The sequence below is a fragment of the Cygnus olor genome, chromosome 6, assembly GCF_009769625.2.
Source record: "Cygnus olor isolate bCygOlo1 chromosome 6, bCygOlo1.pri.v2, whole genome shotgun sequence".
Lineage (NCBI taxonomy): Eukaryota > Metazoa > Chordata > Aves > Anseriformes > Anatidae > Cygnus > Cygnus olor.
In genome coordinates, this window is record NC_049174.1 from 15,455,172 (window position 1) to 15,599,350 (window position 144,179).

The window sequence follows — 144,179 nt, forward strand, 5'->3', positions numbered from 1 at the left end:
ATTATGTCCCTATTTAGGCTACCTCGTAGGACAAAGCGGCTGTAACACATGGTCCTCACAGCACTCCCACATTGGGAAAGGGAGTGAGTGATGGGCGAGAGGCTAACCCAGGCTCTGCTGTATTCTGCCACAAGAAACCCCTCTAGATGTGGTAAGAAAATTTAGGCAATGCCCTTTTCCCCGAGGTAAGCAGCTTTAAAGCTCATACGTCAGCTGAGTTGATCACTGTAAGAAAATACGAAATGAAATATGCCTATCTTCTGAAAGCATATTTTCAAAATTTGAGCTGAATGTACAGTTCTAGTGTGTGTGATCATTCCTGTTTAAAACTCAGCTTTAAAAAATCCACTAAATGAGTATTCAATTGCCAAGTCTTTTTTTTTTTTCCTGACTCTTCAGTGATATCAATGTGTGCAGAGAAATAAGAAGATATTTATTTGTCCACAGTGCTCTCTCCCAGCTCATTTTTCTGTCCTAAGAGAGCAGCCTTAGGATTTTAAGTATCCTAAATCAAATAGATCAAAAAAACAGTTCAGGCTATGTGCAGCGAGGATTACTGGCTGGTGCTAAGCTCCCAGACCAGAAGCGGTAGCTGCTGTGCTACCCCTGTGACCACACAGGTATATTCGAGACAGACTAAATGGTCTGTCCCTGCAGTCCTTGCCAAGCATGCGCACTAAGATCCTGCTTTTGTCCTGATCAGTGCAAAACGCCACTCTGGAGTCACATCACACATCTGGGTACAGGGGTTACAGTCAGGGAATGCCGAACGCATTTAGGGTGTGTTGTTTGCTCCTTTGTTTTTATTAATAATTTGGCTGCTTTGTTCTGGTTTTAAGACCCAAACAATGAAACTTCATTCACCAGCCAGGGAAAACAGTTCAGAGCCTGACATCCTCTGTGACAAGGGCTCTCTTGATTTTCAGTCTCAGTTTTCTTTCCTTTAATTTCAGCTTCTTAATTGGACTAGTGTATGACATGCTAACTAATTTCTCTCCATCATTAGGCAGTAGTCCTGCACATATTTATGCACATGATTAACTTTGTTATCACAGGGAATCTGAAGTGAAGGTGGTAAAGCATGAATGTGTGCACATGCATAGTGTGTTGGGGAGCTGGACCTCAGCGTTCACACTCCTCAGGTATCTGTTGACTCAACTCAGACAGTTATAATCTCCTTAAGTGTTGCATTGTCAACCTACATATTTTGCCTGTTAGTTTCTTTTCTGAAAGCAATCCATCCAAACTGCAAAATTAGGTAGTAATGTTTCCTTGTTAGATATCCAGTCTCCTCATTAATTAGGTATCCCAATATGAATGTGACATTCCAGGTCTGATTCCTTCAGATCTGTCCACTATCATAAAGCCTCATTCCCATGGTGTGTCACAACCATTGATGTACATCCATGTTTAGAAAGATACAGGTCCAAATTAGAAATGCTTCTGGGGTTAAACCGCATATGTTCTGTTTCATGACACTGGCATGGATGTGCATTGCTCAGAAAAAAAGTACCTTTTTTTTTTTAATAGTGCAAAAGATGCATTAAATAAGACAGAAAGGGTAAGGTGATTTGGCAGAGCAGGGCCTTATGTATCAGGAGGAAGCAGGCAACTCTAAAGGAGCAGTGTTATTTGCAGTGCTCTAAACTTGGACTCCTAATCTAATGTAATTCAAAGCCTTTATCTTAAATAAAAGCACTAGAAGTTTCAGAGTTTCATGGCATTTTCCCAATGGAAAAAAAAAAAAAAAAAAAAAAAAAAGCACCCTAAGGAATAAATAAATAGCAAATATAAGAATATTAAATAACAGCACCTCAAGCACAGGATGAATTAAATACTCAAATAAATACTTATTTAACCCTCATTCTCACATACTTCTGCCTTTCTCAAACACAGATTACCCGACATTAAAATCCAACAAAATCCAGGCTCTGTCCAAACCGAGGTGCATCATTCACAGCCATTGCTAGGACTCAGCTGAAATTTTCATCAGGTGCGCAAAACCAAAAGTTCCTTGAGCATCCAGCACTACCACAGCCCCTGCAAACTGTAGCAGGTGGAAAGTCTGAGAGCAAATACACAATGCTGTCTTTTTAAATCATGATTCTTCTGCATGTTATATGTTTAAGAGCTGTACTAGCTCTTTAAGATGGCCTCATTGTGATAAGCAATGTAGCCCGTCTAGTGCAGCGCCACTTTCCTGCTGTGAGAAAGCACAATTCTGCCTACTGCCACAGCCCCCTGCTGACTTGTTTTACAACATTTAAGCAGGAAACTGTTAAACCTTACTTCTGTTTTTTTTTCCCTCTGTGCAGACAGAAATCTTCTTTCCTGCTGCTTTCTCGCTTGTACTAAGAACCGTTAAGAATTGCCCTGGCTTTTACCCCAAGCATTGCCCTAATTTTAACCTTGTGCAACCGTTATCTTCTTTTTACTCAGATTTTTAGAGGTGACTCATTCAATTAGACTTACTATGAAAGTGTCTGGTAAAAGAATAGATTTCCAAAAAGCACGGTAAAAAGGTCACTGACACCATGTTTTCCTCTGAAGCAGTAGGCAGGCAGCTTCGGTTCATTCAGCTACAGACCCAACCAAGCAAGTTGCGGCTGGCCTTGTTGCCACAAAGAAGGCAAGAAGCAAAGAGGCCAGACTTGGAAATCCTTGCCTGCAATGCCAGGCACATGCTCATGCCATGAGCCCACTTCTCACCCACATTACGCTTAAAGGAGGAAGGGAGAAAATGGAGTTACGGAAGGGGCTTGGTCATGCTGAACAAGCACCTTTAATAATGTTAAAGCTTACACCTAGGAACCTGATACAAGTGCAAGTTTTATGGGTTGTAATGCTTATTTTGACATAATGAGCGAAATTAAAGCCAGAGGCTTTTCTGCCATTATCAGAAGCTGTGCCAGTGAGCACTGTAACCTAATTAGTTTTGATGCAGCAAATCAGCAAAGCCACTACTGGTTATGACCTCTGCCAAGAGCACCAGAGACCCAGACAAATGAAGCTTAAGATGTTATTAGTTGTCCTGTCGCAAAGTTCCAGATAAAATATGGCAGGATGTTGTTGCTTGACTTCAGCATCAGTTCTCCAGATGGCGCTCAGCACTGGCTCGCAGCAATGCTCACAGGGAGGCTGGCACATTTTCTCTGTCAAAATGAAAGTTTTCCAATTACAAAGAGATAACGTGAAGAGATGCAAACTTAATTTCCTGAACGAAAGGTTGCAAGCTGTGTAATAGCAGTTGAGGGGAGAGATTTCACATAGTTCACTTGCTTTAAATACTGCTGTTCAGGAAAGCTTTGTCATCCTGCCCAGCGAAACAAAGAGACCAGCAGCGCTTGACCCCGGGCATTAGGGCATCCGTGAGCGGCTGCAGCCACGGCACAGTCGCTCTCCTGGCATCTGGGTCTGCTCCTCCTGCTCGTCTGCCTGGGTGAGCTGGGAATAGAGATCCCAGAGTCAAAATGACTTAAGACAGATAAAAAAGGAAAATTAAGTATTTTTGAGGTAACTGAGAGACAGTCACTTATTTTTATTAGTGGTAGGTTAGGTTCTGCCTGTTTGGCTGAGGGAAATAATGTGTTTTCTTTCTCAGTGCTTTATGAAATCTGTATGGGAAAAAAGGAACAGAATGTCAGGCAAGTGGTGAGCTTACAGGATTTGACACTGATGTTATGAAACATTATCTTTGTATTTATAGTGCTGTACCAGGTGCGCTGAAGTTATTCAGTAGCCATGGTGACAGCAAAACATGGTAGTGGCCTGACAACAGAAATATCTCATTTCAGCATCATTTTGAGCTGCTGGGAAGCACAGGGAATTGCTTAAAGGCTAGAAAAAAACAGTAGATCCTATCAAGCGAACTATCCTCCGTTTGACCCATCTGCAGATGAACTCCCAGCTGAGTGCGCGGTGCCCAGCCATACCCAGCAGTACACCATGGGGTAGGCCAGGCGGTGCTCCTCGGGGTGCTGCCGCCTGTCCCGCGCACCGCTGCCGACATTATAGAGCAATGCGTTTCGGGAATGGTATTTGAAATACTGCAATAGACAGTGTTCCATTTAAGCCCAAGAGAAACCTTTCATGTCTGACACTGGCACGGGCTACCCTGGGGGACGGTGGGGGCTCCGCTGGCCTGATGAAGCCTCCAGCACCTGAGAGCTGCCAACCTCTGGCAAGTCAGCCTAGAAAGAGAGGCAGGGCCAACGTAAAGACAGTGGCATTCTTTATCTGTTTGTAGGAATGTATTTTTTACACACATGAAAGTAGGTAAATACAGGCGAGTAATACCAAAACATGAAACAGAGGATTATTTTCGATTCTCAGATTTTTAACTAGCATAAAACCACCAAACCTGCCCCACCAGCGCATAGAGCGTGCTGCTCACTGCCACTAGGTGGGTGAGGCCTATGATGGGCCAGGCCTGTGGTGGGCCTGGCACGGCACAGCACAGCACAGCAAGGCACTGCCATGCTTCCTCTCTGTCCCAAGGCGGCCCTGCCTGGGTCTTAAATCCCTGCAGGGATGGGGACCCCACAACTTCCCCAAGCAGCCCCTTACAAAACTTGACCGCCTTTGCCATGAAGAAATTCTTCCCAAGGCCCAATCTACACCTCCCCCTGCACATCTTCAGGCCGCTTCCTCATGGCCTATCCCTTGTCACTGGAGAAAAGAGACCAAAACTCTCCTCCCTGCAGCCTCCTTCCAGGTAGCTGTAGAGAACGATGAGGTCTCCCCTCAGCCTCCCCTTCTCCAGACTAAACAACCCCAGTTCCCTCAGTCACTCTCAAGATTTGTTTTCTAATCCCTTCACCAGCTTCATTGTTCTCTGAACGTGCTCCAGCACCTCGATGCCCTTCTTGTAGTGACGGGCCCAAAACTGAACACAGTACTCGAGGTGCGGCCTCACCAGTGCCACATATAAGGGGACAATTGTTTCCCTAGTGCTGCTGGCCACGCCATTTCTGATGTAGGCCAGGATGCCATTGGCCTTCTTGGCCACCTGGGCACACTGCTGGCTCACGTTCAGCCTCTGCACAGGTCCAAGAATGGCCTCATTTTCAAGGATGTTGCTGTCAATAGTTTGCCTTTGCATGCTGTGTAGTCCTTTTTCCTCTAGATTAGAATAGGACTTCTGTACAGGTACAAGCAGCTGCGACAGTCACAATCATGGAAAACAAGTAATTACAAAAGTAGGTTACTGAATGACACAAGGCCTTAACTGTAAAGAGCTGTACCCTGTTATTTCCTGTTAAATTTGGCAGGAATAGGCTGCTTCGAGAATCACCATCAATGGCATAGCCAGAGATACTGAAAGCTTGAATCAGATGGGAGATGTAACAGCATTTTTCCTGGTTCAGGGTCATATTTGTTCAGACTGCAAAAGCGGAGGGGAAGAGGGGAAGATTGTCTTATAATTAGAGGATTTGTCTCCTCCAGGGCCCGGAACGCAGCTGACCCAGATTTTATTCATATACCCAGTGTAGGAGAAACGAACCTCTCCCAGAAAGCTGTCCCCAAAAGCTCAAAGAGTCTATATTGAAAATATGAGCTGAGCCAAGAAAAGAGGACCCAAGAAAAGAGCGCAAAGCAGACAAGCGACAGCCCATAACTGTGTGCAGCTGGTGCCTCGCAGGCAGTAGCAGGTTAGGCAGTGCTCGGCTGAAGGACGAGGGGTGTCTGGGGTCTCAGCAGGGAGCTCCACGGACATGGTGGGGAGTAGCCAAGGTGATGGAGCTGTTGCTGCAGCAGTGCTCCGGCCCCAGCCAGAGCAGCAGAGCAGAGACCTTGCACCACAGGTCACTGCAGCTCAAGCCTGAAGATATTGGATGGGCTGGACATGAAAAGCCCATAAAAAGAAGAAAAGTTCTGTTTGTTTGATTTGGTAGAAATGGGGAGGGTCTTTTTCCCTCAGCATAGCTTAACGCTCCCTCAAATGAGCAGCAGACCAGCGCTGGCCACTGCTTTCTGTTTGAAAGGATCGTGACCTCTCTTTAAGCTAAAAAGAACTGTGAAACACATCTTACCCCAAGTGTAGCTCCAAGTTCAACAATACAGTGCAATAGAATAAAAGAAGGACATTATTTTTTGAGTGCAATAGCAGGATGTGAAAATCTCCAGCCTCATTGAAAAAGCATAGAAAGGAAGACTCCATAAGTGCAATTAAAGAAGTAGATAAACGCAAAACGTAAAGAAAGGAAATCAGAAATTCAAGCACAGAAGCATGAAAATACCTAAAGCAGAACAGCTCGGGGGAAGTGATTCTAGTTTCACATAGGTGTGGATGAGAACAAAACAGCGGTGAAAGGAAACACCCTACAAAGCGATATATGCATTTACTGAAAAAATTAGAAGGGTTATCATCAGTCTAACTCTACATTTTTTTGCAAGATCTGCAAAACCTTTTGCCTCTAACCATCCCCACACAATGAGCTTATTTCTGTCTTATCTTTCTGAAAAAAAAACAAAACAACTATTATTGTTTCCTCATTGAGGAACACAGGCTTGATGTAACCAAAAGTTCTGCAAGAACACATGGTTTCAAAGTTATTTTTCATGGAATTTATTGAGAAATTTCCTCTGCATTTTCAGTCAGCTGAAGCCACTGCATTCTGGCTGCCCTTTCTGGGGGTGCTAGTTGTGTTTGGGAATACACCTGTGCAAGTGGTAATATCCAAATGGAGCACTCTGATATTACCCTAGCAAAATGCCTGAATAAATTCCCTTTGATATTCCCAAAATGCATTTTTTTTTTTCCATTTCACAGCTTTCAAAATTTCAGCACTTTATTCTGTCATGGGATGAAAAAAAATCTGAAATGTTAGGATTATCGCTTATTCACAAGCATGGAGCAGAAGCAGACAACAAGCGAGGTTTAAATCTCTGTTCTGCTTGAAATGATGTCTGGACAAACTTTTAATGTGAAAAATTCTGTGGCACAGTTGAAGCCATTGGTTATTTGCAGCTGTTGATGTGTTAATCCAGCAGGGGGAAGAGAAAACTGAAAGGATGTTTCAGCCATAGGGTTTATATTTATATATAAAATTAGTATACAGTTAAAGCTGACAGCATGCTTACATCTGGATCCTGTATGATAGCAGTCAATACATTTAATATGGCAAGTGGCATAAAGCAGGATTAGATAAGGTTTTCTGCTTAGCCATGCTTCTCTTTTGAAAAGAATATTTATAACAATGTTCCCCACAAATCACATAGCAATGCTAAGTACAGTTGGGAAATGCTCCCTGCACCAGCTGCACCTCCCCAAAGGTTCTCTCCCTGTGCTCCAGGCGAGCCTGCTGCGAGCTGCCTCTGGGGCAGAAGACATGCTCAGGAGGATTTTCAGCAGTTTGACCTCAAAAACCAAAACCTGTTAGAGCATTCCCCAAATGAGCTGGTGTGACCAGGCTTGAAAAAATAGGCTATCCTCAGGCTAGCAGAAAAGAATAGGTGAATATGTGAACTACAGGTAGCTGTAGCGCATTATACTGACCTCTGCCCACTGCGACGTGCCACCTAATAGCTGAAAGTGATGAGGGGAACTGGCACTGGAAATGCTTTCCACCTGAGAGTCAACAAGAGTGAGAGCTCATGCCTGTACATATACTGCATGCGCTTTTAAATAATAGAGACATGACTGAAGTTAAAGTAGATGGGAGATAATGCTGCTAGTCTTTCTCTAGGCTATAGGTATAACATGGGCAAACATTTGTTGCTGTCAAAGAATATGCAACTCACAGCCTAAAGGAAAAAGTGTAGCTGTGGTTTCATCTAAGCCCACTAAAGACCTGAAAGAAAAATAGACACGATTTGTGCAGTCAGAGTAAGCTCTGCTGGAGTCATTCTGTGTCTGAATAAGGGTAAACAAAACATTATGAATATGGAAATAATGAAATACAACAGGATTTATATTCAGAGAGGGAATTTGCTTATATCAGTACATAACTTGAATGCATTTATGAGTCACGTAGTCTAAACGATAAGAGAGTGCAAGCACCACAGACAGGTAATAAATAAAGCCCTAGAAATGCACAGTCTGGCATGTCCATCATGAAACTGAAGCATTCAATAGAGAGGAAAATTGGCCAGCCACTGACAGAAGACAGAAGACTTATCTATTAAGGGAGGGGAGATAATATAGTATTTCATATGACGTTGCTGGTAACTAGTCATGAGGAGCTACCTGTGCCAGATTCCCAAGGGTACTTGTTAGTGCATGCATTGTATAGCACCAGAAAGCAACACAAATGGAAAGAAGTCTCTGGTAATCTCCTGTTAAGCGCAGAGCAGTTCCAAGTCAGGAGATAACATGTCCATCCCGCAGAGCTTGCAGCCCCCAGGTTAGGATGGGTTTAGCTCTCAGCGAGCTGCCAAGTGTGTTGCAGGGAGAGAGGGCAGCTCGCTGCTGCTGCTGAGCGGGGCAGGCTTCTCCTCGCCTCCCTGCCTCTGCTCCAGCTCCAGGCTCTGCAGCCTCATCCACACCTCCTTGACCCTGAACTGAGCAGAGGTGCCTGAATACAGCTGCCCAAAGCTAGGTCTTTTTTCCCCTCTATCCCCTGACTGCAGGTTTAATGAGCAGGGTTGGCCAGTAGCTCAATTACAGCTCCCAGTAAGTCCAGTTCTGGGTGCCCAGCATGCGTCATAGCTGCCCAGAGGCAGGGGCTGGGGGAAACCTCCTAGCCCTGGTTGCAGCACTTGGGTTCAGCCAAACTTAGCATGAGGGGTGTCAGCTGCTACATCAGGCAACTGCCAGCAGTACCAAATTCACTCAAATATGCTATTAATCCCTCATCTTCAGGTGATTTCTTGCATATTTCTTTTTTTTTTTTTTTTTCTTTCATGTAGAGTGATTCCCCCCATCTGCACCAGTGCAACACCTGTTGGTTTCAGTGCAGCTAGTACAGGCCCAATAAAAAACGAGGTTGGTGATGTCTGAACCTTTCAAAGCCTTTTGTGCAAAACACTATTGTGCAAAACTATTCACTTTCCATACATACAGACTCAAAAAACTTCTCTTTTTCTTTTCTTGTCACTTTCTTTTTTTTTTTTTTTCTATAATTTCAGCAAAGATGGAGTTCCTCCAAAAAAATGCATTCATTTCTTAATGCTGGAGGCATTTAGAAAGGATGTGGAGAGCAAGCAAATTGCCAGCGATTGGTGTGTCTACATGTAGGGACGCAGCCTAAACCATAGCACTGATAACTCACAGTAAAGAAGTGCCTTATTTGGGGAACATTATTTGAGCAGAACTCCTCCCGCTGTTGACAGAAGTTTTTCCCACATAAACGATTTCAAATTTGGTTAAAATCGTGGCATTCACTTTTCTGCCAAGCAGCAAACATTCTCTTGGGGATTTGTGTCTTTAGGAACCCCAGCCTGCCTGTGGCCACCGCTGCCTGAGTCACTCTCTGATCAGCCTGCAGCTGCTGGCAGCTTCCCCCAACCAAAACTCTTCGTTTCCCATTTCCCCTTTCAGGGGCAGGGCAGACCAGCCCTGCCTGGCACAGGGTGTCAGGGATCAGGGCTCGGTGCCTGCAATGCTGACTGAGCGGGTGGGAAGATGCTCTTTGCAAGGCTGTTGTCTTTACTTTCCATGCCTGGGGGCAGATGTTTCTGCTTTACACCCTTGCACACGTGGCTTCAGAAACACAAGGCTGTCCCATGTCTAGTGATATGGCCTTATTCATCAGCTGTCAGTGGATAATTTTTAGATTCACTATTAAACTGTATTGTGTGTTCCTGAAATGGAGTTTTTCTTTGCCTGGCTAAGACTTTACAGATTTGGCTGTCTTGTTGTTTTCTCATTTTTAATTGTTCATGCAACCCCCTGGTTTGAGCTAGTAGCAGGAGTCTTGAAGCATGTTCTGAAAATCCTCAGGTTTTGAGAGACTTTTGTCTTTTTCCTGCTTTTTTTTTGTGCCAGCAACTGTCAGCTGGGGCTCAGGAAAGGGTAAGGAGGATCTGACATAAGTTGTTCCTGGAAGAACCATCAGCTCACATTAGCATGAAGACCTAAATGGCAACTTGTGGGGATGGGGTGTTTCAGTTTAATGTGTTTTTGACACATGGCATTGGGTAACTTGAGTCACAGTGAGGGATGCTCTCCATGATGCAGAGAAGGAGCAGGAGTAACTGAATTCATGCAAAAGGCAGGAGCTGGGCTTCCCTGTGAGGCACAGGAGAAGAAACCCACTGCTGTCTTGAGAGACAGCAGTGTAGAGAGCCACATTGTGTTTCCATGTTGTGGAGAGCCACGAGCGCTCTCTGCATGGATGGTGAGTGTCTCTGGTACTTAGAACTGTGTATTAGTTTCATTCCCCTGCCAGCATCATTCCCACCTCTGCAACAGCAGTGCTCCTATCCTAAAACACCTGCACCACTGCTTACATCAGCCCAGCATTAAATCTATTTCTTGTCCTTTGCTGCGTCTTTTTCCTGAAACTGCTGAGCAATACTAAAGATAAATAGCTCAGTAGCTTGAAGCACTGCTCTCAGTATAGCCTGAGGTATCCCAGGCCCTTGGCAGGTTTAATACAATTATGACTTTGTAAAAGATAGAAATATGGGACTGATTAACGTACATGTTTAAGTTAGCATAACATAGCAATACTGACCCACCTACAGGAATCCCAGGAGAATCTGCAGGAGAATATTTAAACCAAAATGTCCAAAATTTGTATTCCAAAAGTTTATGATGTTAACCTATTATCAGCATATGACTCGATTTCAAAGGCTTTTGTGTTGATGCTAATGTACAGACCTGCCTTTACCTTCAACAGATAGGAAAAATTTGGAAGTATTAAAAGCCCTTCTCTCTCTGCTGCGTCGTTTGAGGAATTCAGAGTGCTAAAAAATGAGCTCAGATCCCATTGTGTACATAATGCAAGACTCTCTTCCTCCTGCTTATCACTTTACATTTAATTATATTGAATTTATTGACTGTTTTAAAATCTGGTCACTTTAAGTTATTTTGATAGTTCTTCATGGTCAGCGTTTCTCCTATGTGCTTTGAATAACTACAAATCCGCAGCAAACTTTGCCCCCTTAGTGTTCAGCCCATTATTTCTTGCTTGCTTTTATTAGCTTCCCTTATCCTGTAGCTGGCTTCTTTCTTCATATTTTAAAAAATCTTTCCTGATAAGAGCATTGCTCTGAGACCCAATATGCCTTCTCTGCAGAAATGGGCTTCTTTAAATACTTTCCAGTCTGCTTACAATGATTTTATTCCTTCGAATGTACTGCTAGGGTACTGTGAACAGGCTTCTTCATTTTCATGTCTTTCTTTTTTTATTTTCTTTTTCCAAATATGTCTTGGTTTCTGGTGATCCAGTACGGATGCTGAACAGAAGTTTATTTTGGGCCCTATGACAGAGTAGTTCTGCAGAGGCAGAATTTGCCTGCAACAGGCAGGGCTGCAGTATTTGTGTTTTCAGCGCTAGGCTTTGTCCCTCTCCCAGCCCAGCCCTGACCCAACGTGGTAAGAGCGGTGAAGGGCGCCTCAGAAGGCAGCTGGGGCAGGGACATCGGCACCTTCCTGTACACGTCTTTTGTCCAGCAATCAAATTGCCATCCCTCTCCCTGGGAGAAGGCTGAGGAGCACCGCCCATCTGCTCATTTGCCACCAATAAGGCCTACCTCCAGCATGCTGGCTTTGTCTTCGCCTCTCCCACCGCCTTGCTCCTCTTGCTTACCAGATATGTCTTGCAGGCCAGTCCAAGATTTTGGTTTCTTGTTTTGCAGTTAGGCTTTGTTTCTGCCCTGTGCATTGTGCTGGATTTCTGAGCTGGCCCTTGGCTGCCGGCTCTCCATGGAGCAGCCCCACGCTGAGCATGGCTGGCTCCTCGCCACCTGCTCCTCTGATAGAGGATGGGTGTCAGAACAAAGCTGGCGGCATGAATTGGCATGATGAGGTGAGAAAGTAGGGTGCATGGTGCTCCAGCTGAGGCTTGCCAATGTAATTGCCCTTCAGGCAATAATTCTTGCCAGTGCGATGGCCTCCAGAGATCTTCTGCACACCAGCATAAGCCAGAGCCACTTCTGCTTCCCCATCACTCAGCTGCTGTGAGTGTTAACCTTATATTAATTCAAGGCTGACCCCCTAGATTCACATTAACCAGTCTTTCATAATAACAAAGTGACAGAAATCACTTCTTCTTTCCAAACCCTTTTAGGAAAAGAAAGCAATAGCAAGGTTTGGAAGGGTGGTCTGGGAAGAAAAATCTTTAGAGCTGGGGAACATTACCTAGGCCACGAGCTAGGTGTGCTAGCCTGGTGCCTGCAGCCTGCTTGGCGCTTGCTGCAGCACCTCGGTTGTTCTTAAACCAGCAGAAGCAGCTCCCAAAGCTGCTTTCTCTGTGCATCCTTAACCATGGCACATAACAGCAGTCACTGGTGTGGCAGCACGAGCGGGACAGCAAAAGCTACCATATGCTTAAGATGGAAGAATGATACAGGGGCAAGACCTGAAAACAGCAAGTTCGATCCTTTAGTTTTCTGCAATGAAACAAAAAATCTTAAATCTTAGATTCCAAGACACAGCCAGATCCTCACAGTTAGTCAGCTCTAGCAGGGCAAAACACAGGGAATATCCTCTGGGACCTTTGAATCTTTCCTTCTCCCAGAGCTCAACTTTTCCCAAATCGTGGGGTTTCAGAGCACTGCAAAGTCCTCATCCTCCCCCTTCCTCTGAAGAGCTTGGTTGAATACTGAGGACTAGATTGTCACTGTTTTCAAATTGGTCTAGTAGTTTTAGATTAAGCATCTAGCTTTTTTTTTTTTTTTTTTTGAGTGTCATTTTACAGGGTGCTTTGCTCTGGATAACTGCTGTTATACAAATAAATCAGTCTGCGCTACACATTATACCTCCTCTCTTGGTAGTTCCCCCTGTAAATGAAAGTTTGAAGGCTCCCGAAGGCCAACTGGATTAAGGAGCAGCTGCGAGGTCCACCACCACATGGGAGTGACCAAGAAGGGCTCTCCGGAAGTAGCAGTTGCCTATAGGAAGCCTCACTGTGCTGGATGGGGCAGATGGGCTGTGACGTGCCTGGGGTGGGGGCTTGGTGCCACGGGAGCTCCCCATGATCCTGGCCTCTGCCAAACTCCCATCTTGAAGCCTGGTCTGGCAGGAAAAAGCCTTTTGTGGGGTAGGAATAGATGGAGGTGTGCACTGGTGGAGGTCAAATCCTGAATTTGACCCACCCAGATGCTTGAATGTAAAGAACTTTCCCAAATCTGAAGAACAATGAACATTTACCATTTATTCTTTCACAAATCTGTTATTCTAAATCCAACCATGAAGAATGAAGAAAGGGAGCAAGACAGAGAAAACACAGAAAGGTGATGGCTGGGTATAGATCTGACAAAGACAGAGAAATCAAAAAACCCCAACTTTCTTGCCAAAGGCAGTTAAGCACTGGTCAATTTTAGCCATTTTTCTAAGCACCACTGTGGAATGTTCAACTAGTTCACTGTTTAAATAATGCATAGCCAGGAAGTACTGGTTCCTCTGTGGGTCTTGACAGTAATTTTGTAGGATTCTCAGCACATTTGCAGACTTACATCCTGTTCAAAGCTTAAAGCCCATCAGTTTGCCTTTGCAGTTTACAGCTCTGTAACTGTCTTTAATAAAAATGCTACCACGGGAAACATCTTAGGACAACTGCTATTTCACAGCTTCACTACAAGTTCCTAATGTAATCTAATAACGCAAACACAATACCTGATGTTACCAATGGTAATTGCAGAGGCCTCTCTTTGAACACCACCTGAATCTGCTTGCGCATGGCTTTCTTTGCAGAGTGTCAGAATTACAGCGTAGGTTGAGGCCTGAACGATCAATGGCTACTTTAATCACTCAATGAAAGCCCTTGAAAATCATTAGCAATTGGGTGGATTTAAAATATTTATCCATACATCATTTTTGAGCAGACAGAATTTGCTTAGAAAGTTGATCTGGCAGAGGGTAGGAAGGCCCTGCAAAGGGACCTGGACAGGTTGGATCAATGGGCAGAGGCCAATGGGATGAGGTTCAACATGGTTAAGGGCTGGGTCTTGCACTTGGCCACAACAACTCCATGCAGTGCTACAGGCTTGGGGCAGAGTGGCTCAAAAACCCTGCAGAAGAAAAGAATCTGGGGGTGTTGGTTGGCGCTCACCTGAACATGAGCCGGCAGTGTGCCCAGGTGGCCAAGAAGGCCAACGGTGTCCTGGCTTGTATCAGGAATAGTGTAGCCAGCAGGACCAGGGAGGTGATCGTTCTCCTGTACTCTGCTCTGGTGAGGCCTCACCTCGAGCACTGTGTTCAGCTTTAGGCCCCTCACTACAAGAAGGACATCGAGGCCCCGGAACGTGTCCAGAGAAGGGCTGCAAAGCTGGGGAAGGGCCTGGAACACAAGTCCTGTGAGGAGCGACTGAGGGAAGTGCGGTTGTTTAGTCTGGAGAAGAGGAGGCTCAGGGGAGACCTTATTGCTCTCTACAACTCCCTGAAAGGAAGGTGTGGGGAGCTGGGGGTCGGCCTCTTCTCACAGGTAACCAGCGATAGGACAAGAGGCAATGGCCTCAAGTTGTGCCAGGGGAGGTTTAGGTTGGAAATTAGGAGACATTTCTTCTCAGAAAGAGCAGTCAGGCATTGGAACAGGTTGCCCAGGGAGGTGGTGGAGTCACCGTCCCTGGGGGTGTTTAAGGAAAGGTTGGACGTGGCACTTAGGGACATGGTTTAGTGGGTGACATTGCTGGTAGGGGGATGGTTGGATTAGATGATCATGAAGGTCTTTTCCAACTTTAATGGTTCTATGAATTCTATGATACATCCAAATCCTTTGTTATTTAAAGACAACCAGCTGTCTGCTCGGCCTAATTTCAGAGTGGGACTTATGAATGAGTATGGTTTATAAGAAGACGACGGACTTCCTAATGCCAGGACCATAATGTTTAATCTAAAAAGGCAAACAGAAACAAAACACGGCATTTCACTCCATCTGGGCTGTACCCGCCCATCCGCAGAGATTTAACTTCGGCAGAAGTTAAACTCCTCCAGAAGCCGGCCCTGGCGCCCAGGGAGCTCGGGGCAGCGCCACGAAGCGCGCCGGGCCCGGGACTCCCGAAGGCAGCGGGCGGCAGCGGCCTCAGCGCCGGGGCACGGCGGCATCCGCCCGCCAGCGGCGCTGCCCCACGGGCGGGGCCCAGCCCCGCCGTCCCCACGTCCCGCCCAGGGCAGCTTGGCCCTGCTGTCGCCCCCTTTCAGGCCCCCAGAGCCCCGCTGCCTATCGGCCGCGCTCCCTTCGCCGCTAGCGGCGCCCAGACAGCGCGGCCCTTCCCTCTAGCCGGGGCTGCACTGACACCTAGCGGGCCTTCCTCTCCGCTCCCCTCCGCTCTGCCCGGCCCTGCCCGCCTCAGCTCCTGCCTTTGGTTCCGTTTGACCCTGTAGAAACGCTTGCATCAAGTATTATGCAGCAGGTAAAAGAAAATGGTGGTAAAATACATGATTTACTGATGTGGAGCTGGCCTAGGTGACAGACGTGCTCATAGCGCGGTCTTCCAGAAGAGCTGCTGTGTGATTTAGTTCTTACTTGTACTTTAGGAAAGGTAATACAGTCCATAGTACAGTAAAATATCGACTAAATCTGAGTGGAGCTTAAATGAGACCTCAGTGTTTTCAGTTCTTCATTAAGGCCACACTTATGAAACAATTCGGCTGGAAGCAGCAACAACCAACAGTGAATAGGATGAAAAATGTTGCTTATGTATAATAACTAATCATCCCAACAGCGAGAAGACAGCACGTTAGCTTCACAGCTAACAGAGACACCCATGCAATAGTGGAAAAGAATAGGGTGTATTAATGTTTACCGTCAGAAACTGAAAAGTTTAAAATAATTTGTCACCTTAATTCCACCACCTGTAAATCACAAACCACACACACTGGTATCCTGTTCCTTGAGCATGCAGCCAGCAGGGTCCCAGCTTGGCCCAAATTTTCACCTGTCAAGACAGGTTAAAATGCTGGAATACATACACACAGCCACAGACGTCTGCACTCATGAGACGCTGCCTTCCTCAGTACGAGGAAGGCTATCACGCACCCCTGCATTTTAACAACTTCATTCACCTTCCCCTGGGTGCCTCTCCATTTCCAGCCCCTTTGCTGCTGCTGCCCATTCCCTTGAACGAGTGTTAGGCTGCAGGTTTCTAACCCACCCCTACGCTTCAGAGATACATCCAGTTGCTACATTCAGAAGGATGGTCTCCCCCAGGATTTGAGATTCACCCCTGTCTACCTATATGATAGCCCAGAAAACTAATCTCTAGGATGACATCTCATTCAGCACTCTGGAAAATGTACCCGCTCTGAGCTCCGCTTTAAATAATGACCTGACATTTGTTCTGTAGAGGGAGACAAAGCCCAGCCTGATGAAAACAGTTGGCAGCTGCTTTCATTTGTGCCATTCAGAAGCCAGATGATAATTTGTCCTCGGGGACCCATCACTTCTTGGCAGACAGACCTGTCCAGTGCACTTTGCTGTTACTTTTGCTGTTACCTCCTACCCCTATCATAAGCACTGCGCGCGGAGAGTCAATATGCAAGGCAGGCTAAGCTAAAGCTGACTGCAAAGTGTCGTAAAGGATTTCATGATGCTGAGAATGGGGAGATTAGATCACAGATGAGTTCAGTGATGATACCAAGCAGTGGATGTTGGGAAAGACACATTTGTTAGACCTACATAGAGGGGTAAACTATCTATTGCTCAGAAAGAGAGATTCTGAACATAGCGTAATGAAAACATTAACTAAGCAATAAACAGTGGTCAACAAGGAAAACAGAGCAGTAAGAATTACTAGGCAATCAGACCAAAGCAGAACACACGATTCTGGATGAACTGAGTTCACCTTTTGCATGCAATGTACAGCTCTCAGTCCCTTAAGTTAGCTGGAGCAGAATTACAAACTGCTCAGACAAGGGTGACCAGGATGATCAGAATACCTTCGTACAGGGAGAGACTAAATAAATGAGGACTTTTGAGTCTGGAAAAAGTGGTTACTAGGGGCTGATAATAATGATGATAGATAAAATCATAAATGGGATCACGGCGGAGAACAGACGCAATTATTCATTATTTCTCACAGTACAAAACTAGGTGACATAAAATGTTAATGAGCAGGTTAAATGAAAAAAAAAATCACATAAACAGTATTTTTTACACAGTTTGTAACTGAACTTTAGCATTCACTATCAAAGGATGTTGTGGAGGGTAACAATTTAGGATCATGCAAAGATATGTTTATCTTAGACAGCAAAGTTACAAAATGCTTCCCAGTGCTGGGAAACAGTACATAGAAAGGGCTGTCAACACATTGCCTGCAGGAGAAGAGCAAGGGCAACAACAATGAGAGACAACATATGCGTGTTACCCATGCACGTGGTCCCACAACATCTTCCATCACTGTAGATACAGAGCCTGTGCTTGGATGTAGTCACCATGAGGGAATGAGATATGTATATTTTTCATACTACTCCTCTTATCCTACCTAATCCTGGCAGCTTTTGTTATTAAGGATCTCCCCAACTCTTGCCACAGTGGATGCTTTCTCTTTTACCCAGTGACAGAGCTACTCACAGTACTGCTCTGCAGAGATGCATACAGAGAACTCGGGGAAAACAAGCTAGAGCAGGTTTCCCTCTTTAGGAATAGAAAAGCAAAAGCCTGTAAGTGCTGCGAACATTTCAGCAGTCACTTGCCAAGTTCATTATCTGCTCTTCCACCTAAGCCACAGCTGAATGTACCTAATTATCATCAACATTTCAGCAAGGTCAGGCCATAGTACAAGCAGTTGTGCTCGTCTTACTCCTCCCTTTAGCACGCATTTGACTCTGATCTCTCCTGTGATCTTGGGCTCCTCTGCAGCCACCTCCAGCCTGGGTGGCCAGGGAGGGAAGGGGAGCTGCTGGTCTGCCCCAGGAGCTACAGCGTGATACCAATGCAAGCAGTGCCACCATGCAGAGGTTAAAGGGATAATGTAGGCGAGGCAGTGCTGGGCTCTCCAGTGCAGGTTTCCCTGGCTGTAGCATGGGCTGAATATGCAATGCCATTTCATGGCCCAGTTGCATCCAGTCAGGCCAGCCTTGCAGTCCTTTGAAGCTGCATGGTTCAGGATGCCCACGCAGGCCTTCTTGCTTTCACGTAAGCATCCAGAGCTTGATCTTCATGCTCACACTGCCCACTGCCCCAGAACATCCCACACGGGGCACGGGCTGCTGGGCAGTATCGTGGGGCCACGTTCCCCTTCCCCCAGAGGAAGGGGGGTGCAGAGCACAGCCCCCAGCTGACTCGGTTCCTGCTCCCCTTGCAAGGCTGGGCAAGCCCAGCCCATTGCGCTGGCTACTTGAAGCTTTCTGGCCTTGGGTGACTCCTTTCCCTCCCCAGCTACAGGCCTCAAATGCAGATCAGCAAGTGCGAGCGTCTCCAAAGGCCATCCAAAGCGGAGGGCAAGAAGGGGCATGTGGTTTATTTAAATGTATCATTTAAATTTGCATTCCCCTGAATACATAACCTGGTGATGGGTGATAGAAGATGGACCTGAAAAATTGAACTGTAAAACAGGATCAGCATTGTGACGGGGTAGTGTCCGGCATTTACCCTGGCACAGCCAGGAAAGGAAACGGTTTGAAAACACCAGATGCTCTTTGCAACTGGCATTTTGGATATATTTCAGGCAGCGATTTATCTCTTCCCCATGAAAACAGACACACATTCGCATTTAACAACTAATTGATTTATTTAACAATACAAATTTCTTTCTACTGCATGGTTTAGCAGAGAGAACTTGAGAAACAAAATTAGCTTTTCTTTTTTTTTTTAAAGTTTAAATGTTTACACAAAAACAACCTTTACTTCAGTAAATATAAAATTTACACACAAAAAAAACCTACATTAAAAAAGAACAGAATCATGACAAACCAACAAAAAAAAAAAAAGGATGGGAATTCAGTGTAAAGGATCCAATTGCAAGGAAGGCAAGATGGGGCAATGCTAACAAGGCATCCCACTTGTACACCTAGGTCTTTGAAGTTGTCAGTACAATACAAAAACAAAATACATTAAAATTAAAATAAAACCTGTATTTTTATACCATAGTATTTTATGATATAAATATCTGTAAATTCTGTAGGCAACATAGTTAGCATGTGAAATACACAGTTTGCTCCTCACTGGAAAGTCACTGGAGTGGTGTATGAGCACTGCATAACACACCAGTGCACTAGTGGACAGCAGTGAGCAGTCTGTAGATGTCCAACACGGATGTGATAGCCCCTTGTTTCTTTGCCAATCTGTGCTATTTCTCACATGTTCAACGACAAAATGAGAAACTCTGGTCACCGTCAGCAGTGATTTCCAGCACTTCATCTCCTGGCATTAGTCTGTTACCTGACTTAGGCATATTCACCTGCCAGATCCCCTGTTTCTCATTCCCTTTTGCACTTTAAAACCTGAACTCTAAAGCTATCTTGTAGCTATCAAGAGAGACTGGCTTCTAGGTTGAGATATTTGGGATACGCAGTTCTTCAAGCCACCTTCAGGAATCTGTAGAAATATTTAAAGTAGGGTGGGCAATTCATGGTCAAAGGTTATGTGATACAAAAAACAGGGATCTATATAGTGATGGCTAACTTTAGATCTAATCTTTATCATTTTTTCTATTGCTTTAATATTTAAACTTAACATTCATTTTTCATATATTAAGTGAGCAGAGCATCTTATTGATGGAAGTGCTACATTATCTCCAAAAACACCAGGTAGTAAGGGAGGCAGTGAAGTTTAAAATTAATTGTAATTTTAAAAATCATTTAAAGGGATCAAATCTCTTTTTGTATAATCAATAGTGTGACTGGTAACCTACAAAAGCTTAAATTATAAAACTATTAGTGACTCTACTGTATGTACTATAAAGCTGTATCTTTGTTACTTACAGATGTTACAAAATTTGCAAGCCAGAAAGTGAATAGGGGAGGGGGAAAAGTAGTCTAAAAGTTTTACATATTTCATTTTCACTAAGAAAAGTTAATATCCCCCACAACTGTTTTTCTGTTATAACTATCTAATCAAATTTATTCTACTCCTTTCTTTTCTGGATAGACAAGATAGTGTTTAATCGTGCTTTGGAAGACCATTTTCAATGGACAACTGTAGTTCTCCAGAGCAAGTCCGACTTGCTTTACTTTGACACAAAAGCACCAGACTGTGTGTAACTTGTCCCTGGTCCTGCAAAAAGAGTTTGTAGCAAGACTCGGTCTGTTACAGGAACAGGTCTGGCCCTGAAGCAACCAGCTACATTAGCTTTTGGAGGAAGCATATGCAATGCTCTCATTCCAACTTGAGAAACAGCTGAGCAGTATTAAATTTAAGGAAATTGTAGAAATGACACTTGTTCTGTAAAAACAAAACAAAACAAAAACAAACAGGGAAAACTTAAACAATCCACAGGTGCATTAAACATTTAATAGCAAGCCTTTGCTTATGTATATTAATTTAAAGATTATCCACAGGGATCTGTGATACATTGGCCCTGCCTTGTTACTATAATTAAATTTCTTCAAATATTAATTTAAAATAGGAAAACAAAGAAACTACTCCTTGGGGAACATGTTTATTGTGTTTGAGATGATACACTGGGTGCTCTCTGAGCTACAAAGGGAAAAAGGAAATCCTTTCATTACAAACTGACAAAGGTAAAAGTTAAAACAGTTTTCACAACAGCATGTACCACATATTGGAAATAGATCTGGGTTTAATACAAATGACATAATTCCTAGTAATCTACAGCTACCTTTAATAACTTCATACAGATAATGAATTAGGCTAAAATGCACTATAATATTTGGTTGACTTCAGGAACAGTATCCTTAGTACATCACAAAATACATTTTGATATCCCAAAGAAGCAAGACTTGCAAGTAGGCATTTTAAACATAACTAATCTACAGCTACAAATTTCTACTCTTGATAGCATTTACCTTTTTGGGGGGCAGTATCCCAGTCTTCAAAAGGATAAAAGCAGAGTAGAATCAGTATAACATATACACAGAAGTCCGTATTGTAAAGGCTATAAAGATTTGTTGCACACTGTAAAGTTGCCTTCTGCACCTTCACACTGCACAAGTAGTTTGTCGTTTATGTTGCATATCTCTTGGTCCACTGTCTGGCTATCCTGTCATGTTCTGCTCTGTTGGTCAGATACTGAGTGGCTATGCTTCCAACCAGAGGATCAGCTGTAAAGGGCAGGAGAAAATGCATTAGAAACCATTTCACAATAAAAAATAAAAAAATCCCAATAACCAAAAAACAAAACAAATCAAAACCAAACCAACCAACCAACCAACCAAACCCACCATGATTTAAAATACAGAATCTATTCCAAAATATAGTCTTTGTTAGGCCACAAAACGCTGTGACATGTAGTGGGGCTCTTAGCATACAAGACATTTCCAAGAGAAAGCACACAAAGCACAGTGAACAGAAAAATGCTTTAATCAGTTTTGATTATCTGTGTATTAGTGTGTCAGATGACAGGCAGACACCTGTGTTCAAATGTCACAGCTATTCTTTTCAGCCAAAACCTGACAAAAGGCTTGGTGTGAAGTTTTGTAAGATAACCAGCAATTCAGATACCATTTCGTCAGGTGCGATTTTTCAATATTTGTAAACAACTGATGTTTTGAAAATAAAAACCTTCCCAAAAAGTCTTCCATTTTTTAAAAGATCTAATCTGCTAAGGGAGGGTAAACATCTCCTGGACAGACAGACTTGCTGCCAGCTGGTGGTGGTGAAACAACAGACAAGTGCGACAATTTCCTGGTGAGCCACAGAAAAATACAGCTCCTTAACTTCGAAGAAATCAAGATCCTTGTAAGCAGAGCCTACTCTCTGCAGCTGAAAAGCTCCATGCACCTAACTCCAGGATACACCCACCAGTCGTACTGTGTCAAGAGTCATCAGACTTCTGTATCAAAGAGGCTAATCTAATTCTCCCTGCTCGTTACCAGCCTCCTGCGAATGACCTGTCATCTTGGCACTACCTCTCAGTTCCTGTGCTGACCGAAAGCAATTAGCATTCATAGCACAGTGGCCATACAGATGTTCCTGAGAATTTTACAGATGCCAGTGGAGTTCTTCCCCTCCCAACAGGAATACGGAACTCTCTCTGAAAAAGGTAGTATCTCCCTAAACCTTGTCACCTGCACATTGGCAAGATGAAACATTTCAATTGCTGTCCTAAGACAAAGGGACTTCCTGCGGCCCCCTTCCAACCTGAATGATTTATGGGTTTGTAATTCAGAGGACTTTGCTGTACTCCTGGATCTACCACTCATTTGCTACAGCCTTTAGGATACAGACCTTCAAAGACACTGACTTCATTTTCTCCACCACACATTTGAAATAAATGGGCTTAATGCTGTTTACTTTCTGTTGGATCACAGGACTGAGAAGAACCATTAAATGTGGGACTGTATCCAAGCAGGAGTGTTTCAGCCCTGATTTTAAAAATAATAACTTTGATTCAATCTAAATATAATCAAATATACAAAATATATTGGCAAATAATTCAAAGGACTAAGAGTGGATGCCCAGAACTATCAGCTCCTTACCCGGGTTGCAGTCTGTCAAAAGAGAACAAATAGACAGCAGGACCTTTGAAATAGTCAAAGCAGGGCTCCAGTTGTCCTTCAGGATATCCAGACAGATGACTCCTTGACTGTTGATGTTGCAGTGATAAATTCTGGTACGGAAAGTAACCTAGAATTGCAGCAAAAGAGACAGAAAAAGTCATTCAGTGTTGCCTAGGAATGCTGCCCCTAGTCCCTGAGTGGCACTCCCTGAGCTGCGGAGCTTCTGGGGAGGCAGCTCCTCTCTGCTCATTTTCTAAAGCAACATTCTGTAACAGAAAATTGCACATTTATTTTAGTCATGGCTACTTTTAAGAAGCCTACCAAGATTTCAGTGCACAGACTGCTCTCACACAAGCCCTTTGTCGGGTACCCACAAAAATTAGGACCTACTTTGTAGTACTGGATGCTAGGTTCATGCACACATCGCATGTCAAGAACACAGAGAAAACTTTACTGAGGTTATTGAAGGTGAAGAAGTAGTTAGAACTTGACTGCATATGCCGTATTAGCTGATCTTTTACTTTCTTTCAAAAGCCCAAATATAGACCACAAAAGGGAATATTTAAAATTGGAATGCTATAATATTCATGTCCAAATTAGCAATGAAATCTTTGCCGTACCTTTTCATTAGGCAGGATATAATACACATCTAAAACAACGCTACCTCTCTAACTGACACCATCCTCATTTTTATATTATTTCATACTAATATCGGTAAAATATGTATTATTCTGCACAAATAAAAAGTTTGAAACACTTAAGTGCCTTAATTATATACAGCACAAGATGAGGAAAATTTTCTTTTTCACACGTCTGAAAGGGGGAAAAAATCCATGATGGTTTCCAAAACTACTGAATGTTCAAAAATGACCGAACTCTTAAAAAAAAAATTATGAGGAATTTGTCTAAATCTCTGCATCACTTCATTATAACATTATTAAAGAACACTAAATTTTTTAAGTTTCAGGCAAGTGTGAAATACATAAGAGGATGTATTCTTTATACTGTAATCCTTTTGGGAATGGAAAAGATACTGCATTTACAATAACAATGTTACAGCCACAAGAACCACAAGCTGTAGAAATGTTGTGTGACAGAATGTATTTACGGTTTGTGAATGTCAGCAGCGTCCTTTCTGGTGCCCTGGTCAAGATTTGTAATTTGGCATTAAGGGAGGGGAAAAGGGAACAACCTCTAACTTCTTTGACACCTGTTAGGAAATTATGATTTCTTAAATGACCGTACCAATTCTAAGCAAGGAAATTAAACTTTAATTAAAGTTAATATTGGTTTCATTTTATAAAAAGAACTTTTGCTGAAAAATACTATCAAACAAGGCTGCTGAACTAACAAGTAGTAAATATTTTGACATTCTACAATAATGGAAGTCATCACAATAATTTACTCAACTCCATGTCACAATATAATACTTTAGCTGTCTGTCTAATGTTATTTCTTTTTATCCTTCTGTTATTTTGCTAACACTAATGCACAAATATATAATATAGAATCTGGTTTATAATAGAAAAAAGTTTCTTTTATATATGCTTTAGTAGCTGGAATGAGATGAAGGAAGCATAAGAAGGTCTTGTGCTGTCTTCTATTAAAAGTAGTCTCTTGTATCTTTATTCTTGATCAGAATTATCATGTCATTTATTACTGGGTAAGGCTTGGAAATCAGTATTCATTGTGGAAATCAGGAAATAAATTAGACGTGATTTGCTGAAATTGAAGCCAAGATTTTGAACTCTGTAGTTTTCAAATGACCATAAAAATTTTGATTTTCAGAAGGTGCTGAGTACTCACCTACTACAAGTTAAATTCTTCTCATATGTTAAAAAACCAAACACAATGAAAACCTTACCCTTACCTTTGGTGGCTTGAATGGATAGTCAGATGAAAATGTGATATCCAGGAAAAAAACGCCCCCTTCATATACAGAACCCGGAGGTCCAAGTATAGTCGATCTCCATTCATAAATGTTATCTCCTTTAGGGCCGGCACTGCGTAAAGGAAGAGGAAAGGAGAGAGAGAAGATAAAAAAGAGTGTCAGATCTACCTCTGAGACAGAGGTAGAGTACTTTATGGATTTCTTTCTATATTCATTTTGTTTTGTTTAATACTAGCCACTGGCATATCTTCAACATCTGCCTGATTTCCAACTGATTTCAGGGGGCTCATTGTTTTAAACAGACACAGTAGCTGGGCACTCCGCTGTCCCTGGGCTCTCATGCCTCTGGACATAGAATGGAGAACCCATGAGCAGCTGGACTGTCAGTCCAAAACACTCCCCCACATCTGTTTCCTCAAGCATGTGGTATGCTCTGAGCTTTTACATTGTATTTTTCCAATGACATGATATCCCTGCATGAAAGGAGTTGTGTATCTCAACCACACTCATCTTCTCCAGGTATTAAATTGATCACATTTTCATACAAAACGTAACCTACAAATATATTGATACACATTTATTCCCACTTTTTTCACATGCTACAGAGTGAAATGCAACACTTTTCCAACTGGGGATGGGAGAGGCAGGTTTAAGTAAGCTGGAATTGAGCTTCTTACGACACTGTCAATGCAAAAGTTTCGTTCAGGAGATATGTGTATTATGCCTCCAGGCTATCAGCATTTAGACAACTAGCCAAAAATAGTTTATTTTAAGTACCATACTGAACACATTTCTCACTAGTGAAAGGGTTGTTCTATAATTAATTAAAACTTTGAAAGGAGGGATAATGAACAAGTAGTTTCTTGACTTCTGAGAGACTGTACTTCATGCTATTATAACACAGTAGCCAAAAAAAGTCAAAGCAGAATCTAATTTCTGTAAGCAAGTCTCAGTATAAAAACTAAACTAAGCTCCCACAAAAAAGGCCTTGAATCCAAACTGCTGAGAACCAAGCTGACTGCTGCAGACAATAACACGGCTGAGCTCATGGAGGCACTGTGGGTCCATCACACCCAAACAGACAAGTCAGTAACCCGGCGGTGTAGAAGATCCTTTCAATCCTCCCTGCCTCGCAGGCTCCCAGGCACTACCTACACATTGCAGACACATGGTGAAGTGTCCTTGTCTTGGACTCCCTCTCTCCCTCTGTGGTCCACAGAACAGGCGCTGAGGACTGTCACATGTGATTGCGCATGCAGCTGCAGGCAGGGAGTCTGTGTTTCTGGCGCTGCTCAACACGCAGAGGAGCCTTCCTTGTGTTAAAGCTCTTCCCATGTCATGTCATCTTGTGCATTTGTCTGGCTGCAGTCTACAACATGGCGTGTTGGACACTCATCCTTACTACGTAGCCAAACATGTGGAGACATTCATTCATCAGAGAAAAGGAATATGAGCAGTCTGCACTATGCATCTACTATTCCCCCATCAAAAATTTGGCTACTTTTTCATTAAGATCATATTCAAGAAATAACCAAAAGCTGATTTTGATTAGGAATTGCCTTTCAATTCATAATTTCCCATGATGTATTTTTTTTCTTGTGTCTGCTTCATGTACTAAATGTCTAAACTGTTGCAGGCCTTTTATTAACAGGGTAAAAATAATCATGGATTTTGGCTGACATCCTATTTAATTAAAAACAAAAAATCATTTGATGGAACCATAGCTATTTTACTGTTGCCAAAATGAAAGTAGGTAACAACAATGTGCTGGCCTCCAGAGTACAGCTAATAAAGAAAGACTAAAAGTGCTTTCAAAATAAAGCTTGGGTCTAAAACCACAGATCTTACCTTTCTATGTGCAATTCATGCACAAAAGTGGAAGAAAAACTGTAGATACAATTTAGGAAAGAAGGGAAAATCAGAGACAAGGAGGTGCACCTTCAATGACATAATGAACCATTTGTACCCTCAGTCACTCCAGAAGATAATTCCATGTATGCTCTCTAAAAAACAATTAGTGTACGAACTGAAAATATTGGGGCAATAATGACAATATTTAAAACCCACATAGGCTACTGAAATGTTTTAATTAATTCTTGACATTCATCAAGCTTATAGCTAATTAGTATTATGCTTGGAAACCAAGTTTCTATGGAGCAATTCAGTTTCGGCGTTAGATGTCCTAATGACTGTTTTATAGTTTAATACAGAGGTTACTGTTCTTGCCTCGTGTGTCAGATACCTTTCTTTCATACACCTCTAACGGCTGGATGCAGTTCAATCAGATTAATGAAACAGCTGAATTAAATTAGTGACATATTTCAGCCCAATGAATCAGTCACAATTAAGTGCAGCTATAGCATCCAGGCCGGTGCCAAACTATCTGGTAATCACTCACCCAGTCAGAACAAGGGCATCTATCAGTTAATAGCCAGAAGCTAAGTGCAATAACTCTCTGCCTGTTACTATCTGCTGTCCTCTTCTGTGCTGTGACTAGTAATATATAAAAGGATCAGGCTATAATGTGAGAAGGGGGATTCTTCTCCTTGTAAGAGGAAGAAAATGCTGTGTTCAACTTGCTACTGAGAAAAGATTGCTGCAATGTCAAAAGTAATGATACAAAGCAGTAACAATAAACGCACTCAGATAAAGGAGAAAATTGTTAAATTGAACAATTTCATTACACCTGATTGAGGTTTGTGAAATTTCTATTTAACTGCTGAAGTGGTGTCTCATTTCCAGTAGTATTAAAGATAAACCTGCTTCATTAAGAACCCCCAAATCCCAGCAATTACAATATTACTGGCATGTGGAGACAAGAGATTAAAGAGCAGAGACAAGACACCACACTTGGCTTCTACTACTTGTGTATTTCCACTCCGGACCACATTCAGACAGCCACAGACTACTTTGTGTTTTGTATACATACCAAGGTAATCTCTTTTGGAAGCAAACACAACAGCACTTGTTTCTCTCAGAACCTCTCTAAGGCTCAGCAAAACAGAGCAGAGCCATTCAGAGCTGCCTCAGCCTCTGCAGCGACTTCCCCGAGGACAGGAGCATGGGGTTACTCCAACATGGACAAGTGCCGAGCAGAGCAGATGGGCAACCTGGGCTCCAGCAATGCCCTGCTTGCACCCTCAGCACTGCAGCCCTGCTGGGACCAGCGCCTTGACTCTCTGCCACTGCAGAGCATTGCCTGGGCACTGCTGAAAGCCACATGAAGAGAACTGCCACTCCTTGGTGCAAGCCCAGCTCGTCCCTTCCCGTGGAGGGCAGGTAAAGCCCTGGGCTGAAAGCTGGGAATGAGGAAGCATCACGCTGTTGACAATTCACTGATGCTTCACATCCAGAGAAAGTACTCTCTTCCTTCTGGGGGCACTGAAGAGGCTGGTACAAGAAGTGCTTCTAGCAACTGTATTTGAGCTCTTTATTCCTGGAAGTTCTCCTGCTATTTCAGACACTCACTCTCCTATTGCAAGCGTAGGCTTCAAGTATCTCACCTTAAATCTTTACACTCGAGGTGAGTGACAGCCTAGAAGTCTCTCTCACTGTCTGCCACACAGGGCAGAGCACTGTGATGGGGAATACGACATTTTTCTTTCCTGTTTTTTTCATCACTGGAAGACCCAGTTACTTGTGACTCCCCCAAATGAATCAATATTGACAAAGCATCTTCTTCCAGTCTGCCCTTTAAAATATGAAATCCTAATGGAGCAACAGATCTGACGATGACTTAAATGTTTTGGCTACACAGCACACGTTCAGTTGACTGCTACCAGCCTGCTGTCCTCCGAAATTAGCTACAGAACATCACAAATTCCATAAAGGGGCCATCAGTATATTCTCAGCAAAAGAAGCAGTCAATTAATTTCTTTCTTTAAATACAGGCTAAAAAAAATATCAGACAAAATAACACAGCAAATTAAATGACAAAATATTCTTTACAAAATTAAGGACGTTCTACTTAATACATAGAAGCTGCCTTGATTTTTTTTTTAAAGTAGACAAATTGACAGAATAAAGTTAACCAGCTACATCTGCTTCCTAAGCAAATATTCATTATGTGCTTCACTGAGGGTCTATACCTGATCAAGATAAGACAAAGGATTTATAACAGCACTCCATCCAAGCTAATCAGCTGGACAGATTTAATTTACGAGTGTGACTTCAGAAGGCGAATTTGAGAAGATGTGAGGTTAAACTCTAGGGGCCTATGGGGTCACACCAGGTCCTTTAAACCTAACACTACTGAACCCTGACTCTCAGGTTTCACGAAGATGAAGAATGGCTTTTCCAGCACAGTGCTATGAGCATCCAGACAGATGCAGCAGCATTTATGCCAGTAAGGAGTCTGTTAGACTCCTGACAGGGTGGTTACAGAAATCAGAATTCAGCATTTGTTACAATTCACTAAATCAAAATGCATTAAGGCTGCCCATATGGAACCAGCTGCAGGATGAGAAAGTAGGACAAGAAATTTCCAATCTGCATGATGCTAGAAGCATGCTCCTTTCTGTACTCACTAACTGCGCTTTGACTGTCAACAGCACTCTTCTAAAACACAGTGCTCCAAATTTGGTGACAGAATGTAACTTCATAGCACTGAGGCTGTGATAATTACAAGGAAAGAGGGTGAAGGAAAATGTAATTTAGCTAGATTTGATGTTGATTCCGTATTATGCTTTATTATGAGAAACAATTTGGGTCTGTAATAGGACAGAACTGAAGGGATAAAAACTGTTTTTGTAGGGAGCTTCCGGATAGCAAAATTACGAGAAACGTGGTTGGTACCACAGAACAAAAGAACCTGGTCTATGACCATCAGGGGTGTCTGGCAGCCACAGCACAGACTGAAGTGGGAGACCCCCAGCATGTGCAAATCCTGATGTATCACAAAGCTCTGGCAGAGGAGTGACTGACTCCAGGATGACTAAATTCTGAATGAGTATTTCTGTGTCTGCCTTTCAAAGGTTCCACCATTACAGATTCCTCAGGCTCCCCAGGTAGACAGCCACTAACAAATTAAACAAAGTTGGGTGCATGGAGTGAGAGCTATGTAAGGAAAAGGAGCCCCTGCTGCAGCCTCCTCAAACTCTTATCTCAAGATAAGACTCAGCAAAAGTAAAAATTCTTGAGCTCTTCACAGACTGCTCAGCCACAGTGAGTCTGTTGCAATGGTTTAACTATAAATTATACAGCAATGTAAGTACAGGCAGTGCTTACTTACAAAAGGAGTAAAATAACTTTTTTGTTTTTCCCTTAATTCAAGTGAAGATACTATGGAAAGGAACAATTGCTGCACTTAAATATGCTCTGCAACTATGTACTTGAAAAATCCACTTCATAAATCTACATACTGAGATTTGCAAAATCTACAATGCAGCTTCAGGAACTGAAATTTACAAAGAGCATCCAGATACGCCCTAATGCACAGGTTCACCATCTCCCTCCCGTGACATCTGCTTTTCCCTGACCGTATGTGGAACTCAGCTCCTAACTCAAACCTCCACGCTCGGTACATTTGAAAACCTTCCTCAACCTCCATGCAGTGAGAAAGGGTTGTCTAGCACTGTATTCATACACTACCTTGTACTGCACTAGCTTTTTATCTAGATACACCCTGCCATGCTGCTGGTAATTCAGAGAAAAATAAAATAAAATAAAAAATCTCACAAGGAATCAGAGGATCCCTGTCTAGTGCAAGCGTAGTTCATAGAGTTACTCTGTGAAGCCTGGAGAGAGCACAAATCACATACCGGTAGTTACATTTTAATGTTAAACATGGGAACGGAAAGCTGTCATTTTGTTGTTGCTCAGATTATTCACCTGCTTTGATATTTTCAACATTTTGAAGAATATTTGTCCATTAGCATTTTTCTTAATCCTCTTTTCCCAGTTTTGGAGGTTCTCCTTTGTGTTGTTTACGGTGCACAACAAATTAAATGAACGTTAATTAAAAGGCATACTTTTGTGGCTTGTAGTACTGTTTTTAAGTATCTTAAAAAACTAACAAGCACGGACAACAATTTCCATTTTCTTTGTTTTTCAATGCCTAGTTTACAAGGCTTTCTGGAGTACTTATTCTCAGCATTCGTAAGATCAGTGCCAGTGCCTTAGCACCTGTTCTTCCAGCATCTGAGCAGTACATCCTGTATGCACAGGAAGTGTACTGTTTTCATTAGCAAGAGCCTCAAATATAACCCTAATTTTTGGATTACAGTATTTTGCTAGGGTAGGACACGTGTGGGTTGTCTACAGCAATATATGAAATTCCCATTTAAATTGCTTTTTGATAAGGTACTCCCTATTATTAAGGCTCCCAGGTTACGTGCAATTTCTTACACAGAAAAAGTTCCAGTCTATTGTGTTCTTTATATAGCTATAACCTTTATTATTTTATCTGCCACTGAACTATCTATTACACCTGTTTGCTGAAAAAGGTTATTTACTGCTTCTAACAATCCATAGAGGCTCCATGTAACTGAAGATACATGGAGTCTAGTTCACTGTACAAACCTTTGCTTCTGTCACGTCCTTAAAGTCTATCATGCCCTTAAGACTGAAGTCTAGAAATTACTGCTAGAAAAGCCTATTTTTAACTAAGGGATCCCCTGCTAATTCTGCTGGTTGTGAAGCAGCGCAGAATTTGTGCCTGAGGCCATGGTTCGATGCAACAGTAAATCCAACTTTAGAGCTCCTACTACCAGATCAAAAGCAGTGTGGCTACTCAGAGGAAAGAACTGATCCAACGTCAACCAACTTTGCCAAACCACACGTGTTCCAAAAAGGTCAATGGATTCACTTTGCAGCACCAGGCTTTATGCCTGCTTAGGTATCATTTGTCCTCCTGCTGCCAGCATAAAAAGCATAAACTTCTGATTGCACGGTCAGGTTAAAATGTAATCATGTGCTCCTACTTGGTTCACATCAAATCATACTGCTAGGGGAATCTAAAACAGAGTACAGATCAGCTATTAATCACCCTAAAGAGAAAAATGCCAGATTGTTGTGTTTTAGACTATTAAAACCTCCAGTGCTAAACTTGCCATTGTAGAAGAATATACACTGCTGTTACTAAAGAAAGAGGGATAACAAATCGTTGGATAATTCCATCACAGATGTTATACCCCAAGTAATGCATTTCGGAAAGTAGATAGTTTTTCCAATGCCAAAAACCTCATTAAACTAGTTAATTGCTACAATAGCTCAACTTTACTTTCCTATTTGTATTCCTGATAGTTCCTAGGACCTTTCTTGCTGCTGTTAGAAGCCTACTCAGATTCCCTTCATTTTCCAGAACAAACATAGCCACTTACAGAGGTCAAATTCCCACACCTTTTGTTTTGAAAAATAACTATCCCCAGAATGAAGTTTGATAAACTAAAACAGAATTAGTGGGTTTAAACCAGGTAACAAAATTTATTGGATTGATTCTGTCCATGCTCTTGACAGAGGAGCTATAAATAAATACCTACTATGCAGGCAATATATAGAAAGTTTTCTAAATAAGACTAGTTTTTTTAAAAAGAGAGACATCCCAGGGCTCGATGGCATGAAGAAAGTCCGTGCTGAACGTTAGGTTTATTTTAAATATCTTGAAATCTGCATGGAACTCCTTTTCACACGCATACACCACAAATACTACCCATACTCCCTACTAAAACATAGAGCAGGCCAGTCAGTAAAGGGAAACATTACCTGCTATTTCAACATGTGTTCATAATAAATTCATAGTTTAGAACAAAATAAAAGATGAGCTCCCTGTCATCACAACTGAAACACTAGCAGCACTAGTGGTAAAATGTGTGCTATTTTCTTCCTATTGGTATAAAGCTCAGTTTGTACTAAGGTCAAATCACTTTGCCAAAGAAATTAGTCTACCAAGTATACAGTTCAAATTTTCCTTCCACTCAGAATTTCTTACTGATGAATCAGTGTTTAGAAAACATGGCAAATTTTGCTCATCTTCCGTGAGACAGGATCCTTCTTAACTCCCTAACACAAACAAAACTCATCTGGTATACACTTGTATTTTTTTTGTAATGTATTATAGCCTCCATCCAACCTGATGCTAGCAATCCGTACTGAAAGAATCATACAGTACCTGAGGACTCGTACAGCCATGGTTTAAGGTGTCTACCCACGAACACACAAAATTGAGGCACCAGACACAGGATTGTTTTCCTAATCTCATCCAGAAAGTCTGCAGAGTATGACTGCAGGGTAAATCTCCCAAATCCTAGAACATTCCCTTACATGCTGGACTGAGACCATACTATTAGTATCTCATTCAATAATTCTGTGGCACCCACATATTTCACACATCACTCATCTCCCATCATTCACTGCAAAATTTCCAAGTCAGGAGGTTAAGCGACACTGAAGAATCAAGTTTAGGATTTCCTAACAGTATTTTAATAAAACTTTAATGTCAAAAATGAAAATGTATTATTCTCAACATCCTTATACGCGCACCTTAGACCTAGGAAGAAAGAACAGTTAAAACAATCAATTCCACTACAGGACCTAATTGATCTAAAAATACAACTGGCTTTAAAAACGTAGTCAGCTTACAAAAAAGTTCATGCCTATGAACAATAACTGGGAAATTTTCAACAGACTGAGGCTGCAAGTCAATTAAAGCTGTTAAAAATGAAGTCCCCAGCTGTCTGCCCCAAATACCTCACAGTTAAGCAATTTCAAATACTGACCAATGTATTTTTTTTTTTTTCACATAATCTCTGTGGATCTATTTTCTTTCTTAAGAAATGCATCTTTGGCCAAAAGTTCAAAAGAATTCTACCTATAAACAGTGTTTTTGAACAAAGAAAGCACATTAGTTCATTAGAGAATTGTCACAGTCTAACAATTCAAGTCTAAAGGCAAACTCTAGGATTGGTGTCAATGTCATGGAAGAACTTTTTTTCTAACATTGCAAAGTGACTTCAGGAAGGACGAAGTGAGAGAGAATTGCTGGGAAGTCGCGCTTGCTGCAGCAACCCGTCCAAACGAGCACCCAATGCTCCTGGTGTCAGTGCGGCATTGCCTCCTCCTCCTGGCATGTGAAGGATTGGGCTTCTTTACTACTTCACAGGAATATTGCTGCCCTTTTCCCTCTTCAGAAATCAGCTTTCAAATTCAGCAACGAAGTTACAGCTTACCCACACACAGATGGAGGAGAGAGAAAAACAGCCAGTCAAGATAGCCTGCCTACACTGAAACGCATTAATACTCTGTGTAAGGAGCATCCACTTAGAGATCTAACGATCTTTTAACATATGCATAGTAGTCTTATGCTTTTGGTTGTTTCACTATAACTTCCTGAATGCTGCCCTATATCCATGCTCTTAAATAGCAAGCACTAAATATTTTCCCTCAAAAGAAGCCTGTATTGTCATCTTCTGTCAGCTCACAGTTCAGCCTTCCTAACCATCCAGAACATACTTTCTTCCTAATGTAATTCTATTATTCATTTTAAATACTTCCTCCCTCTTGCCTCCATTCATTTCCACATCAAAGGCTGTACAGACTAACAAAACAGGAAAAAGTAGTGCCATAGCTCCCTGTGTAGGATAGCTAACTTGAAATCACAGAAGTCTGACAGAAGCCTCTGTAACTAGTAAAAGGCTCTATTTCTCAAAAATAAAATTGACCCTTCTCACTTCATACACAAAGACATTCCCCAACTGTATCTATGCCTCTTTAACTCAGACTTTATAGCAGTAAAAACAGCTTAATTAACTGCTTTTGGAAGACTTTTTCTGGGAAAAGCTCCCACTTGTACAATGCAACTCTCAACAGCAGATTAAAGCAGGTAACTGTGTAGAAATTCTGAATAAAAGTCTTCCACCTCTGTTGAATCCACACACAAGTCATCTACTTCAGCCGATAAGCAAAGTGATGTGAATTTCACTCACAGCTTGACATTCTCTATACTGTCAGGAATTGTTGCATCCACAGTTCTCCTGCATCATTGCTGAAAGCTCCACATTGGGAAAAAAAAACGTGAAAGGTGGTAACAGAAACACCAAAGCCTGGCAAACGTACCTGTAATACATTTACATATTGGTTTAATCATAAGAATAACTTTGCTGCTTACTTTACAAGTGCCATTTGGTTGGATCTGGACGACAAAGCCATTCCACCATGCTCTCAAATGATGTTGGGCATCTCACAGAGCCCACGCTCACACGATCAGCTCCCAAACCCACTTCACATTTCCTTCTTTTCAGAGACACCAGTGTGACTGATTCTAGGAGGTTATCCAAAACCATCATGCAGACCTGGCTACCAAGAAGACAGCACTCCTAGTTTAAACAACTGTAAGAATTGTGGTTTTGTTTGCAGCTCAGACTTTTAAAATGAAAGAGGCAGGAGACTGCAGCTGGAATCAGAAAGGGCTGTAGCTGCTGCCAGGAGCAGGGGCTGGCAGTTGCTAAATGACAACCTTTTAGCCACTTCACTGAGTCTCTGAGCTTCCAGACTACCTCACTGTTTCCTGAAGTTCATTACCATCAAAAACAGACACAGAAATGCTGTGTCAAGTCAAATTCTGTTACACTGAAGTCTAGAGAGCAGCTTCTTTGCCTTTAAATTCTCAGTTCTGTTGCATTGACGTTCTCTACTAAAAAAAATCCCCTCAGCCTTCGAGGCAAGACACTAAGCAAGAGCCTAAAGTAGGGGATACGGATGCTCTGCTCTTCGAAGTGCCCTTTGTCACAGCAACACATTTTTTAAAAACGTTCTTCCTCTCAAAAAGACACAAAAATGGAGTGCTTGAAAGCTGTCAAAGCAGCAATAAATTTTGAAGTAAATTCAGTGCTTAATGTGGGCAGATTGACAGTACTTGAAAAGCAAATGCTCTGTTCCTCCACTGAAGACATACAGCACGGGTGTATTAGGCAGGCTTCTCCTCAGCAGTTAGTCTGCTTTTACAGCCGATGCTGTAGGGATGTGGTCTCTGAAAGACCTTCAGATGTGCGAAGAAACAGAACCGCTATCACTTCCACTTACTCAGCATACCACTGTAGGCAACGCAAGTTTTAGGTCATGCCAATAAGGATGAGTCCTCAAGTCTGTCTCTTTTTGGGACACGGCTGTGATTGCAAAATGGCTTCTGTCACTAGCTGCTGCAACTGCACTGGAAAACTTTACTGTTTTGAAGGGGTGTGAATCTGGTTACCAAAACACAAGAACCCTGCTCAAGCCAAGAGTGTAACGTTCAGGCCTGTCTTTAATCCCGTTTAACAAAATTTGCAACATTGATGGTTGATTATGTATGGTTTATGCTTTTCCACAACTTTTTCAGAGCTGTGACTGTGGGCTTTAAACTCTGCTTAAAGCAAAATGAGGACAAGTTTTTCATACAGTGCTGTGCACAAGTTCATCGCTGTCAACAATTTTTATGTATCTGATCTGTTAGGGCAGCAGGGGGCATAAAAGTGGGCTTAAAAGACAGTGGGATTCACACTGTGAGAGCGCACTTCCAGATCCAGTCTCCTGTCTATACAAGCAGAGGCACAGGATCCTCCCTCAATCTCTTGTCCATTCTGCTCCTTGTCTGTTCAGCATGTAGCGTACAGAGCAGCTGAATCCCGGGAACTGTAACCATCCTGGAGCCATGAGGCAGGAATGATCTGGGTGCTGAAATACAAACCCAGCACCACTGTATAATTTCTTAGATGAGTACATCAATTTGGAGCTTCAAGCTAAAAGCAGTTGAAGAAAGGAACCTGTTTTGTATACAGTAGAAATAGAGGAAAACTGAACCAACATTTTGTATAGAGTAAGATATAAATGCAGTGTGCATTAAAAGCATTGAAAAAAAACACCATGTGAATAACAGTTTTAACTCCAAAAGCACAGCTATTCAATGAGACTGAGAAAGCACCATACATACACAGAAATCAATTTCTGATATGAAAGCTTATTTTACTGTACAAAAAGGGTACTGCATCAGAGAAAAATATGAAAATAAGAATAATTCCAGAAAACAGTCAATAAACATCTAAGTGAGACAAGTCTCAGTAAAATCTGTTTATTGAAAAAACAGCTTCATACCAACTGTAATTCCCTCTAACGATGTTAATTTGATGAGTAGATCTTCCCAATGAATGTTTATAGGCCTCCTCCAAGAAGCTGACAGCCACTAAGGATGAGCTGGGAAATAAGAGACCTGCTCAGATCTTTGCCATAGAGCTTGAACTACTGGTTCACATGGACTAAGATGTACTGCAACTTCACCTTTCTAGACAACTCTCTGTTTATAACTACAATAAAAGAGAAACATAACTTTCCCCCACTGCCAAGATTCAGGTTGACCACGGCAGCTGTTAAAAACACAGCAGCTTACCGCCTGTGCTAGGATACAGCAACTGAAGACTTGGGCAAAGCAAAAGCACATGGATGGCACCGACCTCTTTGTGGACATGCTAAACCTTTCTTTTCAATAGATACGGTTACGGCACCAGTTGCGCTGCATTCAGGAATTAGTTCCCGCTACAGCATGGGCTGCAGAGTGGCTGCAATCTCAAGAACAAAGGCTCAGACTGTGTATGTTCATTTGTGACTGCAAGCATGATTTACCAGTAGAAAGAATACATTTGACTGCTATCGTTGCAAAATTCATCAGGTTATATACAAGTTATATTTAATCTCTTCCAGCATGTCCTAAAATTATATATTGATATATAGCCCTACTTCCTTAATATTTCCAGTCACTTACACAATTTGGTGAACATCATTACCACGCATTTGCTTACACTTGCGATCTAAGAAAAATAACATTCTTTCTGACAATTCATCTCAATAAGGCTCTTTTTAATTTTTATGCAAATATTTTCAAGTTTAAAGTACATCAATACTAGGAGAATTAACTTCAGACAGACTGCCTGCACATTGTACTTAACATATTCAGAGCTGAAAATACATTTTTTTTTTTTTTACTAGTAGTTAGCCTGCTGGGATTGATTCCTGATATTTAGATGATTAAATATTCCTCCCACCCCACCCCCAAAAAAAAATAAAAACAAAACCCACATCATTCTGATATTAACTAGTTTTATTATAGGTCTCTAAGTCAAGATCAATATTCTGTTTTACAGACAGAATAATAAACGTGACAGGGCAATAACTTGCTGAAAGTGATTGCGTAGTAGAGGGACAGAAGTGGGCACAGAAGCAAAAGTCTCCCGAGTCTCTGACAAGTAACCAAAGCACCAGGTCACAGCAGTGCCCTTTCACTGCTTCAGGATTCAATACACCTGAATTTCAGAAACCACACAAACACACCTTATCCTATAGACTCAGTGTGGAAAGGTGCTCCCAAGAGGCAATGTACAAAATTAATCCAAAAAGAAAGTTTTCTTTCTTGTTTGAATGTTCCTTAGTGGATTTTAAAAAAACAGTGCTGGAAAGTAACAGCAAAAGTAGCAATAGCAGTAATGATGATAAAAATGAAAAGCTTGAGTCCTGTGGCCTGGTCCTGGGTTCCCTGTGCCCCCGAGCTCTGCTGTGCCTCCCCTGACGGGGACCCCAATGGGGCACACAGCCCCAGGGCCAGCCCCGAGCACCACGGGAGCACCACGGCACTTGGGCCGGGCAGGGGGATGCTCCTGCAGCCCCTAGCCGCCACACAGTCCCTGCGGGGACACGTGTAGGCTCAAATGGGGAAAGTCATAAACAGCACCTCCATGACCTGTTCCCCTTCCCCCTCACACTAAGCAAATACCAGCAGGAGACAATCCCCCAAATGGAAAGACACCGGGCATTTTTAATTTTATTTTTTGTAGGAGGCAGTTTTTGGAAACTGTACCCAGAGGCTTCAGTAGCCCACTGATAATTTGTGAACACAAAGACCTAGCTTCTCAGGGTCACATTTCACCTCCTTCCTGCTCCCCTTCCAGTTCAAGCAGCAGCAGTAACTTTCACAGGGCAAAACTCCATAGGAGCTGGAAGCTAATTACCAGATGTCTTGTAAATCTTTCCAATCTGCACAACTTCATCCAGTCCACAATGCTTAACATCAGCTCTTCTGGAACCTTTTCATCCTTATTTTTTTGTAACAAATTTTCAACAAGCCAGGAGTTCTTTGTTCTCTCCTAATAAAACAACCTAAAATGTTAACAGTTCAGCATGAAACTAATGAATTAAATGCACTTTTCTGGAGATCTGAACAGAAGTATTTATGTGAAAATGTATTAATTCTGGAATCAGTGCTTTGGGCTGTTTCTTTAAAATAACTTTAGAACTACAAAAATGAATACAAACAATGGTTGTAAATTATTTATGTGGCTTGCCAAACATATGGCCACTAAAATACTACACTTATTGAGGTCAACTTAAATGAAAATGTTACAGGAGGCTGAAAAAAAGAAGTGGACCAAATCAGACATTTCCTCTGATTTTGCTTGATAGAAGTTCTGTCCACACTCTTTTACTCCAAATAACTGCTAGCAGCAATGCACAGATATTCTGCAGAGCATCGAGCATTCGAATCTACAATTTACATGAACGGAAATGATTTTCAATCGCCTCCTCTTGAGGCGGAATAGTGAAAAAGATGAAGAGCGGAGTTGGTTGGTCAGCACTGCTGACAAAGGAGACTGTCAGTTCTTCCTCATCCATTTCAGTGGGATCTGTATCAAGTAACCACATGGATGTAGTGTGAAGCAGGAACATACACCCCCACGCACAGGAATCTTTTGGTTGACAGAGTTGGGAGGGCTTTGAAACACCGCAGGAGCAGGCTGCTAACATGGAGGGTGTCTGACCATGCTCTGGAAGGAAAGATGTCTCCGCACTACCTAGGGCAGCTGGGGGCCCAGCAGCCCCCGGGCACAGCCTTCAGAGGCCAGAGAACCGCTCCAGCTTACATCCAGTGCTGCTACGTCTAAGACTGATGCTATGCTGTACCCCTGCTGTCTCCCTGGAACCTGTCCTATGCCCAGGGCTAAGAGGATTGGTGACATACGGCTTTTTGCTAGCTGTATAGCCAGAATGTCCCCTTTAACATCAAAGCTACCTCATTTAAACCTCTTTGGCCAAAAGGAACAAAGCAACAACTTTCACCTAGGGCAAAACACAGACTGCTGGATTCCACGTGTTCTGGAAAGAGGAGTCATGACTAAAACTGGAAGAAGTATTTTGCTTTTATTTTGCACAAATTCTATCCTGTAGATGTTACAGATTCGTTTATGTGAAGATAAATACCCTTTTCAGCACTCAATATTATATTTGTTTAGATGCATGCATTTTGGATAATAAGCCTACTACACTGTGTACTTCTTGCTAGTTTAAAAGCATCCACTACAAGCAGCATCTTTCCCCTCAAAATACTAACTTAAGTACCTAAAATATTTTTCTCAGCAAATTATATTCATGGAAGCACAAGAACAGGATAAGATTGCATTTAGCAAAAAAGATGATTAATATGTAATGGAAAAAAAAGGGCAAAAAACAGCAAAACCCAACCCAAGTTAAACTCATTTTTAAAGGTTCACCATTTATGTAGAAAGAAGTTTCTGCTGCCCTAAATCACACAAACATGAAAAGCCCAGAATTAGCTTAAAAACAGGACTGCACAACATAAGTGTTAAAAATAAGGAAGGCTTGGCTTTGCTTAAACATTCACTCAGTTAAACTGCAAAAACTTTGAGACTTCACTTGTAGAGCTTCCTTTCCGTAAGTTCACTCCTTTTAACACTAAACCACACATGCACAAAACAGAAAAAAACCACCACCAAATAACCAAACCAACCAAACAAGAGGAAACAAGAAGAATGGCAGAGGGTAAAGGAAGGAAATATTTGAAAGGAGAATGGATTTACATATTTTCTTTCCTTCCTTCCTTCTCCATCCTTTTGTATGGAAAAAAAAAAAAAGGAAGAACAAGAACTTTCACAATTAAAAGTAAATAAACCTTGATTCAAGGCACACTTTCAGAATTTCTACCTTAATAAGAGAAGAGAACGAGAAGAGAAGATCCCAAATTACATTCACAGAACTGATTTTTTGACAGGAAGCCCACGGGGAAAGGCTTCCGCAGTTGAAGCTGCCCACTCACACCCATTTAAAATACCGAGCCGTGCTCCATCCCAGTAACAGGCCTGGCGTCTTCCTCCCCTGCTGCCTCTGCCACCCCTGCCAGGCCTCCCTCGGCTGCTGAGTGCACGATGCCCAGCTCCTGGCATTGAGTAGCCCCTTTCCCGGGCGCTGGGAGGAGCACACAACCCCGACAGCCCTGCCTTGCAGGCTGCCAGCCCTCCCACCTGCCCAAAGGCTGTCTGTCCTGTGCTGCGGTGGCCAGTGCCAGCAATCTCAATTTTCCCAGAGCAGACAGTGTCATTATACCAGGGTTCCTCGTGTGGGGATGAGGTGCAGCCTAAATACCAACACTGAAGTATTCTGTGAAGGAACAGTAAGCTGCTTGCCCCTCTGCAGAGGGGGGGTTTCCTGTTCCCCTCTAAACCAAAGACTTTCTCAAACTGCATTGTTCTGCGAATATCACCTCCTTTTGTCAGATCTAAAAACCCAACTGTTAGTGACTAAAGTGACAAGGTACCGCTTACATTTTCCTCACCGCTCAGATGACACAGTACTCAAACATAAAAAACTCTATGAGTACATAGCTCTTCAACAGGGAATAATGCCAGGCAGCTTTTGAGACAGGTATGGTTGCTGTATGAATCAATGTCACACATGAAACCAGCCATGGTCTGAAGCCAAGATTCACATTCAGCTCATCACAAAAAGTGACCTGTTGCTGTTAAGGAGGCTTTTTATTTATTTTCCTTCAGAAGAATAACTAATTACTTGATTTTGATCTTTGCAGGAAAAGGTTAAGTCTGTTTTAAAATCTCATTTCTATTTTTACTAAATATTTCCTGAGGAATCTCAGGTGTCTTCAAGACTGTGCTCTGCCACACAAACCCAATTCTCTGAAAGTTAGTGCAGCGCCCGAAATGACCCGGTGTGTGTGGGTACTGCAGGTACTTAGTTACTTGCTGTACTGCACCAACCGTACGCACTCACACAGCGGTCTTCACATTACAAATGTCCAAAATCCACTGAAGGGAACTGCTGTTTCTTAACTAACTTCACAGATTTCAAAGTCAGGGCTGGAAGTAAAAGCGCAGAAGCACCTGACTGTAATATGACTTGTGCTGGGACTGTGGGACCAAAAGTATTTTGGAAATGGGACTTGACTCTAAAATGATCTGTACAGTTAAATAAATTCAAGTGTGTTCCTACTGTGAACAACAAAGTGTCTGTGTTCCCTTCTGGTCAACCACCCGGGAGGGCTGAGGCCGCACGAAGCTCCAGTTGCACCTTGCAGCTCGGCAGGCGCAGTGCCCGTACACGCTCCCTCCATTGCCAGCACTCCAACAAAGCCCAGTGAGAGAAGACGAGACCCTTCTGCCACATTACATTCCTGGTGCCTTCTGAAGAAAGGAAGCCAGAGGTCTCCTTCATTTGAAAGAATTCAGGGTAACAACATAGAAGAGTTGCTCCCTTTTATAGATGTAAAATTACAATCCTGAACTACAGAAATGTGATGAACTGCAAGCCTACATGGATATGCCATATGTGAGCCAAAAATGTAATGCTAAGGCAGCAGCAGTGTTTTTTTTCCAATCAGACTAAAAGCAATAAACTGTTCAAAATATATTTTAGGAAGGGAAGTACTGCAAAATCTGGTACTATTCTGCTGCTGAGAGTCAATGCTGAAGTGATGACACCAGTAATTCCTATCTGACTTTTTCCATATGCTTTACTTACACTCAACAGGAACAGTCACTGTTGTCAGATGTAAGGAACCCATCCTAACTCTTGTGTGTTAAAAAATATTTACACTGTCTTCCTCCAGGGCCCTTGGCTATCCGTGCTATCCTACGTACCTTAAACACTTACGAGTGCTTCTTTTATTTAAATGTTAACAAATTCCAGGCAATTTTACGAGAGTGGCTTTCTGAAAAGATAATTCTAACATGCTCTAAAACAGTAAATCTAGAGACACCTGAAGGTGTCCCAAAACACTTCAGAGCAGAGCACCTGGCTTTAAAGGTTTGCCCCAGAGAGATCTCCAGCACCCAGCACAATCTCACGGACCGCTGGCTCACCCGAGTCGTGACAGCAGCAGCAGTACACCTTTAATAACAGGCACTAAACCACTGAAGGCAGAAAGATGACCATTAGCAACATGAAGTAGAGTGCACCACGATGATACTTCCTACCTTTTTTCTTTCCTTTTTCTTAAGTTTTATATATACTCCGCAGACTGGCATTTCTGTGCTTCTCTGATCAGCTCAGTGGCCATGCCAAGCAGAAATAAACTAAACATAATTGTCTGTTTCACAGCAGAAAGCATCCAACAGAAAAATAAATCCCAAATTTCAAATACCGACCCCCTCCACCTTTATCTACTTACTGTTTGATTTATTTTGACAGGTTAGGTCCACAAAACTAAAACTTTTCTGCTCAGCATGTTGTGATAACCACATAACAACCAGAAACAAGTGAAAGCTATAATCTTTTTTATTTCTGGATTTCTAAACTTTTTAAAAACAAAGATGCTCTTGGTGCACAAGACTTCTTAATTGGTTTATGTCTATTGCATAATGATATAGCAATAGTCTATCCTGTTTTTACTATAAACTAAGTCCAAACAGGATGATACACTGCCTCTAGCTGTTTTCTTGCTAACCTCAAACAACTATACTGATGCAAATCTGTTATAGTTACCTAAAATACTTTGATCTGTTACAGTGATTGTGTTCCTACTGTCAACCTTTATTTTGCCTTAGAAATCTTTCCTTTTAATATAGAAATATGTCAATAGTGAAGAAGAGAGATCAGAAAGAAAAGTGACAAAGGAATATTAGAGGAGTTGGATTAAATATTCATAAACCAGGAAATGCTAAATTTGAAGTTAAACATGGCAACCTTAATTCTAATCTCTCCTACATGTTCCTAAAGTTTCTTTTATCTGCATGACTATACACTCTATCTTAAATGCATTTTTCACAATTTTAGAGATGTCACCTTTTAATAAGACAGATATTTTGCATCTATAACCTATAGAGCAGACTGTCCTTATGCAACATCCTGCCAGTCAAAAACACCCAAGTCCTAGTGAACACCTTGGCTCACAGGCTGAGCCAAGTTCACCGGTAACATACCCCATGAAATAACTACTAGGAGCACACTTCCACTACTGAGGTGAATTATGAATTATATGATTATAGTAAAGAAAAAGTATTGGAGAATATATATATATATTTATAGATAAGATGTCAAATTAATGCTAGTGTTATAAAAATGGTGCAAACAAACAAGAAGTAACATATTACAAGATGTATTAAATGTGTATTAAAATACAATGTGTATTAAAATACAGACAAAAAAAGCACAATCAGTTTGAAAAACAGTAGTTGAAAGGAACCATACGGTATAGGACAGCTGTGGTTGTACACACAATTTTAGAGATACTGCACAGTCTGCTTAACATGAGCATGTATACACTTGGGCATTTGTAAAGTTATAAAGCAGCAGCAACTTTCCTTCTGAATCCTTTTTTTTCTTATATATAAGGAAACTGAAAAATGGTAAGGCATTAAAAAAAGCCTGACTTCTTCACTGTACATTCTCAGCCAAGCGCTCCAAGAGCTTGCTTGCTTGCAGTCCCTTGGCCATTACATTTTATATACTTGTCAAGCACAAGACTGTTTTTTTCCTGCCTCCTCTTTTCTTTCAGCTACATGGCACTGATACTATTTTGCACCTTATGGCTAAATAAGATGCTTGTTTGTTCAAAGATCTTGAGACAATGTGTGTCAATACTCAAATAATCAAGTATCCATAAAGAAGACAGATGATGGAATAATATATTCTGCAGACCCATGAGAGTAAGAATGACTTTTATCTGTAAAGAAATCATCTTATCTTCCATTCGATAAATAAAACAGCCCATTTCTTTTTTAAAATTTGTAACATGTACACAAGAGAAAATAAACAGCCACGTTCGTACAGTACATCTGCTTTCTTTGGATTTACTTTCCTCAAACATTTCATTTTTACTTTAGCTGAGGGCACAGCTTCAAAATATATTTGTATCACTGAAGAAGACAAAAAACACATCAAGGAACAGCACGTCTAATCCTAAACCATCTCTCCTTGAGGGACAAAGAAAGTTCTTTACCAGCTTGAGGTTCGATTCTCTACTTTCACAGCACAGATACGCCTACCAAAGATGCATTGGCAAATGCACCCAAAAAGAGTTAAGACCTATAAAACATTCTCCAAGATTTCTGCATAGTTACAGAATCATTACAGAATCCTTCAAGCACAATCAGACCTCAGTAGCAGAGAGAAGCAAACAGTAAGAAACAAGACCAGAAGAAAAACTCCACAAGTACATGGGGAGCGTATCTAGCATGGATGAATATTAAAATTGCTTTTCCCAAAACTCACCAAGCTACACTGCTCTGGGAGTCTATACCCCATCAGTATACACTGGTGAGAGAGGCATCATATGCCTTTGTCTGTGATGACTCTACAAACTGAGCTCCGAAACAAGGTAGCTGCTGTCTGGATGCAGAATCAATCCATTTCCCCTCCTGTCTTAAGATATGTAATGCTGACAAGAAGTTAACGTTATCTATATGATGGTTAATGATTCAATCTCTACCAGCTTGACAGTGTCTGTGCTGTGCCCTACTCCACAGCTCAGGGGAGTTTTCAAAGTAAAACACCACCTTCAGCCATCATCAGATCCCACGTGTGTTATAAAAACAAAACAAAATGAAAAAACAACAACAACAAACAAGAAAGACCTAAATCCCCAGAACTAAAACCTCGAACTATTTTTTTTTTTAGAATCATGCTTTCCTCAGAAATGCCAAAAATAAACTCTACTGATGTAGGGAGTAATTTGTTTCTTAGAAAAAGCAAAGCTGATTTTGTCAGAAAACTTGCTGCTAGAAAAGTAATGATAATCCAATGAAGGTGCTTGCAAAGGATTAGAAAAGAAAGAAAAATCCATCTGGTAAAAGGGCTCTGTGATGTTCCCTCATCTTGGAGGGCTGCCCCTTATGTTCTGCAACAAAAGGACTGACAGCGTGTCCTACACTAGACCTGTTACTGGTTTTAGATTGGAAATACCTATTGGAAGAGAGGCCACAGATACCTTTGTTCCGACAGAAATCCCTCAAACCCAGCAACAAGTGACATAAAGTCTGCAATAACAACTCCAGGATGGCATTCAACTTCTCTTCTGTATGCTGACTCTATGTTAACTTCTGAAGGCTAATTATGATCATCGAAATTTCAATAAAATCACTCCACTGTTGAAAAACAAACTGAAACATGCTATCATACAGGGATTTTTTCAATGCAGCCAAGGATACACTTGGCACTTCCCACTTTTCTGTTCATTTCAGTGGGGTTGTTCCAGAACAAACACACATTCAGAAAAATTTAAATAATCTGGAGCAGCTGGATGCAATTTTGATTTTCACTTAGGAGAGCAGTGTTCAAAAGCCTGTCCAAAAGTGAATGAAAAGCAATGCGTTCAGGTCCAAACTCAAAAGGGTAATTCACATTACTGCTGAGAAGCTGTCAGCAGCGGGTTCTTGGGATGTGGTGGAGAGGAGAGGACCACTTTCCCTGTGGTTACGGCAAGTCAGACAGCAGCTCAGTTTTATTATCTGGGAAACGTTACAAATGTCAGCAAGGGGTCAACTAAAAGGAGCCTTAAAATGATAAATGAGATCAGTGTAAAACACAGTATTACCTTCTGTTCTTGAATAGAGATATTTTATGTTGGCTGAAGTAACCTTAGAAATATCCTATGGCAAGTGCATTACAGGAGGATTTTCTACTTTCCCCTTTCCTGAACACTTACTTTGTCTCTACACATTGTGATAAAGTCTGACAGAAATACATCTGAAGTGTAAACTACCTTGGGTAATTCTGCAGAAGAATTCCCACGCATGCCAGTACAGCAGGGAACTCACAAAGCGCATAAAACAGTTCAACTACTGCAACAGGAAATAATCCTGGAAATCGCCCAGAAGCTCAGCTCTGCTACCGTCCTTACTCACTTTCAGTGCTGCCTCTCAGAGCCACTCTGAGCTGCAGGAGCTGTTGGAGCCGACGTGGCCAGGCTGCAGGTCTGCAGGGCGCGGGGTGCACCAGCCAGGGAGTGCACTGTCCCCCTCGGGGAAGCAGGGAAAGAATGACCTGGAAATCCAGAGCCCTTAAACACATCCTGGGTAATCTGGGGAACCTAGCAGGAGGAGCTGGTTTCTCAGCTAGTCACAACCAGCTGGGTGAGCAGGTCCAGCTCTGGAGCTGGTGATGGCTTGCAGTTGCCGATCCCAGAAATGTGCAACCAGGAAGGAGAGAGAGGCAATGGAGACCACTGAGGCCCCAAAACTCAAGACATTTTTCTATTGAAATGTTTTCTGGATAGATGCTCCCCCTCAAATTCAATGGAGCAAGTAGAAAAACAAAGATTTAAGCAGAGCTATTTTAATCTGTAACGTTTCACAAGACATATGCAGGATAGGAGTCTTTTATACTGGGTAGTAATATCTGGTTGGTATAGGAAATATTACGCTAGCATTAGATATGTAGAGCATTATTTAACGTGCACAAATGTGCTTAGCCCCTCTGACTGAACTCTGTTCTCAGGTAGTGTTCTCTGAGCCCTGCCTAATGCCCCTGAAGTTAACGAAGGTGCTTTTACCAACACAGCACTGTGTTTTAGACACTACCAAGTGCTAGTATGAATTAACTTACTTAACTCAGAAGATAGGAACATGCGCTTTTATCTAAAAAACACATACATAAAAATAAAGAATGCTTTAATGTATTGCTAATGAATTAACATTAAAAATTGATATTTAACAATTAGCAATAATTAGCATTAATAATATATAGCTAATGAATTAGTATAGTTAATGAATTAATAAACAGCATAAAAAGCGGTAACAAAACTGAAAATGAAAGACGTTCAATGGTTTCAGTAAAAATTGCTTTCTGCTTTGTTCAGTTTTAATATTTTACAGAAAAATCTCTCTCAGGATGTTTCCAATCTCTTAAAATAAGATACAAAATCTCTTCATGCTAATTCATTGTTCTTTTGTGCAAAAGCAAACCCCATGATCTTATTATTTGAATCTCTTCATAAACAGATTAGATCCACATACACAGCTACTGTGTTACATATGCATGTGACAACCTCTGGCATATTGCTCTAGCAGCACTCAAGCACACATCTCTCTACCAGTTAAACAATGTTTCCTGAAATAAACATATCTTTTCAGTTATCACAAGCTATAAAACAGTTCAAGAGCCCTGAAGTAATCTTTTCATTAGCCTGAGATGCTTAAGCATTCCAGTATTGAGACATCCCATATAAGCCTTATGAAACAGGGGGAGATAAATCCTACCCTCCCATTTCCTTAATGAAAATGCCTAATAAAAATGTAAACTAATTCTCTTGGCTGCCACTATCCTGTCTACTGAATGAAGTCTTCCTTTTCTCCCTTATATATCTAACTTTAAACCTAGAATATCAATATGGCCATCTGAGATCACTCATTCAGCATCACAAGCTGCCACTAGTTTCTCACCTTTCCTTGTGTCTTTTTTTTTTTTTTTGTCTTGTCTGAGACCGGACAGGCTCACCTGCCCTGCTAGCAAAGGCAGCCTCTTCACGTCGCTGCTCTAACAGCTGCGCCAACATTCACCCTCTATCAACACAGCTAGCACAAACCCCTCAGCTCGACACATTTCCTTGCTGAAAATGTGTTAGTAAATTTCAGTCATCTACTTGATTATAAACATGCATATGCTTTTAAACTCAAAAATTTATTAAATATATTTAGACCGTGCTTTTCTCTCTCTCTGGAAATGCCTCCTTGTCCTCCCATATACATATACAGAAGGCGCTGCCCCCTCAGCTTGTGTCGCTGCTGCCAGCTGAGTGGGCACTTTGCCTCCTGCTCTGCTCCCACAGAAGTCCTTGCTCAGCCCCTGCCCTGCGTCCCTGGGGTCTCTCACGGGAAGCGAGAGGTGCTGCCTGCCTGAAATCTGATTGTCGAGCAGCAAAAGGAAGAGAGTGGAAATTTCAGTCATTTTCATGCTTGACCTGGAAGCCAGCCAAGAATGCCAGAAGCACCTCTGGACAATCTGAAAAGCCATCAGCAAATATAAACTAAAAAAACAAATCCTGAAGCCTCCAGCTAAAAGCTGGGGGTTGTAAGAGAGATCTCGGTAACACTGGGATGCTGGAGAAAAGTTGTCTGGAGAACGAGTCAGGGAAGGAGCCAAAGCAAGGGCCGCTCGGGGACACGGCTGGCAGCGACCTCCAACCACAGAGCCGTACCGCCCGCACCAGGCTCTTGCCACCATCATCGGGCCACGAGCAGGACCGCGAGATGCTTTCAAGGCAAACAGGTACCAGGGTGGAAGCTGCCAGAAGGAACACGCACCAGTTGAGACTGCTGGAGAGGTGGGCTGCTTTTCACCATGTAAAGCTAGAAATGAAAACATGCTGATTTGGTCCTGCAATAGCTGTAAAGCCTGCCGTAAGAGAGCACTTCTCCAAGCACACTCCCCAAAGGCACACACCTTGATGGGGACCCTAACAGGAAAAGGCCGCAAGAAGCTCTGAAAGGGGAAAGTGTCCGGGCTTCCTCCAAGCGCAGAGTTTAGGGACGAAAGCTGCAGCAAACCTTGTGGTGCAGAAAGCTGTCTGCCCTTCCTTCCCTGCTGCTCTTGCAACACAGCAGGCAGGTGAAACAAACTGCTCGGGCCTCAGCTAGCCCAGGCTACTCCTAGGAGATACAGCCAGACCAACGTGCCTCTAGGTGCGTTTCTCTACATCCTTGCTGGCTGCCCTCCCTCGTACTGCCCCATGTTTGCCAAGTCACAGCCCTGGAATGAGCTGGCAGGCACCTCAGCTTGTTTCTGGCTCGCCCAGGTAGACATCTCACTGCCAAGGAGATGTACTCTTCCTGGAAACAGCAATCCTCCTCCTCCTCTCACATCCAACGGAGCGAACCTTGGCCAAAGAGCAGGCTTCCCTGCGGAGATCAGCGACACTTAAGAGTGGAGCACCTGTGAATAGCCCCATCAAGAGAAAGCAGAAAGTAAACACCACCACTCCTTTGTGGGCTTGTACAACAGGAATTAGACCACTTAGGAGACAGCCTCCGGCTCATTTGTTTATTATAAGATGCCTAACACATAATTAGGCAGGGGGCCCTGACCTTCAAAGTCCCTCTCACTTCAGTCTGCGCTCTAACCTTTTGATGAAAAACAGACAGAAGAAAGGAACTGGATGTGTTTAGTACACGTAATATAAGCAGGTCTGGTGGCATGCTGATACTTTCCAGTCTCTAAGGAGAGGATAACAGCTGTCTTGCTGCTTCAGCCTCCTGCTCCCGACTTGATTCACGCAGCGTCTTAAAAAAAAAAAAAAAAAAAAAAAAGAGAGAGACCAGAGAGAGCTCCGTGCTGGGGACAGGCAGACAAGAGCCTCTTGTGCAAGCTTCATTTCACAGCTTTACACACAAAATGTCCCACGCGGAATGCTCTATCCCCAAACAAATCCTGCGCGTTTTCTCCTAGCAAACTCCAGTCTAACCTTCTGCCTTTTTTTTTTTTTTTTTTTTTTTTTACCACTTTGCTTTTATGCAAAAGGCTTATTTTTCTTTCAATTCTATGGTTTTCTTGGAGCACTGAAAGAAAAAAGAAAAGGGAAGAGCTGCTCCTGATAAATACTTTGCTAGTCTTCCTGTTCCAGGCCACTTTTGTCATCTTCTTCACATAAGCACAAAACAGCGTGGATAGAGGTGGTCTCTCACTGAACCACCAACTCTTGTCTCGACTGTGCTTCTCTCTGGAGCACGAAGACAGCTCCTCCCAGGATCCAGTGGCATTTCTGCACTGAGCAGGCAGCCTTCCAGATGAAGTTAGGTCAGTTGATTTTTCTCTGTAGTATTTGTTCCTCCATAGGATTCTGCCTTTTGACAGTTCCTGCAGTGCATTTTGCTGGGCTCAGCAGCTCACCTGCATTTTGTGCTCCTCCGACGTTCCCCTGGCAGCCCGGGAAGGGGGGCTCTCAGCCACACTCAGCCTGGTCTTGCTTTTCTCATTGCTGGGAGCCAGATCCCAATGTGCACAGAGAGCAGCTCCCAAGGGGAAGACCAGCACAGCAGCCCTCCACATCCTGCTCTGCCGGCTGCCTGGCACCTGCAAGTCTTGTCTATGCTTTTAAAACATGCGCAATATTCCACGCAATACCTCACACTTCACTGTAGTCCTGTCCACGCAAGGGCTGAAGCAATTCTCAGCTACAGGTTTCTGGCACTTCACTTGACTTTTTTCCACATTCGCAGAACAGATCGAACAAATATTATCCAAGCTCTTTTTCTCTGAAACAACAGTAGTGGGATGAAATCAACTGCAATTTCAGAGAAGTGTGTTTCAGATGCTGAGAACAAGCTAAAGGATTTTTTATTGCAACTGACTCAAGGCAAAGCAGAGAAATTCACATGCCAGGCACCAGGGTAAGACATTGGATATGTTTTATAGGATCTCCTGGAATGGTGACATTATACCCTGCAGCTCAGCTCTGCATAGAGGAAGATGATTTCTGCAGTGATGTCAGCCCCTTGTACAACAAATCCTCAAACTTTCTTCTCAAAACCACTTAAAAATACATTTTCTTCCAGCTGACATTTTCCCACCCTCCTGGAAACACATGGTAAAACTGATTTTTTTTTTTTTCCCCGAAAAGTTCGGATTTAAAATAAACACACAAAGCCTCCTTTGAAAATGAGAACTTAATTCCAGCTGCAGTGGTTGCACAAGCACTAGAGGACCAGCACTGCTCAGCACCAGCCCAGGTGGCTCAGCCATGGACAGGCAGACACGCAGAGCAAACCTCCTGACAGTGGGCAGGCATCTCCCTCCGAGCATCTCCAGGCACTGTCTCTTCCTGCACGGTGCCTGGAACGGGCCAGCCTTCTAGGGGGCAAAACAATCTAAGGTTCATCTCTCATCACCATGGATATGCAGACATCTCCTATTCAAACCAGAGCTGCCAAGGAATAAAGCAAACGAGGAGAACTCACAGCAGCAGTTGCTAGGGGTTTTAAGCTGCTCTCGCAATAGAGGACAGCTCAGAAAGACACTGACTGCAGAGCTGACTTATTTCATCACCTTCCCCTTCAGACTGCAGCCCAAAGCTGTCGCAGCGTACTGCTTCCCCCTGTCCCCCAGCTTGGGCTGCTGCCCGTTTACATGCCCAGCTAACGAACACATCAGCTGCACATCAGGCAGCACAGAGGCAAAAGGGGGGTTGGGATCTGTGACTGCTTCATCTGACTTGCACCTGTATTTCTGGCATATGTGCAAACTGCATTCAGATCACACTTTCTTCACCTTAGATAGGGAGCACAGGAATCACCTAAATCGCCTAAAGGATGTGCTCGATTGACTTCTACCACGGATCAAGATCCTCTGTAAGACACTGAAAGGGGTGAGTGCTACTTCCCTGAACAGGATAATGGCCTGAGCTCTGCCTCCTAACTGTCTGACCTGGAGGTCATCAAGACAAGCCATCCAGCCCTCTGTTTCAACCAAGCAGCAAAACCAGTAGTTACGGCTGGCAGAGAGGAATCCGTCCTTCTGGGCGTGCTTGTATTGGGATTGGCACAACAGGGTCCCCTGACAAGCATTTCCAGGTGCTAACAGAACACCAAGAACAACTGTTTAAAAAAAAGAAAACAACAACAAAAAGGAGGTATTTGCAGTGTTGAGGAGGCCTGTACAAACAGACAGTGAAAACGAACAAGAGCCCACACTACCTTTCAACCCCCGTACTTACTGGGTAGCACTAGGGGCTGCCCACCCTTCTCCCACATCTGAGCCCAGAGACACTCCTGCTCTGAGTGTTACACCCTTCAGCACTTACTGACAACAAAAGAAGGTGCAGTTTACACTTACTTTTACAGCTCCATTAAAAGGTGACCTGCAAATAAAAGAAAAAATCAAGCACATTTAGTATTATGTGCTGAATGCCCCCAAAATAAACAGGGTTAGATGAGCATTCAGCCCTCATGTAAAAATTTGGAGGAAAAAATGGCACTGAATGCATACTGAGGTTCTCCTAACTCTCATGAAACTGAGTCTTCCTAGGAGCGATGGACTGAGCAGTTCCTGACAATCCCTGGCTTCAGATTTCCTCCCCTCTCTGCTTCCAGAAAGCATATTGGGATGGAGGTGTAATTCCTTTGAATGACATATTTCTGGAACAGCCACCAGAAATCTGGCAAAGGCCAGGCTGTGATGTGGGGATGGACAGCAGGCAGGTCCCACTTGCCCTGCTCAGGCACAGAGGGCTGTGTTTCTCAAATGCACTGACCTGACATAGGGCTAAGCCCCGTTTGGAGTGCCCAGTGGATCAGGCATCTTTGAAGATAAGGCTTTGAGATGTGTTAAAAAATATTAACAGTGCTTCGCAGAGCTGTAGGCGGACCTCTCTCTTACGAAATACTTCCCGCAGCACTCGAAGGCAATAGCTACTCCAGGTCTTGATCCCTGTACTGCCTTCCCCTCCTTCTGCCTGCACGTGGCCCCGTTTAGCTGACTCCCTTCCCTCTGACCCCAATTCAGGAAAGCACTTCTGCGTGTGCTTAAAACTCACCAACTTCAAAGGGAGATAAGCACATGCCTCTGTGCTTTACTGAATGGCGTGTTCAAATGAACGTAGACCTCTGCTACTGATACTCTTTGGTAACTTTTGTACCTTTATTACCAATTACCCCATGTAAAGTGCTGAAGAATTAGCCTGCAAATGCTTGGATTACTTCATAGCGACTCCCATTCATGGTGACTTATAAATATATAGGCATGTAAAAGAAGATTAAGGGTTTTTCTGTCTGGCAGTCTTACACCACTCGCCCCTCACACGAGCAGAGCAGGCTGTTAGCCATCGTGCTGCAGAGCTCTCCAACAACCTTGTTCTCCCCCCAGATCTTATTTACCTTTTTTTTTTTTTTCTTTTTTTAAAGCGAGACTTTGATAGAAACCACATTAACCTACAGAAACACAGTGCAGGGGTGTTCAGAAAGTTGTTCAAGTAAGGCCTAGCACCCAGCTGCAAATCTCTGAAGTAAACAGTAGCTTTGGTGACCCACTGTCATCACAATATATTATGGTACAAGCTAACTGTCTGCTTGGTTTGCTTTTTTTTTTTTCCCCTATTTATTTGGCTTTCATATTTCTCATTATTTTGCATAGTCTGATACTGTTTTATAGGTCTCCAAGCTGTTAATGCAAATCAGCAACATTATCCTACAACTAAGCATTTTTAAGTACTGTTTTGTAAATACAGGTGTGAGAGCAACCAGGGGAGTGCACACTCTACATCTCAATGGAGAATTTCTGGCACACTGACTGATAAAAAACATCATTTAGAAAGAAACAAAGAAACAAAACAAGTGAGTTATACTAATTCCTGCTAATAACAATTCTTCACTTTTTAGTAGACTAATAAATACAACTGCAATGGGTTAAAAAATAATTAAAAATCATTCTAGTTTTAAGCATTTAGGATCATTTAAAATTAATGCTGGTGAACCAGAAAAAGGAAATAAATGATGCTGAACTTCCACTTACATTTTAGAAGAGGTAGATGATGGAGTTGAACAGGAAGCACTGCACAAAAGCTGATTGGGTTTATCCTTTCCCTTTACCATCTTCCCTGAATAAACCCACGTACCTGTCATCTTTCTGCTTGCAGCTAAACATGCAGCTGGCATTAAAGGCAAGTTACTTCTTGCCTTGCCTGGGAAAAAGCAAGCCAGTGACTTGACCTGCCTGAGGCATGGCCATGCCCCACGTGCAGGCATGGTGTTTTCATGCCAGTGCTGCAGCCAGGAAGCACGACTGACCACTAACAAAGCACAGGAAACCAGCCAGAAAAATAACACCCAGTGGTTAACACATGAAAATAAACAGAAAAAAAAAGGCAAGAAAAGAAAAAAGAATGCTTTCATTGATTTCACATTCCCTGCAATAACAGCAGACATCATACTTTACAAAAATATGCCTTCGAGGAGCTTTCCAGAAAGTAATGCTTGTTGTTGTCTATCTAACATCTTCCAAGCCTTCCCTCCGTTAACATTTCAGCACAAAATTAGAAGAGTTTAATTGTATAAAGAGAGAACCATGCATGAAAACGTGGCAGGGAGTGTCGCTGAGCCTCAGTCCCTCAGCAAGAGACCTCAAGAAGTTTTCAAGTAAAGCAAGGATGAGAGCAGAAACACAGCAGAAACTACAGCAGACTTCTTGCCTAGGAGCCGTACATGCAGAAATAACACTTACATGAGGCACTCTCTCCTGAGCAATTAGAAGTGTGATTTAGAAAGGAAGAAAACCAAGACATGCATACTGAAAGATTTAAATATTTTGGAATTACTCTGTCAATTTACATTAATGTTAGCTACTTTCACAATAACACTCGACTGTTAGACTACTAGGCAACGCCATCTAGTGATGAGAGCTGAAAGAAAGTCATGCCTCATCCTTTATTAAAAGGTTTTCTTGCATGAGGAAATTCATGTCAGTGGAACTACAGTTTGAATAAGTATAAAATTTCCAGTACCTACAAGCACTTTCAAACCTACATTTATCAAAATGGTCTGAACCATTTCATTTACCCCAAAGTAATTTATGTATTTCACAATACAGTGAGAGAGCTGGGAAGTCACATCAGAAGTTAAACATGCACATCATGTAGTCTTGAAATGATACAGAGATAGGGCGCAAAGCCCAATAAATTACCTTCTAGTTCAAGGCAGCAGCTACAGATATTATTTGTATGATAAAATGATTTACATAATTTTTGAAGATCTCTGCTGGCGTGTGTAAAATAACTGCTTAAAGAATTTAACCCCAGCCTTACAATCTCAAGGCGAAAAACAATCCCTGTGCAGGTTTAAACTCACTGCTTACTTTAAGGGGGCGGGGGGGGGGGGGGGGGGGGGGGACGACGACTACTCGGTCAGCTGCTGGTGAGAGCTGCTAGCTGTAATTAGCTTCTGGTGGAAATTGCCAGCAGACGCAAGGCGAAGTTTAAATCAATTGGCTCTGCTTCCTCCTCACAAGAAAATTGGCGTTTCAGGACTGCATTCCAGTGTGATGGATCTGAGAAACCAAAGCCAATTTGACAAGAAAGGGAAGTGTCCCTTTTCATGGCCTGCTTTAGCCCTGAACATTCTGCACGTTCCTGGAGAGGACGTCTCATTTCTTCTTTTTTTTTTTTTTTTGAATCCCCAGAAAAAGCAACTACAAACATACAACAAATATTCCACCGAAAAATCCAGTGTTCAGCCCCAGTGATTTTCACTTCACAACTGTGAAGATGGGAGAGGGAGAGACAAGATGCGAAAAGTCAGAAACTGAGGATAAAGGTGTAATCACAGGCAGACTTGCGGGAGGAAGCAGAGCCCACTGCATGGAAAGCTGAGCAAAACCCTCAGGCACAAGCACTGCGGCCGGTCCAGACTCACCCCAAGCTCACACCACCAGTTCAGTGTTTTGATGGCACTGTTCTGCATTGTTCCACAGCACTGCAGCAACCGCTGCACAGGTACCTGCTCTGCCCCTGCTCTGCTTCAGGCCGTGTTTTCCCCCAGTTTTAGAGGCTGCCTAAATTCTCCATTTCAGCAGCACACCCGCCTTATCCAACCAGGTGGCATGTACATACTAAGAATTTCTGTCAGGTTACCTCTCAGCACCAACTTTACCTGCACGTTTAAAAAAAAACTTAGTTGATGATGTCTTAGATTCCCCAGCAAGTACTGCAATTCAAGACATAAGAAACTCACTTGTAAAATATACTCAATACAGCACTCATGGGAAAGCTTAATGGCACAGGGAAGAGTTTAGTCAGGCAGAAACTCAGGCATGGGAAAGCGACCTTTTTTGACACTAGATAGACTGGTCACATAGTAAAACTACCAGAATTATGTAGGTCCTGCCACAATGAAGGGTTCCTAGCAGCTGTTGTGATGTGCTTCCTGAAAGGACACACAGGGACAGCACAGCAGAAGTGCCACAACCACTCACGCTCGTGCTGCCCGGTGTGTGCACAGCGCTCTCCTGGGTATTGTTTAATGCTCCACTACCCTACTTAAACAGGGCAGCTTCTGAAAGAAGCAGGGGGTGCATTTACCAGAACTTTTCTAGCAGATTAACCAGAAAAAAACATGCATGCACATGCTTGGGTATTTTACTCACACACACACAATAGTACAGTTTCCACAGAACAGGTTTAAGAGCACTCCAACAATTACTTCCTTTTATAAAGGCCCATTTTAATATTAAACATCTTCCAAAATGCTAGATGGCTTTATCCAAATGGATTGTTTTCCCCTCTGATTAAGAAGAAAAAAATCTGTAGATCTAATCCTGCCTACAGGCTATCTTTTTATCTCCTTTTTAAAATGTCAACACTTACTACTTAATTATAAGTCTGGAGTTCTGCACAAAAATGGGATCTATCTTAAGCTCTCTTCTGCTCTGTACTCCTCTGACCTAAAATTGTAAAGCTGTTTCCTAAGACTTTTATCATTTCCTTCTTGTTAAACAGATAAGTCTTCTTATTGAACAAGCAATAGAACAAATCCTGATTTCTTAAAGCAGCGGAAAAGAAAAGTTTCTGCCAAAAAAAAATCTACGTAGCCAAGAATGTCAGCTAATGCACATTCATGGCTTCTGAGGTGAAAGCATCGGAATCTCACCCAGGAGCTGAAATTCCCCAAGACACATGCTCTTTTGAGAGAGTGAGCAAGAGATTAATAGCTCTGCAAAGGTGAGCAGGGAGAGCTCTCCTGGATTCGTACTTTGTCCGAGGATTCCTCCCGCACTCAGGCATAATGGTGTGTTCAGTCCTCCAACATCCTGGGTTTGCGCCGCGTGGCTCCATCCCCCAGCCCATGCGGGGCCAAGACACAAATCAGTAGTTCAGCTCTGCCACGAGTAACGTGAGCCTCAAGTCTTTCCTGATGGAAAGCAGACGGCTGCCAAACCTAATGTGCTGCTTACAGCGGCCGCATCATTCGCTGCCTCTCTCAGACACTGCTCACTCAAAGTCCAGCGCCAATTTCACCCAGAACATCTGAGAAGAAATACAACCCTTGATCCCTTGAGATCTCAGCTATATCTATATCCATGCTTTTTTCTAAGGGGCAGAACAAAGAAAACATTTGGCTTTAAAAATGCCTCTGAAGCAACAAATGAAAAATTACATGACGAACGTACAGCTTAATTACTTCTCTCAAGGGGCTGGGATAGCATTTCTGCATCCTCGTCTTGTCTTCTCCCTGCCCTGGAAATTCATGAGACAACCTGAGGTACGAACGTCTGTATTCATAGGAAAAAATGACCTACATTGCATCCTCAACAGATCGTGTAAATAACAGGATGTGAAGTCTCACAGAATTAGTTTACATTTGAGACATTTTCAAAATATTGTTTTATCTGGGTATAATAGACCACCATAAGATGTGACACACAGCAAACACAGGGCTTCAATTAAACAGCTGGCAAACAGCCAGGGAGAGATAAAGGCCCAGGCTGTCACTCGCTAGACAATATATATGGCTATTTTGGCAGCCAAAACTGAACATGATAATTGAGCCATGACACATTGAAAAGCCACACGATTTTCAGGGAAAGAGTTCCTCAGCACTAAGCAGAGATCATCCGTAGTGTGCTTACAGCAAACCAATGTTTAGGAGCAGTACTGAGATCTGACTGATTACAATTCAGCGGTGCAAAGCCAACCTTGTTTAATACACCACACCACTCTAAGCAGCTATATACAAATACAAAAATGAATGTGTGAAGTCCACTAAGACAGTCAACACCAGAAACATGGGAAATCTGAGGAGCGCGTGGCATCAGCTTGTTTTGCATTTTCCCCTGTATTCCTAATATTAGGAATAATTTTATACAGTAACACTCTTATCCCCAGAAATTACAGTGCACTCGATTTGACTTCCAAAGGGAAAAGTCCCAATCTACAGAATTCACTTTTTAAATAAAAATACATAGTAACATGTGAAGAGTAAATAACTCTTCAGAATCACACATTTGCTGTAAAGAACGACTGTTTGGTTTAAGACATGAAGAGCCTTAACACTGACAGCAATAGCTATTTGGAAGACAAAGTCTAGGAGCTTTTCTACTGTTTCACTGCATGTTTTATTAAATAACCTAAGGACACGACAACGAACAAATGTACCAAAGGAAGACAGGGTTCTGAGTTAACACCCAGCACTTATGTAAAGCCTCCTATAATTGCACTCCATCAAATCAACATGCTGACACCAGTCGCATTTCCTTCTTGAGCAAAGGACTTGATGCCTATATGTGAATGGAACTGTTATTCCACTCATTCCCAAACCTCCCACAAAATGCAGGTACTTCATGATCTAACACTATGTTTATATAAAAGAGAATCTAAATTTAGGCTTTGTAATAGGAAAATCCATATGAAGAGTTTACTCCCTAATCTTATTCTAAACTTAGCCACATTAAAGATGTACTCAAATTAAGAAATGGTATGTGTACCTTCCCAGCCAAAAGCTGCCACCTACCAAGAGAGCTTGACTCTGAGAATCCCCTTCCAGGCCCAGTAGCATGAGCCACGCTGAGCACATGGCTGCACAGCTCTTCATGATGCCAATACCAATGAAGCAGAAACAAATCCAGTAACACTGGCAAAACTTTTGGAAACGTTCCCCTGCACTAGGCGTCAAAGAAAAAGTGCGAAATGCGGACACATTATGAAGTGGTACTTGAAATTTCACTAACTTTTTATGTCAAACCCAAAATATCAAGGTGCTCTAAAACATGCGGATTTCCCCCCAAACAAGCTCCTTACCACCTCAGATGTTGAACACTATTCATAACTAACAACCAGAGCAAACTATGACATTGCCATACTAGACCAAAATGAAGAATCAGCATCAATACTTCATGCTTAAACAGTACAACAAGAAACTGTAATAATTACATAATCTACTTTTGCAATGTATTATAAAATTATCTTTAATGGCTGTGATAGTAACTTCATTAAGTGTCTGTAAAGGAAATGAAAAAGCTTAAAGATGAGGTCACAACGTGTACTTTTGGCTGCTTTCTCAGGAGACACATCAAACATTATTTCTGTCTGAGGAAGAGCAGACTTCTGAGGGTATTGGTCATGCAGTACCAAAAAGAAAAATGAAATCATTATATGAATTTTTCCACCCCCAAAATGAAAAGGAGCAAAAAGGGGACAACTGCAAGGATAAATTAGACAGTTTATCTTCATCTGAAAATTTCATATTATTGCACGTATAACAGCATATTAAAATAGCTAAATCTATTAAGAAATGTAGTCTTTATTTTTTTGTCCCAGGTACAACAGCAGACACGTGTATTATTCCACAGGCACTGCCAAGTGATGTTTAGTGGCAGCTGAAACAGGGCCAATTCACGCTCCCTTCAGAAAAGCTGTTACACACACACACACACGTTTTCCTGGAAAAGGTGAGGAAGGCATGGTATGCTTTTTCTGACTCAAGGCCACAAACCAGAAAGGTAGTAATTAAAAATGCAGAAATGAAGAATGTAGAGAAGTGAGTCCCACTGAATTAGCATAGCTCATACACTTGCCCCTTGCCCAAATATTGTTTGAAATCTCAGCAAAAAGAGAAACACCTCTTCTCTTCACAGAGTAGAGAGCTTATTTGTATGCACGCATACATTCACACACATGCAGATATATATACAGTTGCAGTTATGCTATCTAACCTCAAAAAAAAAAAAAAAAAAAAGACTTTAATCAAGATACCCACGTACCTAGTAACATCAAGGAATAAAAGCGCCCTGACTGCAGTCTTGGGGTGGCGGACAGCGACCATGACAGGATGTGAGTGCCGCAGGAAGAGGATGCTGTTCGGGACCCAGGGCACTGAAGTAGCTCCCAGCCACGCACAGAAGTCACGCAGGAACCGGGGGGCAGCTGCATCTGTCCAGCACCTGCCCACACTGCAGGCGCTGCCCCTCTGGGCTGGCGGGCTGCGGCTCTGCAGCCCTGACGTCAAGTAGTGAGCAGGAAGGCATCTACCCGTCACCACCCTTCACCAGGAAGAAAGCTCTGATCTGCTGGCATTTAAATACCTGCCAAGGAAAAACTTTAGATCTTGCACCAGAAAATGCAGCTTCGACAGCCAGCGTCCAAGGATCTAATGCTAAAGGACCAATGTTAGTGGGGAGAGCGCATAAATTCAAGTTTTCAAAGTAGCTTTACAGCTGCCAGAAAAAATAAGTTTGCAAAGTGCGGAAATTACACTTTTTCATGGATCTTGTTTTCCGGCCTGACCATGAACAACCAGTTATGAAAAGGGCTCTCATGGAATTAAATGTCATCCAAAAAGTAACTTTTCATACAGACTGAAGGAAAGTATGACGGAAAAGTGTTTTAGGGCAAGAAACAAACACAAATAAATAAGTAGTGTTGCAGTTTGTAGTTGGCCATAACTGCAGAAAAAAAAAGACTTTGTCTAATAGCACTAGGAATTATAGGTAGAAGTTTTTAATCTTTTGTTGCATACAGTAGTAACTGCAAAAAGGTGTGTCCCAGTATAACACAGAGCACTAATCCTCCCCACCAAGCAGAATACCCTGGAGTAGATAACAACATTCTCTGCAAAGTAAATCCTCTCTTTATTTATACTCTGGCATGGTTTCCCAATGTTTACATTTATTCAACAAGCCAAAAAATTACTCAGACTTACTTTTCCTTTATATTTCATTTTTTGAAGAACAGCAAAGCTCTGAGCACCTGGACCATAATTAAATCTATAATTCATCCAGCAGCATGAAGACTAATACACAAATAAATTAACTCCACCTGCCAGAAGAATTAATAATGCAGGGAACAACTTATTGCAGACACCAAAAATGAGAACAGAAAGGTTTTAGAGTAAAGCTTCCGTCTTTCAAACTTCACTTGGGAAGAAGATCTTTTTCCTAAATAACTATTTTAACGACATTGGAGACTCCACCTCCGAGACTCAGCACAAGACTAGAAAAATCAGGGGAACTGCTAACTTAGAGAGGCACAGCACTGCTTAGCACACTCATTTTGAGCCATACTTTGAGCAAAGCACGGCTACCCAATTAACATGCTGGTTTACTAGAGTTTTTCCCTGGAAGAAAGAGGTGACCCCAGCTCGTGCCGCGCTGTTGGCTTCAGAGCACAGCTGGGGCACCTCAGAAAATCATTTGCTCCTATCCAAGGCTGAGGTCACTTAGGACCATGTGCAGGTGGTGCAATGTCAAAGCACTCAAGATAGTGAAATGGTCTACAACAGCCCTAGCACTGCGAAGCACAAAGGTTTGTTTCCCTGCCCTGTTCTGCATACAGATGGAATAAAATCCAGGGTCTAGCTTAAAGACCATGGCTACGCACTCCAGTAGTGCCAGGATGACTCAGAGCTGTATATTCTGCCAGCTTTCTTTGTACCTAACAGAGATTCTGCATAAGCAGCTACAGCACAGTGTCTCACAGCCACTGCTCATCAAGCATGCACCACTAATGACATCTGCTGCAGAACTAACTGCAACAGGTTCCTCATTTTCGTGATCAGCAACCAACTTCAGAAAATGATCAATACAATTACTTTCAGAAACAGCATTCGCTGTGCTACGTGGAGTACTCTCTACATGATTTATTGTTTCTTTTTTCCCCCCCCATCAGACTTCAAAAGTCCATGGATCTTTTAAACTTAAACCTGGAATGCTTCTGGACATAAGTGGATTTTGACTGAGACCTGGGGCAATACGGACTCTCCTAAGTATCTGCTCTTCTTCACCGACTTTTAAGAAGCAGAATGCCAAAGCGATTTTTATATTGGTGCACTAGGATTTGTTAAACAGTGTCCTGAAACTAGCTGCTATCACTGAGGTGGACACGGGCCACCTTTACTGGGAAGTTTCCCAGCCTGGTTGACAGATTTTAGAGGAAAGGCATCCAGCTTATCTCAGATGCAGGAAGAGCTCTGCTCACTGTCACTCCTGTCTTCTTATTGCCATGTTTAAAAACAAAAGAAAGTGCAAGAGCAGCAGAGTCTGATAATTCAGATCAGAGATTTCATTAACACTTATTCCTCAAAGGTCTGAATCTGAACACAAGAGTAAAGAAAAGTTAAGCGTGCCAAATTCGTGTGTAACACTGCTACTGCTGGTGGAATCTCAAAATTGATTTTGGCCAAAAGTAGTGAATTTGAGTTACCCAAACCTCTTGTACGATCTTGCTCGCATGAAAATTAGGCAGTAGCCATTTACAGCATATCAAACACCACGTGCTCCTCAGTTAACAACACCAAACACACACAGAGCAACTCAGAGGAGCTACAAATGGCTAAGTAATGTCCAGAAGACGAGGATCCCCATCCCTCCACAGCACGACCCCGTACCGCAAGCAGCCGGCACGGCAGGCAGGCAGCCTGCTGGCACTGCCTGCTCTCTGCACAGCCCAGCGCAGCCCAGCCAGGTGCTCCGTGAGCTCTGTACCAGGGAGATGCACGGCAAGACGTGCCCGCAGCCACGCCAGCTGGCAGCCAAGGAATCCGGAACAAAATCCCCACACTGCCCCTGAAAAGGGTCCCAAGTCCAAAGATGTATTTTCTGATGTTATATGCAGCCTGGGTACGTGTGAGGACAGAAATTTTGGCTTATGATTTCTAGGCTAGCAAACCTTCATCTGCCTCAGTCTACAGGGAAAAAAAAAAAAGTTTATTTCTTCAACATTATCTTTTTAAAGAATCTACTACTGAATTTTACATAGGTAAGTACAACTTCAGCGCTATGTCATGGCTCCACAGAAAACTGCAAAATCTCATATAGGTGCATCTTGCAGCATCAGCTCCTCCTTTTTGCCTTCTTTAAAACACTAGGCAGAACAATACAAATCACCATCACACAACGTTAGGCCAAATTAAGCAAATAATTATTTCTATATTTTGTTCGACATTTTAAGTAAAACATAGAACAATCACACAAAAGACAAACAAGTGCAATTCATAAGAAATAACAGTTCTCAGTTCCTTCTACCCAGATCAGAATTACCATTGTCAAACTTCAGGCATGTCCTTACAGCGCTTGCTTTCTTTACCAAAAGAAAATAAAGCGATGACAGAACGTTAGTACAACTCGTATCTCTATTTCCTCCATCCCTGCCCCCCTCTTCACTAATTTCTAATAAGGCACACCCATTTTATGGGAACTTTGCCCGGAATGCCCTTTATATCTAGGAGAACCACACAGTGCTCAGCCTGCAATAGTTGTTTTAGTATCAACAACTGCTACCGTTAGCTTGCCTTCTAAGTGATAAGAAATTATTTTGTTTCAGTTATTCCTAAGACAAAAAAAAAAAATCAACTCCAAAACCAAACTGGTTTAACAAAAAACAAACAAACAAACAAAAATACTTGGAAATAAATCCTTTTATAGTATTTGAAAAGTAATTGGTCTCTCCACATTGATTTAAGATTTGATACTGTGTATTATCAAATGAATCATTGCACTCCTACTGTTCTGCTTTCGTTGTGACCATTTTACTTTAGTAACTTGTTTCTTATTTAAATAACCGAGCTGTGGTGTGTTTGCTGTGGCGGAAGCAAGTACACCATCTGTGACTATGGCTTTCAGTCACTTCATAGAAATAAACAAACAAACAAATAAATAGAAGCAAACCAGACTTGAAGAAGCGACAGCAAGGTTGCTATTCGAAGTCTTTGAATGACCACAGCACTCTGTGGCAGAAGGGGAAGCCACATGGCACTATCTGACAGTGTAAGATCTGTAGGGATTTTACTTCTATACAAAGTATCTACTCCAGGCAAGCAAACATTTCTGCAGCCATAGACCGCTCTTCACACAGTTTATCATGTGAAGATCACCCTCTCAGATTTGATTACTGTTTAATCAGGCTTGCAGAACTTCAGTTGGTACTGTATTTCTTTCCTTTGGCATAAGAACTCAGTTTAATCACTCAGACTATGGTTAATGTGCAGTAGGTTGTACTGGGTAACTTAGATCACTTAAATTTGCTTCTGTGGGAATACAGTGTTTGTTACAGTGCTCATTACAAGTAGATTTTAGTCTCTTAAGACTTCTCCCTGCTTTTGCTTTATAGACTAGAAATTAAACTGAATCTCATTTCTTTCCCAAGATGCTGAAGTTGAAAACACCAAACATGAAACTGTTTAAGTGGGCTGTGCTGTAGTGGGCCTGGCTCCCTGGGCCCCTGGGCTGAGGGAGGCGTTAGTAAATTCTTGATGACCCACCATGGCTGTAACGCCCGTCACAGCTCCTGACAGTGGCGTTACTGACATGGACACAGGCACACTCAAGGCATCCACAAAGAAGCCAGGACAAGCACAAGGTACACCTCCACCGCAGAGCACAAACACAGACAGAATGGGTTCTTTGCCACCAGGCAGAAGGACAAAAGCTGGTTAAAGCACAAGCACACCCCAGGCAGTGGCTGCAGGCTGGACAAGTCCTTTGTCAGAAGAGGTGCCTGTGCATGGGGAGGAATCTAGCTGCCCATTGTCTGCTGCAATAGCTGCTGCTTCACAGCAAGGATCATCATCAGCCGAACAGGTCTCCTATTGCGCACCTACTGATCTATTGCAACACTTTTTTTTTTTTTTTTTTTTTTTTTCCAAACTCACTCTGCCCAAAGCATTTACAAGCTAACTGCTTTACTTAAATTTCAAACAAAAATAGCTTTCTGCTGCTAGCTTTCCCTACAGAAAAGAAGACCCTCATGTTGCTGTTTGCTGTTTGTTTTTCATTTGTGCCATGGAGTCTGACCTGCTGATGCTCTGCTCTACAGACTTTCCCAGTCTTCAATGTTTTGGTGACTTCCTTGTCTAAGCTTGAGACTGAAGTGCTAACCGGAGTTAAAAACTAAACTGCCTGGCTGCAGCTTCAAGCTCAATGAACTAATGTGGCATGACTGCGAGCCCACTGCTTCCTGCAGCGCCCTGTGCTGCTAATCCAGTCATGAGGTGGCAGGAGCGTTGGGCACAGATAGCAGCTACCTTTGCTCAAGCTATGCTAGCCAAGCACGGACAAGTCAGGCTAGCTCTGCACTGAATGCATATCTTAATTTGCTTACCAATTTCCCGTGCTGCCGCTAGAGCTATGGAGAGGGCTTCTGGCATGGGAGGATCCCACCTCGAAGACAATTGTGTTGTGAATCCTTGAGGCTGGCCTTTAGCTTTGCCGTCTGCTCTTTGCCTTTCTTGGCTGCTTTCCCAGTGTCTGCACCCTTCTGCATGCCTCAAAGAGGAACTACTGAAGTTTATAGCAGCATTAACTCATCAGCTGGAAACCTGCCAGGCTGCTTACAGTTTCGCTACAATCTTCTGAGCCCTGACTCCTGAGAGTGCTTAGGGATAGGATCCACAGTAGACTCTTGGTCAGGGGCAGCATGCTACACAACTGTTTTCTGATGCACTTGATCCACTCGGTATGCATGTGCACAGATGCGTTGAGGCTTGCATATCTACTGCATCTTGCCTCTGTAAAGCAGGGAAAAAAATGTCCCTTGCTTTTGTTTATCTCAGTGCTAGATGTACTTATATGCCTGTGGAAAAAAAGCTGAAAATTCAAGCACGGAGCACAGGACACAACCGAAATCAAGATCTACTGCACAACCAGTGCTATTAGTTTCTCACAGTGGTGATACACCCCTGGAGAACATGAGACATGTGTCTAGCTTATTTCTAGTTATCAGCAGAATATGCTGACTGTGCAAGGAAAGCAGGGTTGGACCCAAACCGAAAATGAAGCCACATGGAAAAAAAATAATAATTAGCAGAAAAATCACTAGATATTTGCTGTGGTGGTGGGTTTTTTTGTTCGTTTTTTAATTGACAACAGGACTAAAACTGTTTCCAGCAACTTTTTAAATAATTGCTGTTACTGCTGTTGCTTGAAATGACAGAACCCAAGTTCTATCATTTACAATAGAGAGAAATATTACAACAGAGTTTTTAAATGAGGGGAAAATCACTTCCTGATGAGCCTTCCTTTAACACTGTTACTTAAATTCACTGCCACAGATAGCTTGGTCAAACTAGTCCTTAAGTGGTCACTTAGTCCGTTTCCTGCTTAAACACAGGATCAGCTATACCCATACAGTCCCTGACAGTTACACGTCTAGCCTTTGTTCTTAAAAACCTCTGGTGATGCAGAGCCACCACCTCCTTCTGCATACTGTCTTTATAGCTAGGTACTCCAAATGTCTACCCTAGATCTTCCTTATGGCAATTTAAGTTGCTCCCATAACCACCCAACAAGACTAGCAGTAATTGCTGTATCTCCTTTGCAGCAACTTTCTTATACATCCACAGATTATTCTTTCTTTCCTCTAATCTGTATTCTTTCCAGCTAGCCCATGCCGCTTTGCAGTGTAGTGCTTAAAACTGGATAAGGTACTCCAGCTGGCCTTTACTACTGCTGAACTGAATGGGATGAGTTTATACACCATGTCTCCAACACTTCTTTCTTTTTTAATACATCTCCCTACTGTGACTGCTGTTCTATTTATTTCTCTTGCTGTGGCCTAGTATTGTTCATTCCTGAAAAGCACACGATCCTCAGGCCTGCTACACCTCTTCTGAAGAACTGCTCCTTATCCAGCCTTTTCTTCCCATGGATTTGTGCAGCTCACTATGCCTACTAAAGGGCTGTGCCTTGTAGTTCTCATTATTAAATTGTGTGCTTTTGCATGTATTTAAGGTCACTTCCTACATTTGCCCATGTCACTTTGGATTCTAGTCCTGTCCTCCAAAGTGCCTGTAACCACTTCCTCTTTGCTGTTACCCAAAAATGTAACATTTATATGCTCTAGTCCACCATCCAAGTCAATAATGAAAACATCAGTGACTAAGGACTGCAGGATGGTCCTCTACAGACCCTCCCTACACACCCTTCCAACCTGAACATGAGCTACTGGTAACTGCAGTTCTCCGTGGTGTTTCGTCAAGGCAATCTCTGCTCCATTTGCTCCTGGAAGCGATGCTAACTACAGCAGTTTCAACACTGTCAAGTAAATCTCGATTTGAGCTCCTAACAGATCTGACCAGTCTGTTTTACAGTAAGTGTTATAAAATTAACAACCACTTCAACCACAGCTCTGAACCCGATAATAGTATAGAACGCTCTCTGCATGGGGACACTGTAGAAAATTAATCCAAGCTAATGCAAGCAGGTTAGGACTCGTTCATTGCTAGCAGTTACTGGCTCAAAGAAGGCATCAATTTAACGTCACAGTGTAGTTCGTGGCTAGTTAATGGCCCGCATGCTCCTGTCCCAGCCAGCAGTTGGATATCCTTTCTCCTGCCTGTTTAGCCTAACTCAAAACACGCTTATGGTATTTTCCATCATGCCTGTACTACCTGTTTCAGAATGTTCCACATATTTGCAAAGCCTAGTTACACCTGTTGCAGGAAATCTCCACACATCAGTTTTACATGAAGTAGATGACAAATTCTAAATAAAGGGTTTAACATAGTTTAGGTGTTTCTCATCTACTTGCACTTTGTTAATTTGAGTTAAAATTAGGTGTCCTGAGGCTGTAAAAGTAAATATCAAATCTGATGGCAAGGCGTTCAGTGCGCTAGGACCTTGCCATGTACACTGTTTATTACAAACTAAATATAACAGGTTGGCAGTGAGGAGCAAGGCACAGTTTGAATGTAAAAAGAAATATATATATATATATATATATATATATATATATATATGGCATACTTTAATTAGTTTTATCACAGAGCCTGAAGGGGCTTTGTGCAGTTATACAAATGGATATTTGAAAAGCAGATTTGTCCTTAAGCGTAAGGACATATTACTTTGTGGTTTTTACAGATTTTTGCACAACAATGCTTAAAGAATTGTTTAAACAGACTGGTCCATCTTGGGCTCTTCTATTGTTTCCAGACAAAACTTAGAAATAATGAGGGTCAGTTTTTAACACCAGTAGCTGAGTGAAAAGCGTTTGAACTATTTTTGCAGCTCCAGAGTAGATAGATGGCCGATTTTTTTTTTCCATTTTGAGAGTACTGCTAATGAAAACTGGTGAAAGATTTATAAGACCTTACGACTAACATACAGACATTTAAGAGCATGTATGACAGCACTGTGGACACTGCTTACACAAGGGCCTAATCTGCAAATTTGCAGGCATAAAAACTTACTCCTATGAGTAGAAAAGTTTATTTGTATTGCATAACACTGTCTTAATTATGCCATGCATGAGAAATTCACTGTGTGGGGGTTTTTGAAAAAAAAAAAAACAAAAAAAACACAACCAACAACTAGGTTTAGAGCTCAAATGAGGTCAACACTAGGACAGGGTGAAGAAAAAAAAAAACACACACGAGGCAATTTTAGTTCGTGGATCTCTCATCCACTCTCAACTGAAAAGAAAGTAATTTAAATATTCTCACAATTCAATACATTCAGGAGTTACACAATCTTCCACTGCTGCATTATTTTTTAATAAAAACAAGTTAAATAACAGTGCACTCTAGCAAAACTTAACACTTCAATGTTTTATTGAAATGTCTTTCTAAATTTGTTTCATCCCTACTCCTTAAGCAGTTTCACTGACTACTGGCAAATAAGGTAAAAGCCACTCTGCACATGTAAAGATAGCAGAATGAGGCTGTTACTACAAATGGACAAAAAATACCGACTTCTGATTGCTGTGCTAAATTACACCATTCCTTGCTAGCCTGACCTAGACTAGACTCTTCTTGTAGAAAAGGGGGAAGGGAAAAAAGAGCATGGAAGAAACTGCTTAGTAGAAATAACTCTAAATAAATCAAGGTTATCATTAGATAAACAGATCTTTGAATCACTATGAGCCACTGATTTACGTTCAGAGACTAACAATGAAGGAACTGCAAGTCTATGTTCAAAGCTGGACGATACTAAAAAGCAGTATTTGAATATTCACTTGAGAGCTACTTCAAACATGTTCTTACAGGATTTGTGAACCCTCTTAATGGTATTTTTGTAACTGCAACTGCAAACTTCTGTACAGGGAAGGAAGTGTTAGAAATAATTTCGTGGGTTTGTATTCTCAGAATCATTCTGCAAACTTCAGCTTTCTTTTCTTGTAGCATGGATTTATTATATTTAGTGGTGAGCAAGTGCTGGGGCAAGAAGAGACAGAAAAGTGCAACATAGCTAGCAGAAGATACATTATCAAGTAGGGTTTGGATGCCTTTTTCATTATTTTAAATTTTGCTCCTTCAACGTCAGCATGGGCATTCTTGCATGCACTCCTAATATATTGTCTCTTACCTACCTCAATCAACAGCTCCTTCTGTAGGGAACCATTTAGTGTTCACAGTTGGGGTTTTCACTACAGAGGTGAAAACAAGCCAAACTGATTTTTTTTTTTTTTTTACTTGAGACTCAATATTTAGCAACATGAAGACATTTGCCCAATAATACATGAACAGTACAAATGCACAACTGAAGAGATTGCCATTGATCTGAAAAGCCAGAAGCTTGATTGGAAGAATTCTATGAAATTCTATTCTATGAAAAAACCACAACAGTACATGTGACGACCTAGGCATGCATTTGTGCTGCTGTATTTGACTACACTCAAAATATTCTTCCTCCTACTGATTTCAAAAAAGTAACAAAACTAACGCCTGGCTTTGTCAAAGGAGAGATGGAAACTTACTACATTTGAGAGACAAAGGAATGGATTGACTTATTCACATTCACATCCTGATGTGTCTGACAAAATGCTTCATGTGAACAATGCCTACTCTGAAGAGAGGGAGGAAAAATCCAGCAGAGTTCATTTCAATCACCTATTTAAACCATTTAAGCAAACTTGGATGATTTTTTTTTCCTCCCCGTGGGTAGCACTATCAGATGAGCCAGCTTCACTTGCTGACTGGAGTAGTCACCCCCCATGGCAGAACTGGAGCAAACCACAGCTGTGCAGTAACATCTTCAACAGCCACAACTGTTTGCAGAGTAAACATTTGCCTATAACCTTACTGTAGATAGAGTATGTTAACAAAAAGGAAGGCTTCTACCAGCTTATCTGTGGCACCTTCCTCACTAACACAAGGCTGTGAAAGGGTGCTCAGCCCAAAGCGCTCTCTGCACATAAAGGAGCCTGCACCACCGGAGCAATTGTTCATTGCTTCTCATTGTTTCAGACAGCTCAATTGAAAGAGCTTAAATTGCTGGTCTGAAGAATACCTTCACAACATTGCTTTAAATATATACTGCAATGCTTCCTCAGTGATGGGGTAATAACCACAGTGAGACAGCTACAAACGTCTGGATTCGTGGGTCCATAACTAAACCAGTAAAAGCATTTGTCTGCCAGGGGTTTGCAAGCATTTCTCTTTGTGTCAAACTCCAGACCATGGGGTTGAGTTGGCAAAACTCTGCAGCACAGAATTAGCCCAAGATGTAGCAAATGCAGTCCTTTGGAAGCACAAGAATACGGCATTGAAACAAAACCCCTACGTCTTCTGCCCATTGTGCTCAGTACACATACTCTGGAGTGTTATTTTAAAATAAGTAATTTTAAAATGAGCTACTCATAAATTATCAACATACTTGCAAGCTTAGGAGAGGGCACAAACAGCAAAATCATCAACTGCTACCTTCTGTAGTACTGCTTGAGAAATCACATTAGTATATATTAGAGTATGAGGACTGAAAATAAATAGAGATAGTAATCCCTGTTGAGAAAAATCTTCTCAGCAGACTGATCAGGTTCAGTCAGGCACTCACTAGCAAGAGGATGAGACAGAGCAGAGAGCCTTTGGGATGATCCAAGAACCTCTGTCTTGGTAAGAAATCCCATTTCCCAGCAGCTATAAAGGAGGAAAGCTGCCTCTGACTGGGGCTCTATGGCACGTGCTTTGTCTGGCCTTTTTTTTTTTTTTTCTTTTAACCACTTGCTTTCAGATGTCTGATCTTTAATTTAACAAAGAGAAGTGATTAAAGCCAACTGACAGAATAGACCGTAAAATGCTCAAATTCTCACACTGACATGGGAAAGGCACACTATCTTAACTCGTTTCTTTCTAAACCACATGAATCAAGCTCTCAGTGGATACACTGATTTTAGTGTTTGCTTTCATTTTCTCCAAAGTTTACACCAAACTCAATTTGTTGCAAAATGGAACGTAAACTGTAAAGTACGCTGGCATGGGTGTTACTAAATATATTTAATATTGGGTCAAACTTCTACAACCTTCTCATGAAGACGAACAATAATTAATTTTGGAGTGGAAATGAGGAGTGAGGAAAGACAACAGGTAGTACGTAGTTTTGCTAATGTGGATCAGCAGAGCAGCCAGGAACAGCTAAAGGAAGCTGCTGTAAATCACAGTGTCCCTGGGAACAGCCTCACTCGTGCCAACGCTACAATCCAGGGAGCACAAGGAGGGTGGGAGCCAGCTGTGCCCTGCTCCACCTGAGCTGCAGCCTCCAAATCTCACAGGTCAGAACAGCAGACTCAGATCCAACCTCAGCTACAGCGTGCTGCCCTCTGCTCAGAGCAGTTTTATGCCATGAACTGAAAATAGTTATTCCAGATATGTCAAACCTATTTAAGAGCATCTCTGCAGCACAGATTTACCACGCATTACGTGCAAGATCTTTGCAATATTTTTCTGAGAATGTGCAATGGTGGGTTTTGGCACACTTCCATACCTTGAAGCACATATAAGCGCTTGGCCATGGTTTGAAATTGAGCTGCCCAGGAGCAATAGGGCCAAGACCTTTTTAGCTGTGCTTTATGCTATTAAAAGCACAAAAGAAATTAAATACAGCACACTGCATCAAGTAATACAACTTAGACTTAAGCCAGCAAAAGCAAGAAAAAACAGGATCAGACACCTGTGACCTGGGTTTACCTATCTGCCCTGGTGCTACAGCTGGACAGTCACTGACTCATTTTGGGCTCTTCTGTTAGCCAGGAGAAAACACGAGGAGAAAGCAGTACTTAACTTCTTTCCCATCATCTTTAGTGGCTTAAGACCAAATCTAGTTTTATTGTTTTTGAAGCTCTATCTTTCTTGGAAATCTCACCAAAATCCACAAGAATTTTGAGTATTACTGTATGTTAAAGAGTACAGCTGTCAGCATTAAGATTTTATACGTGGTACCCCCCAGGATGCAGTTTGTGTTTACCACTCACAAACACAACAACGTGACTTTTCTAACAGTTCATTGCCCAATTAACTGAACAGAATCAGAAACCAAACTCCACTGTTGAGATAAGCAAACAAAAAATGCTTTTTAGACATTTTTAATTTGCCTGTCATTCTGCTATCCCAGTGCCTAAAATAGAACTTAATGTGCAGCCCAGGCCTGCTCAGCACACCCAAGAATGGGGCTCTCTTGGGGCTCTGGCATTTTAACAAAACAGATGTTATAGTAATAGATGCGACTGTGGGAAATTTAACTGCTGAGGAAACCTACACATCTTTTGTGTGAGAATCACAGTGCAACCAGTTGGTGTCATTTTTAAGTTGCTAACTCAACCTCAGATCAGTCTGATAGAAGTGGATTAGGGAGCAACTCTACGTGCAGTTACACTGGCAGGTGAGAAGCAGCAGCAGCCACCAACATGTACTTCAGTACAGGAGAGTTCAACACACTCTTCAGTATTTGCATTGTACTGAATTAAAATTACATTTACTGGTTTTTGTGTGCCAATATCATATTTTAAAAAATGTCTTTTTTTTTTTTTTTTAGTTACTTGAATAACTGGGCAACTAGAAGGACTATCAACCGCATCAGCTACCGGTTATATTCCTGGGAAGCCTGCAACATGTGGGCTGCAAATGATAAGGGTGCGTTCTGGAACTGCGGGAGAAACAGCTTGGCATGAAGAAATCCCCTTGGGAGAAGTTACAACACAGGCCTTTTTAATTTTTAAAGCACACATGAATATGCCCAGGTTCTACAAGCTTTTAAATGTGTATAAAAAAAGTAAAGAACATTTACAAGAAATGTAAAAAGTAACATCCTGCTCCTTGTTGCATGAAGAGTGTCAAACGCCTGCTGCATCAGTTTGTCTAATCTGTGCTACTGCACCCTATAAGAAATCATGTTGCAAGCCTTTTGCTTCAACTGCTCTGCAAGCTGCACAGCTGCATTTACCTCCTGATACCAAAAAGGCTCCTTCTAAACCTTAAATTCCAATGGAATGGTAATCCTTTGGGCAGTGAAACTCTGTTCAAACTGTTCATCCTGAAAACCCAGAATTTCTGTTAAAGAAGCTAATGTCTCTCGTAAATATGTCTGTGGAGGGTAAAAATACATTCATCACATAGCTGCTCTTTATTAAAGGGTGAATTTCTCTTCAAAAATACTTGCAAGAAAAGAAGCACTGGCTTCCTCACTGACAATATATATATATATATATCTTTTCCCCTACACTCTGTAGAAGTTAGAATAATTTTAGACACATTGAGGGTTTTTCATTATTCTCAACAGCATTCCTGGGCAACTGGTAGCACCAGCTCACAAGAAAGATTCTGTGCAACACTCCTGTGCTAATACCAGAGGAACATGCTTTCCCAAGGAGCTAAACATCAGATGCTATTGGGAAGTGTGAGGGGGGAGGCTTCTCTTTCGAAAAGCCAAGCTGTAACTTGCTGTACCTGAAACTGCTACAGTAATCTTTTCAGCATTTATCTACAAGGAAAAGCATTAGTGTTTTATTTCCTCCATATATTTTTCTTTCCTACCATGCCTCATTTAGGGGGCCAAGAACAAAATTAATGACAAACACAGAGCTAGATCCCAGTAATAGGACAGTTATTAAAAAGCAACAGTGACAAACAACAACAACAAAACCCAAACAACCAACCCCCCCACATTTTCTCGCTTTACAGAGCTTGCCTCTACTGAAGAGGGAGATCCCGCTGACCCTGCATGCAAATACATCAGAGTGCCACAGGCAACCTACGGCATAGTCCTCAGGATAAGACACCTTTACCACAAAAACAGTAAAACGCAGCTCTGGTTAGTCCCTGCCTCTCCCAGCTTGTTAAGATAGGAGAACAAATCACATTTTACCAAATTCACGAGATCTGCACCAACCCCTTCCAACTATTCAAAATGCCAAACAATTCTAACGTAAAATCAGACAACACTCCCAGCATTTTTTTAACACGTGTACAATGCTTGCTGTTACACATGAGCTATTAATCTGAAGAAACCTTACAGTCAGAAAGCTTACTGAGGTGCATCAAATGAAAGCAACATTATTAAAATGCAGTTTTAGCACAAATCTGAATGCTGGATGTTCACAGCTAATGAGAATTTTTATGCATCTTTTAAACAAAAGTAAAACATGTAAAAGATTTAAAGAAATTAGCCAGCTATGCTACTATTTAACTTTCCTACAGATCAAGTGCTTGGGTTACCTTCGCTTCAACTAAGACCCTATCACTCAGCCTTCCAAGCCTATGACTTTGTTTTCTAAAAACCAACAGAAATGTCTCTCAAGTTGGGAACCTCCTTAAAAACATCCTTTATCAAGCGACTACAACTCTGACCAACAGAACATAAATTTAAAGGCAATACTTCTCATCTAACTACCAAGCAACGTACTAAGAGAACGCCTATAAAAATCAAACACAGTTCCTTTACTTTTGCTTCAGAACAAAGCGATAACTCTATAAACCCAGCACTCAAAAGGCCAGTTCAAACTACATGCAGACATTAAGTCAAAAGCTTCCATGTATTTTGAAGTTCATACAATCAATGTTTCACAAAGACAGTGACCAGCCACAAAAAATAAACTGAATATATTTTACTACGTACTTAAATCACAAATGACTACACCTACAACATGCAGACGAAATACCAAAATTCAGTATCAAACCTGCCCTATGCTTGTTCAATCCACTGTACGCATTTTTTGTCTAATAGTCACCAGCTGTAAACACGAACTTTCCCATTTGTTAGCCTGAGCAGATTAATCTCCTGCCACTGTCCACAATTTAAGAAGCTGTTACATACCTGCAGTTAGGAGGAGGATCAAGGGTTATTTCAGCTAGCTCCTTCTGGATTCTGTTGGTGAAATGAGAACAGACACAAAGCATTTGAGATAGTCTATAGAATAAATCAGGGAATTACACTGCCCTCTACCACCATGCAGTTAAATGCAAGATTGGCTTTGCCTTCAGTAATGCTAACATGGCTGCTTCCTCTTTGTTCTCAGAGGCATAACCCAAATCCCATAGCTGAGAAACTTTGCAGCTTTTTCCTGCTTGATACTGTACACAAACAGAACACTCACAGCTGAGTTTGGTAGAAATTCCCTACAAGTATTCATAAAAGTGACTCTTTTTCATATCCGAGCACTTTTTACCAGAGAGATTTTCTTTTCAAGCTAATATGCAAATGAGGCGGGGGGAGGCTGTACAAGCACATTTGACAATGACTTAAAACCAGCACAACAGAGCTGTGATCGAGGCTGAAGAAGCGAACCATGCTGTCAGCAAACACATTCATTTGACAATATTTTGACCTCCTGCTTTTCAGGGTGTTTAAAAAGTAGATTTGCAGATCTGCCAGGCTGTCTCTGTTACTGGAATGATCTCTCTGGATCAACTTTGCTCCTCTCCACACCTTCTCCTGCCTTTCCTCCCCCAACCTTATACAGTAGCTGTATTTTACATGATAAAAAGCAACATAATAACTTGAAATAACCTGTGCTTAGCTTTACATTGTAACAACCATTCCCAAGGTGTCACAGTCCAGAAAAGGAATACTGAAAACTTTTGGTGGATTTAATAATTTATTCAGACACATACAAGGTGTAACTTTAAAAGACTCATGGCAAATTCCTCTTTAAAATCACAAGCAAGAATTCTCTGGACAAGAAGGCTCACATAAGCAAGACTGCTCTTCCATATGAATAGCGAGTGGTAAAACGCGAGCTGACAGAAACCGCCCTGAAAGCCCCTGCACTAGTCCCGTTAAGTCTGATCAGACAACTGAACTATTTGAGATGTATGGAATTGGACTTACAATAATTAACTGAAATAAAGGCAAGAGGACAAAGCTGTCTTGGGTTTCTACATGATGGACCTCATGCATTTCAAAAAAAGGTAAGTAACAATAAATTGCAAAATCTACATAGCATTTGCAGAACTTTTCCTTCTTTAGCCAGTCCTATTTTATAAGGTTTCTTTAACAAGACGAAAAGTCATCAATGTCACCCAGTCGTATTCTGCAGCAATTCTAGCACATTTCAAAAAGTATTTACTGAATTTAAGTACAATGCAAAAATACTAAAACATTCCTACAAGTCTGAACCCCTGTATTCACACCAACTAAGCAAAACTCAAAGCTACTACGGCTACTCCACAGGTCTTCTGGCTACAGTGTATTTGTAAATATTTGTACAGAAAAGGACCTCCAGGGAAAAGACTGGAAAGTTATGTTTCTTCTCAGAAGACAACTGGAATCAAGGGATTTAAAGTTTGCTTTATTTCACACAGCTGAACTTACAGCAAATGATTAACGCGCATGTCTTAAGAGCTGGACTGTCAGAAAACTTGTATGCAAATAAAAACGTAACAGATAAAACCGAGCGAGGTTTCTTAAGATTTTGATACTTAAAGGTAGAGGCTACCTGAAGAACCCCATGGTTTGAATCTGCAGATCCTGAGGGAGAAGACTTGCCTAACTTTCTCCTAAAAGAACTCCAGGACAAAACAGTGACTTGAAGGTGCACAAGGCTCTACCGTACATTGACGCGAGAAGCTAGTCAGAAGGCCCACAGAAGTCAATGGGGTTTTGTGACTTCTTTAATTAAAGAGCACTGCTTGCCATCAGGCTGCAGGCTGAAACACACCAGGAGGACTCCACCCTATACCAATAAAGGATGGAAAACCAACTCTGCAAAAAAGACACCTGAAGCTGACACTCTCATTCATTTCTACAATCGTGAAAGGCACGGAGGTGCCCCTCGAGCCGGCCTGTAAGTTACTAAGTTCTCAAACAACTCTTTAAAAGAAGTACGACCAGCCTGCGTAATTGCCACCCCAATAAGACTTGGATTACCGAAGATACTTCCCGGCAGGCTCCCGCACTACAGAAGTTTGTACTTCACTATTTCCCATACAGCTTTACAAGAATCCCTCTGCCTCGAAAAGCGCAAGGTGAACACCTTGACTCCACGCACTGTACAAAACTACCACGGAACGCTTTACTGGCGCATTTACCTTTTAGCACTAGTAGATAGCTTAGCAGTAGTTTTGCTGGAGAGTTTGGTGTTCTTCTTCTGCTGGGTTGCAGAAGGTTTTCTTTCTTCTTGCTCTTCGGGTTCAGGTGCTGGTGGATCCCTCTGATCGGCATCCGAACTACCGCTGCTGGTACTTGGACTTTCATCGTCTGACCTCTGCCTATCACTGGACATCGTGGGGAACTTTTTTGGGGAAGGAGAAGAGAAGAGGCAGAGTTAGTACAACAGGCAGGACGGTCTCTCGCCATTCCCCAAGCTCCAAGGAACACTTAAATTGGAGACAAGTCAATTTCACTGAGAAATTGACCAAGATCCGCTTCTTTGTCTCCTTCGCAAGGGCTGCAGCTTGACAGCTACAACGCAGTATTTACACTTCTGAAAATACAGATATTTCCCATTTTTAAACCCACTCGCATTTTTTTCATACTTTAAACAATATGCCAATTGTCGACTTTGTTCTGAGGCATGAGACAGATTTAGCAGGGTACTTAGGCAATCAACATTAATAACTTATGACACATTGTAAATAACAGACCTCACTGAAAATGTTTTTTAAAAAGTCACTAATACCCCGTAAATATTTACACTGGAGCAGAGCATTTTATTGGGTCCAAACGCCAGATTCCCCCCTCGCCCCCTCTCTCGGAGAAAATACATTGCCAGCGAGACTTGGGCTGCTTTCAGAGCGAAACATACACTTGCTCTGTGCATTTAAAGGGCTGGGCGCCGGGGGAGGGGGGGGGGAGAACGTGGGCTGCTTTTTAAAGGGGAAAAATAAAAACCGTGGCAAAACCCACCCCGAGCCCCGACCCGCACGCGATGCCTGCGGAGCGACCCGGGCAGGGGCAGCCCCGGCGGCTCGCAGGGCCGGCGGCAGCGCTGCGCGGACCCCCCCTGCCCGGCGGCCGGCAGGCAGACCGACATTTTGCGGCGGCGGGGCGGGGGGCGAGGCGGGGGCGGGGGGCGCCGAGGAGGAGCGCGGCGGGGAGCTGCTGCGGCAGGGCTGGGGGCCGCGCTTTGTGGGGAGGGAGAGCCCCGGCCGGCCCCGCTCCGCTGCGCACCGCACCGCGCCGCTCCGCACCGCCCCGCACCGCTGCGTGTGTGCCCGGAGCGAGGCGTCAACTCGGCCCGGCCCCGCGGCCCCGGCCGCCGGCAGGCAGCGAGCGCCGAAAACAAGAACAAAGCTCCTCCAGCCGCCCCCCCCCGCTCCTCCCCGCCTCCCCCCACCGCGCTCGCCCAGCCGCCGCCGCCGCCGCAGCCACCTCGCCCGCCTCTCCCTTACCTTCGCCCGCGTCCTGTCCCGCTGCTGGGTCGGGGGGCCGGGGTGGCGGGGGGCCGGGCCGGGCCCGCGGCGCCCGAGGAGGGGGACGGAGGCGGCCGGGGGGCTATACGGCGGCGGCGGCGGCTCTGTGGCCGGGCGGTGTGGAACATTGAGAGCCGGAGCAGGGGGGGACGGGGGGAGGCGCGGTGCGGCCCCGCGGCCGGCGGGTGGCGCTGGCGGGCCCCGGCGCTGCGGCGCGGGCTCCCGCGGCGGGCCGGGGGGCCGGGGCGGGGGGCGGCGGGCGGCCGGGAGCGCGCCGCCGGGGGCGGGGGAGAAGCGACGGGCGGGGGGGGGGCGCCGGCGGCTGCCCGCCCCCGCCCGCCCGCCGCGGGGCTGCCGGCGGGCGGGGGGAGGGAGGGGAGAGGAGAGGAGAGGCGAGGGGGGCGCTCGCTCCCGCCTGGCGGCCGCCGGAGCGCGCCCCCCTCCGGGCTGGGGTGCGCGCAGGCGCTCTCCCGCCGCCGCCGGGGGCGCGCGCGCTCTCCGGGCCGGGCAAGGACAAAGCGGCGGCGCGCACGATGGGGGGGGGGAGGCGAACGGAGAGGGGGAGCGGGAGGCTCTCGACGGCGGCCCCGGCCCCGGCTGGGAGCGGGGCTTTGCTGAGCCGCCGGCCCCAGCCCGACGGGAACCGCCGCGGGCTTCGGCAGGGCCGGTGCCCACCGACGGCTGCGCCGCGGGGCCCGCCCTGAGGAGAGCGGCGGGGTCGCCGCAGTCACCACAAGCCGCGCCTCGCCTCGCCTCTGGTGCCTCGCACCTCCCTCATGCCTCGCCTCACTTCATGCCTCGCCTCGCCCCGACTCACCTCGTGCCCTTCATCTCAGTACGGACAGACACCAAAACGTTTTATCACCTCCCGTCCGATCCCCCCCCAGAAATCCCCGCTCTCAGCACAGGGTGAGGCAAAAGATGCCCACCTGGCCTGTTGGCACAGCGGGGCCCAGGAGCTGCAGCTGGTCCCACCTCGCTCGGCCGCCCAGCGCTGGCCACAGGCTGAGGAGAACAAGGGCACCCGAGGTGCTGCTGGGCAGCCCCGCTGCTCACAGGTATGGCAGTCCTGAGTAAAAGCACATTTAGGAGTCCGAAGCAGGCAGCGTACCACGCTCTGAGGGGCTTTGAGGGGAAAGGGGGTAATCAGTTGCAGCAGGTGTCACGGGAAGGTGGTATAGGACGGGGATGTAATTTCTTGCCCATCACAAATGTGCCGCTCTGGGGCGTACCTGAGAAGCGTCTCACTCTACATCTACAGGGTACGCGGTCTGGCAAAAGCCATCTGCAGATTGGAGTGGCGGAAATATTCCAAACTTAGTCTGATCATGCCAGCAATAATACTCACTTGTAAAAGAAGAGTTACTCTATTTGTGAAAAGGAGATGGGCTTGTGAATAACTGGCTACAGCAGAGGTGAAATTAACAATTTTTGTGAAGTTTTGTGTAAACACTAAAAGTGGAAATTTACATGAAACCGCTGTCCAGCACTTGGGCTTGCACCTCGATGGCTTTTACCTCAAGGGCTTTCATTATCAACAGCCTAATGACTTAAAACTACTGTATTTTCTTAGGTTTAGCAGGATCATGGGGCCAAAGGGTCTATAATGTGCTCTAGAGGGACTACACAACCAGTGTGTCAGGGAGTACAGCTCTGTCAGTAGCTGAAGTTAGCTCAGTTGAAAAGTATGCTGAAGATTTGGTGAGAGAGCTGAATGACGTGATGTAGAGGAATACTGGAGGTTTGTTTGTTAAAGTAGGCTATAGAGAATTCCCAGATCACCACTACAGGCAATTTGCCCCTGAGGTATGCTGTAGAAAATTCCTAGCATAAACAGTATCTGGCATGATGAGCAATCTGGGCACAATTAGTAAAAGGGAAGCATGGCAATATCAAAAATCTGTCAGTCAGCAGTGAAAGCTTTTTTTTTTTTTTTTTCTTTCCTATTCTGTTGATGATGCCCAAGATAAGGCTTGCTGGTGTTTTGAAAGTCAGGATTAAGTGTTTAACTTTTATTTTATTTCAGGTGAAAATCAACAGAGGAGTCCAAAAAATGATTAGAAGAGTATGCATCTACAACAGAGTGTAAGTAGATTGGTCAGGGTTTGCTCACCGTGACAACTACACATTGTGTGGCTTCTATGGCTTTTAGGATACAAAATGAAAATAAAGCCCATTTAACAGAGGCTAATTGAAAAATCAGTCTAGATTGTATTTTTTCCCCAGCCTTTTGTACCTTATTAAAACAAATTTACCAAAGCAACTTGTGGATATAACAGGTGTTTATTTGAATGCATATTCATTCATTTGACATCAAGGTGCAAAGGATGACAGTTTCTTCTTATGAGGTTGTATTTTCCTAGGGTATGTTTGTTATCTTGTCAACTGTAGAAAAAGTACTGCACTGAGATCTGGTGCAGTGGAAGCAGAGGGAGAAAATGCTGATTTTAATAGCCATAGTTAACAAAGCTACATATCATGATCTCTTTGACTTTTCATACCCATTGTGATGTGACATCAGCGTAATTTTAACTGATGTACCTCTCATGAGTGCTTTTTCTCTGCCAGTTTATTGGGTACTTGAACTGTGAAAGTGCAACCAGTATTGTGAAGTGCAGAGCCTTCCTAAGTTCAGACTTGTCTGAATAGTCCCGGGCACTCAGGCATGGGTGAGGCCTGCTTTTTTTTTTCCTGTGATCAGATGCCCTATTTTTTTTTTCTTTTCCCTGCAAGCCCTACTCTCAAAGGCTGTTGGTGTTTTTTCAGAAGCCCAGTATCTCTTTGGGTATGTCTCCATCCCTGTTCTGTCAGAGCACAGGTATGAAGTTACTGTCAACATGCAGAGGTTTAACAGCTGCTTTGGGCTGCACAGACATCTGAAAATATTTTTATGGGTTTAGGAATTCACAGTTCAGTCTCCTCCATCTGACATGAAATGCTGTGATAGCAAACAGCTCAATGCCTGGCACCAGAACTAGGGTGAAAGGCTTTTTCCGCTTCTCGCAAGTAAACTACAAGGGATGGAAAAATCATTGCTTGATCTCCTTGCCCCTACCATTTTAAGGGTGTACAGATGGTAGAATAAGGCCAGCGAACATTTTTCATGATTAAGAGCAGCACAATTGAAAATACTGTTTAATGTTTACAGTCATATACTGCATCTTCTTTATCACAAAATCATTGTTTCCTGACAGTAAATACATCTCCACCTACCAATGCATCTTTCTGTCCTGTGTGTTCCCATACCAGGCTGTGTTGTTAAAGCACCTGTTGGAGCTCTACAGTGATGCTACGGCTGAATGTGTGCAAACTGCAGAGCCAGGAAATGAATAAAGTCTTTTTTTTTTTTTTTAAGTAGATGTGATGTGATAAAATTTAGATTGTGTTTTTGTTATTAATTAGTTCCACAGTAGCAACTGCTGACCCTTGTAAGATAGATCACATGCAGATATCCAGTGTGTCTTTTCCCCAAATAATTTACAGCTTTAGCAGAGAGAGCTAGTAGAGTAGGTTAGATTAGAAACAAAACCTTGAGCCGGGAAGAGATGTAGTGATTTACAGAACGGAGCTCAGGAAGCCTGTTACAAAGTCAGTAATTACAGCTCATCCTGTGGTGCCTTAAACTTAAAATCACTACAATAAATAGGATTATTTTTATGTTGTGATGCTATGGGTTCATTTGGGTTTATGAAAGCAAAATAAGTCCCTAAAGAACAGTCTTCCTACTGTGTTTCAATTAATTTATATCCTCAAGAATCCATAAGAAAAGTAGAAGTAATTTTTTGTCCCCAAACCAAGAGGTGAAGTAAGCATGGCAGTGGGCAGGATCCAACTGTTAGGAAACCACTTCCCTGTCTCTTTGTCAGCTAGTGTTTAGCCCATCTGTTGGTTTTGCATTGCCACCTTCCAAATAGCGGCTCAGGAATGTGATAGAGGAAGGATGGGGAGGGAAGGTGGAAGAAATGAAGGCGAGAGCCAGAACACTGCTGTGCTTCAGTTGCTCTTGTTTGAAGAATAACTTTTTGGAAGCTCTTGTAGCTGAGGAATAATCCCGAGACTGCTCTAATGCAGATTGCCACAAGGCCCAGAATTTGGGACACTTAAATGAGTTTTCAGGGTATCTTTACTTTCTCTGGATCCTTACATGTTTGAATAAAGTCAGGAGGAGAATAATGTGACCAACTGTATTTTAGCACAGGAATTAGCAAGTTAGCCAGGGTTCTTTATAGTGTTGAACTGCTGTACCTAAATCCATAGAAAAATAGTTAACATCTTGAAGCACTACAGACATTAGTTAATCTTCATCATAATCCACTGGAATAGATAGAAAGTTCTCCTGTACAGTATGCATTGCATTTGGCAAACGCATTTTACACAGACTAAATGGAGAGTTGGGTACTAGGTTTTAATGGGCAGATTAGCATTAAGCACTTAAAAAACATGTCAGGTAAATGGATGTTTTTGTAGCACAAAGTCATGTGGAAATGTTTTTATTTCAGGGTTCCCATGGAGTCCTCATATTCTGTTGTGTAAATTCTTTCCTTGTGCGTGGACTATTGATGCAAGAAAAAAAACATAACGGCCCCTTTGGAGTTCCTGTAGTCATTCATATTAATCCGGTGTCTGTGCATGTCAAATGATTATCAGTGCTTAAAAAAAATCCATTTTTTTTTCTTGAAAGCAGCTTGTGCTAGTCAGCTTTTAACCTATATAATTATTGTTTTACTTGGAAAGCTATGAGCAGAGGGAGAAAAATTAAATAGAGACACTTCAGGTGGGATTGGTGTGTCGACTGGACAATAGTAATTTGCACTTCATAAAGGTATTTCTGTCTTTATAAATAGGTGTCACGTCAGTGAGTATTTGTCTGCAAGCGATATCATGAAGTGAATTTTTCACTTGAAATTTTAATTTAAAAAAAAAATCCTTGATGTATTTAAATTGGTAGTTTCAGCTTGCTTTAACACAGACACAGTTTTTAGTACACTATCGTCAGTGTTTGACTGTAGCAGAGGAGGATACAAATACCATCAGCCTTTTACCTATACCAAAGTGTATGAATGATACATCTACAAGCCACTTCATAAACTCTAGAAAACTATTTTTTTAGTGTATATCCAACAGTGTAGTGTTTAAATCATAAGTTAGGGAGAACTTGGCTCTACAAATATAACCCTGGCAGACCAGCATTCTCAGAAAACTGTGTGAGAATCTGTCCCATTTCTGCACACAGGGTGTAGTAAAATAATGCCATCATTCTCAGTGTGTGATATTCTGTTGTGAAAGTTGTAGCTGTTGTAGCAAATACTGCTGAAGGCTTTGTAAGCTTCTAATTTCCCTGTTACAAAGAGATATTCCACCCCTAAACTATCTCAGATTAAATTATCTATAAGTATATACACAAGCATATATATTAGTGCTATCTACAGACTGCTCAGATTGGAAACCTTTGGCTCCATAAAACCTTTGGCTCCAAAAGACCAGCCTGTACTGTTTGAGTGAAAGCAGAAAGTTAATAGGCTGGTAGTAATAGAGCTAATATGCCCTTTCATGCCAGCCAGAAGAAGGCAAGATAATTACAAAGTCAAGCTCACTTGACCGAGTTGAGGTCAGAAAGAAACGTACACATGGAGCAGGGCATTATTCATAAGCTGATTGATGGTTGTTTTTATTTTTTACTTTTTTTTTTGTTTTGTTTTTTAATATAGTAAAATTTACATAACTAAATTGGTTGATCCTGAGGGGGTTATTAAATACAAAAGGATCCTGGACAGCTACTTCAGTCTGGCTAATGTACTTCTCTGAGATTAGGTGCATAAAAGTTTTACTCTATCACTCTTAGTGCTGGTGACAATTGGCACAAACAGCTTTGTTCGGCTTGCCTGCCCAGCAATTTGACACACTTCTCTCCCAACAGGCTCCTCAAATTCTGGTTTCTGCCGCCCCATCAAAGAGGAAGGAACTGGTCAGCATTTTAAAAAATTTTTACAAATCCCTGGGAGCAGTCACACCCCTCTGCGATGAATCACAGTGCCTTACATCTGCCTGCCTGGAAAACCCATGACACTTCTGAACGCGCCCTAATTATAGGGTAAAGCCCATACATATTTCCTATTATCTCGTCTGCACTGGATAAAAGGCCAGCTTGGCTGATCGCCTGTTGTACAATAAAGAAGCAATGTCTTCTTTAGCATATAAAGATCAGGATTACCAAATACTCCAGTAGAATAGTATTGCAGCGTCTTGCTTTTTGACTAGGAGTATTACTGTCTGCATTTATGCACTCCTACAAAGGGACAGGAAAGACAGGTCAGGGGCCTATCATGATAAATCACCATTTCAATTTGGGCAGGGCTGATGCTCCACAGCCTGCACTCCTAAGCTACCTGCACAGTCTCCATAATAGGAGTAGGTGTTGCAGTTCCTAGCTGTCTTTCTTGTGCCCCAGTGGGTGGGAGATGTTCCCACAGCAGTCATAATAGGAACAAATGTGTGTCAGGAAGGGATCCCCATGGTGGTGGTGAGGGCTGAGAATGGAGGACAGCCCTGGCGGAAGAGCTTCCATGTATTTTCTTCTGTTACCAGCCCTGCTGGAGCAGTCACATCCAAGTAGAGAGCCTGGGTAGTACTGTCTTAAATACTTGTAGCTACAGCCATCGGAGATGGAAAATCAGGCCCTAGAGACACACTGGGAAAAGTCAAGGACAAGAGCAGATTGAATCCTGCAGTCAAGGGGGGGTTATGTTTGTCACTGAGTATGTTGAAAGGTTTCTATGAAGTTTATAAGTGGTGAAGTGGTGCAGACTTTGAAATAAGCTGCTTTTATTGTTATAGTCATATTTTATCACCCCCATCTGTGTGATGTCAAGACGTGACTGTCTTCAAGTAGCTCTTCTAATGTCATCAGCCAGAAATCTTTGTACAGGAAAGGAATTATGCTTAGCAGGTCTGCGGTCGGTCTGATTTAGTTTTGTCCCATGGCTTCAACAGTAAACTCTTGTTTCACCATACAATTCTTTTTGTAATGAGCATTTCTATTTTACACTTTTGAACAACTTCCTTCTTCCAAGTGAAAACTGAACCAGGCTCACTCTGGAGTCTCTCATTAGGCTGGCTGGGTAGTGGCTGATGGATGAGTGTCCTTCCTGGCCAGCCACGTGCACTGCCTGTGCCGAGCTCCCAAGCTCTCAGCAGAGAGTGAGAGATGAAAGGTGTCTCCATGCCCCTGCAAAGCACAGCTGCACTGCCAAATGCGGTCAGGTGGCTTTTCTGTCAAAAACCCACAGTGTCATTTCCCTACCTTTATTCACGTGTGTGCCAACAGACTGACTGTTGTGTGTTTTCCAGTGCAGTAATCCCAGCTGCTCCTGCAGCCCTCCTTCACAATGCAATGTGACACTGCTGTGCATGCTTCTACTTATAATGTTTAATAAACATGTAAATTAACTCCGTCTCTTCAGGTAGGAGAACTGTATACATGCTCTTCTGTATCACTGAACACAGTATCATGAGGAAGTCAGTGTCTGCTGAAGTCCAGCTTTAAAGTGTTTCAGGTTTTCCAACCTGAGTGAAGCTGAAATGATGCTCTTGTGTTCTGTGAAATGCAGGTGAGGAAAACTAGAAAAAGCAGGCTTATCTCATGCCACCTCTGCTTGCATTGATCTAACTGTAGCACTGCCTATTCATCTTTGAATCTCTAACAGTTGCCTTTTACTTCCTCTTTACTATGTTCTCATTAATGCTTAGTGTGAATATTAATATACTATGTTTTTAGGAGTGATTTCTGGTTAAATAAAAACAGAAGAGACCATACTATGCCAGAACAAATATGAACATGGTGCTAACTTCAAAACAGCAGAAAAAATATGCCGGGGAAGCTGCTTCCACACATCTAACATCAAAAGATTTCTTTACTTTGTACTGTATCCATGATCTTGAAAGCCATGAAAAAAAAATGTCTCAGGGGTATTCTTATTCCTATGTTACCTTACGTTGTTTTAATTAATTTGCTAAATGGAGATCATCATTCCTGAGGTCTGCTTATTTTTGTCCCTGTTTCAACTGTGTGTGAGAATGAACTTTTGGCCTTTGCTGTCAGGCTGCTCATGATTTTAAATAGTAATGCTAGTAGACTGTATTAATCCTACTAAAGGAAAAAGGAAATTTTGAGGTCAATGGAATCAAATTCGTCTAATTTAGCATTGAACTGGGACACAGGTATTTAAAGTGAAGTATCTAAATCCCAGTACATAGACAGGTGGCCAGATTGTTTTAAAAAAAGCTAGTAACTTAGTAACTCCCATTGATATTGTACATATGATATCTTCTCATCTCCAATATAGATATGACATTCTGGTATGATACCTTCCTATCTCAGCATCAAACCAAGGATAAAGGAGATAGAGAAGCAAAATGATTCCAGTAGTATGAAGTGGTTAAAGCATATCCATTTAATAATGGACATTTTGCAGTGTGCATTTTAAGTCTCCAGAGTACATTTTTTCCTTATTTAATTATCTTTCTCAAACTTATCTTTGAAATAGTATGGTATAACATAATTCTAGATGAAACGCTTGTGTCATATGTACTTCTTTCTATGAAGAAATACAGTGACATTAAGATTCGTTTTATCAAATTAATAGCTATTAAACTTTGGCAATATGGATAAGTGACTCAGAATGTGTAAAGTCCTGAAGCAAACAAAAAACTGTGCAATGATACATTATTTTGTACCAAGGAAGCAGCAAAGTCAGTATTTACATTCCAAAATTCTTTCTTCAGAGAATCCTACCCTACAGAGACATGTATGTCAGAAAAGAGGCTTCAAAGTGCAAATCAACTTTTTTTTCTTTGCATTATTTCTTAGCATTTAATATGCTATTGATGGGTCATTCTAAACTACCAAAAAGCATGGTTCATACAAGTAACGTCCAGTAGCACTGGAAAAGCTTTTATGCTGAGGCTCAGGGGTAATGGTTGATAATCTGTGTTTCTGCTCTGGAAAAAAAAAATAGCAGAAGAAAAAAAAGGGAAATTGAGAAACAAGTGGGAGAAAACATTCATCTTCCACTCCACAGGATTCAGATATGTAGATCTCCTTTAGTGTTGTCCTCTACGACACTGTGATGCAAGAAAAAAGCCTGACAGAGGTGAATAAATGCATCATTCTCTTGAGTAATTATATGTGAATTGATTATGTTTGTTTATTTTTGTACTACATTAACAGAAAACTCATGCTGTTGAGTGAAAGATCAAGAACTGCTGAATTTTGACCTCAGTGCTGAACTACAGCTCTACCCTGACCTGCATTAAGAAATCCAGATCAGATGATGCCAGCTAGCCAAACTCAGTCCACCAGGCTGTTCAAAACAGCAGGGAGAGAAGGTACGCTATACTATTCAGCCACAAATGGTAAAATGGTAGTAATATCATTTGAAGGCGTCTGCCATCAAGTCAACTCTCAGATCTGTCCACAAGAGAGAGGTCCCAAGATTGGTGTTTGCAGGTTTTACACACAGACCACACTCAGACATTCCTAAATTGTCTCTCCAATCAGTCACATGATTGTCATTTGGATAACCAGCTTGGCATGTATTAGTCACATCACAAACACAATTAGAAACTTAGGAATGGCCTGAAAAATAAAGTTGCACATCTACCCTGCTTGTTTGCCATTCAATCTGAAAATCTTTAAGTTCAGGTGATTTAAAGTATCCACTAAAGAGAAAATCATCTGGTTTTGTTTGTTGTTGTTGTTGTTTTTGTTGTTGTTTTGCTTTTCTCTGAGAATGTGGGTTCTCCTGCAGGTGACCACCACTAGGAGATTTATCTCACTTTTCTTACTGTCTCTTCCTCTATTTTCTTAACAGTATTGTCAGATATAACAGGAATGAAGCAAATTGGAAAATAATTTGAAGGTATAATACTTGCAGATGTCCTGCAATATCCTCGGCTATATCACTGAGGTTTCAACAGTCCTAAAATTGGCTGTCTGTAGTATCTTGGGACTGTAGATTAATTTCTCACACTGGGCTGAACACACCGAGCCGTGGAAGAAGGACCGTACTGTAAGGAAACAGGAGCATACTTAACAGAACAGGCCAATCATCTTTGGCAGGCAATAGTCATGCAGCAAGCACAGGTCTTAATATCCTGCAAAGATGTCAGCAAGTTTCTGGAAAAAGGTGCTTCCTAGAAATGTAGAATTAAACTAATGCCTACTTTTGATTTGGGGTGGTTCCTGTCCACCTCTGCTGCACGATGCTTCAGTCCATGACAGAGGATTTATGACATTGTCAGGACCATATCTGAAGAGGTAAACCAGTGTTTTGTTCAGTACTCTGCTTGAATTTGACCATTTGTCCTGACATTTCCACATACAACAAATCTTCCTAGTAACAAAAATACTTCTTTTTCCATCACCCATTAGAAAGGGGAGATTTCTGTTCTGTCTTCAGGTGTACCTGCTCTCTAGCAGTTACCGTGCTGCCTGGGATCTAAGAGGTTTGCTTCCCTGTGTAGGCTGGCCCTCCACAGAATTTGGGTCAGTTTCAGAATATCATTATTAAATTTTAAAGCTTTGTTTTCCAAGTCATTACCTAGAGCAGCTCATTTTCAGACAATGTTCTCTCCTGCCGTCTACTTTACTTTAGGAACAGCACTTCTCCTAACCTCAAGGGTAAGTCTCATGACACTAGAAGGCAAGGATTTTTTTGGCAACAGAGAAACCCTTTTGAAACCCTTGCTGAAACAGATAAGAATGATCACAACTTTCACAGCCCTCAGGGTAAAGTATAACATGTTATTTTAGCCCTGCTATCCTCACCATGTACACAGCTTAAAGCAGCAACGAAGAAAAGAGGAAAGCAGAAAAGGTCAGAATGAAGAGTGAGAAGAGGAAATAAGTTAGATAAACCCTGTCTGGGCAAAGGAAAGAGCGAATTTAGGCTTGTGGCCTGTTGTAATATTAGTTATTAATTCTTGAGAGAAGATCATATATTGTGGGAAAGGGCAGCAGAGACTGACAGATGAGCTAGATAGCATTGCTACCCTGTGACCCCAGCAGTCACAAAACTGATCTGTGTCAGAATTTCCTCATCTGTAAAATGAGAAGAATTGTTCTAACTTACAATTCGGGTCCTTGAAAGCATTAATAGATACTTATTGTTAAGGTTCTTTGAGACCACCAATTGGAAATACAGAATAACCTCTCTTCTGGGTTGTCTTTTGCATCTCATTATATTCCAGCCAAATTCATTTAGAAGACAGGTACTGTCAATTCAGTGTTTCTTGGAAAATGATCAACTTTAAAAATGAGGAGAAAGAGTTGTTATGAAACATATCTAATTTTAAAGCAGAGGAACACTACTAATGCAGTCTCCTGACTGTTTGCTGTGGTACCTGCCCCCCTCCCTGCTCTACTTCCCCCCCATCAAGCACAGCCAGGCTTCAGACACTGCTCAGGCTCCTTGTGGGACTGTTCTCCAGAAGCAAAATTGACTTTTTTTTTTTTTTTTTGAAAACAAGAGATAATTTCTTTACGAGAGCTGAAAATAATATGCCAACCTTGTCTCTCCCTTCCATACCACATACTTTTCTTAGCACTATAAAAGAGGTCTGTTCAGTGACTGCTGTCATGGAACTATGTCAAGGAACTATGGTATTCCTTCTTCTGGAGAACATGCAAGGGAGCAGTGGAGATATCTCCTTTCTGTAGAATTAGGTGGTGCAAACAAAACTGTAGCTTTTGTGCTCCTGTGTTGATACCCACTTTTCCACAGTTATGCAGGATGTGATTTGTACCAGTGTCGTGTACTTCTGAAATGTATGGTGAGCATGGGCAGTTATGGAGACGATTGCCTTTTACGTCACCTTCAGCACCGCCCACCACTGTGCTCCTGTGAGCAAGGAAAGTACTGGAGCTGAAGAGACAGCCTGGCCTTTATTAAACCAGTTTCAGGAAAGGATTAAAATAATCCAGTTGCATTTCTAGGTTTTAAATTAACTTTAAACCCTCAGTAAATTACTAAATGAAGCTGAAGACCTTTTCATCCTTAAACCAGGTTAATTTTAATCTTTAAAATTATTCCATTTTTATAACATTTCCAAACCCATTATAATGTCAGTGGTTACGTACTGTTACTCATTATTAGTTATTAGCTGTCATGGCTCTGTAACTTCTCTCACGATGACCTCTTTTCCAGTGCAATCCTGGAGCATAAACCCTCTTTTACTGAAGTTTATTTTCAAATATCATTCAAATATCATCAATGTGCTGCACTCTGATTCTTGCAGTTTGCAGTATGCAGCATTCTTTATTTGCTTCCTGTGTTCTGTCTTGGAGAGTATCAACGACATCCAGAGCCTCTGGTCACTGCCATCTCGTGACATCTGAAATATAAAGATTTTTTTCTTTTTGCAGGTTCTAGTGCTTGCATCATTCATGTGCATGAAGATTAATGAATTCCTGCTTGTAAATAATTTGAGAAGATGTCCTCCAGAGGGACTATTTGTTAAGTAGTGTCAAACTTTTCTCCCCACCAAGCCTGATATTACTTTCCATAGTCTCATCCATTGTTCTGTTTTCATTCATTTATTTCTCCCTCTCTCCTCTGATTTTCTCTCTCATCTTTATCTCTTTTTGCATTTGTCTGTTTTTATCACTATAACTTCTCATTTGGTAGATTGGCCACCCACCTCATTGCCTCACTTAACCTTTCTTTCTAGATCAGCTCTTTCCACTCTTGAATGCCTTCTTGTCCAGCCTTGTCAACTCTTACCCTAGGGAAAAAAAAAAAAAACACAAACAAACAAAAAAACCCAACCAACCAAAAAAAAAAAAACATCAACTGTTCCTTACTAGTGCTTTCTTCAAAATTTCTGTAATCATACTGTATGAATGCATATTTTTATCCTTTACCTTAAAAAACATACTAAACCATGGCAAACTTGGAAGAGGAGTAGAGGGATTTAAAGCATCTCTAAGGTTTTTTTTGAAGATGGCCACAGAAGAAAAGGAGTTTAATGTCTTCTGTAAAAGAAAGAAGGCAGATGGAGCTTATTCCTACTAGACAATAGAAAATCCATGCAGAGGACTGTGGGATTCTTGTTATATTAGGTATTGCATTATTAGAACTTGTTAGATCTCACTTAAAACCTGCTGCTAGAGCCTCAGTCTGGATTTCTGTCCTCTGTGGATTCTCCAGGTGTAAATTCTGATTTCAGCTTTTTCCATAATTGCAGCCTTTCTCTCCTGTGTGTATTCTTTGCTGACCAATAACAGGTGAACTCATGGTATACCATTAATATTATTCAGTAAAGCAAACAAAGCAATCAATCACAAAGTAAACATTAACAGAAAGAAGACCTCATGGATTGTAATATTCGCTGAATTACTATTTAATGATACTTGTTTCTTAATCTACGGTCTGTGCATTGTCTATTTATATCAAAAATATTTGGGATAGAGATCATCTCTGATTTTTTTTTACTACTATATTGTATCAGAATAGTAAGCAGTGGTTATAGTTAATCAAATTGTTCTTCTAGTTTTTAAACATTTCTGTATATTAAGTATGTCTTAGGAGAATTAAAGAAAACACATGCTTTATTTGCTATTAAGTATGTCTTAGAAGAATTAAAGAAAACACATGCTTTTTTGCACTATCTGTTGACAGTGGTAAGTTGAAGCTTCCTTAACACATGCTTTGAGTTTTAACACATATTTGAGTTTTAACTTAATACTGTGGAATTCTTTATACGGACTTTTCTCAGAAATACAAAAATTTGAAATCAAAGCAGCAAATAGCTAAATCATTAAAAAAAAAAAAAAAGATAAATTACAGTAAAGTAGCTGTGCAGTGTGTGATGGTGAGAGTCTGCAGTAGAATGGGCTTGTCTTGCACCAGGCAAGCCAGGGTCCTAGAGGAATGGCAGGGAATCACTCCTGACCAGAAATATGTAATCAGGAAACATCTGAAAACATTTAAGAAAAAGAACAAAAAAGAACTGTTGTGGTTTGTTTGTTTGTGGTGGTGGTTATTTTTTGTTGTTGTTTCATTTTCTTTTTTTGTAAAGAGATTTTAATGAAGTTGATTGTAGAGGAATGCTGGTGCACCTCTGTAACTCATCCTATTTTATCCTGAATTTTATAAGACTAACTATTTCTGAGGGATAAAAGACCCAAAAAAGTAGGATATGAAGAAAATAAATAAATAAAAGGAAATTGTACTTAGGTGGATTTAGTGACAGTTAAAAATGACCCTGAGTAAGAATGGGAAAATTTTTGCATCCTGTGCAGTCTGCTCTACACTCTGTGTCTTGTGTATAATTAATCATTTACACCTGTGTGGAATGTCACAATTCTTATTTGGTAACAGTTTGCACTGGGATAAATAATACAGTAGCTGCAGGGGATCGGTAAATAAATGACTTACCTTATTTACTTATTATCTTTTTCACTACCTAGAATATGTTAAACATGTTTCATAGATCTGAGTTGGTTTCAGATCTGAATAGGTTTTCAATTGCAAGAGCATATATCTTATTTGAAGGTGTGAAGAAAAGAGAGAAACAAAAAATGTTTTAACTTGAGTGAACCATTTTCATGCTTCAGCATACTTCTGTCCCCTAGGTGTCATGTAAGTGATAAATGAGCACTTTTGACAGCAAACATACTTCTGTATAACCTTCTTCACAGTAAGTGACTAGTTATCAAATTTAATTCCCAAATATTGTCTGTCTTTGACTTTTTACCAAAAAGCAGAAAATCAGCAAAAAAATTCTTGAACATCATAGAAATTCATGGACAGGCTTGCAGGGAAAAAAGGCCTGAATAGATTCCAAGAGCGAGAAAACATGATGTATTCTGATTCATTGTTAACTAAGTGATTAATACAGATGCTTGCAAATATAATGTTTGTTTATACACGCCCACCACATTCTCAGCCCCTAACTTCAGTTAATAGGTTGCTTTTCATTTGAGGATTCCTTTTCTATAGAAAAGGAGATGGAGATGTTCCATGTGGAAAATTAAACCACAGCATATTAACTCTTTTTACGGGGCTACTGGTTGACTACAATGAGAGCCAAATCCCTAGCCCTTTTCATTTCAGCAAGAAAACAAAAGTAATGATGATACCATCACCAGTTCAGCACCTCCCCAAGCAACACATAAGAATCATTAAGAATCCCAAAATGGCTGTTACTAGCTGTCATCTTGCCATGCTGCTGATAGCACTTAGATTGACTGTTATGGTGGAGAAAAAAAAAAAAAGGCTCTTTTGAAACTGATACAAAACACAGAAGGATTCAACTCAGATGGAGTTGAGGTGGGTGATTTCCATGGAGTTGCAATTACATTGCAGCAGGTCTGGATCTGGATACAAGGTCTTTGCCAGGAGCTGTTGTACTTCCGAGGGTCTCCAAGGCAGTGCATGTCTGCTGTCTATCCTACTTTGTAAGCTTTTGGTGACAATAAATTGCCAACCTGTCTTGGTGCAGAAATGTCGCTCTGTTCCGGGGATGTTTCAGCTTTATTTTACTTAAATGTATTGATGTCACATGCTGTTGTACTTGCCTTTGGCCTGTTGCGACAGTGAGTGAATTTAGACCTTCAGCAACAGCAACATACCCTTATGTTAAGGTATGCTCAACTGATACCCTTACTAAAAATGAGATTGTGGTCTCTACTTCTAAATTCATCATACGTTGATGTCTGTGATCACCTCCTCTCTATCCCAACCAAACCTAAATTATTCTTTTCTTTGAGGACTGATGTACAAATTGAACTCGGTGTTTCTGGTGAAAAAACTTAGTTTAGTCTGAGTGCCTTTCTGCTGCCTACCTTTGAAATCTTTTTAAAGAGTGGTGCTGGCCTGTATATTCTTCTCGATATTTCTCATCCATTGTTTGTCACATTTAATCAGTATCCAAATGTATAAAATGTAGCTAATAAGATCTGTACAAAAAGGATTTGACCAAGTGTGGTCAGATCTTCCTGACGAGAAAAGTCAGATGGTATGATAAACTACCCACTTAACAGGGAAGAAACACAAACTCTCAGTTGGTGTATTTTCCATATGTATTTCTTTTCTGATTATGCAAGAAACAGCTGTGCTTCTTTAACCTTAAGAAATGTAAAATATCCAACTTACCTAAAATGGGAAATCATCATTTTCTGTTAACAAATGCTCTGAAAGAAGCTTTATGCTAAGTGTGTTCTCCAGGAATCAAGATACTTGTTCCATATGAATTTTTCAAATAGCTGTTTGAAAATATTCTAGACTTTAATGTCTATTAGTATATATCTGCTGTTTATATGGGACTTTTTCTGTAGATTGTTCTTTGCATACAGAAAATTTTACAAATGCAAAAATAAAAAAATGCAATTTTTCTTTCAGTATCTAATTTCTATTATATGCAATTATACATATTCAATGAAAATCCCTTTCATGAGATATATTGTTTCCTGTGTAGAACTGAAAAACTGCATAGTAGCAATGAGATTGCATTAAAATTTGGACTCCCTCCCCCCGAAGAATGTGTCTATTTCAGCTAAATGATCTCTAGTGAAAATATAAACTGCTTGTCCTTACAGAATAACACATTGAGGAGTGATGATGTAGCTTCACAAGTCACCACATCATCATTCACACATCATCTCCTGCTGAACTTCCTACTTTATCTTTAAGAGATAAATTCAGCATAATTGCAGGAAGAGAGATTTATGTTAGACATCATGAAAAACTTCCTAGCGAAAATAGGGTAGGATGTCTTGTGAGATTGTGGAATTACTGAGGATTTCTGAGTAGAGATTAGAGAAAATACCTGTCAGAAATAGCTTTATCCTGTTCTGGAGTAGGGAAATATATTCCCGTGATTCTAGTCATGATTATCTTGTCATGACCAGAACAGCACAATTCAACATTGGCTCCAAAAAAAGAAAGAAAAATAAATGAGGCATTTGTATTTGTATTCTGTGGGAAGTTTTGACTTCACTCTTTTAACCAGAAATGAAAATACACATTAGCTGTGAGAGTGGTTAGTTTCCCAGTCTTCAGGTGACACAGGAAAGAAAAAAAATGAAGGCTTCTTAGAGTACTTCACCTTCCCTTAGAGGGTCCTTTCATAGTTGGAACAATAGAATTCTGTTGCACAGGTGTGGCTTCCTTCAATGAACGGTGTAGCTCTTGAACGCCAGAGAGCCAAGGTAGACCTGCATCGCTTAGTGGCCGAGAAGAGCTAGCACTAATCTCTGGGCCCTGTGTATAGGTCTGTAGGTGAAAGATCTTGTTACTTTTGCAAACAGCTTGTAAAAGGGAAGACTTCTCAAGGACAGATTCATGGGCTTTCTTGTCATTTCTGCTGCATTTCTGCCAGGGTAAATCTGGTCCTATGTTACCATAAGGTTTTGTACACATAAGAAGAGAAATTGTTTCCCAAAATAAACTTAACTTGTGCTTACATGGTACATTGTATTGCTGTGTATACTGCTTACTTTGATCATTTAATGTGTGCACTGCTTAGTATGTTAATCTCTATGCCTAGGGCAGCATTACAAGTCTTGAGGATATCATAATTTTTAATTTTCTGACTTAGGTTTGTGTAAACGTTGAGCCGTATTCATCATATCTACACTTCCTTGTTACTGAATACTGCCTGATCATCTGAATCTCTCTCTTAATACAGGAAGTATAATATTTATATACTCTGATTCATCAAACATGACATTTCCCTTCCTTTTTTTTTTTTTTTCTGAATTGTTTGCTATTATGTTGACAACAGGCTTGAAATATTTAAGTTGAACCAAGTGAGCATGTTAAAGCTTTTGCAAAAGATTTTAAAGTTAGAAGCACCTGGGTAGAAAGATTTAGAAAATGTCTTCTCAACTATATCTTGTGTTGCTATAGCAATGTTATAATAGTGCCATATTAATAGCAAAGTACCTAAATGTTTCTTAAAAATCTGTGCAAATTTGTGCAATAAGTTTATAATGTCAGTACTGGTAACAAGCTTAAGAATCTGAAGACACTAGCCCCTTTGATTTGGGATGCTTTAAAACATCATGAAATGGTGTCATACAACAGAAAAAGTTTTGTAGATGACCAGAAAAGACTACTTCTATCTTGAATTCCTATTTAGATGTATCAGCTGTATTCCCTGCTCTACACATCCTTTTCTGTTCATAGTGTTCCCTAAGTAGTTGTTTTAAGTGATGCCTAGCTATGTCATCCCCTGTTAGAATGTCAGTTACAAAATGATTTGTTACCTCTATGCCATGTGCCATTTTTTATTTTTATTTTTTACTTTTGATTCTTATCCTTCCCAGTGTATTTGTCGGTACATAAACCCCTGGAACTGAATTGAACCTAGTGGGTATTTTACCACCCGGAAATGAATTGAACCTAGCCATCAAACACAGCAGCATTCCTCTACCTTTGGCCAAAGAATCTAATTTTTTTTCTTTCTGTAGCATTTCCTGTTCCTGTTACTGAATATAATAATGAATAACGGCAGGTGAGTTGTCACACTGCATGAGAAGTCAGTAAACTTTTCACACTCTTCACAAAAATCTTTTGAATGTCTACCATTGCTTTGAGATCATGTCCTTTAGGAAGCAAAAAGACCACCATGACCAGAAAAACAGTTTGTTCTGAGCCCTTAAAAGCAGTTATCTCAATCTTTATTCATAGGAGTTATTGCAATCTTGATGTTTGCTGTTGTGGCCATTAGAATACAATACTTTGTGAACTAGCCCACTTTTTCCAGATTTTCATTACTTATTTTTCATACTCTGTGGTACATCTGTAAGAAAGTAAGGCAAAAGAAAAAAGAAAAAAGTAGGAAAAAAAGAGAAAAACTTCATGCCATGACTCATTGATTTATCCAAATTCATAAAGCTCAATAGTAAAGGGTAGTACCTTTTTCTGTATTGAAAACAGGCAGTCAGAATATAGTGTTGATAATAGTCTCAGTGAGTCTACTCACTATTTGAAAAGTTAAGTACTGAATAAGATAAACATGTTTAATTTTGTCTTGCAAGATTTTACACATTAACTAGAAGACATTTAAATCTGTTCCTTAGAATAGGACAGCTTTTCAGAAATGTCCTTCTGACTGATCAGACTTTTTTTAAACATTGTTCTTTTAATTTTATAATAAAATCACTCTACTGATTTTTTCAGTGATTTTATTTAACAATTTGTCGTTTGGTTTAGATTTTTACCCTTATGTCCAGGATGTTGTCACATGGTTTCTGAAGGTGATGATCAGACACTTTATTTAAATAATAATAATAATAATAATAAAGTAGTGATGGTATGCAAAATGATTATTCTCATCTTCATGGCTTTCAAGTTAAAATTCCAAATAATCAGCACATCTGATGATTAAGGTTGATTGATGATTAAGATCACTAAGGTAGTGTATGTTTGTGATTGAGGACTTGCAGAAGGAAGAAGGAAGAATTTCTGTCTGACAGGTATCAAATTTATTCTATGGTAACTTTAGATACTTATTCTTTAGATTTGCTTTAAAAGTTTTCTACAAATTTAATAATCCTGGTTTATCAGTAGATTCTGGTTCAGATAAAATTCCTAGTGCTCAGGGAATTGCTCTTGTGTGTTCTTAGATCTTTGTTCAGTTGGTTTTCTGCACCCTCTGTCTAATCTCTGTAGTTTCTTCATTTCTCGAGGGCAGATCTTTTTGAAAAAGATGCTGCTTATATGATCACTTCTATGAGGTATGTCATTTATGTTATGGATCCTTAATTATTTTAAATTGTAGTTAAGTTCATTCTCTCTTGATTTGCCTAAGTTTTTATTCTGCTTTGTGTGTTTTCATTTTTCATGAAGCTTTTTTTATGATGCTGTTTTCTCCATGGAATTAAGTCATATTTCAGTTACTGTTTAATCTAAAGGTTACCCATTACCTTCAGTGCTTTTTCCTTCTTTTGGGGGCAATTTAAATACTTTGTCATTCTTTTTCTTTTGAAATTCAGAGAATTAGAGGTAAAAATTCAGTTGTCAATTATTGACTTAGCTGATGAGCACTGCAGTGTATTCAATTTCACTTTTTTTCTCAGTCTTCATATTTGCACAGTTTCTGAAGACTTACTAAAATTTCACACATTTGAAAAGATATGAGTATTCATCTGGACATGCATGTCAAAAGTGTATTTTTCTTTGTTATTTCATTTCTATTTTATTTGGAGATTCCAAGTCATCCTTTGAGATCAGAAATTTTGGCTTGTGAACTAAATGATCAATTATGTACTATGAATAGTCAATATGAGCAATTTGCAAACAATGCAGAAGATTGTGGCATGCTTACATAGAAGTAATTTGCTGTATGCCTACAAATACAGAAAATCTGTTCACAAATGATTCATGAACACTAACCTTATAGTGAATCTTATTTACAATGTGTAATTTGACCTGGTATACGTGATATCAAATTCCAGCTGACTTTGCTTAGCCTTTTTGTCAGACTTAATATTCAAGCTTCCCTTAATGACAGCAAAATGGATTTTATTTTAGAGATCAACCTTCATAAACTGTTTCCATTTTAACTGAATGACTGCTCTATCCAGCTACATCCTACGTGTTCTTCACTCACAGTATATGTAATTCCTATCCTTTAATATAATTAACTCATTCACTGTTATTTCAGAACCCTCTGCATTTTCATTTCCAGTCATAATACATCTGCATCCTTCAGCTGATTATATGCAAGCACCTAATGCAGCCAAAACCATGTGTCTGGACTGCACTAAGGATGGTGGAATAGTGAAGTCTGTAGGAGGACTCTGTATCTGTTTGCTATTGGTGTGGCAACTATAGTTGCTCCACTGCCTCTCTGAAGTGTTCTGATGCCGTGTGGCCACGTGGGCCACATAGATCTCTCAAGTGTGGGTCATGTTCTGCATCTGCATCTCCTTTCTCATCAAAAGTTGATTACATGTACACCCTGGGATAAGTACAATATTGCGATACTTGGTGGGGTCTAAATTGGGGATTGCATTTCCAGGCCATATTTACAAAGGAAGACTGAAATGGGTAGTTGGAAGTTTTCAACAGACAGCTTTTAGAGATTCTGTGTTGGTCTGCGGCTGTCTTTTTTATGTAGTTTGGCCTGTGATTCTCTAAAAAGGCATTCAAGGATATTTCTGTAATTGGGAGACAAAACTGCAGGGAGCTATCTGGTAGGAAATGGAATTTTGTAATGGCCAATAAAACATTCTTATATGCTGTAAAATGACTGAATTTATTATGCCACAAATTGTTAGGAAAAGGTATATTTATTAGAATTACTGTACTCAATATGAATATTACTTTTTAGATATCATAGCAGCTATTATCTCTCCTAGTAATTTTTTTATGTTAAAGAAAAACTACTGTCAGTAGCAATTTTGCATAGAAAAACAAAATGCTTTTGAAACAAAAAGCACTTGGCATCTAGAAAATTGCTGATTACAACAATATTTCTTTTGTGTAGGATAATGTTACCAACATGACTTGTGTGCCAATGGTAGCATTTTCAGGAATCTTTTGTGATCACACATTACAAAAAGAGTTGGCAATGGCATTTCTGACTTCCAAATCTTTAAATGTTGACAAACACAATCCTAGCCGTTGTTTTGTTGTGCCTATATAAATGTATATGCAGGCATGCTCTGTTAGCATGTAAGTTGATCAAACACTGTTCTATGCGGGTAGTAGTTTTTTTAAATGAAACAGGCATACCTAGCTGCTATGCTCCCTTTGTAACAAGTGCTGTTCACATAAGGGAAAGAACATACTTCCTGCATCTTACATGCTTGTTCTGTGGGTGTCAGAGAGTGAGGGAAGAGAAGGTGAAAAAGGGTTCCTTTTTTGTTTGTTTGACTGTTTGTTACTTAAGCATTAATTATCTTGAAAACTTAACTGGTTCCTCTGGTAATAGGTGGACAGGGTCTGATGCTCAAAAGGGGCACAGTGTGGCAACTAGACGTGAAAATCTATGAGACAGTACTTCTGTGATTCTGCTCTGCTTCCTCTGTACCTCCCACTGGACATCCTTAACAAGTGAACAAAACCCAGTTCAGTTCAACTTTCTGTGATGGATATATGCATACATATGTGACTTTAAAAAGTAGCCACAATGCGTCATTACTTAACATTAGAGCACCTCTGAAATAACAAAAGAAAAAATGCAACCCTGATATTCAGTTATTACACAGTTCTTAAGTATTTGTTTGAAACCACTTCCTCCATTCCCTGTGGCTCAGCAACAGTTGGCAATATCCATATAAAAATCTAGAGGAACATAAGTTAAAAATAAAAATAATCAATACTCATTTATCATTTAATTTATTACTACTCTCTCAAATTCTGAAAGTGTGCTTGATATAATCAGCTGAAGATATATCAGGATAATTTAATACATTAATAGTTAGAGGCTCCAACTGAAGCTTCAGTTTCTTTCTGGGCTTGATTATAGATCTGTAAAATATTTATTTCCAGCTACATTAATTGGTAATTTGGCAGGAAAAAAATACAGCAAATTAACCTTTAATAATCATCTTTTACTGAATGTGTTTGTATCTTCTGATGTGAGTATAAAAAGACAGAAAGTGTAAGTGTACTAACCCTAGTCCACAGAGTACGCTACTGAAACTGTGCCCCTGGGACCCCTGTCTGGACCCCAGCTCTGGAACCAAATGCTGTGTCCCATGGTGCTAACTCAGTTAGGTGTTGTCTTAACTTCGGTTGACTTGACTGTTCCTGAATTCAGCCTTGCACCTAATTGTTTGGCTTCTTCTAGACTCAGCTTGAAAAATTGGTTGGTGAGTCAGATGATGAGGCCACAGAGTGAAACACACCTTTAGGAGTCAGGCACCAACTCCGTTTTTTTGGTCAGCATATGGAGTTTGATGGGTCTGAGTTTGAGACTAGGTCTGTGGATCCATGCGTTAAAGTCCTGCTGAGTCTAGGGAGCCATCTGGATCCAATGAAACCCATGGAGTCTTGCCATGGAACTGGTTTATTACTTACTGGGTTGGTTACTTTTACTCCAGAATTCATCAGAGCTCCTGCCCATGTGCCCACCGATCTGCACATGTAGTATGGTTTCACTGTTGAAATGGACCTTACTGAGGTTTCTTCTCTGTTAATAACAAAATTAGTGAGTTCTCCCAGCTGGAGGAGAACAGGATGGAATGCCATCCTTGTTTATTTCAGTGACCTCTGCACGCTGGGAAGGAAGTTCTACCCAAAAGATTATGTCAGGTCAGCCTTTAGGCGAATTGGGTGTCTCCTGAATCCAGCCATAGACCAAACAGTTTGTTTTATGTTTATGTGCAATCCCTGCTTGTTCAGCCTATACCTGCCCAGTTGTTAGGTTCTGATACCAGACTTGATCATATCACAGTGCCTCCCAACAGATGCATGAAGACTAATGCTGTAGCTCCTGCTCGCCCAGAATCTAGTCAAGTCCCCAGGGCTTGGGCTCTGGAGTGGGCTTTATAGGGATGTAAAGATACATAGTTAATCAGCCTCTGTGGGGGCTTAAGGATGTGTGGTAACTGCCTCATGACCCCTGCAGGTCTGGACCTTAAGCTGCCTATTCAGACCCTTTTAAAATAGACTATTTTCTTGACAGAAGTCAGTTGGTGCTGAACCAGGTAAGGTATCTGTCATCAAATACTCAATGTCTTTGTTTCATATCTGTGAGAGACTGTACTTCCCCCTAACTCATGTGTAATTAAAATAGCAACTGTAAACATGATGGCTAGAGGAAGAGGACAAAGATATTATATATCCTTCAAAAACTTAGGAATGCATTTAAAGAATACATTTAGAGTTGAGACCAAGCCACTTCCTTAAGGCCCAGAAAATGCATTCCCCTGTATAGCTGTGACATTAAGAAAATGATAAGAATCAGATCAGTTCAAAACATGGTGTCGCTCATAAAATCTACCCTCAAGTAGACTACTTCTATGTGTAAGTAGCATTACTCACATTGAGAATTTTTGATGGAGTGGACTTATTTGCATGGGGAGGCACAAAAAGATCTACAAATCAGATCTCAAACAATCCTTCTTTTCCCAAGATTACAGTAGATTTTCAGAGTTCTATGAAGGTGTATATTTGGCATGAAACATCATTTCATGTGTAGTGACTAAAGTTTCAGTCTCTCCAGTCCCTTCATTCATACCTAACAATCTAGCTGTGGTGAGTTTTTGAAACACTTAGTTCTAAGACATACTAAAACAGTATGCTTTCTAGTAGATGGGAGCTTTCCAACAGTGTCAACTTCTTTATCGAAATCCCTATTTTTCCTGTCACTGTGGACAGATTCCATTCAGTGTTAGTAACCTAACCTGTCAGCAAAGTAATGTGAAGTATGAAAACATCCACTTTTGGATTTATCTTCTGCTCCGGGGCTTTAATATCTTGTAGTATAGTTTGTAGAAAGATCTAAACATATTGAAGTGTCTCTTCCTTATGCAGACATGTACTGTGTGCTAAAGCCTATGAACCTCTGAAAGAGGAATGTCTAGTTGGAGTTTGTCTTCTGGATGTGCCTTTCACAAATTATGGACACATGTAAAGTTATTCTGATTCTCCTTTACCATCTCTGTGTAGCAGATGATGAAGAGGTAGGAGAAGAGAGAAAAAGCTGGCATTTGCTCTATATACATACATGTATGTGTGTATATATGTGTGTGTATATATATATCAACAGAATAATGCCAAGGCTGTGGGGACAGTTCATCTCCCTTTGTTTTAAGGAAAGAAATTCATTTCCTTGGAAAGGAATTTCAGTATTTTTCTGTGCCAGAGGGTATTCCTTGGGGAGCTGGGATCCTGCTTGTTGAAAAGGTTCTGTCTAGTGCATACATTGAAAGGACATGACCTAGTGAGCTCTTGTCAAGTGTGTTAATTCATTCAAAATAAGGAGGCCCTTCTTAGAATAATTCCTTGTGCAAATAGGTTTTCATAACAGGAGATAAATCTGTGTGTTTGATGAAGACATGATTAGTTCTTTCTGCAAGGCAGCTGTCAGTCTCTGACATCAGTGGAGAAGGAAGCTGTGCCATCCAGAGATGAGATCTGTGAATGATCAGCTATGCATCTTGGGGACATAAGAGAAATGAAATGGGCATCATTCTGGGAACTGAGTGAAGGAGTGAACAGCAGCAGATGGGCCAAAAGTCTGGCTCATGTTTGGTGAAGGGCTTTCACTGACAAACAGTCATATAATAGAGAAGCCTGTCTCTAATTACGTTGTACAATTGTCCATTTTGAAATTTCACATGGCTTGGGGGATAAAGTCAACTGCAGATGTTGAAAGGCATGCAGTCTGTATGTGAAGTGCTTAAATTGTAATGGCAAAAAGGGTATCCTGTGCAATTAGTGGATTACCATCTTGAAATCTTTGGTGTCCCAAAATTGAAGGAGAGAACAAAGCATTTGGAATTTCACAAGACAATGGAAGATATGACAAAAAAAATATTTTCTTGAGGAGACTTTAGTCTCAAATAAAATGCTATGGAAGAGAATAAAGCAGGAGAACTATCTCCAGCAGTCAGCAAGGATGAAAGAATCTATGAGAACAGAATATATTGATAATTATTCAGCAAACATATGTGGGAACGCAGGTCTGACTGACTAACCCGAACAAAATGGTTAGCAATTAAAAAATTAATTAGTGTTATCCTTGTGTGGTAGGTGACCAGAGCAAACACTCCATCCCAAAACTATGGGACTTGGATGGACTTTCGAAAAGAAGTTTAGGACTATATTTCTCTATTTAGGATATGACAAAGAAGTAATATTTCTTCTTTCTCCACGCACCATCTTGTAACTAACACATAAAAGACAAGAATTCCCCAAATGGTCTGGGAGCAGGTGAAGGAAAACCTGATGGCTAGACTTCCTCCAATAGCTGGGAATGATTAAGGAAGAACACATTACCTTCACCATTCAGTATCTGCCAGATTGTTACTGGGTAAGCTAAAGTAGAAAAGTTGTATTTTAATAGGTCCTATTCTTTTTATTTTTGTATATTTACATGTCTGGGGCAGTTGCAGTAGGTGATAATCCAGAGAAACAGCATGGGGGAGGTGGAAGAACTAGATCAAAGGTACATGGCAAATATTAGGCAATGCTATTATTAGCAAGTTAAATAAATAACCAATTTTGAATGAACTTATTACAAAAATTTATAAGCATACAGTTATATTTGAATGAGATAATTGCACCATACTGGGACATAACTGTGTATGTATCAGAAGGCTGAAGTGAGAACTCAATTATTTTTATCTTGCCAGTTTATTATGCTTTAAGTTTCTTACTCCCTGTGTAATCCAAGTTAATTCAATGTGCAACACATAATTCGTAACAGCTTTAAAGTACTTGTCTGTATCTTTTTTTTTTTCTTTTCATAATTGAATGTTGGCTTTTCCCCTGCAGCAAATACAAAGGTTTTCTATTATGAATACTTAAAGTATAACAAAGCATAATATTTTTCCAGATCTGATGGTATTTACACTGGAGTTTGGAGTATCAAAAGCAAGTTGTAACACTTAGAGTAATTATGAATAGATATGTGATGATATACAAACCTGAAAACAGCAGGGAAATACTCTTCTTTGCAGTATATGACGTACAGCTACACAAAAATCGCTCAACTGAAAAACACAAATCTCCAGGCCGTTTGTTGTACTGAATTTGAGTGAACAATTTTACTGGATTACAACATGTGCTAAGACTTCAGCCAATCAGATATTGTTAATGTCTTTAATATGTTGATTACTGGCAGTATTTTTTTCATTGAATTCTGCAAATAGTGCAGCCAACCAATCTGATTGTCAGTGTTTGAAATGAACAATTTTGTTGGTTAGTTTTGATGAGAGTCAAACTTTCTTGCATAAATATTTTCCCTGAATGAATAAGTATACTTCACAGAACAAAGATTATAGTGCAGGTAGATTAAAAAAATAAAAATAAAAGTAGCCCCCCTAAAATCTAATTTTATATCTAAATTTTTTAAGGTTTAAAAAAAATGGTACCACTATTTAATTCCAATATTCACTACCTTCTGAAACAGTTTTTTAGTGCTGCTGGCAAGGCCTACAAACAGAACTAGAAAACATTAAAAATGTGAATGACTATTCCTTGAAAAACGTTTGCACTATTTATATTAAGTCTAATAATGAAAACCTTTGACAGCAAAAACAGTCCAATTCATACTAAAGTGATTCACACTGAAGAAATATTTCTGTGGAAAAGATGAACAGAATAGCTAGAAAGAAATTTCTAACAGCTATGAAGACTGTAACAAAAAGCATGCACTGTGGCAGTAGAAAACAAATTGCCAGCTATTGTAAATCCTATTATTTTCTCAATGTGCCTAAATAACGTACTACCAGGACTCCCACTGACATTGCTGGCGTAGAAATAGAATATTATTGTGAATGCATTTTCAAAATGTTATAGAAGCCAATAGGGTCCACATAATTGCCTATAAAATATGCAATATAAGCTATCAAGCGTTCCATCTCCTTTAATGTCAAAAAACATGTTTTTCCCTACTTCTGTCTTGCACGGTGAGCCTGATTTTTTTGGTAAGGCCGCTGTTTTATCACAGTAAATATAAGTACATGTGACTAGTGCATATCAGGTTTAGAAGATGTCTTTCTTTCCACCTGATTTCTATTTGACTCGTGCACTCTGCTGCAGTTTTGACATGTTTCAGTTTTGTCACCAGACTTTTTGTTACATGAAGCATATTGTGACAAAATGTCACATGTCTTAGCTGAGCAATATGTCCATCCCTTCATGCTTACCCATGAACAGTTGGAGATGATTCCAGGTCAGTTTTCTGCAATACCAAACAGGTGATGTTGAGCACTGCAATGATACTGAGCAAAGTTTTCTCTGAAGATCTGTAGTAAAAAAAAAGTGTTTTGGCTATATCTGTCATATTTCATCTTATGAAAATTCTTTCCTCTCCCAATGCTAAAATATTGTTTTTTATATTGGCAGTTCTTAAAATAAGTGAGAGGGAATTTTTTTTTTTTTTAATTCCATTTTTCTACTCTATAGTTAGGTTGGAGTAAGTAATGCTTCATAAGACAAACAGTTCCTTTTATTGGTAACACATTGAGTAACATTTGAGTAACACATTTGGGTAACATATTGGTAACACATTGGTAACACATTGAGGAAGATATGTACACATGTATACATGCGTGCACACACACATTGTGCATTTATCCGCTAGAAAACTAAGCTTGCATTGTAACATTTTGAAGAATTACTGAGTTATTTAAAAGTTTTAATGATCAAAACAGTTTGAAGATTTAGATTCTGAAGTGATCAGGAAAATAATGATTTTTGCAATAAAAGTGGAAGCAGACTCAAAACACAGGCAAGTATATAGTAAGATTTTGGTTCTTCGATAGATTTGTAAATTCAGTTCTTTCAACTCAATTGTTTTTGCTGTTCTATGACGCTAGTTTATATGTTAGCATTCACCATAGGAGTTTCACACTGTATTACCTGATATGATTTTTAAAAAAGTTTGCATACAATGTTTCAATTGTTTGCTTGAAACTTTAAAAATAAGATTAAGAAACTGCTACTAATGGTAAAATTTAGGCTATTTCAAATCCTTATTATAATTGTTCTGATATGGGTTTCTTACATGATCCTAGAGGTTTAAATTTTCCAGCTTCCTATCTTAATTTACCTTAGAAATTGGATGGGAAAAGCAAACTTAAAATTGTTCTTTAGAATAGCCAGGTAACTTGTTTGAGTTATAATGACTGTTAACTTAATGACTTTAGTAGTTCACATTTCTCCATAATTTCCAGTGTAGAAGCTTTAATGTCATTGTCAAGGAGTTGAAAGAAATGAGCTTTCTCTAGTTGTGGCTGATTTTTATTTGGTCCAAGTGCAAAAAGCCTTACATTTACAATTCTTGCTTTGTAATTTTAACATGAATAATTTGTTGAAGTTAAAGTTTAAAGTCTTCCCATGAGTATTTGCTACAGGGAGTTGGGGCTGTGTGAAAACATCATACATATTAACACTTGTGAATATTGAGAATTGGCAGCACTGTGTTTGAGATAAGTTTTTACAATATAAATTTCCAGAATAAGCTCAATAAATTTGTCATTATGATTGTCAAGCCTGTAAAAAGATTCTAACAGAAACGTACATGAAATCTTTTATGTGAAAGTATATTTCCATGTGGAATTTCATGCAAAATCATATAAAGATTTGAAGAAAAAATCTTGCTACGGTTGTAGGTAGGTGGAGTTTTGATAAATTCTGTAATCTCCAAGATTATTCTGTCTGTTTGTGCATCTGAGTCTGTGTAGTAAGTACATGCTTGTACTACAGTGCTACCTTCCTTTGCTTTGCTAAAATCTGATCTCCTGTTTACAGTGAAATTTTCATAGAATACACATTTTGTTAAACTCTTGTGGGAGAGATAAGTGCTAGCCTCACAGCAAACTCAGTGAAATTTTCTCATTGTGTAGGTCACATTTCTCAGCATGCTTATGCAATTTGGAGCATTTAATACAGTCCCTACAGCACACCTGAGGGAAGTGCAAATATTCACATAAATGGCAGTATGCATGTGGTAACAACTTCATAATAGACAGATAACAGGCTTTCAATATGCAAAGTGTAATACATTTTAAGTTGAACAATAACAATTTCACAGCCCATTCAAAAAAAAAAATTAGTAGCGTAAGTTTCATGCTGCTCATCAAATTAATCACAAGCCACACATGATTCATCTTTTACAGCAGATCTTGTGCTTCTTTATGTTGCTGGAACATTATGAGCCAAGTTCCGTACATTCCATGTCACATCTTATGTTTCAGAAAATACACGTTATGTTGCTGCTTAAAAACTTCACGGAGAAAGAGTGCTAAATCCTGTAACACAAACTTCGGAGGATCAGTATGAATTTCACTGAGCAAGACAATCTGCACTATGTAGAATAGATCGGACACTCTACAGTTGAGTGAAACGTTAACTATATGGATGGAGTCAAAATAAATGACATAAGATTATGTCATGCTAGTACTTCTAGGAACATCAAACATGTACCAGCAATTTTCTCATATACCAGCTGCAAAAATTCATTGATTTTTACATTCTTGTACATCTCTCACCTGCAAGTGTACACGCACATCTGCCCACCTGCAATTTCTTTATTTTATTTATTTATTTTTTTTTTTTAAAGAGAGACAAAAATTGCAAAAAGACAGTCATGAGAAATCAAAGTAGTCCAGATGGCAGTCAAGTAGTGTTTGGATTAGGAAGTGGAAAGCCACTACAATACATTTACATGCAGTTAGCTAATGTATCAAGCAAATTTCAGCAGGTTAGTAATACTGGTAACAAACGATGCAAATTCAACAAGTGTAATGAATAATTCAGAGCATACACTCAGTGCAGGCATTCCTGCACAATTTTCTAGCTTGACACAAATGCAAATTTTATAGCGTTTGTACAACAGAAGTTTCACAGCATAAAAAACTCATATTCAATAAATGAAATTTATCTCACAGAGACATTCTACACAATTTAGCTGAATGTGCAAACTGTGTTTTGCAAAGCTTGCATGTATAATAGCTCCATCAGTTGGTCATCTGTAAACCTTAAACCTTGACTTTAGTTCTCTGTTGGTATGGTTTAATATATAGAATCAAGAAGTGCCTGCTGGAAAAGGATGTCACCTGTTCACTAGCAGTTCTTTCACACGTATGCTCTGAACTTATTTGCTCCTCCTGCAACTTTTGCAATCTTGGTAGAAGACAGATTTTGAAGAGAACATAATGAAATGTGTGCCATACAACATATTTGCAATTTATGTTGTGCAAATTTCTTCATGACTTGATATAAATTTGCCAACCAAACAGGCACACTCTCAAAGATAAAATCGAGGATTAAAAATAATAATAATAATAAAAAGCATGTATTTATTATTGGCATCTACTTTAACTGTGGAGATACAAAGCTGTTTTATCAGTATGTAATCTTGTCACCAGCCTTGCTAGCTTCTGGTTCTCTCTGACTAGTAATTCTGAAGAAGCAATGAGACATACTAGAGTGCGTTTCCTCCTGTCAGCTAGCCAAAGGATTAGAGTTGGAGTTGCTATTCACCACCCAACCTTAGCATCAAAAAAAGTTTTTTTTTTTTTTTAAGAAAAACAAAAAACAAAAACTGAAACTGCATTTTGAATTTGCTCATGACAATTGGAACTCCCAGTGGGTGTGACAATCATGAGATAATCAGCTTTAGAGGATTATAGGACCCCAGGGGTGTGATTAGCTCAGGTTGGCCAAGCCCTCTGTCACAAATTAATTCAGAAATGAATATTTGCATTCCAATATTGCATCTTAGTGGAAATAATTTCCAGCCTAAGAAACTTTTTTTTTGTTGTTGTTATGAAAAGCAATTCATATTGCACAAGACAATTGTCAGCTGTGGCTAATGAAATGTGAGATGATTAAGCAATAAGGATCTGAATTTTGTGTGATTTACTTCTGCCAATGATCTTTCAATGCAGAGAACATGCTCATTGTTATTTTTTGTCAGTCTTTTTCCTGCACTTTTGTTAAATTCTTGATGGAATGTTTTCAATTCATTTGATTCTATGGCTGACAATCAGATAACTTTTCCTTCCATAATTAGAAATTATCAACAGTACAGAAATACTGAATGCTGTTGGGTTCGCATAATAAACAGAAAGCAGAAGTGATGGTAACAAGTTTGCTGAACTGAAAATACATCTTTTGTGCACTTGACAGCTATTTGGGCATTTGAAATGGTCCTACATACTTAGAGATGCTCTAGTGAAATGGCCTATATGTCTGACAGTTACAGTAAATCCAAGCAGGCAAAATTGCCATCTGACACAGATTTAGCCAATGTATTTGATAAAGTAGGCCACAGAAACATAATCTGAGAATGCAGCAGTAATTTAAATCTGTTTTATCAAATAAAGGAAAGTAATTCTGTGCAATGAGAGAAACAGATACAGATTTGTCTGGCTACCTTTTTGCTCTAAGAGAGTTCATTGTATGTACATAGGATAATAGACGAACAGCAACCACGGGGGCTGCTTAGTATGACTTCTGTGTGCACTCTCTCTCTCCTTTATATCAGTTTGCCTGCTGGTTACACAATCTGTTCTTCAGTGGTAGCAATTTCTTGGATATATTTTTTCATAATCTACTTGTTCAGATCATGTATAGCAATTTCCGTGCCTATAAAATGAAGATGATAGTGATGATCACTCTCTAAACAGTGCTTTGAAATTTAGTTACAAAAAGCCTTAAATACCATCAGTGGAGACAATTATTTTTTTTATTTTCTTGCCTGGACTTTTCTTTTAAAATGTTTTTTTTTCTTCTCTTTGGGAAAAAAAATGTGAATAATTCTGTTCTAGTACTGCCCACGTGCCCATGTTCCTATCAGAAATTGTTGTTTATCTGAACAAAAATATATTTCTCATTTCTGAACTTTCTGCTTTATCAGTCCATTCTTCTGTCATATCCATCAAATTGTATGTCATCTGTTTATAAAGTGTTGCTCTTCGCTGAATTTTGATAGATTTTTCTGTAATGTTCCTTGGGAGAAAATTTTGATTTTGTTGCTGTTGTTCAATTGTCTCTATTTTCTTCTTAAGTGCTTCTAAGTGTTTAGCAAAAACTGAACTTTTATTTCTTCACCAGTAGTAGCAATAGTTGTAGCTGTAGCCCCAATGACAGAAAAGTGGTAACATTGTGTAAAAGCCAATACTTAAGCCTCTTAGCCCGAGCATTAAATTGTCCTGTGCAATGTGGACCTGGAGAAAGGGAAGGAATAGAGATTGGAGTTGATGGGCTTTCACAGACTTTGTTGAATTTTAAGACGTTAATCCAAAACCTGAAGGTTAGCTGCTACTTTGTTCTTAATATTTGCATTGTTTCCTTAGAGCACTTTTATACTTAATATCATTTATTACCATTTTAAAAGGACATTTTAATGGAGTGTCTATGTTTCCGTATCCCTGTTGAGATTCTCCTTCCTTAAAACCCTTTGCAACCTCTTTTTCTCTCTTTCGGTATTAATCTCTCCTTGTGTATGCTCACCGCCACTGACAAATTTATTTACTGTTTATACGGTTTTGAGGACTGTGCTTTAGAAAAATGAAAGTCTAAGTGGTGTGGTGCAAACCTTGTCTTATTGTTATATACTGCTATAAAGCACTAAATATTAAGGTAGATTTCTTGTGGTGTCATTAATTGCCCAACTATGAAAAAAATTTAGACATAATTCCCATATGATTTTAGTGGGCACATAAGTGTCTCCATAATCCTGGCCCGAAAGATTGCTGAAGAAAGAGCTTTTAACTGTGAATGGTCTTACCTTAGGTAATGGAAAGCAGTCAGCAGTAAAGACAACTTCATTGATATCATTGCAGTACTCCATCCATATTCAGTACAGTACACTGCCAACAAAACTGTATTCTGCATTCAGCCTAATAAGTACTAATAAGCACACATCTGTTGTATAGGCACAGTACCTCCCTAAGCTGCACATTACCAGACTCAGAGGGAGAGAGCAGAGGAATAAATGGGCTCCTTCCAACATGACTGCAGCCAAAGCAGTGACTATTTGGGGTGATTTTTTTTCCCCTGGCAGCCACAGTCAACAAACCCCGCAGAGCCACTGGCTGTCAGAGGACGAGCTACTTCTGTGCACAGCTGATCAAGAAACACTGCCAGACTGACAGCGCTTTGCACAGCCGGCCCGCTGCCCCTTCAGAGCAGCCCAGGGCTGAGTCTGCTCACATCCACACCAACCACTGACTTCACGAAGAAAGGCTACAGAAACTGCAGAGGAGGAGGGTGTAAAAGATTTCCCTGTTTTCTATATTGGCTATTTCTACATGGGCAAATGAAGGAATGGGGGAACCAAAACATAAAGAGGGAGACAGATGTGTCCAGCACAACACTCATACTGACAGAAATGTGGGTTGAATGCATGTGTGGGGACTTCTGAAATTCCTTAAGTTACCTCTGTGTCTTCAGGTGCTGCTGTGTCTGAAAACTGTGGCCATGTTTCCATTTTAGGTGTTTGTTTTTCCTTTGCAATTCAGCTTGGATAATTTGTGCTATAACATTTTAGGGTGATAAACAACTGTGCTGCATATATCTTCCCCATTTTCCTTAAAAGAGTATATAAATCTTAAAATGTTTTAAGATGAGTTTTATCCAAAAGAAGAAAAAAAAAAAAAAAAAGCATTGGCTGCATAAAATCAGATAGCGTAGATAATAGGTCACTGAGCTGAATACATTCTTCTGAGGCCCCTGATGCTATGACGAGCATGAATGTGCAATTTCTGCTGTACATGTTACAGATAATGGATTTTCAGCAGTCACTCAGAGGAATATCCTTTCAGATGCTGCATTTGATTTACAACAATAAATACCTTTAAATCTTTCATTAGAATACAGTTTGTAGCAATGTTTTGGTAGGTTTATTCTGTAAATGCTTTCTAAGCTTTACCAGAAAGGTGGCTAGATGGTAGCAATAAAAAATACGGTGGTACCATTGAGTTGTATAATGGTGGTGTTTTATCCATACTGCTGTTTCACAGCAAGAACCATCGGAAGTATTATATTCAGCATTCATTGAAAGTGCAAGAAATGCAGCTTCTTAACTAATCTAGGCCTGAAGTCCAGGGCAGATTATAAAAACATCTATTCGGGAGTTTTTTTTTGTGGTGCTCTAAGTTTCTATTATTGCGCAGCTCTCCCTTTTACCAGCATTTGCCAGAGAAAAAAGTTGCTTCAAGGCATTGGGTGTTGCAGTGACAGTAGGGACCAGCAGCTGAAAAGCTTTGTGTGAGTCCTTGAAGTTCTCAGCCTGAGCTCACTTCATGAGACCACATCTAGTTACTGTGGTCAGCTCTCATTTCTGCACCAGTTATGTGTCCAGCCTAGTCCACATATTGAATTTTTTCTCTTTTGGGGTTTCATGGATGAAATGGGTACAGAGAAGGATTGAAAAAAACAGGTATCCTGACCAAAAACTCAAAATGTGCATTAATGCCTCTGGTCCCTCATAGCATGATCCAAGGTGCACAGTGTCTCAGAGGACATTTGCAGACAACCTGCAGCTAATACACCAGAGGTGGATCTTAACTCTTTAATACCATTTCTGTGGCCAGGACTGAAGTTTGCTTTGGTAAGGCAGGAGTTGACCAGATTAGCTTCCTGCAAAAGTAACTGTCTGTATGCAACCACTTTTAAAAGCTTCTGCTCTCAGCAAAGGGTGATAGAACCATAAAGAAAATGTCCTCACAAGAATACAACGAAGGCCTAGCTATTCCATGAATAGTTTTAGTTGTCTGTATTTTCCCTAGAAAATTGGTAGGAAGGTCTTCTAAAGACTCCTTTTCAGCTGTAAGAAGCTGCAAAGTTTGGATTTTGTGCAATGTCTTTGCACTGTTGTTGTATTCTTTCTTTACACAAAATAATAATTGGGTAAGCATCATGCACACTTAACACACAGTCCAACATCTGCCAGAGTTCAAATGCAGATTAACTTGCATGTGTTTTATTGCATTTCTGCCTCCTGGAAAAGGAACACACAAAGTCAGTGCTTCATATTCCCAGATTTTTCTTGACTAAAATTTAAGTGCAAGATAGCCTGTTATTCCATACGTAAACACAAAGCTGTAATTAATACATAATGAATTTCAAACCTTGGACACAAGCTCAGTTTCCAGCAGGCAGGCAGAGCATATGAATTTATGTGTCAGATTTGTAACTTGAATATTCTGGCAACACAGTCCTCTAGAGAAAAGTGCATGCTTGTTTTCACTCCTGTAAAATTTAAGCATGTCCAAAGTGATGTTTAGCGTGGAAGCAACTCTGCAGTGTGCAGTGCTGCTGTGTAATTATGAAGCATTTTAGAAAGTAGTTAAAATAGCTATTTTCCAGATATAAATATCCATTCCCTCTCACAGCAGCAAAAGTAATTATTCTTCTTTTGAGTAATAAGTGCTTGCTAACTTCCCCATCACCCCTAGATAGAAGTTTTGGTTTAAGAACACAACAGGAGTGACGTTGCTTGGCATCCTTTAATTTATTTCTAGGAAAAGATTTATAGCAATTTTTTATATTTCTCAAAAGGATATTCAAATGTTGGCTTCAGTGATAAATTAAACACCTTTAATGAGAGACATATTGCTAGGCATGTGCATGTGCATGTCTTACAAAATCTTACAAATATACTTAAGTATATGCATTGTACAGTAATTTCAATAAACTTCCTGTCCTTTGTCAATACAAGTCTTCTTTTAAACAATTCAAGTCTTTGGAGATGGATAGATGTATGACCTTGAATAACATACTGCTATCAGCCCACGCTCACATTGAAAAAAGGGGCAGATATAACAACAGGCAGCAAAGCTGAAAACTAGATTTGATAAATAATTTTCCCCAAAATGATTTAACTGAAGGCTAACTGCTTATTTTTCAAGGCTAGACTCCCTCAGTTTTTTCTGAATTTATTTTCTGTGATTTAATTTTGTAATAACAACTCTGTGCTAAACATTGTAATTACCATTTCTATATACAAAAGCATACTTTTAAGGAAAACTATTGTTTAAAGATAGTGGCCGTACGCTTAGGACTTTTGGATTATATCTCTACTAAAATTTGAGGCAGTAATAAATTAGTACAATAGCACACACAGCTCTACTGATTATCATCTTACTGATTCATACTGTTACCTTGAAAATAACCAGTGCTCTGACTTCTATGAATGAAATTCAAACATATTCATATTAACGAATTATACAAAAAATGATCTTATGTCTTGCAGTTATTCATAAATTGAAGTAGGAAATTATCTTCTGACCAAAATCTGTATTACTATAAAAGAGCAAACAAAATCCAAGGCACTGAATGGAATATCTGTCATCCTGTTGAGGGAGTTTAGCCGCACCTTTGTGTACATCAGGTTTCTTTTACATCAATTTATCAGTCTTCTTATTGACAATCAGTTGGAATGAAGCCTGACTTTAAATGGCTAGAGTTTATGCTGGCCTTAATCTCAACAGTTAAAAAACAATGACGACAGAAAAGAACCTGCTTAAAAAAATAAACCAACCATCTTAAAAACAAACAAACAAACAAAAATGAATTTCAAGGTCACTGAGCAATTTTAGATAACTCTGGCATCTCAATTTAACCACCTTTTTTTTAAGCTTATTGCATATACAGCTTTGATTTTAAACATTAAACTGCAAGAGTTTATCTTGCTCCCTTGTTTCATAAAAAATCTGGACTTAAGGCTTCTGTCTCTGAATGTAAAATGGATATTCTGGTAGCACAAGTCTGGCAGTAGACCATGGGTAATGTTATGCATAGTGTAGTGTGGGCGGAAGATAGCTGCTAGGGGTAGCTATAGCCTGTTCCAGTCACCTGGACCAAATGAAGCCTGTAACGTGCCCAGCAATGTTACATAGGCATTCAAGCTGGCTGCAGAGAGGAAGTTAAAGGATGATGTTGACTTCTTAGTGCTGAAGCCATGGGCCAGCAGCTTTCTGGGAAAGACCAAAACCAATGCTGATCTTGTAAGTCCAGAGGAGTTTACTGCTGTCATCACTAGGGTAAGGCTGTGATGTCCTGTATCATACTAGCATCTAGTCATCTTTTACCTGCTATCCAGTTTGTCTAGCAATAGTATTTGATCTGAAATATGAAATCACCATGGAAACTAGTTAGTATGTGAAGTATAGAGGTAACGTCTGTATTACAACTTTCTAGTTCATGCAGTTACAGAACAGGTTTCTGAATATGCAGAGTACCTCAGTTCTGTCATTTAGCAAAGTTATGTTTGATCAGCAAAGGATGTTATTTATTGAAGGTGAATTTTCATATGATACAGTGGTTAGTCAAGTGTGAGATGTGTTACCTTGGATCTCAGATAAGAAAGTGAGGTATTAATCAAACTCAGAACATCTTCAAGTTTGGTCCTAGTCCCAACATGCTGAAGCAGGAAAAAATGATACAAGCATGAATAAATTTAGAACAGAAATTAGGAGAAAATGTTTGTAAGTCTCATACTAGAGAGATTCTGGAAGAACTTTCCACTAATACTAGGACTGTTTCAAATGTGGAACTCTGTTTCTGTAGGGCATTTATTTACAGTAAAGTTTCAGTGTTGAATAGCTGGCCTTGATTAACTGAGAATTTCCTTTCAGTATTTCTGAGGCTGCAAACATGCAGGTGGACATGTAATTTCTCTCATCTGCACTACAACAATAATTCGGTGGGAACATTCACAGTACTGTTGTTAGCATGGTTAAAGCATTGGGAGGATCAGGGCTTTAGCTTTCCATAATTTAGTAAAAAGATTTTATGATTCTTAAATGATAAGTACTAGAAAAATAAAAACACAAAACAAAACAAAAACAAAGAAAACAGCTTGAAAAGTCTGCTGTTGTACATGCAGAGGTGGTTGTGGTCCTGCAATACAAATCAGAAATCTCAAGATTTCTTAGAGTGTATCTCAATACACTCTAAGTAATCTTAGAGTGTATTGGACTTCTCTTATTTGTTTCATCTCCCAAAGGAATGAGTGATCTTGTGAGTCACAAAGTTAGGTGCACTTAGGATTACGTATTTCATTTGTGCACTTTCCATGTGATTGCTTGTATCCAGGAATACAGTGCATACCTAGTAAGTGTCTTCAGTCAAACTCAGATTTCACAAAGATGATTTAAAAGTACACCTCTAACTATAAACATGCATTACTTTATATTAACACAAGTTTTAAGTCTGAGTAGATTTTATAGTATAAAACAGCAGTTTCTTTATCTCTATATGAGTCAAGTGAATAATTCACCATGAATAATTTATAAGATGAATTGAGGTTCCTCTTTCATGTACCACCTACGTGAACTAATTTCATTTATTTTACTCTTTGCTTTTTTCATCTTTTTTATATAGTATTATTTCCTTTAATTGCAAGGTAGCATGTACATCTGAAAGCTGAGCTTCCTTACCTATTGGTGCTTGGTCAAGTAAGAGCCATGTTTTTTTATTCTGAATGGATGAGCAGAATATAAATATGTTGTGGAAGCAAATGTTTTAATTACAGATCTAAAATCTGCTTATGACAAATGCTGCTTAATATGAAACATGCTCTGAGAAGTTATTACCAGGAGTAATGTGAATGGGATAAGATGATTACATAAATCAAATACATCAAGGTGATCAGAATAATCTCTCAGTTTGTGTGTATCTGCAGGTATTTTTATGGTGATTCCTCTGTTGGAATAGGTATATAGGAGGTACGTTGCCTGTTTTAAAGGATCCAAATTACCCCCGAGGAATACGACAGTAAGTGCAGGCAGAGAGCATGCTTTCTGGCTCTGTGGTGCCTTTTAGGAAGAGCTCATTATATGACATTGGTACATCAAAGACTGTCTCCAGTATACAGGTTAGGGCAATCTCAGTCCTTTTTTGATTTATGCCAACAGCTAAACCTATTCCAAACTGTCTCAAAATAAAGAAAGTAGGAGATGCCTCCCTTCTGTGTTTGTACTAAGCTCTCACCATCTCAGAATGAATCAGGCCTATGATATCTATTTTATAAAGAGTTTCAGACTCTTAATCCTATTTAAATTTTAATATGAAGGCTTGTTATAGTTTCTATAATTTGAGGCATTAAAAGCAGATGAAGCATCTTTAATCATAAAAGCTTCATTGCTCTAATTTATGATACTTGCATTTTAAGCCTTACCATAAAGTGGATTGTGTTTGGGGGCTGATAGTTCACAGTAAGGAAATGTGATCCATCAGGAAACCTGTTTACATTAAAACACTTTGACAGCGGCAGTAATTAAACCTGTTTCCCAGGTGCAGAGCAATATTTTAAATGCCCCTCTGGCTACAATACCATTCAGGTTTGTCTGTCTTTCTCTCTTAGCATCTATTGCAAAAACAAGATAATGAGAAGAGGGCAAAATACAAGGAGGGCTGGACTAGCAATTAATAACCTAAGTATATAATCAGAACATTAAAATCTCATTTTTGATGATTTGTGTACTACTTTGTATAACACAGAAACATTCTTTTGTGCCTTTCCACATGCCTGAGAAACAGTAAATGGGAATTCATGGCACCAGTGCTTGCTGTTATGACAAGTTATAGCCTAACATGATCATTTCTGACTTTGAAACGTGAGTTGGCTTTAGAACACTGCTACACAAACCTTTTTATGCAGCATGTGATTTTCCTGTGAACCTTTCTTTAAGTAACACTGCATAAGGACTGGCAAATCCTAAAAACTTGATGAACTCATGAAAGCATAATTTGGACAAGTACATGCTTGTGCCACAAAGCCAAGGATAAGATCTATTTAATTTACAGCACAGATCAAACACTGCTCAGTGTCATCCTACTTAAAACTCTTTTAAGACCCCACGCCCAGGCTAACTTGCTTCCGATCAGCCTCCTCCTTAAAATCACCAAACTGACAGGTGAACGTGTACTTAACCACCCACTCATCAATACCCTTTGGGAGTAACCAGTCTGTCCTGCCACCACGACAGCTGGCCACAGTACTTGTTACCAAACCATCTGCCTGAAACCTCTGGAAGAAATCTTTGCCAGCAGGGTCTTAGGCATGGGTGAGCTCTTGGTACAACAGCCAGCACACAATTTTCCTCTTCGGAAGGCTTGGCCCTGGGACACCTAGCTGTTTGACTCTTGCCTGCTTTTCACCACATATTCGAGGTCACTGTATCAAAAGTGGACAGCTCAGTCTTGTAAATGTGGCTATGTTTGAAGGGAGGTGGTGATTCTGATGGCAGGAATAGCAGTCGATCTGTGGGAAGATTTGAGAGGCAGCAGGACAGTCACAGCAAGTCTGAGGAAGAAAGGCTTTAGTATCGCCGTATTTCATAGCCAAGACTGTCTGCCCTTTCTATTGCAATATTTTCTACAGCAGATGAATGGAGAATTATCACCATTTCTAAGTGCCTGAGAGTCTACACACCATGTGCTTAACTGAGGTATTTATCATTTAAGAACACCTTTAAAGATATCAGAAAGCCATAACTACTGAAATACTGAATGTAATTATTATTGTTCCTACACGGCTTATATGTGAATACATGCCGCTCCCCAGAGCTTGAATTCACAGGAAATGAAATGGAACAGCTTTTTTCCTCTTTCATGCACTCTTTTCCATATTGCGAAATAAGGTATTGCACAAAACTGGCATGTCACTTGTACAATCTATAGTACTCACAATAAAGCCTTCATTGCTGAATCAAACCCTGGGAACACCTTCGTATTCAGTGCTAATCCCGTGCTTTGCTGGGCTGCTCACCAGCTCTGCCTGCCCCGTGGCCAGGAAGCTCTGTAGAAATCTTAGTAGCATGGGGCTGCGCCTACTGCAAATGAGACCCACTTCGCAGTAAAAGTTTTTTTTGAGTGTTTATTGCTTTCCATAAATATATAAGAATATACAAATATTTGTTGAAAAAAAAAAGCCACTGTTTGCCACCCATTGTATTGATAATGGAAGTGATCTGGTTTAGCATAGCTATAAAGATCATGTTTTTACATGTGTAGTCCAGAAACTACTCATTTAAAAACCACAACAAAGTATCTTAACAGAGATGTTAACCATAAAAAAGAAAATACAGTCATTATTCATATAGTTATCATCAGAGGGCATAAATGAGCACAGTGAGTAAAATTGTATTGCTCTCCTGGTCGTAATGCCTCTACATGCTGCTCTGCTGAAGCACTGCACACTTGTGTCTGCCTGGGTTTCTGGGGTGCCTGCAGCACCTGAGGGCTTGCCAGGACTGTCTGCTAAGAAGCCTAAGAGATACTTGTTACGAGTTGCTGTGAAACATGTGGGACAGGAAAGATCGTGGTTTGCAACAGTAAGTTGTTTAAGTCTTACAAAACATCAGCTCTGTGCCTCACTGTGTGCTGATGCTGTGTCTGTTTAGTGTTTATATACCTACAGTCAAAGGACTTCTGTAACCACAGGACTGGGTGATGTCTTGTCTTGTTCATTGTGGAATTAATTGTACTTGTTTTAGAGTTAGCTGTTAAAGAGATTAGGAAGGTGAAGCATAGCAGGATAGCTGTGGTTGCATGGCAACTGAAAAGAACAGTAACATCTGGTAGTCTTAATTTTTTTCAAACCTATAGATCTTTGTGCCATCGTGTGACTATTATTATTCCTACCACCGTGCCTTGCTTTTCCTATTTCTTAGTCAATAGGTAATATCCTCCATGTTACCAGCTAACCCAAGGGCAAAATTAAATATAACGTCGGATGCTGTGATGCTAAAGTCAGTTTCCTAAGTCTCAGGTTTTGCTAGCCCCAGAGGATACTCTCAAGAAGCTGCATAAATGAAAAGGTCTATCCCTCATACAAAAGACCTGTTTTGAGGTTATTTGGCCAGTGCTGTTAGCTGCTTGTAAGTATGGTGTCTCTCCTGTCTGCTCAGACAGTAGATCTATTTGAAATTTTGTTTACTTTCCTCCCCCAGGGCCATTTCCTTCCTGTTAGAAGAGCAGGAAGACCAGGCCATCTGTCACAAGAACAGGATCTATAAGAAAAGCTGTAGTAGTTGCACTTTAACTCATCTTCCTTGATAATTTCCCCAGCTGTGTCTCCTATTGCTTCGTGTTTTATTTCTGACAAACAAAAGAGCCTTATTAAAGCAGGGGTTTGCTTCGTTCAGCTTTGAGATAAAAACTCAGTAAGTGATGGGGTGTCAGGAACAGGCCAGGCTGATTTGTTCATCTGCCTTTAAGCATTGGTCATCACTCACCCTCCCCATGGTTTTCTTCACTGGTTATAATAAAAGGAAACAAACAGGAGAGGAGTGCCCACAGAGCTTCCCCCTGGGGAGTGGTGGCTGTTGGGCAGGCTCGGCTGGTAGGGGGCTTTGGGCAGCCTCCCCAGCCACGCTGTTCAGAGACAGGAGCTGCTGTGAGCTCGCCTCGCCTCTGCGTGGTGGCTGTACTTATAGGCGCCTGAACCGTCCTGGGTCTAGAGCAAAGCTACTGATCCAAGACCAAAAGGCAGCGGGGCTTTGGAGCTGTGAGGGAGTGTGGACACACTCCCCTTGCCTCTGAGCACCCTAGGTCTCCTGACTCCCTGATCTGCCTATTGCTGCACAGGAAATAAACGTGAGGGAATCCTCGGTGCCAAAGCACTTGGTGCAGTCGGAACACCTTGCTGGGATGATCAAGCAGGGACCTGAAGTTTATGAACATACATCGGGAATCATTTTCCTTTATTGATGAACTGCAGTGAACCCTGTGTGTGCATTTGCTTGGCTCGTACAATTCTTACTGTCTCCCACGCTGCTGATGAGAGCATTTTGAAATAACTTAGCTCAACTGATAGAGACAATTGTATAAATGTGGAAAATTAATTTCTTATATTTTAAAATCTTGAGTATACTCGCAGACTGTATAGCCAACACAAATATTTTTTCCTCTGCATATTCTGCCAGTAAGACCTCCTTTTGCACAACCACCTTTATAAATCCTCTTTTGCTACTTCCTATTCATCCTTTTGTTCAGATCTTTTTGAGAGTTAGCCCAGATTAAAATTCACCATCTCTAAAAAAAAAAAAAAGAGATGCTAAAGGTATTCTTTTTTCTGTGTGCATCTCCAGCCTTTCTTGACAGGCTGTCAAGAAATAATGTCTCTAAAGAGCCAGGTTAGATCTTCAGAGACAACCAGCGATGCAGTTCTTCATAATGTGCTAAAACCCAGTCAGAGTGCACCTTATTGTTGCTGCATGCAGTGATGTGACCTCTGAGTTATTTGTTTGCTCTGCCATAAGATAGTATTAGTGGATATAATGTGAACAGATCACTCATTTGTGGGAATATTTATGGTGCCGCTTTCGAGAGATCATTGAATTCGGTAGCAGATGGCAAAGCATGGATATTCATGGACTACTTTAAAAGCTATCTTTGGTAAAAAAAAATGTTTCCATACAGAGCAGCTAATGCATGTAACAATCTGAGATTCTACAACACTTATTACTTAATATTTACGTGTATTTACAGTAAATCTTCATGAATGCCGCTCAAGCAAGAATTTGCTAGTTCCAGTTTTTATTATAGTTTATCCCATGAGTTCTTTATAGCTCAAGCCTCTGATCCTGCAAATACCTATGAATGAGTTAAACAGCACTTACTTGTGTGGGCCTGAGTTCTGTGAGACTGAGCGCTTGCAGCACAGAAAACTCCAGCAACATGTGCCGTGTGTGTCAAGGTTTTCAATTACCTGGGGATTTGGGGCCTCCAGTTTACAACAGCTAAAATAAATCCAGTAGTTTGGAAGTGAGGGGTTTGTCTGCTCAGAACCGCAGGACCCTTATGATATGTTACATTGGGAAGCTAGAAAATGAACCTTTTCTAAAGGTGATGTCTGCCCCGTCCTTTTGGGATCACTTGCATGCTCCTTTCATCCTGCAGTATTAAAGACCTGTGTGTGTTCCTGCAGCAACATCCCATGTGGCCTATTATCCAGCCTACACACTTAAGTTTGATACAAAAGGAAAAAAAAACAAAAAACAAAAAACCACAGAATTGTTTTTAAAAACTATTTCCTCAGTAAAATTCACAATACAAGTATACAAGTCTACTTGGGGTTTTGATCTGCCTAGTTTGGCTCATGCTCACTTGCTGTTTTCTTACTCTTAGTTACCTGATGTTTAAGATTCATCCACATAACACTGATATACTTCTGCTATCACTTACTGTGTCTGCCTTGTGTGGGGCTTGGGTGTGGGTTTCCAGCTGGAGCTGTCTGAGGTGTCATTGCCTTTCAGCTGTTTGCTATGAGTGCTTGATATGGGAGAGGGATAGCTCAGGATGGGTTTTTGCCTGTGGCTGCTGCTGTAGGCTAGACTGCAGGACAGGAGCTGTGGGGAGCATAGGGGTTGTCGTCAGCTTTGCACAGACCCCTTTCTGCAGGAACTGGAGGTAAGTCTCAGAGATTTTGTGTCAATGTGGCTGCCAGCATCGGGAGGATGAGTAATTTCTGAGAGAAGGTAGGGACTGAAGTGTGCTAAGCTACCACAGCTGTCTCCCGAGCAAGTATTTTCAAGTGCTTCGTATTAAATTTGCTGATTCAATTTCTTGGAGCTGCATGAACATGAACAGCACAGTGGGGGGTCAAGCTTTTAGCTGTAGTCTGTTCGGTTTCTGGAAGGCTGTTGGTTCTGGGAGTTATCTAGTTTGAAGTCCACTGAGTTGAACATACCAGGCCCTGTGCTGCAGGTCTATCTTAAGCTATCAAGGAGAGGGATTTTTAGTGTTTGTGTGTTGTTTCTTTAGTCTTGTTGTTAATTCTCATAGTGATAAAAGCAGCTATTAAGTGTCCTGCTGATTTTCTTTCCTTTATCCCCCCTGTCCGGAGTGCTGTTGCTTCATGTTAAAATTTAAATAAAATCTGTGACTGTATGGGACCTCTGCACCCACTGTGGGCTTTATTCATGTGCTGGTAATGCCCCTTGGAAGGGGACATCATGCAGATTTCCATCCATCCAACTCACTGTTTTATTTTTTCCATCTCAGTTTCCCTAAAGCCTTGCAACCTTGTTCTATGTGCTCAGATGAGTCAGGGAGTCGCTCAGCTAGCAGTAAATGCGCTTGGTGGCATAGCAGGAACAGTAAATGCTCTGAGAAACATGTGAACAGCTTGAAGTCTGATGCAAGAGTATGTGTTTTTATGCATACGTACGTAGCATTTATTAAAATGTATTTGAACGAGCATTAATAATGGCTACAATGCTAATGTTTACTATGAGCTTTCAAGTCACGGGGGAAGCTGAGTACAAAGTGTAACTTGAAATCAGTCCTGGTAAGAAACAGCTAGATTGTAAGTACTGTGTTGTGCTTGCCTTCTAGGAAACGACTCAGTGAAATCTGATTAATGGCACAAACTGTCTGAAGAAGATATTCTTAATAGGTAAACTATTGCATCCAACCTTATTAGCAGCATAGCAGAGACTGAAGTTCTTCTTTCTGCTTCAGATACAATAGCTCTGCTTTCTCTCTGTTTGTGGAGAAAGGTCTGGTTGGAGCAGACCTGGAATTTTCTGCCTTGAGTTGCGTTGACTTGGTGCTGCTGAGTTTTGTAGAGCAATTTGGAGACCTGGATTCAGAGTGGTTTTTCTTTTTTTTTTTTCGGTTGTAGTCTAGTGCTGGTGGTTAAGGTGGTGTGCAGAGTTTGTGTGTATTAGGGCTAAATTATTTATGTCTAGTTTTCATCAAGTTAGTGTCATTCCCCTTGTGTAGTGGTTCACATTGTGAAAGCCCAACAAGTATTGCAGCATGATTCTTTCAAATTCCTCATCTTGCCTGGAAGAAGGAATAATAAAGGGTAAAAACTAAACAAATGGGATTCGACAAAACTTACTGACTCTGCACAATGTTCAGGCATGCAGTCTGTGGTTGACTTGAAATGAAACAAGAACACAGGGGACTACATTTAATTTAAACACCACTCATCCCAAAATAACTTAACCTGCGGAATGATTGCTGTGCAGACACTGTAATAATATAGCAGAGCTGTCATTTCAGGCAGTATTTAATAGTCTCTGGCCAATTTCATTAACACTTGAAACACTTCTTGAAAAGCGATAAAAATACAGATACATAACCTTTACTGAACTCTCTGAGATCCCATGGAAGACGTTTGTAGCTACTGCCAGCTTCTTATTTTGGTTGTGGAGTGGGCCACAGCAGATTCTTAATCTTTTCTTTTTTTTTTTTTCCCTTCAGAAAAAAGTAGATGATGAAGTGGGCTTCTGACAGTTCTTGCTTTCATGTGTTCTGTGTGGAAGCCCAGTAAGAGGAGCAGTGTTTCCTCCTCCTAAAATAAATAAATAAATAAAAGGTCATAGAATAAGTACCAGTGGTCATGTTGTTAAATTTCTGGTTTTATTGCCATGTATTCCATGTTCTCACCATAACACACAGGTCTTGATGATTGTGGAAAGACATGAAATTGCCACAATTCTTTTATTTTTGTGTGTGTGTATAGATATTGCAGTTATGTGCATGTATAAGAGATGATCACAAAACTCAGGCATGTTCCTCTGGCTTTACGAGGCTCTACAAATCCATGTGCTGAAAGTGAGCAGCCCAAGCACCCAGCCTTACCTGGGGCTGTGTTTGCTTGCTGCTTCAAGTGGCAGTGGTTGGGTTGATGCTTAAAGGTGACAACAGCTGGTGTGGGGCTTGCCCAAGGGTTTGTTCACTTGTCTGAAGGAGCTGAAATGGGCTCTCTTGAAGGCCTATGTATGGGTTTTGCTCCTGCTACAAGCTAGAGCAACAAGTCAACTTTCCCATGTTGAACTACAGCAGCTGGGAGGTTTGCATGGTTGTTGCATGTTTCCATTATTGACTGGAAATGCAGATGAAGTAGCCTTCATTCATTTCCCATGTTTCTGGGCTGCCTTGCTCGAGTTGTAAATTAAAACTTGTGCAGGGTTGCTCATGCTAAGAAAGGGTTATGGGATCAGCCCTTTACTGCATTAGCAGTATGTGCAACCTGGCTCTTGTGGCTCTCACTGAGGCAGAAGGAAAGTCTTGGTGCTCCAGAGCAGCAGAGGTGGGCTGGGTGCTGCATGTAGCAGAGGTTGGCTGGGAGCCTGGGGTGGGACGATGGTGGGGGCTCATGCCTGCTCTGCCCAGAGTGAGAGGCTGGCTTGTGCTGGGGCCTGCTGCTGGTATCACAATAACTAAAATGGCAAGCTGCATGGTATGTGGTATTGTGAAAGATGAGCTGTGCTAGGAAGAAAATGGCTGTCTGCTGTGGCAGAAGTAGCTTGGGAATTGCTCAGGGAAAATTTTTTCAAGGGTAGGGCATGTGGTCCATGCAGGTACATCTGTTCCTTCTTGCTGGCATCAGGCTCTTCTGTACTCTGATGTCCCTGCTAATGGTTGCAGTATCATTGTGCAAAAGCCTAGTATTAGAGGTTTGTTCCAGGGTAATAACAAGCCAAAACCTGAAACGGTTGGAAGAGCAGAGTCATGTAGAAAACCGTGACTTTGCTGCAGAGTGGAAATGTTGACCTTCTACTACTGCGACCAGTTCCAGGTTACTAAACAAAACTGAAATACTGCTTTCTAATAAACTGGATCCTTTCATCTTCCACTTGCTAGTATCTTGGCTCAGACCTGGAGCTGGTTAATGTTGGTAACTTGCCACATTAGAAGTTGCAACATCTTGTTAGGTTTTCCCTCTTTATTCAAACAAAAATATATATTAGAATGTTTCCTGAAATTAAGCATTTTAGAAGGCATTTGAAGCTTAAAATTGACTTACAGACCTCTGTAATTTTAAAATGTACTGTGTTTATATATGGTTATTATATATAGTTTTTGTATTATTTCTGGTTAGGTACTGAGTTATTGTAGTCCCTGACAGGCCCCATAGTCAAAAGGGGCTGTTTTATTTTAATACTTCAAGCTCAAAGATATTGAAAGCAGCTGCTCTTCTGTTTAGAAAATAGCTTAATACTTTGATCTGGAAAATAATGATGTGTCTCATTACAGGGGAAAAAAGGACATATTTTGATCTAGAAGATAATATAAGAAATTTCAAGTAGCAGCAGCCACCCTTTAAGCTTCTAAAAATAGAATATTTCAGCTGTGTCTTAATCTGACGTGTCATGATAGAGCTACTGAAGCTGGTGGCATGACTTGGTACAATGATGTGTTATATTAAATGTTATCATGACCCGTGTCATGAAATAACGCGTGGATGATAAATGTATTTTTCAGCATGAAATAGAACCTAAAAATACCATCCTGTTTCTGGAAAATGTGCAAATTTGTGTGAGTCTTGAGTGATGTAGGACACTGAATCTAAATGTATGTTCTAAATGAACATCTACATGTTCCTGCAGCCTGCAAATATCAGTGTGGTGGTGGAACTGAGTCAAAGGCTGTTTGCATTTTATAGCAGAGTGATGGGTGAGACATCCCAACAGGGGTCAGTGGTGCATTTCCCACTGAAGCCAGTGGGGCCAGCATCTTGGATAAAGCTTCAATAAGAGTTTCATTGCCCTCATGGAAGTGGGAATGTGGGAGTCACCAGCAAACCCTGTTGTGCCTTCCCTCTCTTCCTTCTGCAGCTCTCGTCTTGATAAACAATCCATCTTGCTACATAACATCGTCACAAGTGTGCTGCAGTGTGTATATCCAATATTAGAATGCTTGACTTTATTTCTTGTCAGAAATACCTTCAATGAAAATGTCTTTCTGAATATTTGAGGCATAAATGCAGACCTTTGAAAGGGAGAGCAAGTTCTATGATTCTGTAAGTTAATGTTAGGGCCAGTAGTTAGCAGCCTCATTTTCCATTTAGCCTTCTAAGATCAAAGCACTGGGTTACTAGACCCTAATCGGGGCTTGATTATTGGCAAGTCTTTATTTGATCTCTTTCAAGGTATTAAACAGCTGCCTGTTAAATTGATTTTCCTTTTCCTGGTGGTAAAACAGTAGCAGGTTATCTATATATCTTGGGGTGCGTGAGGGGAGGTGGGGACAGAGCAGGGGCAATATAATTACAACTGTTTTTAATTTGGGTATGGTATCATGACAGGCTTCTCTGTCTTGCATACTTGTTGCTGGTTCTATTTAATGCTTGACTGCCTTAGAGTCAGTGGGTCTTTAAAATTCTTCTGTATAGTTATCCATATTTTTGAAGAGGAGAAGCTGAGATTCAGACAAAGTGATGTGTCCATGGTCAAACAGGAAAACTAGGGGAAAGCAAACAATCGTGTGTCCTTCTGTTGGCTCTGCATACTCAGTGCAAGCCTGCATTGCTTCAGGGAAAAACCACAGCTCATCTTTTCTCAGACGTCTATTGCAGTGAGACAGGGTTTTTTGAACATACCTCATAGCAGCAGTCTGGATGGGCCTGGGCATCACTGCATGTACAGGTATTTTGCTGGTGGCCTTAACTGGTGCAGTTTATCACAAAGCTGTTTGCAAGGGTTGTTGCAATGACTTATCTTCCAGCATTGTTTGTTGTTTCCTTAACAAGCAGGGAGAAATAAACTTGATTATTACTGTTAAGTAGAGAAAGTGTCCCAGGTTTCAGGATAAATGTTAAAATAGCTGTGGATCAGCATCTTGCAGACTCTCTTAGGATATTTATTGTTTAAGAAGGATAACTAGTGTCAGTACGAGGTACAACAGTTGTCCTGTGTGATGTACACATCTTTGTCTGTGCTATGCTCATGCCCAGACAGTCCTGCTGAGAAATCAGACCAGCTGTAATGCTAAGACTGGATATTTTCACTGGGGTCTCTCTCCCTCTGGATTAAGTATTCAGAGGGGCCAGTGGTACTTAAAGATACAGTTCTGGAATGATGTGCTTTTATCCATGGCCACAGCTGTTGCTTCAGAGTGTTTGCAAACATTTCCAAGGGCTCAGCCTTATTCTGCTCTGCAGGCCTGCTTGTTTCCTCAGGACAGGAGGGTGAAGATCAAATTTAATACCCTGTTCTGGTGAACAAATAGTTCATGCATGCAGTGACGTCTGAGTGTTCAGCAGCCTGAATTTATTGCATATCACATATTTTACTAGTTTCCATTGTATGTTTTATATGAGCAGGTAACAGTTGGATGATGAAGATGCTTTCTGTTAATCTGTTTATCCACACTGGACGCTAGTATGCCATGTGCTTGTGATGCATCTGCTAAATGCCATATCTAGACCTTTTTGTTTTCCTCCATGAAATGCTACGGGTGTCTTGTATTCTTCCATTAATACATAAAATATCTGTAGTATCTTAAAAGATTAGTCTGTTATCTGACTGCTCTGTCTTGCTCAAGTTCTGAACGTGTCCTGTTACAGCAATTGGGCTATATTCTTATCAGGTTAGTGTAGCATTGTATTAGGGTAGCTATTGTTCTGAGTCTAAATAACATTTTCTCATATTAGAAGAGTTGAGGATTGCTCTATGTGAAATGCAGTGGTGGTTTTACCTGACAAAGTTATAACAGTGCCGCACACTGCAAAACTTAATGGGTTACACCTAAAATAGTAGGAAAAAAGCAACCATCTGTATAGATGAAAAGTTTAAAGTGGGAGGGTGTTCAATGTGGACACCTTTGCCTTTTTGTCAAGCTATAGAATTGCTTGTCTTGTTGAGAAGTGTGGACAATCTGCTACTGTCAGGAGAAAAAGGGAAGCAAAGATCAATTTGATTGCCCGTGGTGAAGAGTGATACAGTCAAGTGCAAGGTAAAAGTAGCTATTGAAATAGGTCAGTGCAGTCAGAATTTTTCTGAGGACTCAGGGTGAAAAAGTCCGGTCAAGTAAAAAGCAAATGATCTGTATTGGCTCTTCCATATCTTAAATGCCTTTCAGTTTGAATTGGATTTTTCAGTTTCAGTCCCCACGGTGGTTCCTGGTTCTGCATGGCAAAATGAGAAATGTGTAGCCTGGCTGCCTTCTACATGATAAGTACAGAAGTAAGGAGGAGGCCACTTGAGCATCACTATCTCTGTTATTTGTAAGGTTGTCTACTGGTGGAAGCAGGGAGAAGCCATGGAAAGATGAAAGCTGAGAAAGGAAACCGCAAAAATGGCAGTGGGAAGGCTGTTTATTTTCTGTCTAGAAATATTTTTACTAGTGTTGAACTGAATGCCATTGAGGGAGTAGGATATCACATTAAAGAAGTAAGGTAAAATAATTATTGGAGTGCTTAATGTTAGAATAGGTGCAATAAGAGCAATAGAGAATTGCCATTACCCCCCTGCAAGGTAGCACATGAGGTGCCAGGTATCTTGTCTGCCTTGCTGGGTGTTCTGCTTGCAGGGGGGAATATGTTTCCCTCTGGAAACAGAAAAAAAGTGGTGGTGGGAAGCTGCCATCCAGAAATCTGACACTAAGAAATTGCCTACTCTGCTTCCTAAAAATACAGTCAAAAGCAATTGATATGCAACAGCATAAATACTCCGAAGTATTTGTATAGCTTCAATGGTTTTGGTAAGTAGTCAATACTCATTTAGACACCTGAGATGTGGTAAGTCTAAACTGCCCAGCCCACTGTACTGAAGATCTCATTTATGGTGTGGTTGTATAAGTGATGCAACCCAGAAACAGCTGTACTAAACTCTGCTTGGCATAGGGGATTAGGCAGAATGCCCTTCTGTACTGACGAGTACAGCAACGGAAGCATTAATGTACATCTGTGGTCTGACAGTGAGAATTAATCTGTACAGAGGCCTTCACATTCCCTGTATGTGCTCTGACCCTGACTCTGGGCTGCATCCTTTCTGCTCCTTCCGTTTTGCATGCTACTTTCCTTTTGGGGAGGAAGAATGTTTCTGTTTTGACACTGGCAGTGCATGACAGCTGGTATACAGAAGGGAATGTAGTCAACCACTATGATGCATTTAGGTGTAATAATGGCTGACTTTAATTTTACTGATGTAGTAAAACAAAGTCTGTAGACAACAAAGTCTGGTACAATGCTATCTGTAGCAAAAATCAGCTGTACTTATTTTGGGAGTATTATATCATTTAAGAAGGGGCTTGGTTAAGCCAGAGCTTAAGTTGTCTTCATTTAAATACTGGTTTTGATTCAACTGTAAAGGATTTAATATTTTTCTTGAATTTTAATTTTGCAACTAACTGTTCCTTCAAAAATTGGAGCCCTCCATTAAAAGGGTTATTTTGTATTATTGCTCTGTATGAGTTTCTCTCTTACAATGACTGATTTGTTTGCTCCTGAGTATTATATTCACTTTGTATGGTAGAATTAAATCTGATCCTTTCTGGCAGAAAAGTTTACTTAAGTCTTGAAATAAGACCTAACAAATACTTCTTACTGTTGGCAAAATTTTTTAATCAAATGAGTACATCAAGTGCATTTAATTTTTGAAGTTGAACTAACTTTCAGGTTTAAAGGTTCAGGAAAAGCTAAAGAATAGAAAAACTAGTATTACCTTATTCTGAAGCTGTGTGTGTTGAAAAGTTACTGGGTAAAGCAATTGGCTGCAGGAACGGAAAATAAAGGCATCTGTTTGTTTACTAACAGTTGTGGTATTTGCTTTACATAAAATTAAACAAACTGAAAATCTTCAGAAAATATCTTAAGAAAATGCTACAGGAAATTCAAAACCAATGTAATTTCTCCTTTCTATTTGCTTTGCAAAAATAGTAGCAATATCTTCTGAATCAAAACTTGCATTCTCATGTTTAGCCTCTGCCTCTTTGAGCGGAGATGTAGTGAAGTTCTTGCTCTGAGGCAGCCACCACAGGTCCCCAGTCTGGTTTTAAGCTGGATCCCCGCAGGAGCCTTTCAGCATATTCTGCAGTACATATGTTAGCTGAATTGTACATAATGCATGGAGTGCGTTATTCTCCACCTCTTTTTAAATAAAATCGAAGAACTATTCAGCGTGGGTTGGCTTTATAGATGACTCTAGTTTTTGGTCACTAGTGTCCTATTTGTAGACTATGAAAGACTTTTCAACTCCTGTAACTATATATTTATCAAGTGAGGTAGAGAGGAAGTCGAAGCTCTCCTCTGAAAAGCTATTATACGCCATACTGCTTTCAGTCCTTGCACTAAAGAGATGCTGCTTCTGTACTATTCAATCTAGTAATGGGGATATTTTCAGAGACCAAGATCCTTTGATGAGTAGATCCAGTGCAAGACTGATCAATTCCAAGTAGGATGGGGAGCTCTTAAGCAGCTCCAAAGGAAGAAGGGAAACCATGGGACAGACCTTTTAAGCACAAATCTCAGATCCAAATTACTTCAAAAACAAACAAACAAAAAAACCACCATCTACTTCTGCTAAGCTTCTGTTGTTAGGGATCATTTGGTACATGTGCTAAACACGATTGGATTGCATTATTTCTTTTCTTCTCTGTTTTAAGCAATACTCTGCTATTGTAGGTGTTTTCACAATATGCTTACCAAAACTGTCATAAAGCTAATTAGTTTCAAATTGTGCTCATTCACTATACTATGCATTATTGCTATTAGATTTTTCTCTGAGGCTGTGTTCGTCTCTGCACAGGCTTCCCTAAGTAGCTGTTCTACAGTTTCAGGTTACACAACAAAGAGACTGACTCTTTTGCTAAATGTTACAGGTTACTTGAATCTTTCAGGCAAAGAAAACACGTTGCCTGGACAGGAGGGCTGTTTGAAGTAGCAGAGCATGTAAAGTTAGTTGTTAAGTGTGCAATGATGGTAACCTGAGTGCTCTTTTGTTATGTTTCCTTGCAATCTGCAAAGCTCCTTGGAGAAGCGCTTAGCGATGTTGAAATAGTGCTAACCAGGAACCTAATTTATGAAATGGGGCGCAGTATGAATGCTTTGCTTTTGATGTATTTCCACACCTGGCTTTCAGAACTACAGACTGAGGGGTTTATAATTTTGAAGTGTGTCTTTTGTTAAAAGAATGCTAAAGCCGATGCTAAAGAAGTTCTTAGAAGTCCTGTCAAGGCTGAAGACTCAAGGTCTGCCTGGAGAAAAATGTACACGTAGCCCAGACTGGCTTTAACGTACCCAGTTATCATGACTTCTGTGGACAGACTGAGGCAACTGAGACTGTCCAGTGCTTCTCAGAAACAATTTGTCTCAGTATCACCAAACTTAAGTAACACTTATTTTAAAACTGTATTAGGCTATTTGTACCACTTGAGTTTACTGCCATTTTCACTGGAAAGAGGGTATTGTCCCACTTTTGTGAATTTGTGTAGGGTGTGGTTTAATGCACACTATTTTTTTTTCTTGCAGGTACGGACTGTTCTGTATGTGACTGCTTATCCTGCAGGGGATCTCTAATGCCCTGATGAGATCACTTCTTTGTCTTCCTCATTCAGAAAGCATGGGAGTAGAGCCAGTTTTGATCTGGGCTATACCCTCATCTGAAGTCACGGGGATAGCTAGGTTTCACATAAGGACAGAATTTGGCCTGAGCTATGTGTGTGCTTTGGAGCAGAGGAAACCAAGAAGTGATCTCATAAGATATAAAACTTATAAAACACTTGCAGAGTTCTTGAAAGCTGCCTTTGAAGAAAAGTACATAACTTAACCTTATGACCTTAGGATTTTATAGGTAGAGTCTGAGTAAGTTAGTTAATAGGCTTTCATAGGGAGTATAGCTTAATAATTGTTTTTGGGTGGACTCTGAAAGAACTTGGGATGTTGAGGCCTTTTATTTGTCACTGATTGGCACAGAAAACTCAGTAAGAGTGGAGATCCAAAATCATTTTATTTTGGCCTCTTCCTAGAGAGAGACACCAGTCCAGGTATGAAAGTGAAAAGTCTGAGTGCTAAAATCACAAGTATATCAACTAGTTCTTGATGCCTCCCCCTCTTTCACTTTCTTGACTAGAAAGAAAGAAACCATTGCTCTAGTACTGCTTTACCCCAGGATGCTCTGTCACTCAATACTGTCTAGACTGAAAGATTTTTTTCCTGAGCAAGCTAGTCGTCATTTACCTTTTCTTACCTCAAAAAAGTCTGTTTCCACCCTCCAACAAAATCCATCTTGTTCCAGAAAGCATTTCATTGGACAAAGTGTGTGCTTAAGAAAAGTTCAACTGCTTTATTGTGTTGAGCATCAGTCTTTCTTCTATGAAGTCAAATAGGAGCATTGACAGGATTCTCCTAGGTTCTGCTATTTCTGTCCTGGGACAGCAAAAGAAGCTGTATTTTGAGGTGATAGAGCTATAGACTACTTATATTTATAAGGCTCTCCACTTGAGTGTTTTGGTTTGGGATTTTTTGCCTTTCTGATTAACTTTTTTAAAAATCATGCTGGCTTTGGCTGCTTTAAATGATGTGCTTATGGAAGCAATGCAACACTGATAACAAAATGAAGTGTTGAAATGTAACTCTGATGTCAAGTAGAGCTATTGCAGGGTTGGGTAAGCCAGCATGTAAAGCTGTTCCAGCGCAGCTCTCAGCTGGAACCAGTGGCTGTGAAGAGGACAGGGCTGTGCCCCATCCGTGCATCAGCCAGCTACAGTGCGGGCATCACACCAGTCCCTGCTCCCCCCTCCTTTCCCTGCCAGATAAGGAGAGCAATGGTAAATAGTGCCAGATGTGGAGACATCGTGCTGTGTGGTGGTGTCCAGGACCAGTGATCAGGCAGCCTCTTTGGACCCTTCTCAAACAAGTAACTGCAGAGAAACTTGCTGAGCTGTGACAGACACAGCTTAGATAGTCCTGCAGACTCGGCCTAGGCTTTTTGGCTGCTTGGTGGAGCGTTGTTTCACACAGTGATTTTGTAATTTTAGCATGTGTTTTCAGACTTTCTAGACCCCAAACCTAGTGATTGGTGTAGTCTGTAGTTCAGGTTAGGAAGAGTGCTGCAGACAATAGCTATTCTGAGTGAAGAATTAGTTTAATTCTCCTGTTCGCTTCTTCCAACATCTGGAAGCTGCCACCAACACCCCAAACGTCAGGAGCATGTTGGAGAAACTTGAGCATCTTCCTAAAACACCAGGCCATCTCCCTTTCCAGATTGTTTCTGGAGTGCTGAGCAGCACAAGGAAAAGAAGTGAAAGATAAGAATGGGATTGCTCCTGCCCTGGAGAAGCAAAGGGTATGGGGTGAGCACCCTGAGCACTCCTCTGACTGTTCTTAGTTTGAGATTTCCCCTCCAGAAAGTGTTTTTCTTCACAAAATCTTGTAACTTAGTCCAACATGCTGCTCCTGGCTTAAATGATGGTGAAATATCTTGCCCGGAGAACTGAAATTCCTGAGTTGCTGATGTATTTCTCATGCTGTAGGCTACCTTCCAGACCTTGAGGTATGTGGGAGTTTCACCATTAGAGAATGCAATTTTTTTCTTTCTTGGTGTCTTTGCTGCTGTCCTAAAAACAAATCTGTAACCGTACAGATGATTAGGTGTAACTTCTGTTGCCTGTCATTTTATGACCTTGAAGGTACCAAGAAATACTTGATATAATATGCCAATAAGCTTTAAAACATCATAAAAGTATAAAAGATACAGGACTTGCCAAGATCCATCTAACTCTAGCATGTCCAGGATATGAAGATGCAAAAAAACCCTACTATTTCTGTGAAGGTTGTGTGTTCCTGGGGAGTCTAACAGTAATAGACTCTTGATAGAAAAAGCCTCCTTTCTCTCACTGAAGTCTTTTTTTCCTGCAAGGCTGGTATTAGGTAGTTCCTTGAGCTTGGTATCTCTTTCTGCTTGCCTGTGCCCCATCTGATTGCTCCTTTGAATGACATGTTGCTTGTGTCCAGCTTGGTGAGTGTTGTTGCTCATTACAGCACAGTTCCTGTCCACAGTTCTGTGAGTGCACTTCACAGTAACTTCTGCTTTGTATCTCGGGTCAGAATGTTCTTGTTAGAGGAGCAGTATTAAATTACATTCCCCCCTTGGCTTTCCAAGGTTTCTGTTTCTGGCAAGCAGCTGGTCTGTGCAGCCACCTTGGGGCTCATAGCCTTCAGCCTCCCAGAAAACAGTTTAGAGTGTAATCTCAGCACGGCTCTGCACAAGGCAGAGCAACCTAAATTCTGAACACCAGTGATTATAGCAAAGAGCAAAGCAAAGCCCCCAACAGCAAGGCAACCTTACTGCCTTCTTGTGATCTGCTTTGAGTTCCTCAAAACCTCACCAGAAGCACTCTGGAGAGCTGCAAAATGAGGTAGCACAGTTGAAGCTTGCTGCGTGTTTTTGCAAGCCAGCAAGGTGACGATACTGTCACAGTCCTCCTGTGCTGGAGCTGGGTTTCAGGGCAGCTGTCAGCCTGTGAGAGGGCAACCCTGTGCCCTAGTGCAGGGGTGTCTCTATCCCAGGCAGTGTTAGCTTCTCTGTGAAAATGCATCTGGAAAGCAGCGGAGCAGGACAGCTGGCTGGCTGCCGTGGCCAGGGAGGACCTCTGCTGATGGGGCAGAAGTTAACTGGCAGCCTCCTGATGGAAAGCTGCTTTGCCATTGCCCATCTGTATTTCTTTACCAATCCTCTGTGTGTTCTAGTCCCTGAATTGGGAAGTAAGGCCTGTGCAGTAAAAAGAAGTTGGGTGGAGTGGAATATGATTTTGTGATACTTTATAGATCTTATGCCATATTAATTCAGGATATATTTTTTTTCCTGTGATTATTTTTAAATTGATTATCATTTGATGTTTATCAATTTAACAAGCTCAATGGCTAAAGCTGTTAAGACCAAATAAACCTGCCTCTGAAACACCAGATTGGCCTTTGTGATACATGCATTCCAGCTCTGAATAGACAGGCAATGGATTTAGATATTAAATGATCTATTTTAACACGAATTGTTCTCTAATCTGAGTTTACATTTCTAGAAGCAAAAATCCTTTCTGTTAGTATTGCCCTTGATTGTAACAACTAACTCTTAGGGCCCTCTCTCTGCCTCTTGATCATCATTTTAGCTGCGTGTTTCAGCTTTCTTTGTAGTGTAAGACTCTGTTAAGTTAAAACTGTCTGTGTTAAGCAAAATCTACCTGCCTAGCAGTACTTTCTATCTTGAACTTTCTTCAGGCTGTGTGATTGGAGAGCAATGCCACTAATGGGAGCCTACTTGCACTTTGTCCAAAGGAAAGAGTTATGCTTGGTCTGTTTTGAAAGCCCTTTTTAAATTTGAGGCACTTCACACTTCCCTTAGCTCTCTTTCATATCCCTTCACCTTTGTCTTTGCTACCTATTAGTGTGCAATTAAAATTAGGGGCAAAAATTTGTGTCAGAATTCATCCCCAGGCCAAGGCAAGACATTTTTTCCTTCTGAGGAGGAGGGCCGTGTTGGATTCTGTGCCATAAATATGCTTTCTATGAATTTCACTATCTAAGCAATGCATACAGAGAAGTGCTTTTTTTGATTAGTCATCTTTGTTTCAGATTGACTGTTTCACGAAACACGAAGTGCTCACATCAGAGGTCTGCAGTTCAGCTCCTTTGCAGAGAGGATATTAATCTGAGTTGGAGTAGGTAGCTCTGACCCATCAGTCATCACATGGCACTAATAATTGAATCTTAGTCAAATGGCCTCTTCTGAATCTCACAGCTGCTTCCATTTAAGCTAGTGTTATGGCTGCTAGTAGCTATGCAAAGCCCACAGTTTGAAAGAAGGCAGCACATGATTCAACTCATCTGTGGGCAAGGGAGACCACTTCAGAGATAGGTGGACAAATAAATTGATACTATACTATTTTTTTAGTTTTTTTCATTTTAGAACCATCCGGACTCGTCTGAGAATGATGACATAGGTAACCAAATCTTAGCAGTTAGCTGATTTTCTTGTGTATTCAGGCAAAATATTTTCTCCTTACATTTTACTCACTGAGGCAGGTATATGTCACTTTCTGTCTTTGATTTTACTTGTCTTAATATCAGGTCTATCAGGAGTCTTTTTGTTTCACTTCTTACTTTTCCATCCTGGGGCTGTATTAATTCTACACTGATTTTCTTTTTTTTAAAAAAAAAAAAAAAGCTGGGTTAAACTCCTCATGCTGCTGTAACCCATCTCTTTCTGGTGGTGAATAGTCATGCAGTCTTGATTAAACATAACTAATGGTTAACTGAATGCTCATGGGAGAAAAGTTTTACTCGAATATTTACCGACATCAAAGAAGAAACACTAGCCTAGTTAAAGCAATAAGAAAAGAGAATAGATGGCAACAGTAGAAATTCCTTCTTTTTTTCCCATGATTTGTGTGGCACTGCTTATTATGCATCTTTTTTAGTGGTGATTCATAACCAAGAATGTGCAAACAGCTTATGTACAAGTACGTAGGTTTCTGGAATGTCCAAAACTTGCCTAGACTGTACATAGATCTTTTTCATTTTGTGAGGATCAAATATGAGTACATAGAGGAAGTATATATTGCTGTTCTCCCCACATTGTTATTTTTAGCCATGTAAGCCTGCCTATTTCAAAAAAAAAAAAAATGTTGCTGACTTTGTTGATGGCACTGCATGTAGTGCTTAAGAAAGACAATCTTATTTTCAAAAATTGTGTAAGCATACTGTCCTCTGTATTGGTTGCATTGGAAGGGTGGGAAGGGAAGATCTGGTTGTAAAGTTACAAGTCTGGTGGTTACAAAGCTGAACCTCAATCACTCATTCTGTGATTTATTTCTAAATTGAGAAAACTAGAGAGGGAGATGCTATAACGAATACTCAATGAACTACCATTTCTCTGGACCTGCTTTTTCAAGCAGAACTGTTTTGCACTCTTCTGTATAAAGTCTTAAAGGCCTGAAACTTTTTTGTTAATTTTGGTCTATGGTAAATAAAGTGGTATGTTCTCCCCATGCCAGAAATTGCACAGTATGAAACTTGATCACTATCTTAATAGAGTAATGTTATTTAAATAAGTGACACTCAAAAGCTGTATGTAAGATGGTCTGTCGTCCATAACACCAAGGCAATTTCTATATTACTAACAACTGAAGGTCTTATAACTAAATATATTTCCTGCATTGGAGAAAGAACTGTCGTACAAAAAGGCTTTACATTTCTCTGACATGCAGAACAAATCATTGGAGTACAAAAAACCCACCTCTCTCAATGTAGTATTGTTCTGCTGAGAAGCATATATTGTTTGCTGCTGCCTTTTGCAGCTGGTATTGCATCAGTAGATTTAACAGAGTGCTCCTACTGCTGTTCTAATGCTTATTGCAGGCAATGTTGCATTCTGTTTGAAGTTGATTCACAACAGTGTCTGTGTGTGTCTTGGCAGAGGGAGCCCAGTACTTGCAGATGGGCAGGACCTGGTAAAAATAACAAGAGGTAAGGAAGGGTCTCTGAGACAGGACCTTCTGCTCCTGCAGCTCCAAACTGGGGGGGGTGTCCTGGACACCACTGTTGGGGAAGGTCTCGCTAGCACCTGTGTTCTCAGGCCTGGGACTGATGTGGGAAGTGAAATAGAAGTTGATGCCAAGTCTGTGAAGGCTGATGAGCCATCCACAGGATGATCTTCAGCTTTTGTATAGCTCTGGGCCATGCAAGTATTGTATAAATAATAATAATAAAGAGGAAAGCAGCAAACTATTTTTATTATTAAAATTGCTTATTGTTTCTCATCTTTTCAGCATCATTCTTACTGAGATCACTTTGTGTATGGGAAACAAGCTTTCATGAGGATGTTCTTGCCTCTGTCCTGAAGAAATACTGGCAGATCGTTCTAGTATGCAAATATGTAAGCTATGCTAAGTGAAAAATTATATGCTTCAACTACAAGGGCTGCTGTGAGCTCATTTCCCGACCTCTATGCTTGGAGATGGAGGGGACACAGATGAACCAGATTAACATCACTTTTTTTTCTCTAATGGCTGTGGATTTGCATGGCAGGTTTCTTTCCAACAAACTCCATTATCTCTATTCTTTCTCACCTCCTGGCTCTTCTCTCCTAAGCTGTATGCGCCTTTCTGGAACAAACCCCTGATCCTGTCCCTGCAAAATGCTGCGCTACGCCTTTATTTTACAGCTCCATCAGGCACTGGGTAGAGGTTCATTAGTTAAGTGCTGGTGAATCCCCACTGGGGAGAGGGGCATCAGCTGAATCCACATCTCACCCAAGTGAAATTTAGCCTATGTTCAGCTGGGGTATATGCAGATCAGAAGAAACACAGTCTGAAGTGATTTTTTTCCCTTGCTGCAAGTGTGTAAGTATTCTGCATACAGCTTGTCCTTGAAATTGTCTCTGTGGGTGTAGTTTTGACAGCTTATTTCTATTTGATCACTCTTTCATTGTTGTTTGGTAGAAACAATGTTTGTATTTGCAGATATGAACAATTAATCATTTTTGTTGGCTTTATTTTTTGATATCCCAATTTGAATTTAAAAATTTCTCTCAGCCTCTGGCTGTCCTACCACGTACTGTTTGCTGAAGCTACTCTGTACATCAGGGCCTTGCATCTGTGCATCCCAATGTCTGTCTTTTCTACCAAGTCGCGTGTGCCGCTTCACTACAAGGAGGCAGCACATGTCTTCTCTACATCTGGTCTGCACACATGAGTATTATTCATGTACTAGGAAAACTTTATCTTGCAATAGTGTACTTGGGCATTCTCTTTTTTCCAAAACAGCAGCTACTCTTTTGTGTTTGAACTTCTGGCTGGTTCCAGAGATGTGGACAAAAGTTTTTTTTTCACTTCAGTAATGTTATTTATGAGACCTTGTATGTATTGACCAAACAGAAAACCTGTTTGTTAGCTCATCTCACCTGACGCCTCTTGCATCAGATGCAGTCACTGCAGTATATTGCTAAGGGATACATAAAAATTGAGACCCTACTCAGTGATGGACTTTTTCTCCTAGCCTGTGGGATTTGCAAACAAACTTTTCCTTCCTTAGTTATACAGGTCCTGAAGTGCACTCCATCTGTATTTTGTCAGATTGTTAAGAGGTCAAGACAGATTTATTTGGCTTTCCTCCTTCTTAATAAGACATGTATGATCAAATTGCAAGTGCATACGTATGAAAAGTAGAAATAAGCAAGTTTAGGTACTTGTCCACAGAATCTTAACTCTGGGTAACTGGTTCCTGGGACTGCCCCAGTACATCTGCAAAATGCAGGTTTTTAGCTTTTAAACTGCACAGAACTTCCCTCTAAGTCCTTTATCCCATCACTAGAAGTAACACCACATCTACTTAACTCTGTAAATCTTGTTCTTCTTTGCATCTTTGTCCGTCTCGTGTTCTCTGCTGCAAAATGCTGTGCTCTTACCTGTCATTAATCCTGGACATTGCATCTATCAGCCACTTGAGTTCTGGCAGTCTCTCTGATTTAAAAAGACAAACAAACAAAAAACCCTTCTGCAGTCCGTGACAGATATAGTCTATGCAATACAGTACTGCAATGAGATGTATACAGATTTCTGAAAATGTTAAAAAAAAAAAAAAAAAAAAAAAAAACCACTTCTAATCATACACAGAGGGTTTTTCCCCTTCCTGTCTCTTCCCCATGAGATCGCTGTTCCACTGATGATACTTCACAGCACTGCTAAGCTTCCTCATGTAATCGCCCTGCTGTTCTGCAGCTACATCTCTCCCCAGGAGTGCAGCTGAACTGTTTGTTTGTGGATAGTTACTTCTGACTGCTACCTGCTTCAGTGTTGGTGCAGAGGGCTGCCCTGGGATGCTGTGCGCATCTTTGCTCTGCATTTCCACGCTTTCTGTCCAAGTTTCTCTGCATGTCTCTTCTGTAAGGAGAAGATATAGTTCCTTGAAAGTGTTAGTTTCTCTCCCTGTTGGAGCAACAATATTTAGCAGTAAGAAAGCTTGACTACTATGTATAGAGCAGTTCCATAGTTTAGTAAATAGTTCCTAACCCATTGGCTTAATTGAATGGATAGCAGATTAAAATAACACTTTAAAGCCATCAGGGAGAAGGATTTCATAGATGAGACTAACAAGAACTAACCGTGCTCAATGGATTGGCTGAGTGAGTTACTCCTCACCTGTAAGAGATGTAAAAGGTTTTTAGTTTGGCTTGATATACTGAAGACATTGGCCTAAGCTGGCATTGTGCAGTGAAGGTAATGTCCAGAGTGAACCTGGCAACTCTGCATTGCTCCTTGTGTGGGCTGATGCTGCTGGAGTATGGCTGACGGGCTGCAAGAACAAGGTGTAGTGTTACAGATATAATGCATCCATAGCAGTCTCAGTAAGTGTCTTATGAAAACCTTTCCAAAGCGGAGGTGAGGGTGGCAAGAATTCTACTGAAATAATATAAGCACATGAATCTGGTCTGACTGCAAATTTCCCATCATTGTCCATTAACCCATTAATACATTCATTAACAAATATGCACACTAAATCCTTCACAATGTTTCTAACAGAAATAGATGCTGTTCAGAATATTCTTAAAATGGGAGATTAACCATTATTGCTCTCTAGGAGAACGTTGAAAACATTCAATCATAAAAAATATAAATAGTAGATTCCCCTTTCCTGTCCCTCCCACAGCTGTATGGGGCTGCCTCTTAAGTTATAGTTATTTTTGAGTCTTCTGTTCCCTTGTAGTTTTTTAGGTTATGCTTCCTGGAGCAAAAATATTGTCTCACCTTGTTACTTTATAATACTCTATATTTTACTTTGCTTTGTTTCTCTGAATACAAAGTTTGATAGTGTCTGCTCAGGATGAAATGTTATCAGCTAGGGAGATCTGGGTAAGCAGAACTCAAGAAAAAAGGCTTTTTGATGTATAAGTCACTGCCTTAAATTTTCAAACTAAAATTTTCTTTTTTTTTTCTTTGAATGCCAGGAAATGGTATTGTACAAGACCTGAGAGAAAGACCTGACATACTATGGGTTCTTATTTTTGCTTTTCTTTTTAGACAGCTAATATTTACTCAATTCTAAATGCTTTTCTCACCTTTGACTGAATCCAAACAATTTCTTACTGGAAAAAATAAGCCTGTCATCAAATAGACTTAGACAATATTAAGCCACTGTCATTTCTATCTACTTTGCCTCTGTTTTTAATGGGTAACACGAAAATAGCATTACTCTACAGAAATATTTCATGCACTAGAAAAATGAGAATTATGGATTTATTATTAGTAATTGCCAAGTATAAAATGCGTACTTTCAAATCTCAGGGAGAACTAGCACTTGGTCTAACTTGAAGTAATTAAAGTTGTAACTCCATCAGGGGTGTTCATTCTGTTTATGAACTAAAGGAGTTCTTCTGTTAGAAGTTACTGCAATAAGTGTTAAAAACAAACAGAAACTTGTGTTCAGGATTAGCGTTGTAACAAACCAAAACTAAACATGCATGAACTAATAATAGAAGTCCTAGAACCAGAAGCAGAATGATGTAGATTCGGCATTCCATGCAACAAAA

The 144,179-nt window shown here is 40.9% G+C and overlaps 1 protein-coding gene and 1 long non-coding RNA gene across 6 annotated transcripts; one reads left to right on the forward strand and one right to left on the reverse strand.

Annotated features, from left to right (window-relative positions):
- Nucleotides 1-18,752: 18,752 nt before the first annotated feature.
- Nucleotides 18,753-79,475, reverse strand: UBE2E3 (ubiquitin conjugating enzyme E2 E3). 5 transcript variants are annotated; one of them, XM_040561412.1, is made up of 6 exons: nt 79,256-79,454; nt 77,954-78,156; nt 75,741-75,791; nt 24,537-24,669; nt 22,646-22,793; nt 18,753-21,268 (listed from the first exon to the last, which is right to left on the reverse strand). In XM_040561412.1, the coding sequence occupies exons 2-6, from the start codon at nt 78,145-78,147 to the stop codon at nt 21,171-21,173; spliced, it is 624 nt and encodes a 207-aa protein (XP_040417346.1). In that variant the 5' UTR covers nt 78,148-78,156; nt 79,256-79,454; the 3' UTR covers nt 18,753-21,170. The 5 variants fall into 5 exon arrangements, with proteins under 5 accessions (XP_040417346.1, XP_040417347.1, XP_040417344.1 ...); XM_040561413.1 differs by lacking the exon at nt 79,256-79,454 and adding an exon at nt 78,771-78,791; XM_040561410.1 differs by lacking the exon at nt 79,256-79,454 and adding an exon at nt 78,544-78,588.
- Nucleotides 79,476-79,956: 481 nt separating this feature from the next.
- Nucleotides 79,957-88,857, forward strand: LOC121072127. Its single transcript, XR_005821023.1, has 4 exons — nt 79,957-80,334; nt 81,303-81,361; nt 86,737-86,883; nt 88,503-88,857. It is a non-coding gene; the product is annotated as an uncharacterized LOC121072127 (long non-coding RNA).
- The last annotated feature ends 55,322 nt before the right edge of the window (nt 88,858-144,179 follow it).

Bases quoted from the DNA above. Each gene is read 5' to 3' on its own strand.
- UBE2E3 (XM_040561410.1), bottom strand. From the start codon at position 78,573: ATGCTCTGCTCCAGTGTAAATATTTACGGG. The intron at 22,794-24,536 runs GTAAGGGTAAGG...CTGCAATTCTAG, and splicing joins ATCCATTCAAGCCACCAAAG to GTTACTTTCCGTACCAGAAT. The intron at 21,269-22,645 runs GTAAGGAGCTGA...TGCCCTTTACAG, and splicing joins TTTGACAGACTGCAACCCGG to CTGATCCTCTGGTTGGAAGC.